Below are 113987 nucleotides of genomic sequence, written 5' to 3'. Positions count from 1 at the left end.
ATTTATTAAAAATAAAAAAACTGAGAAAGCACATGTACATAAGTATTCACAGCGTTTACAAAAATTGAGCTCAGGCGCATCCTGTTTCCCCTGATCATCCTGTTTCCCCTGATCATCCTTGAGATGTTTCTGCAGCTTAATTGGAGACCACCCGTGGTAAATTCAGTTGATTGGACATGATTTGGAAAGGCACACACCTGTCTATATAAGGTACTACAGTTGACAGTTCAACCTTCCAGAAGGCCAACCATCTCTGCAGCAATTCACCAATTAGGCCTATATGGTAGAGCGATCAGACGGAAGCCACTCCTTAGTAAAAAGGCACACGGCAGCCAGTCTGGAATTTGCCAGAAGGCACCTGAAGGACAAAATTCCCAGGTCAAAATTCCCAGGTCTGATGAGACAAAGATGAACTCATTGGTGTGAATGCCAGGTGTCACGTTTGGAGGAAACCAGGCACCGCTCATCACCAGGCCAAAAAATCCCTATAGTGAAGCATCATGTTGTAGGGATGTTTTTCAGCAGCAGGAACTGGAAGACTAGTCAGGATAAAGGGAAAGATAACTGCAGCAATGTACAGAGACATCCTGGATAAAAACCTGCTCCAGAGCACCCTTGACCTCAGACTGGGGCGACGGTTCATTTTTCCGCAGGACAACGACACTAAGCACACAGACAAGATATCAATGGAGTGGCTTCAGGACAACTCTGTGAATGTCCTTGAGTGGCCCAGCCAGAGCCCAGACTTGAATCCGATTGAACATCTCTGGAGAGATCTTAATATGGCTGTGCACCGACACTTCCCATCCAACCTGATGGAGCTTGAGAGGTTCTGCAAAGAGGAATGAGCGGAACTGGCCGAGGATAAGGTGTGGCAAGCTTGTGGCATCATATTCAAAAAGTCTTGAGGCTGTAATTTCTGCCAAAGGTGCATCGACAAAGTATTGAGCAAACGCTGTGAATACTTATGTACATGTGATTTCTCCGTTTTATTTTTTTTACATTTTTAATAAATTTGCAAAAACCCTAAATAAACTTTTTTCATGTTGTCATTAAGGAATGTTGTGTGTAGAATTCTGAGGGACAAAAAAATATTTAATCCATTTTAGAATAAGGCTGTGACATAACAAAATGTGGAAAAAGTGATACGCTGTGAATACTTTCCGGATGCATTGTATCATGAACATTAGCTCTTCCCAGGGCTGAACTGGTAATCTGGCATACTGGCTATTTTTCTGGTGGGCTGACACATTTTGGAGCCAATACAATGTATTATTAGGATTTTTTTTAGCCAAGGACTGGCTCATCAATTAAGGACAGTTACAGTACATTTACATTTAGGCATTTGGCAGACACTCTTATTCAGAGCAACTCACAAAAGTACTTAAGGGGTGGGGGTTAACCCAAGTACTGAAGAAACAGTTATGGTTTGAGTCATGGTTTAAAGAAGAAAGAATTTCACTAAACTTAAACTTAGAGGAAGTTCATTAGACCACCTAGGTGCCAGAACAGAAAAGAGTCTAGATGCATGTCTTCCTCAATCCCTGAGTGACGGTGGGTCCAGCCAAGCAGTGCTGGAGGATCAGAGGAAACGCGGTGCGAGGTGTGATTAGACTTGAGAGGTAAGTGGGTGCTGGGCTGTTTTTAGATTTGTAGGTGAGCATCAGGCTTTTGAATTTGATGCAGCAGCTACAGAAAGCCAGTGCAGGGAGCGGAGAAGTGGGGTGGTGTGGGAGAACTTGGGAAGGTTGAAAACGAGATGTTTAGCTGAATTCTGGATCAGCCGCAGAGGACAAATGGTGGACAGAGGGACTGAACAAGCGCCTGAGCAGCCTGTGTAGAAGGAAATGGGCGGATTCTTCTGGCATTGTAAAAAAAGAAGAAATCTACAAGAGCGAGTAAGGTTGGAAATGTGTTTGGTTTTAAATTGGAGTACAGCGTTTTAGAAGTTGGATATGTCTGAATTGTTTTGAGATAACAGGTTTTTGTGAGCTGATAGCTGCTACCTGGCTTTGAAAGTAAAACAAAGCATAAAAAGGCTTGAAATATTTGATTTTTATTTATTTTAGAATTATATTAGTGAAAAAATCTTTCCACAGTTCACAATATTCTGATTTATTTTCAGATGTACTGTATATGGCTGGTGTCCAAGTGGAACGATTCGCTGGCTGGACCAAAAATGACTGGGCTGTCCCAGGACTTTTCGTCCTCGTCCAGTTCTAGCCCTGGCTCTCCTGCATGCTGTACTGATGACATTAAACACATCTGCTTTCTCAAACACAATCAAACACATCTGAATACTCACCAGCCTCTTTATTAGGAACACGTACACCTGCTTTGTTGTGCATTTATCCATACAACCGTTCATATTTTCAAACAGTTTGAAAGCCGTACAGAAAAAACCTAGTGCAGGTACAGGTCAAGAGCTTTGTTTAATTAGAGTCGGGGAAAATCAAATCATGTGTGTGGCTTTGCTTTAATTTACTGCCAGAGTGTTCAGTCTGTAACATCTGTGTGATATTTATTCTCCGTATGATGAATGAGACTTAAGCATAGGAATAGAAACTCTTTGCAAACATGGTGAGCAGGAAAGCATTTCCCAAAGCTACATCAGACCATGAGATGGACAGGCTACAACAGCAGAGGATTACATTCGTCATTGTCCTCATAACAAAGTGTTACTCTGCCAGCTTCATGCTGAATACAACTGATGAGTGAGAAGCAGCACTGAACGTGTTGCAAACCGATGAAAAAAAAATCACTTGGATCCTCCATCCGATCTGCATGGGCCAGTGTCTAATCCACACCTCTTCAGGCTAGAATGGTGTGTGTGTGTGTGTAACTGTTTCATTAGTTGTGTGGCTCTAGTATAATATTTTTTTTTCCAGCCCTGCATCATTCTGGTGCTATTCTGGAACACACACACACACATACACACACACACACACACACACACATACAAAGCTCCCATGAGAGTGTCAGCCTGCACACAAAACACTGTTGTGCATTAAGGGGTCTAGCTGAGACTTGTCCAAATGAAGTTTCTATGCAGCTAAACCCCCCCCCCCCTCTCTCTCTTCCTCTCTGTCCCTCATCTACATCTCTCATTCTCTCTTTCTTTCTTTCTATTCAAATAGGCCAGGGGTACATTATTGCATGCTTTGTTAATGCTGGATGGAGCAGTGCACCATTTGGTAGAAATGGAAAAAAAAGAGCACACACACATACACACACACACACACACACACAAACACACACACACCCTTAACTGCTGTTCTTTTATGAGCCATTAAGGACTAATAACAATCACAGCAGCACACGGTGTACACAGCAGCGTCAGGCAGCATGTTATAGAGCAGCAGATCTGCCAGACTGCACTGTGGATTAACACAAAGAATAACACAAAAGTGGAAAAAGGAACCAGAAGCCGTGTATTACATTATGAGTGCAATGTGTTTCTACGCCATCGAAAGATCATGTAAATAATATTGTGCAAAAAGTCCTGAGCCCCCATTTTTTTCATATTAAATAAATTTACCTGATGTAGAAACATGGACAAATGTTTTCCCCCCTCGTCTGTTCCAACCCCTCAGCATCAGCATCAGCACCTCCTGATCATCACCTCCTGATCATCTCTCATCATCTGCACCTGTTTCTCACTGGCTCAGGACTTAAGTTAGATGTTTTGATCCTTGAATGATTTAAAGGTCACTGTGTGGCTTAACAAACACAAACACACTCCTCTGAAACGGCTCAGGTACAGGGACTGGAGTGGACATGATGAGAGACACGAACGTCCTGCAGGAACCCTGGAGAACTTATTCCTCAGGACTACATTGAAAAATACATTAAAGTCTGGAGCTTTGGAAGCAAAATATGAAGAAATTAGGGTGTCAAGACTTTTGCACAGTACTATAAACTTGGGATTGTCTAATTAATCAAATACAGCTAATGTGAAAGTAATTTCAAATTAATTATTTGGTCATAAATTGGCTCACTAGCAGAGACCATTTTATTTCCCAGGAGGCTTTAGATCCACTCTCTAAAACACGCCGTCCCTGCCTCGGACTTTCCAGGCGCTGCATGAATATTTTCCAGCCTGTCCATCACAAATCTGAAGGAGCCTGTGAGCGACTTTGTTTGAGTGTTTCCCAGTTATTCCAGAACTTTCTCTGCAGCTGCATGCCTGCATGGCGATGATAAACGCATAAACAGCCTTGGTTTACAGTGTATGCGCTCTGAAGTTTGTTTTGATTTGAGTGATGATTCTTCAGATTGTTGCAGGGAAGCGTTGCCAAGCGGCGTCTCGACTGGAGCGCGGGGAGGTGCCACGCTCAGTCTGACCTCCGCGGGGATTTACTGCCATCAGGCTTGTTTTTGTTTTCTTCTCACAGTCATTTAGTTCCTGACCCTGATGAACACACCGCAGTCCTTTTAAACTGTTGCCGTGGGATTTCTGCAGGAGTGTTTTATTCAGACAAAGAGAACAACTAATCAGAGGGAAAAAAAATCATCCTCTTATGCTTATAATGTATATTAACACTCTTTACTAATGCATTAAAACTACAAATTATTCAACAATAATCACATCCACAACATATATGATTTTCCAGCAGGTACTTACAGCCTTTTCCTTTTTTTCAAAAAAATTTTTGTTTGTTTTTTTATCTTTATTATTAGGCAAGCAGTAGCTATTTTTAACAGTTTAATATATTCCATAAAAGAACAGGCTCCTATTTCTGGTGCTGTATATTGAGAGTTGCATGCTAGGATTTTGAAATCCCATTTCCCCCCTTTATGTCTGCCTGGGTTCTTTTGAGCAAAGTTGAAAATAAATAATTTGCACGACGAGGCTGCGGGAAGCCTCCATGTTGCATGGGCCGGGTGTGTAATTGAGTCAGAGGATGAGGCGCTAAGGGCTTCTGCTTCTGCCAGCTGTGATTCCATTAGAAGCTGCCATGCCTCTGTGGAACAGTCCTCATGATTTCTCATTTTTCACACACACACACACACACACACACACACACACACACACACACACGGCTCTGACTGTCACTCCTCCACTGGATTTTGTGGCATATTCCGCAGTGTGGGTTTTTCATTTCCAGGGGTGTAGGCGTGCTGGTCCTCTTAGGCACTGCTTTTGCTATTTGGCACAAAATGAGAGGTAATTGTTTGGCTAGTGCATCCACACACACACACACACACACACACACACACACACACACACACACACAGCAAACATATTTCCTCATCAGTAAAGTGTCACTCAACAGAATGTGAACATTTCCCTATCAGTTTAGAGTCACACATGCTTTGTACAAATACAAATCTAAATGAATCTTTAAATTAATAAATAAAAAAAACCCACAAATGCTAAAATAATACCGGACACATTACCGACTCAGTAAAGGCTCCAGGCCACCGTGAGTGTAGTGTTATGTGGTCATATGAACTGTAACTGAACTGAATAATTAGAAATAAAGAGCTTCTGTTCATCCATTGGTTGGGGGGGGGGGGGTGGGGGGGGGTAGTGTGCGGCTCTCTCAACCCAGTTTACTAATGATTGGGTTCTGCATTAGTAAGCTACACATTTAAATCAATTAGCAACAATCAAGGGGGGGTGAATATTTATATAAGCATGTTGAGCCATGCTTGAATGTATTTGAAATGTATTTTTGTAAGGAACTCCAGTGTATGTGTCTGTCGTCTGCATGATACAGTACGTGTTTGTTTATAATATTTGAGAATAAAAATTAATGCAGTAACCACACAGTGAGGAGCTGCTCATGTGTTATTGGTCATTATTTTAGTCTGTCCCTCTCTCACAGTGTGTAATCTGGATTTTTACCTAAAACAAGTCTAACACTCCTGCTGTAGTGTCTAATAAATGTATTGCCTGTAACCAATACATACAAAATAATGATGCAATACTTACAGATTTTTCCCCCAAAAATGATACAATAAACAAATCCATTTAAAATACAAATGGCCTGACCACAAAAAGTTAATTCTTTGACCAACTTCAGCTTTAATTACAGTGCACATCATTGTGGCATTGTTTCAACAACCTTATGCAACATTACAACATTTATTTCCGCCCGTAAATGCATTACTTTTTGGCGGAGATCTTGTATTGATCACTGGAGAGTTGAATTGCTTTCACTGGGGTTAAGGTCTCGTCTGTGGTGTCCAGTTCATGTGTAAAAGATTATTCCTCTTTCTCCCAGAACCACTCTTTTACAATCTGTTAAAAGTCCTGGAACACACTCCGTCCCATCAGTGAAGAAGATGAAACCCTCCATAGATGTCATCCTCTGGTGGTTCAGTACATTCAGGTGGTCAGCTGACTTCATTTTATTGCCCCATAACGTTACTGAGTCTAGACCTGAGTAACTGATCAACCCCAGATCATAACACTGTCTCCAGAGGCTTGTACAGTGGACACTATGCATGATGGGAGCATCGCTTCATGTCCTTCCCTTCTCACCCTGACACGCCCATCACTCTGGGATAGACTCAGTCTGGACTCATCAGTCCTTTCTCCATCACATGACCTTTCATGGTCACATGACCTTTCTCCATCACTCCAAAGTCCAGTCTTTATGATCCCTAACAAACTGAAGCCTTTTTTTCTGATGAGTAAGTCTTTTTTTGTGATCCAGTAATTTCAGCTTTATCTCCTTAGTTGTTGTCTTTGCTTGATGCTGGATGTTGTGGCGTGCACCGGTGATGGACGTGTGCCTCAATCTGTTGTCGCTCCTTGCTCACTCCGCAGACTTGCTAAGTAGGTGGCCTTCCCTTCCGCATTATAAAAACAAGGCGGAGAGTTAAGCTCAAAGTCGTGCTGCAGACGCTAAACCTGGTGATGAATGCAGAGACCTGCATAAGCTCACGCGGTACTTTCGCTCTTGTGTAGAGAGCCACCAAAGAGGAAAATGCCCCATTGTGCTTCATGTTAAGGCCCCCATTCTTAACTAGGAAAGCCCCCAGGCATCACGACGGACTCCCATCTGTGGCCACGCCCAAGGAGAGCTGTGAGGGCCTGTTGGTCAGTCAGCGAGATGAGCAGTTCAAGGGTGCATACAGAAGCTGGTCCACTCTGCCACTCTGCCCACCGCCATCGCTCACCAGCCTGGTGCCAGTAGGGCACTGCCTCCAGACCCATCCGTGCACACCTTCACTACGTTCCTTCCCTATGTTTCCTTCCTCCCGCCTAAAACCCTTTCTTTCCGCATTTTACCAAATAAATTTACCCTTTTTCCAAAAGACCTTGCCTCGTGTCTGTGTGTCTGTGGTGCCACCTGTGCATCCAATCCGTTACACCGGACAATAATTTGAATCTTCTAAAACACAGTAACATCTTTCCCATGACTACAGGATACATCGTCCCACATGGTTTTTAAAGAAAAGAGAAGCTCCTCACTGCATCTGTTAGGATTTAAAGTAATTGTTGCTGCTGAAACACATTAATCACTGCAGTAATTATCTAATCAAAGCCTCTTTGTATGTGCTCGTTTAAATCCAAACTTATATAATCTATTATCCAACCTGATGTGTTCAAAAATGGTTTCTTCATGCAATGTATTGAACTCACTGATGGAGTGGTGTGTTAAAAAAAACGATGCGAGATTAAAGGAAGCCCTTTTCTTTGGACGGTTATTTTTCCAGCGTAGAGAATTCATCCACCTGGATACGAAAAGCTCCTTCAATTCCATTTTCAATTCTCCTTAATTAAAACCGATAAAGAGCTTCAGCTGCGTTTATGTGGAACTAAGAGTGAATCGCAGGGCCAGGATTCGTAGCAGATATTTTTCCAACCATACACTGAACTAATTTTCCTTTTCTTGTCAGAGATGAACCTGTCACACACCCTGGGGCAAGATTTACAAGCATTCGCTTAATTTAAATGTCTGTGTATGTCATGACATGTATGTAATATATTTTATATAGAGTAAATTGGCCAAGGATGATTTTGATTGTTTGATTGAAAAGATTATCTCACACTCATGATCAGATCTTGTTTTAAATTTATACACACACACATGATGAGCGCTCTTTCTTTCAGTTTCTCCTCATTCTCCTTCTACAGACACGAAATGTCATCTCTCTGCGAAATGTTTTTTATCAGAAACAGATCTGTGACACTGCTGTCCTCGCCTTTGTGTTGTTACCTGCAGCTTTGCTTTCAGTGCCTTCATGCTGTCGCTGCTTTGTTACGCAACCTGTGAATAAGTCCCCACATGTCGTGTGAAATCTCCCATATGTGTCCATGTTCTACAGGAGCGCATTAGAACCCTCACCTTTATTACAGTATGTTCTGTCGTGTGTTGAATAAAAACAACAGGAATATATAAACCTCTGGGTATTACATGATTATCATGCTGTGCATTTCACCACACACACACACACACACACACACACACACACACACACACACATTATCGATTAGATCCATTTTAAAGTGGTTACACCAGGATGTTTTCCTTTTGGACACTCTGCAAAAATAGACAGATATCTCTAAGGAAATGATATCTTATATTTCTCTCTATGATATTATTATATAAGAAATATATACTTATATATAAATTAGTTTAAAACTTATTCATCAAGGCTGGTACAAATAATAATAACAATAATAATAATAATAATAATAATAATAATAATTATAAAAATAATAATAATAATTAACCCAAGCTGGAAGTTTTTACTTGCACCTGGGGGAAACGTAAACACTACATTCAGTAAAATAAAAATATAGGGGTCAAGGTGGTTCTACAATTAGGTTGTTCATTATTTAAGAAATGTATTAGGAAGTATCACAGGTTTTTTTAGGCTACAGCCAAAATGTATAAGTGTGTCAGTAGGATTTTGAGTCTTTTGAGTGATGGAGCTGAAATCATGGAGTTAGGTTTCACACTGTGTCCTTTTCTGTAGATGACATTTCTGCATCTTTTCAGTGTTTTACTGTTTCCTAAGCAGAGTGGTAAAGGCTCTCATCTCATTCAACCAAAAATGAACTTAATAAAAAAGAAAAATCTTTTTTATGCAAAACCCCTGGATATAATACAGATAATATTTCTCTGATTTCTTCCTCGTGTCATCTCAGGAGGTTTCTCTTTGCTATGTTCGTCATGTCCCTCTGCCTCGCTCATTTGAGACAAAATAAAATGTATTTTTCTTGATAGTTGTTATATGTATAAAATACCATAATAAGACATTTAGCCACCTTTATCTCATTGTCTATACCGCTTTATCCTTATACAGGGTCATGGGGGGCCTGGACCCTTTCCCAGGAGACTTAGGGCACGAGGCAGGGTATACTCTGGTACGGGGTGCCAATCCATCACAGCGGCAATTTGGGAACACCAATTAGCCTAAACTGTATGTCTTTGGACTGAGGGAAGAAACCGGAGTACCCGGAGGAAACCCACCAAACACAGGGAGAACATGCGAACCCCATGCACAAGGACCCCAAGGCAGGAATCGAAAGCGGGCCCTGGGGGTGCGAGGCGACAGTGCTAACCACTACCATGTGAGCTGCAGGAATTATTATTATTTTATTTTTTTTTCATTTTGTTCCCATTGGACTGCGGATGATTCAATTGACTCTATATGATATATTTTATCATTATATTATGGTCTGGATTTGGTGTGTTAAAGAATGTGAAAAAATAGAGGAAAAGGGTGAAATTGTTTTTGATCCTCAGTTTGTGCTGTTCAACTCTTTAACTGATTTGGAGTTTGCTGTACAGCGCTCTCACCTATAGAGGGCGCATGTAACCTAAAAAACCTGCTTTCTACTCCGCCATCATTTCCTTAAACAGCCACATGACCCGGAAGTGAATAAACCTCCCTGACACGTAGGTAGCTAAGCAGAGCTGGCTGTGTTGTGCAGTGCTGTGTGGAACAACAGCTAAAGGTAAACAAACACTTCAGTATTATAAAGATTTTTAAGTCTATATTTATATTTCTGTGGTATGTTTTTGGTAATAAGGTTTATGAAATTCCTCACAGAGCGCGCTGATGTTGTGACTGTGAAGCTTTAAGAGTTCCTCTCAGTAATATAATGCTAGCTGCTCACTGAGGAAATTATATTATATTATATTATATTATATTATATTATATTATATCGGGTCTTTATACATTATATTATTTATTAATTAAGAATCTGAGCTCTGTGTCTCCCTGATGTTGAATTAGCAGGATTAGCTTAGCCAACAGATAGAACAGTTAATGTGTTCTTTAAGTTCTATGAGTTTATCTCTGGGACATTAGTAAGATGATTTCCACAAACATGACAGAATAAAATGTTATAATAACTACATCTCTGACGTCATAACTTTCTGGGCAGCTCAAAATCTCCAGCATTAAACTAATAACAGAGAATTTTAATCTAACGGACTAAATGATTAGCATTTAACGGATGTTTAGCAGAAATACATCGCAGTACACACAGTGTTTTACCTCAGGAGGTTCATTATTATACTCAGCAATAATAAATCACCTCAATTATTATTATTAGTAGTATTAGTATTAGTAAAGCCATGTGTGTAATTTACATAGACAGTAAACATACTGGGCTGCTAGAGTCTGTGGAGTCAAAATCAGTGATAAATAAAGGTAAAGTGTGTGTGTGTGTGTGTGTGTGTGTAGCACATAAGCAATTTTGTTCTAAAGTTTTATATATTCTAATGTAAAGATTAGGAGTGGGAGGAAAAGGGGGATTATTTACCATGTAATGCCTGTACTCAATGTCAGAGATCTGGCAACCCTGGTAACCTACTGTATGTACATTGTGGTTATTTATATATAACCATAATGTACATCTATATATACTGTATATATCAAGATGCCTGGATCTAATGTGTTTGTGTATGTATAAAGCACAGATGGGTTTCTGTTGTAGCGTATTGTACAGTCATAATAAAGATTAGGAGAAGGGGAAAAAAGGAAGATTATAGAATATATAATGTCAGTACCCAGTGACAGATCTGGCAACCCTGGTTAACTATGATATACTGTAGATTATGGTCATATATCAAGATGCCTGAATGTAATGTGTTTTTTAATTTTTTTTATTTATTTGTGTGTGTGTATGTGTGTGTGTGTGTGTGTGAAGCACAGAAGCATTTCTGTTGTAAGGTATCATAAAGTCTAATGTAAAGATCAGAAGTGGCAGGAAAAGGGGGATTTTGGAGTATATGATCTTGGTACTCAGTAATAAGGATCTGGCAACCTCGGTAAACCATAATGTACTGTACTATATATACATCAACATGTCTGAATCTGATCTGTGTGTGTGTGTTTCCTCTCCTTATCTAGGCCACTCATCATGTCCGGGTTCGAGAACTTTAACACAGACTTCTACCAGTCTCCTTACAGTGTAGAAGACCAGAGCCAAGGAGGTTACAGCTACAGCAACGCTGAAGATCCATACAACAAGTAAATCTCTTAATACACAGATGTGTTAGTGTTTACAACAGCATCTTGAACACATAGTACAAGTTAACAGTTTGGATGCACCAACTAATTCTATTTAGATTTTTTTTTCTACATTCTAGAATAATACTGGAGATTTCAAAGCTATGAAATAACACATATGACATTAAGGTAATTAAGTAACAACAGATTCACCGTCGCCATTGTTTTACAGTGTGGAAGGAAATAAACATCAGGAAAGACCATGGGGTGTGCAGAGAGGTGTCGTAACTGGTTGTGTGTGTGTGTATAAAGTTATGAAACTACAGTAGAAACAAAAAGCTAAAAAATCAAATCAAACAAATTATTTACAAGCGTGGTCAGGGGGTGTTTGTGCATTTTTTTTTTCTTCTAAATGATGACGTAGGGACGGTAATTACCAGGGACCAGCTGATTTTTTGATGCTCATTTTTTGTCTTGGATTTTATTACAATTCTAAACAAACTAGCAAATAATTCGCTCATACTGCACAGGATATTTAGCTGCCTGCCAATGTGCCAAATGATAAATTGAAAAAATAATAATAGTCTAGAATACCTAACAATACCAAACATTTTTTCCCACTATCTCTAGTGACATGATTGTGCTCCTTTTTTGTTAGCAGTGTTCATCTGTATAGTGTATGGGTGTCGGGGTAAAATATACAGATGTGAGAAGTCCTGTCAGACAAAAACCCATGTTACAATTTAACGAATGCATCGAGAAACTCATATCGTCACAAAACCACCTACTTTGCTGTAGTGTTCAGTTTGATGCTTTGTTCACCTAGAAAAGTCTCTAAGGGTGTGTTTAGGTATCTGAGGAACATTAGGACACTAAGTGTAGCGAGTAAATCACATTGAACACGTATAAAACGTGTGTAATGCAGGAGTTCTTGTGTAAGGAACACATTCCTGGTGTTTATGGTAATGAGGAGATGAGGTGAGTCAGGGTGTGTTTAATATCAGTGCTGGGAAGCAGCGAGTTCCTGTAAGTATCTGATGACGTGTCCTGTTCCCAGGCAGTACGATCAGTATTCCCAGCCCATGGGCTACGGGGCGCCGCCCATGATGCAGCCTCAGCAGCCCTACATGGGACAGATCTATCAGCCCACGCCCAGCTTTACCCCGGCCTCCTCACAGTCCCTGTACAGCAGCAGCTTCGAGGACGAGCCACCTCTACTGGAGGGTAAAAAAAAAACACACACACAAACACTTTAATTCTCACACACATCTCTACTGGGCTATTCTTAGTTAATATCTTGGGTTATTTTTGGATGCACTGACCAGGAGTATGACAATCTAACATATTTACAGCCAGTCTGTGTAAGTAATAATACACCAGCGTACTCGCCAGACCTGCACACGATTAGTGAACGAATTAGGGTCAGTAAGATATAAATAAAACTCTCTCAAACTCCAGGGAATCTCAAAACACAGAAGAGTGGATTATATTTTAGCTCATATTACAAATTCAGTCATTTTCTTTCCCGTTATACAACATACACACACAAACACACACACACACACACACACACACACACACAGTCTTATCAGTCAGACCATACAGACATGTGTATAATTAAAAATAGTGATTATTTCAAAATGCTGATCTAGCACTGTTTTTAAACCTCTAGTACTGCAGTCCTTTTTTGGCCACAGGTTTTGGGTGTGGCTACTTGTTTTTATTTTCCCTCTTGCGCATTCTCCGAGTTTATAATTCATTACTCCAGTGGCCTCGAACTTTGACCTTTTCCGTCTCGTGGAACGCATGCCGCGTCCTGCAGTTGTTTCCGTTTTTTTCCTGATTAAAAACAATAGTTATGTCCTGTTATAGATACATTATTAGACCTTAACAACTAAATATTTACAAGGTATAATTATGTTTTTTATCAGCAGTGATTTATTTGTAAACAGTTATGAACAATCGCGTGCTGTTCATTTTATGCATTTTGCTTAACAATTTACCTTTTTATTTTTTTTCTTTTAAGTGGTCATTGATGATAATTACTGGACTTGGGAACCGTTTTACATTTAAAGGAAAGATATTATTCCGAAAACAAACCTTAGCCTAAATCGCCCTTCCAAGATTTTTGCTATAATCGCTAGAATGCGTGAGCGGCTTGCTGTGGCTCAGATGCACTCTGACATCCTTAGCTACAGCGTTAGCAACAAAGCAGTACAGGAAGGATACGGGTACAGATATAGTCTTTAGTTGCAAATGACTCTGAGATGTGCTTAAGGTCTGTGAGTTATAGTCATCGCAGCACCACAAAAGGTTTTTTATAGTGTTTTTATAGAATTTATAGTGATTCATAACAAAGCGTACAATGAAACTTTCTGAATGTGGAAACTGGGCATAATAGAACAGTGTAGGAGTGTCAGATCTATCAGAAATAACTGTACCGCTACTGATGATTAGAAACGATAGAAGAATGACTCCCCTGCGCCCGGACCCGCCCATGTACGGTAACCAACCAGACGAGCGAAATGCGTCTCCCTGTGACGATGCTCTGCATTCGTGCTCTGATTACTGAGTGAGATCAGAGCTGTACGTGAGTCAGCGTGTGTCTGTGAGGCAGATGGAATTTATCCGTTCATCACAGATGACTGAGTGACACGTGAGCTGATGCTGATGTTTTTCATGTACGATAATCACAGACAAAGAAGTAACAGACATAAGGTGGTGTTTTATGTACAAAAGCACCGTTTGGAGAATGGTTTCTGGAAATTAAACATCTCACACTGTAACCAGAACATCAAAAACTAAAAGGACACTTTTTTAAAACATGCTGATTTCTGACAGCTTTGTGGTCGCTTTACATACAGTAGACCTGGCTGAATATATAAATAAAAATTAATATTAACCTTTTAATTTAAACAATAAGGCCAAAAGTATATACATAGATTCATACACCCGAACCGAACTGTGTGCGGATTTTCCCAAAGTGTTACCACAAAGTTTAAACCACACAGTTGTACAGAATGTCTCAGACGACGCCCCTGTGACATCCATTAGTCCAGCTTGGTGAAGACTTTGCTCCATTAAGAGTGTGATGGAGCAGAGGAACTCGAGGAACACAGAGCCCTGACCGAACTCAACCCCACTGAACCATCAGCCTTGGTCAGTATTATACCTCTTCATGTTTAGGAATATGAATTTAAACTCGCTCATGTTTGGGTTGCAGAGTTAGGAATCAACTTCGACCACATCTGGCAGAAGACGCTGACGGTGCTGCACCCCATGAAGGCAGCAGATGGCAGCATAATGAACGAAACGGATCTGGCCGGTCCCATGGTGTTCTGCCTGGCCTTCGGGGCGACGCTGCTGCTCGTAAGTGTTCTGAAACTGGGACGAGCGCGAGCTCATCAGCAGCGGTTTAAATTTTTTTAATAAATAGTTTTGTTCCTTTTGGCCTTCATATTTTTTTTGTCCTGATGTGTGCAGACGGGTAAGATCCAGTTCGGTTACGTGTACGGGATCAGTGCCATCGGCTGCCTGGGCATGTACTGCCTCCTGAACCTCATGAGCATGACGGGCGTCTCGTTCGGCTGCGTAGCCAGCGTCCTGGGGTACTGTCTGCTACCCATGATCCTCCTCTCCAGCTTCGGCGTGCTCTTCTCCTTACAGTGAGTAACATCATGTCTGTCATACAGTGTGTGTCATAATGGAGGAGGTGAGTCCAGGGCTGGACGATGTGAAGACACAAACACACACACACACACACACGTCCTTATAAATTGTTTAAGCTTTTTTATGTTTTATAACAGCTTTTCCTGAATATTAATCACTCTGAATAACACAAAACACACGAAGGGGAAATATTTCCCCATACAATGTATCAACAATATATATTACACATCATTTAAATTCTGTGGCTTTGTTTCATTAGTTCTGATTATTTTTAATAGTGTCGATTTATTCATAAAAAATTTATAGTAATTAAAGCCATACTTACTTACAGTTCAAGTTTTTTGTTTTGTACAGTCAGTGACCTCTCGTGTCCCACATGCAGTACAGTGACCCACACTGTGAGAAACACTATAAAATTTAACATTTTCATATTGTTTTTCTAATATTTAATTTATTTTTGTCTTCATTAAATAACCAGTGTCATGTCACCAATTTTAAGCGTTAAGATTTTTTTTAATGTGGAGTTTAGTTTTGTAAATCTGTGGTCTCAAGGAGGTACTCGAGCATGTACTTCAGCAGGACATCGCTGGGTGATTTCCTAAAGTGTGAGGTGGAAAGAGCTTTCACATCAGAGTGGAAATACACTGAGAGTCTAAGGTTTAACCGTTTCACATTTCTGTAAAAGTGACAGAATTTAGAGACGAGATGCTTTGAACAGGAACATTTTAGTGAGTGTTTGGGGGAAGAAGTTAGTACTCATGCAAAGGTTTTTTAAAAATTATTATTATTATTATTTTGGGCCAATTTGTATAAATCTATTCCGAGTGCATACAGTATCTCTAATAATCTGTTTATGAGGATCATAAACCGAACGCTCTGTCAACAGTCTTTATTTAAGCTCACGCTGCACGTAATCCGATCCAGAGTTATAACTATAAATAAATGGAGTGAGGTTCAGTTTAAAAGCACCAGAAGTGCATCGTGTCTCAGATACACACACACACACACACACACACACACACACACAGCACTCACACTCGGATAGTGTTTGTAATCAGACAAACGCTAGACATATCAGACACATTGATGTGTCTGACTTTCTTATTTTTTCTTTCACTTTTACATGGCTGTTATTGTAACAGATTATTAAAATGATTTCCCTTCACTCAGACAGTTTCATCTTTCTCTTCTCCTTCAGCTTCACATGAGCGTTTGTTTTAATCCGATTAAGCGTTCAGTCAGATTATTAACGGGAGATTAGGCTGCATGTACACATATCTACTGTAGTGTAGAGTACAATCTGAGCGTAAACGACAGACCCACAGAAACGCTCGTCTTTTAATAAAGCCTTCGTTTACACACACCTTAACCAAACCGATGATCTGTAATGTTTTAAATGTCAATGTCTAATAAACAGTAATGTTTCAAAAGCGTTTCGCTGGGAACGTGTGTTTAATCTGCTTGTCCTTGGATTTCAGAGGTTTGCTGGGAATCGTTCTGACGGCCGCCATCATCGGCTGGTGCAGCTTGTCTGCCTCGAAGATCTTCATCTCTGCCCTGGCGATGGACGGCCAGCAGCTCCTGGTGGCGTACCCCTGCGCCCTGCTCTACGGGGTTTTCGCCCTCATCTCTGTATTCTGAACTTTCTCTCCAGGACAATCAACACACCGACACACACTTCTCCCCCGTACTCAACGCCGTGCGCAGAGCAGGCCGAGTCCGGCTAAGCCAAGAACCTCCTCGCTGTCTAGCACATTCCCTCTACAACATCTGCCAGATGTGGCCAGCAGATGTTCGTTCTTTCTTTCTTTCTTTCTTTCTTTTCAACCCTGTTTACACCAAATACAGCAATATCTTTAATTTTATCATTTCAGACCGATTTATGTTTTGTTTTTTTGTTTTGTTTTTGTTTTGTTTTTGTTTTAACAGACTAAGTATTTAATAATACTAAGTAAACGGACCAGAGGCATGTAGAGTAAATAATTCTGGTGTATAAATAAATCGCATTTCTTCAACTTCACAAGCTATTGTGTCACTATAGAGCACACAACTAAAGGCTTTGTTATGTCGTTCTCAGCATGTGGTCAGTACAGGAAATGTGCTATGAGTGTGTGTGTGTGCGTGTGTGAGTGTGGTATTTTAAAGACACACCCATACAGACTGAAAAATTCCTTTCCTCCTGCAGCGATCACTGAAATGGACCGAGCCTGGAACCTGATCATTTAAACTGCTCTCTGGTTCTGACCCGTAGCTCTCGCTCTTATTTTGGCATCATTGCGAACCTCTAGTAGGTGGCTTTGTTTTTGTTTTTTTTGTTTTTTTTAGTTGTTGTTGTTTTTTGTAACAAATTTTGCCGAAACGTTGCCATTTTTTTTATTATTATTATTTCTTTTGCTTTTTGTAAGGCAGGTTATAACTTTGCACGAGCGTACACTCTGCTTCAGTACACACTTCTGCTTTTCTCTTTGTTTGACTTTGTACAGTAAATGTCAGGGAGCCGAGCTCACAGCGCCAAGGTGCCCGAGATATTTATACACCGTGGTGTTTGTTCTTTTGTACGTCTAGGGGAGTCCAATGGTTTTTATCTCTTCTGTGAAAAGTCGGTTAGACGATGGTTGAGTGTTACACTTGTGCTGTTTCACACGCCATGTTTCCAAAATAAATAAATGGGTTGAAGATGTTGTGAAGTCACAAGGCTCTTTTTTTTTTCCTTTCTTCATGGACACAAGAGTGGTGTTTGTTTTCTTTCTTTTTCTTTTTTTTATCTTTTGCTTCAAGCAATCACTTCCTGTTTTTGTGTTTGAAAGAAAAGAATAAAGTTCGAGTCTATCACACAACGATCAGGAGTCTGAAGCTTAAAGTGCCTGTGCGTGTCCAGTAGAGTAAGTACATACACTTAACATTTGAGCGAAATGATTTTAAGTCTTTGTGTGATCACTTCACTACTGGGTCACGAAGTTAAATTTATGTCTTCACTATTCATAGTGACCCTGTTGCTCAAAACTGAGGAGAGGATCTGGAGTAAAATCTGGTTTAAAGAGCAGAAAAGTGCACCGTCTCAGCCAACACCAGGATCCTCAATAGAGGGGAAATAATAATAATGATTTTAATATCCATCAGCAGCAGCCCCTAAGTCTGAACTACAGTTTAATGCCAAAACGCAACAAACCTGATCCATCTCCCTAATTAAATCTACAGGCGTCTATCTTATGATGGAACTGCTGCTTGGATAGAACATTAAACTGAGCCATGCTGAAGTTTGGCACAAACTGATGGAATCTGTGTTTAACAGCACGAGAGCTCTTGTGAAAGATTCCAAACAGAATGCGGGCATCTCCTCATGATTTATCCATTAAACATGTTTTTTGGATCCGAGCGGTTTAAGCCCTGACTTGCACAAACTCGCCTTGTCGTGACAATTTACATTCTTTTAATATTCTTTGTAGGCAAGTAGATTGATAAATCACAAAGTGATTTAGATACTTTACAAACATAATTCATGTGCATATTAGAGCAACTGTTTGAAACTGTTTGGATTAGTTTAAAAGTAAAGCTTTAAACATAAATTTATAAATTTTTAATATATTGGGCATGTATGAGACATGCAGCCCTTTAAAAGTTATTTTATAATTCAAATTCATTACAATTCATTTGTTCTTCCACCAGGGGGCGAAAGAGAGAAATGCTCTCAATTATGTGTCCTTCTGAAATAACTTACGTAAGAGTTAAGTAATGGGTGAATACTTCTAGAAACATAATGTTATGATGTGTGTGTGTGTGTGTGAGAGAGAGAGAGAGCCTCACGCTGAAAATTGAGCTTCACGCCCCCAGCTCTACAGTAAGGATATCTGCTTATTTTGTTCTGATTGTGCTCTAACAGTGTTCCGTCACCTGTCCTGATTATTCCACAGCGTTTATCAGACTGTGTGCAGTTTATCCCACACCTGCTGACTCTCCCACCAGGTTCTCAGCACGTTCCTCAATGTGGAAACCCATCAGATGGCAGTGTTGAGTCGAGATCTCCATCTGCCTCGGGTCGGGTTTGTCATGTTTGACAGCAGTTGTGTAACGCAGGCCCGTCTGTACTCCCTCTGATGGAGGCGGGAAATGATTCCAAGAGCTGTCTGTCTATCTGTCTGACTCTTCATTCACAGATGGAGAGACTATTATTAAAATAAGTAAAAAAATGTTATAGTATGTGTGAATGAGCAGTGCTGGTTTTGTTTACATTTACAGGATGGTGAGACTTTAATATTAATTATCGCATCGTCTGGTTTCTTTACAGAACTTCAGTCCTTACAAACAATGGTTAATATTTATGTGATGACGGACTCGTTTATTCAGTTTAAATATAACAGCATCACTTTGTACCGTCACTCCTTTGTTCAAATAGTCGATGCTCGAAAATTATGTCTAGCTGACAAGCATTTATTATTAATTCATGATTAAGTCTTTATTATATACAGTTGTACACTATACAGGATTATAAAATGGTCTTCATTAACATCACGGTCAATTACGTAAAATTTAACCCCACCAAACTTTTTTGCCTTTTAGGCCAAGTTTCTGTAAAATGTCTAAAATAACCTGCTGCCGTAAGAAGAGAGACTTTAAAGTGCTGATGTGGGTCACAATCTGTGGATGTGGTTTGTGTGTTGTGTTTATTTATGAAGAGGCGGGATTGAAGATCGGGCATCCACTCATCATTTATGAGAAATCTGTGCAGCTGTGTCAGCATTGATCACGGTGTGACAGGACGACACCACGCTTTTTAATATCTCACCATCGTTCACACTTTTTCTGTTGCGCATTGACTCTGATCAGTGCCTTCTGCTGAATGTGTGCAAGTGGAACATCTTAAATAACAAGTGAAAACTGTTTGCTAAATAACTGATAAATACACGGTGGAAGATTTTCACAACCACAAAAACCCGAGGAGGGGGAAAAAAAAACATCTTTTATTTTAATATTTTGTATTTATTCTTTATTCTCTACGTAGTAAAACACTACTGAAGACATTAAACTTATAATATATGGAATGATGTGATAAATGATGATGGGCTGTGCCTTCTATTTACTTTAAGACCTGAAGGCCAAAGAACTCGGTCTGAACCTACAGCATCAGCATCTTAAAGTGCAGTCGTAAGAAACTCTGTGATGAACCCGTCTCTCATGAGGAGTGTCGCAGGAAAGGAAGAGCGAGACTGACCTCTTACTCTGCAGACGAGACGTTCAGCCTCAGAAACCATCAGTAAGAGTCTTCAGGAACGCAACAGCACTCAAAGTGTTCAGAGGAGATAGTAGGTAGGAAATAATAAAAATAAAGAATGAACAATGGATTCGATTTTGTGTCCAAACTTTCCTAAATCTTTTGAAATACTTATTATTTTATTGACGAAAGACCTTTAAAATCTGATTAAAACAAAAAAAACTTTGAAAGTCAATGTCCCTTTGATTTTTTAGTCTTTTTAAGCATTAAGCATGAAAGGGGGTATCAAAAAGTTTCGAGACTAGTTTTGTAACCCGCCAACAGTCTGTACGTACAGTCACATGACCTTCATAAGTCAGTGTGCCAAAAGACATCGCACTGTGTACATCAGGAGCTACAGTATGGCTGGCACTATTCTGACCACGTCTGCTATTTCATCATCAGGTCATAACAAAGAGTGAATGTGAAGTTATGCATGGAACTGGGAAAATCTGCCACAGAGACATTTGACATGATGCTGCAACGAGTCGTTTGGGGTGTTTTGAGAGGCTCTTCAAGAATGAAAGAACATCACTGGAAGATGACGAGAGATCAGGAAGACCTTCAATGAACTCAATCCCCAAAAACGTCAAAACCAGTGGGACTTGAACATGCGTCGTGTGGCTGCCAAGTTTGTCCCTGGGCTGCTCATCCAGAAGGAGAAGGAACATCACGTCAAAGTCCTTCATGCTGATGGTGATTACCGGTGAACAAACTTAGTTTATAGTGTACGGGGACGACCCTGAGACAAAGCAAGTCTTCACAGTGGAGTGACTTTACATGTCCATGACCTGCGGCATGGCAGGTCTGCAGCTCCTGAGTACATGTGACTTTGTACATCGAGAATTTGTCCCCAGAGGCCAAACTTTCAATAGAAAATTCTCCTGGCTGATCTTAAGGCGTCTGAGGGACAAAAAACACGGCAAAAAAAAAGACAAAGCTTGTCAACAGAGCAAATCTCTAAACTTTTTCATACCACCTAGTAAAGTCGTGGGTGTGTGTGGGTGTGTGTGTTCGTTCAGCACACAGTGGAACAAAACAACCTTCCTCCAGGACCAAGGTGCTACATACAACATAAATTAATACCAGAAATGAAAAAAAAAGCTAAGAAACTTAATTATCTAACTAGCTAAGACAACAAAACATCATAAATGAACAAATTCCTCCCACAGTCCAGAGACATGCAGATTAGGCTGACTGGCATTTCCAAACTGCCCGTAGTGCATGAGTGAGTAAGTGTGTGTGTGTGTGTGTGTGTGTGTGTGTGTGTGTTGGGGGGATGGGGGGGGGAGTTATTATACATTTATCACTCATGCACATTTGCACGTTTGCACTCACCCTGGATATTTCAGGGCATTTATAGACATTTATACTTTATTTCATTTCTGCATACTTTCTGGACATTTATATTCATTTCATTCTTTTCACACTTTCCATATTTTGCATATTTGTACAGTCATTACTTTGTATATTTTGTACAGATAGTTTTTTTTATAATATCCCATATTTTATATTTTATATTCTGTTTCTCTCTAAGTTCTATTCCTTATTTTCATTCCCTAATTTATTTCGATTTCTATTAATTATTTAGATTTTTAAAGGTCACTGGCGGTCATGTAAGCGTTTCACTGCATATCGTACTGTATATGACTGTGTATGTGACAAATAATATAATAAACGTTTGAATCAGATTTTTATTTTAGGCATGTTTAGACATTCAGACAAGTAAAAACAAAAAAAGTTTTTTTTTCTTTTCTATTTTCATATCAGCCGGACCTTAAACTAACCCAATTCGATTTTCCCCCCAATGTGACCTCATGGTTAGGGTTAGTGTTAGGTAGAGCTCCGCCCTTAGCTTGTTTCTCAGCTTTGCCCTAAGGGCGTGGCTCATCAGTAACTCGTTTATAGTGACATACACACTGACACAAAGCATTTGGAGGTGGAGTGAAACAGAGGGAGATAAAGGTAAAATAATATATAAATAATAATATAAAATAATGCATTATCTAAAGGGGTACTTTAAATGGGGGCATTAACACACACACACACACACACACAAGTTAAATATGGGATCTATGAAATATGGAAAGGGGAATTATGGAGTGGATCATATCTGTACATCAGAACATGTGTGTGTGAGCGTCTGAGAAAAAGTCACGTGTCCCATTTTTTCCAGGCCTCGGTTTTATTCCTTCCAAGTTTTATATCTTTTATGTGAATAGAGACTGGATTGTTGCTGAAACCTGGCGAACACGTCTGTCGTACGGAACAGAGCTTTACTTAGTTTTACTCTGAAGTTCACTAGATAGCAGCTTGTGTCGTATAGTTTCCTCAATGGTTATTATAACTGGTAATATTCTTCTTGGCTGATTCAAGATTCATTCAAGATTCAAAGAACTTTATTAATCCCAGAGGGAAATTGCTTCGCCTTGGTTACAGTTGCTTACGCATGTTTTCCGAGAAGAAATGAAAAGAGTAATAAATTAGACAAGAGGGAAAATACTAATAAAAGGAAAAATCTTAAAAGACAGTCAATTCCGTGTTGCACTAAAGTAAGGCACAACACGTGAGTCGTGACTGAATTTACAGATATTGTACACGGAAGGTAAAAAGGGAACGATATCTTTCCTTAAGAGGTGCTGAGCATGAGCTTTGTGTTGGCAAAAGAACAACCAGAAAGTGATATTTGGAAGAACCATGTTTGCTCTATGAAGGGATTTTAGGCAAATCCAATCGAATGAATGTTTTCCTCTTGTCCAAAAATAATGAGCATGATTAGCTCATTGTTGCAGGAACATGACAATTAGTATTCAGTAGCATGGAGCATTACACATGAATATTCAGCAGTGTAACTGTGGGCACGGATTGTGTCTGAACTTCATTTAGATTAATTTCGGCGCTTCTTGTATGACCGTATTGTTCCCTCCGGAACTCTGTGATCCATGACTGTAGTCTGATACACATCCATGCATGACCTTCCATCTCTGACGCTGTAGTGAGCGACTATAAAGCGTTATAAAACAGAAAACCACCAAGTTACCAGGAGGCTCTAAATGCTGATGTCGGGATGTGGAGGAGTCTCCAGTTCCAGTTCATACTCAAGTTCTTCCACTCCAACACACAGCGTCATCGTGCTGGATAAGGGTTTGGACCTTTAAGTTCCTGTGAAGGGAAACACTAACGCTACAGCACACAGAGTTATTCTGTAGAACGGTGTTTGTTTAATCTTTGTGGTAACAGTTTGGGGAGGAGCCCGAGATGGGTGTGATGGCTGGGGCTAGGGGTGCACATACTTTTGGCCCCATCATGTATTTTCCTACCCATTTCTCATAAAATCCAGTTGTGTCAAATACAGCTACATCCACTACTCAGTAGTGACCTTTCTGACAAATATTTAGTCATACCTTCGCAATAATAATAATAAAAATAATAACAATAATAATAATAACAATAATAACAATAACAATAATAATAATAATATAATGAAAATTTTTATAATATATATTAATGTAGAATTTCTTAAGATTTCATTTTGCTGTATGTTTCCTGTACATCCTGGTTTCTTCTGCTAAATTGCTGCTCCTGTGTTTTCCAGCACTTCTGTTTTTAATGTATTTTGCTTCCTGTAATAATTACATGAGCCTTTTTAAAAGCGGGCACACGACGGCGCCTGCTGATGCCTGCAGGTCTTCTTATGTGTCTCTAACTTTACTATCTATATCAACAGAGAAGTAGGCCAATGTGTTTATTTATTTATTTCACTGCTTTTGTTATTATTTGAAAACTAAATTACGAGCAAATCTCTGTGTTTATTCACTGACTCTGAGTCTCTCTTCAGTATCTCCTGGACCTGCACATACACCACAGTACAGGACTCCTTCATCCAGCTGCTTATTATCATCCTGAGATTCTGAAGGAGAGAGTTCTTTCAACAATCTCTCTCTCTCTCTCTCTCTCTCTCTGGTGCTGTTGTTCAGGATCAGCATAAAGCTTGGTTAATGGCTAAAATTATTTAAAAAATCAAGGGTGCAATTACTTCTAATCCAATGTAGTCAACACCTCACCATGCCTCGTTTTCCAGTCTCTCCTCACTGTTTCCTAATCCTATATGAAATGTTTCATTGTGGTTTAAACCATGTATGCATATAATATAATATATATATATATTTGCTCTTGTACACCAATTTAACTGTTCATTAAGCTTTTTATGTTGCACATGTGACCTGATTCCTTACAATTTTATGAAAAGCTGCTTTTTTCTTTTGAGATTCATTTGTTCTGTCCTTTTATCTGTTTGTTTCTACGACACATTGTTTCAAACTTTGTTTTTTCACTACATCTGACATAAATCCATCTTTCACACATGAATATTCATTTTATTGATTATGTATAATATATATATATATATATATATATATATATATATATATATATATATATATATATATATATATATATATATATATGCAACTGCTTAAAAGTTGGGATCACTTGCAAATTTCTTTGTTTTTTGTTTGGGGATTTCAAAACTACCAAATAATACATATGGACTTAATATTAACAGTAAAAACACTGAGTTGATAATTTTAGGACATGAAGACATGAAGGTCGGCTGTTCTGGAACAGTTCCTATAAGAACAGTATTGTGTCAAGTGTGTTTGTAAAACCCATCGAGCTCCATGATGAAACTGTCTCTCATGAAGACCTTCCCAGGAGAACAAGACCAAAACTGAGCTCTGCTGCAGAGGAGAAGTTCATTTAGAGTCACCAGCCTCAGAAATCACCAATTAACAACCAGCACCTCAGATTAGAGCCGTTATGAAGCTTTACAGAGCAGAAGGAGCAGATATACATCTCAATATCAATATATATATATATATCTGAGAGAGAGAGAGAGAGTTGCACAAGGGGTGTTTAGGTCAAACCCGGACTTGTGTTGAAATTTCTGGTAAAATGGCGTGAATGCACAGTACAGTGATGAGACTCTTAGCTGCATTTAAACATCTGAATGGTGTGAACGTTGGGGGGTTGGAATCCATGCCACATATTGTGGTACCATATATTATTTTCTTCAATATTAGTACTGTACATTTTAATGTTACCTTATAAAACACTGTGCTTGTTGGTTCTTAAGCATGCTGGGGGAGAACTTCGAGGTACAGTAGCGCTGATGTGACCCCTCAGATTTGTTATTATACACATCAGGAGCATTTCACTACACAACATTAGGAACTACATTCACTTAACCTAATGCAAATAAAACACATTTGATTTAAAATTTCAAAAGCTCTCTGTGACCTGAAATAAAGACAGTGATAATGGCAAACACTTCTTCTAAATATTAAGGCTTTAAATATGTGGCTGAAAATAACAATGATCCCTATGAGGTTAAGTAAATAAGTAAAGTGCACAGTTTTTTTTTTGTTTTTTTTTGCTAACCTCATGCAAAAATGCAAGAACAAAATTATTTCAGAGTTTAATGACAATGAGAGTAGTGCTAATGGCCGTCGGCTATAATTACCTGTCAGGGGAATTTCATTAACCTTGAGTGACCTCCAAATGTTGGCCATTAATGCTGAACCTTAGCATAAACACACAGCTGAACATCTAACATTTTTGAAGGGATCCACTTTAGAAAAGTTCAATTTGAAAATGTTTACTATGTTTGAGGACCAGGCTTACCGTAAGAAATGTTACCATGGTAAACTATAGTGCATACAACACTAAAGCACACAGTTACCGTGGTACTTCAGACATGACCATGGTAGATACAATAGGACTTTACAGGTTACCAGGGTAGGTACTGTGGGAGTTCAGTGGGTACCATGGTGGTACTTATTGCATACTACAGCAACTACCAAAGTTCAGCAGGGATCTAACATGGTACAGTGGGTGTGTACATGCTGTTCTGTGTTAGATACAGTATTAGGGATGGGGGAAATTGATTCAATTACAGATCACAATTATTTTTTGTGGCAGTTCATGTATCGCCACAATAACTCTACTTTAATTGCATTTTTTAATTAACATATGTTTGCATTTGAGGTGGTAAAAACTTGTTATTTCTCTATAATCCCACAGGTGGCGCACTCTAAATTACAGGTACTTGCCTACTTACAAGCTTTCAAGTTATGAATTTCTACAGATATAAACAGACTGCAGTTCTACAATGCAAACAAATCACAGAAGTAGCTCACATGTTTTGTAAATAAAAAATAGACACTGCAGTGCACCAGATACCAATATTTACAATTATGTACAATATTTTCAGTGTGTAAGTGAATGTATAAAATGTCGAGTATATTGTTTTGGTGTGTGTGAGGTTGCGGGAGAAATGAATTGGCCTCACTGGTTTTAATAAATCAGTCCAGGAGCACAATGATAGAAAATGTCTGTCCTGTAAAGCTGTCCTGATGGTGAATAATCCTAATTTAGGAAAATCCTCAACAGTTTTAACACGAGTTCACAGTCCAATACAGTAGGAAACAGCTCTGAGACAAAATACCATCCAGAATGTCCAAATTAGTGATTTAAAGGCACAGAGACAACGCTGTTACATTTTACTTTGAGATTCATTTCCTTAGGCGCGGTTATGATTTTTGACTACATGATCGCAGTGTGGATTTGGTTGTTTTACATTGTATATTCATGTCAAAGGCATATAAGACTCACTTTGTCTGACTTAAGAACAAATCTGACTTACGAACATGCTCTTGAACTAAACTCGTTTGTAAGTAGAGGACTAGCTGTATTTACACAGCACAGCATCTTGTGTGGTAGGAGTGAATTGTTTACTAATTTTGCTTAGAATAAAAATATATATATATATATATATATATTAAATTATGATGTTTATAAATTTGTCATACTTACAAAATCTCAATCAAATCTAAACAGATGTATCGTGATAATCTCGCATCAGGTGATCTCTGGTGATCCCCATTTCTATTACCTATGTTAGTACATACTACTGATATGATATAGTACAGGTACAGTACCACATTATTTTATGTAATATTAAGAGTTTCCACTTACACCATGGTATATAAGTAATGTTACATACATACAGTGGTACTATACTATATAAATATATTACCATTATGTTATATAAACATGTAGTTTTTGACAGTATCCTGGTACGTGTTCCATAGTACCAAACTGCCATACGAGATACGTACAAGTATGTACCATGGTAGAACCTGGTACTGTAGTGTGGTACATGTACTACTGTATATCATTAATATATCATGTAGTATTGACCTTTTGCGTGAGACATCACGACATCTGTTAACCATGGTCCCGCCCATTTCTGGACAGCAAAATGAAATTTACTTACTGGATACCCGTGCCAAAACCCACCTACAAACCATACACAGAAGCACTTTCAGTAACATCTGATATCGTTATGTCATCTTACACAACACACACCTAACACAAGGCCGAATCGCAAATCCCTCTTTAACCCCTGATCAAGGGCACTACTAGCTGTGTGAAACAAGGGATTGTACACCCTACACAGTGGAATAGCTTTCAATTTAACACTTTTTGGGATTCGACCCCAGAACAGTTAGTTACTTATTAATTAGAAAGCTTGAATTAGCAGTATTAGTTAATGTTACCTGAACATAACATTACACACAAAGTGGAATCAGAACCAGAAGGAATCAGAATCACAGCGCTTTCAATGGCATCATCTCATTTGCAACACAAGCACTGAATGAGCTAACGCTAGCAAACACTAGCAAATTCATGAAAAATCACATATTTGTACAGCATCTGAGACAATCACATTAATCAAACTTCTGCAAATAACCTTCAACCATTTTCAGACGTTTATTTCTCTTTTGAATGAGTTACGAAGTCCACCACGACACGCTGCACATGAAAATAATCAGCGGAACAAAAGTGGTCAGTTGTTAGGTTACTCTTTTATCTGTGTGACAAAGCATCAGACCGATGACCGCTAGGTCATCAGCTGATCATTTAGATAATCTTTCTTAAATTTTTATTTGGCTCTGAAATACACCTCGAATGTAATGAACAATAAATAAACTGTATAAAGCAGCCTAATGTCGTCCGCTGTTGTGACTGACATCATGGATGGTCGCACTATACACTATATACACTATATACACTATATACACTAAATGCGTATAAACCCTTTTAAGTTTAAATTAAAATTTCTGAAATTGGCGCTACAGGTACCATCAGACTACCATGGCCCCGCCCCCACACCATGGACAAAACTTCTCATGAGTAAGTCTTTTTCTTTATTAAGTCTTATTTTTTCTTTATTCTTTTTTTTTTTTTGCTAGTTTCTTTTTTCTTTAGTTAGTTAGAGGTTTTATTGTCATTGCACATTAAATAAACAACGAAATTTAACAGCACTTTCACCTAGTACACACAGTTCTTTAGGCTTCACACTAAATCAACATGATATTTTTTTCAATATTTTGCCCAGATAAGTGAAACTCTGTTCCAACATCTAGCTCGGAATTGCTGAACAGTAGTAACGAAAGTAACCTTTAAGGTGTTACGTAAATACGTAAAGCACAAAGTGTCCTGAATCCTTATTATTTCCTCATCGTTTCTTTTCCATCAGTGCTCCATTCAAGTAACATTGCCATCCCCGTGACACCATGATCCAGCATAACGCTACTGTATACACCACCTCTCTGTACCTAGCACCTTTACACCCCAGCTTTAGTGACCAATAATGAGACATTAGGTAGCGCAGCAGGGAGACCAGGCCGGCAGATGAAGGCAGCTCCAGACTCGGCTATCAGATGGTCAGTAAAATGTAAAACACATTAATAAGGTTAAGCTGTCAGTGAAGAGGCACTAGACACGATTAGCGTTTATTACAGACCTCTCAGCCTCACAGGGCCATGTAGATCAGTGTGTTCATGGCCAATTTGCTCCTGTAACAATGTCAGGCTTCACAATGCCGTCGTGTTTATAAATGCAAAAGCTGCTCGTTTGTCTAATGGGGCTTTTTTTGCCCTCACTCAGAGCGTCTGTAGTGTAAAATAGGTAACTCTCACTTCCTCTGTATAGTTCTGTTCCTTTCTTCATAGAAAATGCCACGAGCTGTGCGTACGTGGACAAAAGCGAAATCATTCCGATTAGAGATTAAAACTTAGCTGATAAGATATGTGTTTACATGCTCAAAGTGTTTAATCAGAATCTAATGCCGGAAATAGAACAGAAGAAGACAAAAAAAGGTTCAGCTGCTCTTTCTAATTAAGCGGCAATCTCAAAAACACACACTACAATTATTAACGAGTAAAAGATCCTTAGCCTTACTAGTGCACGAGGACCTTTACAGCTCATCAAGAACAATTAAATTCCCTCTGAGAATCTCTTCCACCTACTCCCACTTAGTGCAGAAATGATATAGGTTTAACAAGTAGGAGACAATCAGATCAAGAGCTTATAGGCAGCTGATGGTCTCCGACTGTGTGCTTTTGTTTTTTTAATGCTGGTTCCTCCTTTTTTAATCTTCTTCATCCATCTGCACATTGCTCTCGTTTAAACATAACATTCTATATAACATATCTCCATAAACCTGCTGTAGTGCAGTGGGAGGCCGTCAACTGCGACAAAGGGCATTTCGGAAGAGGAACCAAGAGTCAGGTTCACTGATGTGCAAATCGAATCACTTATGTCAGTTAAAATAATAATAATAATAATAATAATAATAAAAACATTTGGCTACATTTTTATTATGTTACTTTCAGTAAAGTCCCCTTATTAGGGTCTGTGTAAAGACTGATAATGTATGAGGACCACTTCACAACAACCTCGCTCATCACAGAGAGGCATCTCGCTCAATAGATCGATTATTTTTACTTTATAAATAAAAGAGAGTAAAATGTGAACTGTGCACAGAGGTGAGCTTACTGGAGTAAAAGTGGAGATTCCCCAAGGAATCAACTCTAAATAACTAGGACATAGTATTCTATTTTAAGCTAAGGGATAAACAAAAGGATCATTGTAATCTACTTTCTTTAAAAAAAAGCATGACTAACCAATGTTACGGATTAAAAAAAAAAAAAAAAACTTTAATTTCTTGTTTGTAGTTGGTGCTTTAAAAATACTTCTGAGCATGAGATGAGTCACACACATCCTGACATGTGGTGCTGTATGTGGAAGGTACCAGCAGAAAAAAGAGTGAAAAACTGAACCATAAATAGCTTGGAGCAGTCCAAGGATGTCGCACTGCGGGCCTTTCCGTCTCACAGCAAAACTAAGTGCACCCCAAGTGACATGACCAGCTCAGAAATTAATCAGCAAACAGTGACTCATGACTGATGGGTATCACTTTTTCCTCGAAGCAAAGCTGACAGCTACAGTAGTCTGTTGCTAATGAAGATGATCTGAACAGAACAGTACAGTATCGCTCTCAGACAGACGCAGCGTTTCGTAACTTATGTAGAAGCTGATCGACTGATTAGTTCCGTTTATTGAGTTTAACAGTAAAGTGTGGCTTTGGGTTTTGGTGATGATAACCTGTGGATTAGCATTCGGCCTTCTTGAGAAAACAAGACTAAATTTGAGGTTGTGTTTTATTCATTTTGTAATTTCCTAGTAATTATTTCACTTCTTTTTAAATTCCATGGTTATATAATTATAGTCCAACATGAATAAAGCTGAAGTCAGGTCACTAAGCAAAACTACTAACATTAAGCATCGCTTGAAGTAAAGTGTTTAGGCTGCAGAAGATTGTCCTCAGACACGAACTTCATCCCGACATGGAAAAGCCAGAATGCCGAAGCGGCACGCTCCTAACCCTCTGGGTGTGCTCTGTTCGTATTCGTATAAGTATTTATTCACGTTTAAAACAAATAAAATGTTCTGTTCTTCACTTAACTGAAGAGCAGGATGATGATGAGGTTATTGTTTTTTCTTTCAGAAATGCATCATGCTCCATGGTTAAGGATTACAGACAGAAATACTGAGACCACCTGCACCGTACACGCAAGTCCTTTCAGTTATTCCCTTCTGTCATGTGGTAGTTTAGCATTTAAACAACTCCCTGCACCCCGAGCCGCCCTATGGACATCCCTGCAGCTCTGCACCGCCTGTACACAGGATAAGACCGTGAGATCTTCTTTCTGTTTCAGGAGTCTATTCCATTCTTATTCAATATTAATGTGTATTAAGAGAAAAAACCTAATCTAAAGCTAAAGCAATTATTCTATGAACAGATTGCACCAAATAAAATAAAATCTCTTCACAGTCAAGAAACTCTTCCAGGATGCAAAAGATGCGAAAGTTTTTTTTTCAACTCACACTCAAAGTCATTGAGATAACTTATTGTCAGAAAGTCGGTTGTTGGATGATCAGCTAACTCACCTTCTTGGATCTGAAACTAAACCATTTCTATAGTTTTGTTCACACTGCTTAACTTTTAACTTTTAGTCTTTTTAGTAAATTTTAACTTTAAAATTAATTTTTATCAAATAGAACATGAATTTAAACTATGTTTAAATAATTGTATTGTTCACCAAGGTGTGTTTGCGGTCATGATCAGAGAGTGTTGTTGCAATCAAAATGCCCTCACCACAAACTCCTCCCAAAAACCCACAAACCACCCCCTCAGCTGGGATTTGACCTTACGATCTCCAGATAATAGGGCAAACAATGCAGAAATATAAAAATCTTTCTTCCCATACAGTATCTTTATACACCGAGCTGCCACGACATCAACACTGATAACCAGTGAAAAGCAGAAAAGCCAATGCAGGACAACGTGCTGAAAAAAACAATGTTATCGATGATAGAAAGGAACCAGAACCCCCAGTGTGTCACAGCCCACCGTGTACTGGGCCCAGCAGGCAGAGAGCCCCCGACCTGGCAACCCAAACTCCCCCGAGCCCAATATCCTAGACATATTCATTTCCATGTCAGTAAAAAAGGAGTGAATACATATTAACAAACAAACAGTAAATAAATCGTCTGTTATTGTGGACGTCTCATTATCATCTCACTGTCTATACCAGTTAATCCTGTATACCAGTAATACGAGGGCAAGAGACGGGGTACACAGGGTGTCAATCCATCGCTGGACACACACATCGCTTAAACACACTTACACACTCATTTATTAATGTAAGTTAGACTAAGAATAAATGTTCTTTATTTGCTGAACCCTTAATTTGTGAACCCAGCAGTTAACTGTTGTCTTTTTTCCCATGTACAAGGTCGGGTTAATAACGGCTGCCAGTATGCAAGCAGAACTGGTCCAACTGGTAGGCCATGTTTTCCAGCTGTCACAGTAAAAGCTGTTAAACACAAACAGTTTCCAGTTACAGCAACCAAAACACCAGAGAGCCAAGAAACTCTTCTATTAAGATAATTAAGACTCTGTTTCTTGAAGAGTGCTGTCCATCAAAGTGTAAGGACCACGAGCCACACCAACGAGTGTGTTTGCACTTTATTACTGATGCGTTCTCATTCCTGTAATTACTGTATACTTGGCCAACATCTCTGAGATCACATGGACGTTTAATGTCAACATACATTATTTATCTGTTCTTAATTTCACCCATAATTATTCTACCCTGTGTCTATATATTTATCTTTCATCTTAGCTCTTTACAAACATTAAAGAATCCTAGCTTTGGCCTGTAATCAACCTGATCATGCGAAATGAGGTCGATGGGTGTGTGTGTGTGTGTGTGTGTGTGTGTGTGTGTGTGTGAGTCAGTCGTCATCGCCAAGCCTAATTTCTGCACAAAGCTCCTGGCCACGAGCTTATTGGTTTCTCTAATCAGGATTTAATGCTGTCTCTCATCTCCAGCCTGCCTGCCTCTCTGCTAATATTTGGTCTGGTCCGTGGCCTCGGCCCGTCTCTGCCGAACCGCGTGTTAGAGCCTCAGCTCAAATGAGTGAAATTTGCTAATTTGAACGTGGCGCTCCGAGCAGCTGTGTCCATAAGAGAATAGAGGAAAAGAACACGGACTAAGGTTGCATTCTAATACACAATTAACACGGCCTGGTCTTAATAATCTTTAATAAAGACACCAAATTGCTGAGACAAATAAACATGAATTCTATTAGGAGGTGGTACAGAGATAATGACATGATGAGCGTTCCGGGGGAAGATGTGTTGGGAAACATGTTATGTAAAATGTTGTGCTGCTGTAATGCTGTAGAATTATTTGGATGTTGGAGATGTAAACATTTTTACGATATTCAGAGATATTTGTTGATAAATGTGGCGCTCGCATGATTATCAGTGACTATAACTGTGCGTATAAACAACTTCATTTTATTTTGGGGGTGAAAAACATTTCTTTATTTACTGCTGCAGGTTTTAATTTGGATTTACAAAAAAAAAAAGATTCTCTCGAGCGTGCTGAAGGATTCTCAGGCCAACAGAAGTACCTCATTTCCTTGACTTTGAGTTTGGGGGGGGTTGAGGGGGTGTCGGTATGGATGTGTAGGGCGGGGGGGGCTGGGGGGTTGTTTGTGCATCTACATCAATAGATAAAGTTTATTTTGCTAATATAAACAGGACGTTCCGGGTCACTGAGCGTCCTCTACACAGCCACGGAAGTGAACAGAACATGAAGGTTAAAGTCTCGGCTTTGTTATTGGTTGTCTTTCTTGCACAGCGTTGAACAATGGACCTCGGAATCAAATAAAGGAACCCGTGACTGATGCCCACCCTCGGGTTAACGGCTCCTTAACATATTAAACTGAAAGTGAGACTTGGAAGATTAAAGAGTGAGTAAAGATCTGGGTCTCATCCTCTGGTCAGTCTGTGCCTTGTTTATCCAGTGTCTTATCGTCTCACACCAGTAAACTCTATTTGCTCAGGATCATGTAATGAGTCTGTAATTCTAAACGCAGTGTACTCCGGATCAGCCATAAGATTATGACCACCCGACTAATTTTGGACTAGATCCTCCTTTGCCACACAAACAGTGATGCGTTGTGTGTTCTGACTCCCGTGTGTTCTGACTCCAGCATGCACGTCCTCAGCAGTTTGAGCTCCAGTAGCTCATTACTCTGCCCATGACCCTGCCAACGGTTCACTGGTTTCCTTTCTTGGATCACTTTTGCTTGTCCCGATCACTGCAGACCAGGAACACCCCATGCAGTTTTGGAGTTCCTCTCACCCACTTTGGCCCTCCTCACAGTAGCTACAGTTACAATATCTTGTTGCAATGGCTGGAAGTGGGTGGGATCTTCTAGGCAGCAAGTGAACACTTTGTCCCTGATGTTGATTTGTTGGAATCAGAAAAAATTTCAGTGATCCAAGGAGGTAAAAAACCAGTGAACCAGCAACAGGGGAGTGAAGCCTGGCCTGTGTAATCTGATCCAACAGGAGAGCAGGTGTACTGTAGATCAACCTGCTGAGAAGGTTAATGCTGGTTCAGACAGACGGGTGGGTGTAGGACGGACCTACTCGATATTAGACAGTTGGTCATAATAAAGTTAACCCTTTAATCCAGTGTGTGACCTGGTCCACCACAGCGACACTCATCCAGTTGTCTGTTGTAATCCGAAGCGATGCCTGTCTCATGTGTTCACCCACATCGTTATGACTCATTACCAACAGGACTGACTTTTCTCACGCTCTGTGGTCCTTAGCAAACATCAGCATGCACAGAGTTTAGTAAGGGCTGTGATATTCCCACCCCTCATACTACCGCTCTTACAAAACCCCTCTCATAGCAGGGAGCATCTACAGTGTGTGTGTGTGTGTGTGTGTGTGTGTGTGTGTGTGGTCATACAACCAGTCAATTCAAAGTGTGGAAATTCTGAACTTACACATATTCGTATTTGTGGTTTAAAGTAGAAATAAAACTATTTATGGAATGAATTTGTAGAATGAAGAACAGTTGAGACTTTATATATCCTGGAGCAGGACGGTGGTGAACCCCATGGACGCTGAGTCTGAGGTCCGAATATTCCCTGGATCGGACACATTACATCACACAGGACTATTTTCAGTAATCGTTGTGATAAAGCACTAATGTGACGGTTTGATCCTCTCATGACGTCACTCGTCACTGATCCCTCAGAACTTTCACACTGATTAGCACAACTATTAACTTCCTGTTTCTCAGCATGTCATTGTCAAGGTTTTGATGTTGTTTGCTTGTTATGTGGTTTGTTTGCGTGTGTGTGTATGTGTGTGTGTGTGTGTGTGTGTGTGTGTGTGTATCACAACATTGCTTGTAGTCTCTGAGGTTTTTTTTCAATGTAGCCACATTTTATCTTTTCGGTTCTTACTGTTTACAGTTCACAGTTTCGGGGTGTGTGTCTGCATTTCCAGTTGCGTGCTCTACTGTTTACTTATAAATAAACTTTATTTATTTTATCCATCCTGTTCCAGAAATACCCTGAGATAACATAATCCGCACTCGATTGGTTGCACTTGATTATGAACACTTGTTCACCTGCACTTTGACAGTAATATCTAATCAGCCAATCACATGGAAGCAGCTTATACATTTAACCATGTAGACCCGGAATCACGACGATCCGCTGAAGTTCAATCGGAGCCTCAGAATGGAGAAAAAATGTAATTTAGTGACTCTGAGCATGGTGCGGTTGTTGGTTGATTTTTTCATGAACTGCTGATCTACTGGGATTTTCACGCACAAAGAGCATCTCTAAGGTTTACTGAGAATGGCATGAAAAAGAGAAAAATCTCAGTGAGGGCAGACAATCTTTTGCTGATGCCAGAGGTCAGAGGTCAGAGGAGAAGGGCCAGACTTTTTAAAGCTAATAGAAAGGCTACGCTAATAGAAAGGCTACGAGACCCTCAGGTTCCTAAGAACAGGAACCTGAGGATACCGGTCACATGGTACCACCAACAGAAGATCGGAAAAACATCACCTGGTCTGATGAGTCTCGATTTCTGCTGCGATGTTCGGATGGTTGGATCAGAATTTGATGAATATGACTATAGCCTAAATATGCAGTGATAAAGACTGACCTGATCTCCTCCAAGCAAATGGATATGTTTATGGCTGCAGACAAGATATTCACACCTTCTGCTTTTACATAAAGTTAAGATTCGGGATTATTATTATTTTGCTATTTTAGGGGATCATGCTCCAACTGTAAATGGTTAAATTCCAGTGCAGGAGCTTCAACCTCCCTGGATTTATGAATCCCTGGCTGTACTGATATACTGACTTATTTTTGACCAAAGGGTCGTGGCACCACCTCACAGCTCCAGGGTTCCTGGAGATCTGTGTGGAGTTTCACAGCTTTGTACCTGGTCTTGCTGAGTTTCTCCCAGGTTTCCCAACTCCACCTCTAAAATTATTGAAGTGGATTGGCTAGGATAAATTAAGATTAATATTAAATTATGTGTCACATGTTTTGATTCCCGGCCAGGCTCGATTCCCGTCTCTGTGTGCATGGAGTTTGCATGTTCTCCCTGTGCTTGGTGGGTTTCCTACGGGTACTCCGGTTTCCTCCCATAGTCCAAAAACCTGCAGAGGCTAATTGGTGGTGTTCCCCAAATTGCCCGTTGTGTGTGTGTGAGTGTGTGTATGTGTGTGCCCTGAGATGGATTGTCTCCCTGCCCAGGGTGTACACTGCCTCGTACCCTAAATACAGGATAAAGTGGTATAGAAGATGAGATGAGATGTTCCTTCAGACACATGCCAGTTAGGGTCCGAGTGCAGAGTCAGCCAGGAAACAGCGCCCCCTAAAGCACATAGGGTTAGGGCTTGTCAAGTCAAGTCAAGTCAAGTCGGCTTTTATTGTCATTCCACCCATATACAGTTCAGTACACAGTGAAACGGAACAACGTTCCTCCAGGACCGAGGTGCTACATACATGCAACAACATAAATTACCAACACACTTTACCAGAACCAGATCACTAACTAAGAGACCTAATAAGCTGAGCAGCTCAGATATGACAGAGTTACATTATGAGTTAACCTAAACTATCTATTTTTATATAAAAAAGAGACAACAAGTCTTGAAGGCCTGCTCTTGGCTTGAACCTCCAACCATCCAATCATTAATCCAGAGTTTTAGGTTTATGACCCATCATTGTTCCTTATTATAATACATATGCAAATTAGCTTAAGTGTGCAGCCTGCATTGTCTAAACTCGTCAGTGTATTAGTACAGATTAAGGATGAATCATTGTAGACTGACGGATTAAAACAGGTTTGACATAAAATGCGAGGACCTACAAATGTGTGTGTTTTTTTTATTTCTTTATTGCCAGTAAAACTTTTTACCACTTTTGTTTTCATGGAGTCAGAACTTCCTCGTATGTGATGTAAACCCAGATTGGTTGCAGGGGATTTTTTGTGCACAAAGCCCTCGTCTCACCTCACCTCAGGTTTTTCACATATGTGGTTTGAGTAAGAACAAACAAGTTCTTTTTTCTCTCTCTCTCTCTACAGTATGCCTGCTACCCCCTCTCAGGTGGTGGTGGGTGTAAACAGTAGACTGTGTTAAAGTCCTGATCTTCATAGACAGAAACCAGTCATTATAATATTCATTTTTAATTAAGGGTTAAACTATCCAGTACAGACCGTTACAGATTTACATTTATATTTGTGGTGATTTATTTCAGTGAGTTTTACAGCCACCACAAGTTTAACGCCGGTGATTAACACCACTTTATTAAAATTATGCACAAGAGACATTAAATAAGAATGAAAAGAGAGAAACACAAAAAATATCATACAGAGACAGTCAGAGTTGAACGTTAGTGTCAGAGGAAGTGCAAGTGGTGCCACAAACATGATAAAATCAATGAAGTTTTTATCATCAACATGCTACATGCATGAAATGGAAACCACCGGAGGTCCAGTAGATCACGCTGATTAGTGCAGTCGAGTGTTTGATGTACACACAGTGATTTTCAGCCGCGGTTAACAGGCTGGCGAAAAGATAGATATCAGTAAACGCTCTGCAAAACGAACTGATGACTCTGACATTCGAACCCAGCAGAACATCCAGATAACACTCTGTGAGTTAGATAAGTGACTAGGCACCGGCTCGGAGACACGCTTTCTCATAAAGCTAGCATGAATGATCATTTCTGCACACATTCATACTGTACATTCATTTACACCTCCGCTAGATATGATCCAGTGAGGTGGGAGATACCTGGAGAAAACTCACCTGGATGTAAGATCAAACCCCAGGATGCATAAAGCTGCAAAAAAATTTTTTTAATGCACTTAGGACCCCCGTAAGCTAATCAATGCATGTGTCAAATTTTTGGAAACAAGGCGCATTGAGGGTTGATAAAGGCTCCAGAATTCCAGCAGAGAGATGACAAGGTGTCTTGGTCTAAGGATGGTCTAAGCTTATACTGTAAGTCACAAGTAGACAGTAGTTACAGTAAATAACACTAAAGTGACATGTATACAGAGTTGTAATGTGAGGGCGGACGGAATAGGATGCTGGGAAACATCTGTAGGCTCGCGGTTATGATCGGATGACAAAACTGAAAAAAGAATATTTTTTACAGTGGTTCTGTATGGTGAAATTTGGTGCTCATGTGAAATGGAATCTAGTGAAGAAAAGAGCTGCCGTCTCCTGGTGAGGTGGTGGGATAGAGGGACGGCTTCCAACATCATAGTTTCTCCTTCCTGGTGTAAACTTCTTGCAATAGAAGGCAACGGATGGTGTGTAGGAGTGCTGCTTGGTGTTGGACTCCAGATTAGAATGGTGTAGGACAATAGTGAAGGCTTTTTCTGAGGTCGCTGAACGCCTCGTGGGTAACTGCTAACCAAGAGCGCCTACATGGAGCATCTTTAAGGAGTACTGTGGGAAAGGAGGCAAGTACACGTACACGTGAATGATAGAAGTTTGTAGATCCCAAAAATCACTACAGTTGATTTTTAATGGGGTTAAGTCATGACCACTCTACCAAACTTTCACTTGGCATCCTTCAACACTACACATGCCAACGCACATGTTCCCAAGAATAATAATGATGAAAGTCTGAAACATAGACATGAATTAATCAAGCCATATTACTTTATGAAAAACATGCAATGCCTTATAGCAGGACCAATAATAATAATAATAATAATAATAATAATAATAATAATTGAAATTGAATGGTCAATATAGAACCATAAACCTTCTCTTTTATTTATCAGTTAGAGGACTTGAAAGGTCAAATGAATAAAATGTCTCTTTCATGGACCAGGGATCGACTAAAGCCTCCTCGGAGCAGTTCCATGGCACAGTACGAAGTGTGATGTGGTGGGAAGTCAAAACCTCCTTCAGGGTGGGGTTCTCTAAATGGATGTTTACCTCGCTGTCCAGATGCTACGTGATAAAGTTCTCAACAGCCTCCTAGTGTTCACCATCTCCTCCCATTTGGAGTAAAATTAGCAAATACCTAAAAGATGGTGATTAGATAATTACTGCAGTATTTAATAATGTTTCAGCGTTAACAATTCTTTTAACTGGTGCAGTGAGGAGCTTCTCATTTCTCACACAACCATGTGGGAAGAGATATCCCGTGGTCATGAGAATGAGCTGAAATGACTGGAACTGGGTTGAGAGCTGTCTGAGATGTTATTAAACCAAGGAAGGACAGAGCAGAACCCTCGACTTCACAGAATGATTGTGATCAGAAACACATCCTGAATGAGTGTGATGGGAGACCACCTAAACACCTAGTGAAGATGCAAATGTTCAGTAAAAACCAGAGCTGTGGTTAATTGTGAAAGTAAGAGCATTTCCATACACACACACACACACACACACACGCACAATGTGATGGGAACTCACAGGTTTGCTAGGTGGCATAAAGACTTGGAATTAAGCCTATTCCAGAGTGGGCGTGTCAGGGCAAGAGGGTGAGCACATGAAGCGATGAACCCATCATGCCAACACCGCCAACACTGTGAATGCACATCATAATCAAAGGCGAGACAATGAAATATTAGAAACATTATAATATTAGAACAGCTTTTTTTGGCCAAGTACTGCATGTGTGTGTGTGTGTGTGTGTGTGTGTGTGTGTATGATACCTAAAAAGTAAACAGGATCTGAGCTTAAGTGCACTAAATAATATGCTTTTAGGAGGTGAATCACTCGAACGGTATCAAACTGTGATTATTTTTCTCTTGGCGTCTCTTGTCCAACATTTTTTTTTTTTGGCTCATTTGCAAAACTAATTATCCCACCGGAAATGACCTCTTCAGAGGCTTTAGAGATTTGTCACGGTAGGCCAATTCAGTTTGGAGCGCTTCCCAGAGGACATGATGTAAAAGTGATAAGCGCTCGTTTGTTGTATCTAAAACTAAAGACCATATCGTGCTGCTTTCTTCAGACCCTACAGTTTTTGTGTCTCCTTCCCTCTGTTGGATGAATAAACATGAGCTGAAATGTGGAACTGAAGGCCTTGTTGGCCCGAGCCTCCGATCCCCACCATCTGCAATCACCCCTTTGTAGTCGGACCGTAAACACAAAACAAAATGTTTTTAGACCTTTTTAAGTTTTCCACATTTTGCTACTGTATTCTTCACACTTATCTTTAAATGGATACAAATCCTTTTATTTTTTCATCATTCTCTATATAATCTTCCACACTGACAAAGTAAAATGGGATTTTTTTTTTGTTATATATATATACAGTATATATATATATATATATATATATATATATATATATAATTTTTTTTTAATGTGATATCCCATGTACATAAATATTCAGACCCGTGGTGGATCTATGAGATGTTTCTACAACCTGACTGGAATCCACTGGTGTCTAACTGAATTCATAAGACGTAATGAGGAAAGGCACGAACCTGTCTATATGAGGTCTCACACTAGAGGTCGGGTGTCAGAGTGAAAACAAAATCATCAGGCAAATAAAATTTGTCATACACAATACAATATGCAATGAAATGCTTAGACGACTGGCAGTGACCTTAAAAAGCAAGACTATTAAAAGGAAATAAATATGAAAAATAAAAAAAAGGTAAAATAACTGTACAAAATTTACAATATAAGAAAAATCTATGAAAAAAATAGAAAAATAAGAAAAAGCTGTACAATATAGAAATATAGAATTTATGGAATTTTTTGTGTGGGATATAAAGTTGAATATAAATAGACATGTCCAGGGGGCGTGCAAATATGCCTGAAAGTGTCACATTTTCATAATTCACATATTTAAATATTTAAAGAGTTTAAAGGACAATTTTTCCACGGTAGGCTCCATCATTCTCAAATGGGTCGGACAGGCAACAAAGAACCCAAGGGTCACTATGAATCAGATCCTGAGTTCTCTTGTTGAGATGGGAGAGACTTACAGAAGGACAACCATCACACCACCAATCAGCGGCCAGGCAGAAGCCATTCGCCATGAAGTCACATGACAGCCAGCTGGGAGTTTGGTAAAAAAAAAAAAAAAAGACTTTCAGCCCATGGGAAACAAAACCCTCTGGTCTGAAATCACAAAGATCGAGCCGTTTGTAATCAAGTCACCTTTCCTACAGTCAGTCATGGTGCTGCAGCAGCATCTTGTGGGGGTTTGTTTCTGAGACTGCGAGATTAGTCGGTATAGATGGAGAAGTATAGAGAGCTATCCTAAGTGGAAGTGGAACCCTTCTCCACCGTGCTCAGGATCTCAGGATGGGGTTCACAATTCAACAAGACTTTGAGCTGAAGAACACCACCAAGAAAACACGAGGAGAGGCTTCAGAATAATTCTGTGAAAGTCCTGGAGCGGCCCAGCCCGAGTCCGGACCTTTGGAGCATGACCCAGTGGAGCATTGCTGCAGACACCTGAGAATGGCTGAGCACAGACACTGAACATTCAGATTGGTTGAGCTTTAATGATTTGCCAGGGAGAATGAAAGAAACATCCAAAAGAACGGTGTGCCAATGATTCACAAGCAGACTCGAGACACTGCTGCCAAAGGAGCTTAAACCAACTACTAAGTGATGGCTGTAAATACTTATGGAAATGGGATGTTTCAGTCTTTTTATATATATATACAGTATATATAAATTAACAAAATACACCATTTATCTGTTTTTACTTTGTCATTGTGAAGAATGATAAGAAGGTAGGTTTTGAACCCTTTTAAGATGAGTGTGAAACTTGAAAGGGTCTGAAAACCTTCTGTGTAAACCGAGCAACAAGATCCCTCCCCATCCTGTAGCATAGCACTGAGGACTGAATGCAAGAGTATTGAAACATGCCCTAGTAAGCAAGAAAAGTGTAAGACAAGCCAATAGTAAAGAGAATGGCTTCATACTGAATCGACTTTTTATTACACGGGAGAGAAGACGAGAGCCCGAGGCATATTGATGATATCTCTGCACCCTACACTACTGTATGCTTCTGAGCTGTAACTCAGCTACTGCCTTTTCCCAATAAAACCTGCGTGGCTTAAATTCGATTTTGCAATAACATTTATTCCAATTGCCAGAGAGAAGACATATTTTTAGAAGATATATGGTTTTATCAGAGAACCACAAACTGTTGAAACAGATGAGTTACTAAATGGTTCCAAGCAGGAAGTGTACTTGCCCACTGAAGTACGGACTTGTTCCAGTTTATGTAATAAATGAGTACAGTCGTGTTCATTCAATTCAATTCCATTCCATCCAATCTAATTTGATTTATTATTTATTAAATGATTCCTGAGACGTCGAGAGAACAAACCTTGAGATGAACCAGACTCAAAAGGAAACCCATTCTCATTTAGGTGATACAGGACAGTACAACTGGTTATGATTCCCTTCTAGAACTGTGAGCTCTGAGGTCAAAAGTGCAATTTTATCACTGATATCTCAGGAGTGCCCTGCAGTATGTAGCTCGACAGAGAGAGAGAGAGAGAGAGAGAGAGAGAGAGAGGTCACACAGTGTATAATGTGAATGTATATTAACTGTAGAGTGCAAGCAGAGACTCCGACAGGACTAACTATGACATCATAGCTAAAAGGGAGGAGCCAGAAGGAAACATGAGGGGGAACTGGGATGTAAAGCGACCAATCACCTCACCATCAGCAAACCTGAGTGATCAATGAGAGTGAGGAAGACAGCATCCAAACATACCAGTTCACCATAATACTCTACGTCCATGAGTCCCCCAGATCTGCTCCTTTACCTAAGGCTAATCTATTTATAAAAATGCTTGGCTAAATAAATAGGTTTTTAGCCTGGACTTAAACACTGAGACTGTGTCTGAGTCCCGAACACTATTTGGAAGACTATTCCATAACTTTGGGGCTTTGTAAGAAAAAGTTTAAATGAAGTACACATTTGTCCTGGTAGAGTATTGAATACAAAACACCAACATATTCCTACAAAAGAAAAAAGATGGAGTTTCAAAATATTGACTTCCTGTAATCATTGACTCACCCCAGGAATAGAAACTAATAAGGATGTAGTCCTGGTGCGGTGGGGGGTATTACAGGAGAGGAGATTACGCAGCACATACTGTATGCAATCTGGGGCTTGCATTAACAAATATACAGAAGGACAAAAGATCTGCTTCATCTTGCATTTTTGCTTTTTTTCTAGAGTGATCTGTAAACCCTTTTGCATTTCAGTTTCAGGATGAGTAGCAGCACAAGATGTGGAAGGACATTAAAAGGTGCCAAGCGTCTTAAAATTACAGATCTCTATCTGATCAACACATTAGGGTGAGGAGGTGAGGAGATGCAAGAAATAAAATAAAGAAGGGTTAAAACGGATGTACTTGGTCAGAAAATGTGTGTAGGCTATATTAAGGCATAAGAGTGGGCTGGTTTTACATTTGAAACAGTAACTATTTTGCTAAAAAAAACACTGCACACTGAATAACCCCCTCCTCCAGTTTTGTGGCTGACTAATACTTCTGTCTGCCTCCCACAACCCAACGCAACTTTTACTCACAACTGGCTAGAACTTGCTGAAATCCCATTACAGTAGAAAGGAAAATGTCAACCTGACTGTGCCATGCATAGGGGATGAAACTTCTTTCCCAGAGCTGTTTTCTTGCCGTGCATAATCATTCTGCCAAAATAAAACATTATTTTTTATTTCATAATTTCTTTCATACAATTCCATTATGCAAAGAGTCAGTATAACCTTACAGTATATATTACTCTAAACTATCCAGAGCTTTTTCTAATCGGATTAGTTCATGAAAACTGCAGCCAACTAAGGGTGAAATACCAGAAACTGAATTTCTAAGAAGTCTCCCACCCTTATGTTGACATCACCCTCAGACAGAATGGCATCAAAAGTTCAAAAGATAGCATCTCCACTCAAATGTGCTCTGAGTTATGAGACATAACATTTAAAAAGGGTTTAAAGTCAAGCATCACTAGGAGGTTAATGTCTAAAGGCCATATCAGTTGTTTTAGGGTTTTAGGCTAATGTGCAGTGGTTATAATGAAACAATATGACATTCGAGGTCACGCTGTTGTGCTAAATATCAGCACGGCTGTGATGGGGTCGTAAGCACGAGTACTGAAGATATTACAACAGCTTTTATACAACAGTTACAAAAACACCATTTATTATCAACAGATTATGATTTGTTTCTTTATTTAACCAGTTATTTCGCTTCACCCACACATATCCTTCTGCGCCTGGCAGAACTAACTAACCGCGACTAGTGAAACGAACAGGGAGGTGAGAGTAGTGTTAAACTCTTAGCGGTACTCTGTAACCTAAAGGTGAGAAGAATAAACCATGAAGGTGGTGGACAGTCCTGAGAAACTCACAGGATTTACTTTATATTTACAGAAAAATAAAATAGAATATTAGCTCTGTTAATTTACAGGTTCTGGGGTTGAATCCCAAATAGTGTTAAATTGAAAGCACTATGTAGGGTGTACAGTCCCTTGTTCCACACACCAAGTAGTGCCCTTGATCAGGGGTTAGAGAGGGATTTGGGATTCAGCCTCGTGTTAGAAGCTAGTTAACTTTGTAGCTAAGCGTTAGCCGTGAACAGAACGACGCGGACGGTTCAGAGGCGATTCAGAAGGACTTAGAAGTGATTAGTGCAGAGACGGCGTGTTGTTTAAGACGCCATAACGTTATCAGATGTGTGTTCTTACTGAAAGTGCTTCTGTGACTGGGTGTGAATGTGGGTTTAGTCAGACAGCTGCTCTCTCCTCAGTACTGCGGACCGTACAGACCTACTCTCACCCACGCTGAGACACACAGTTAGTGTCATTAACCACTGAACAACACCTGGGACACGCCCACTCATACGTATAGTTACAGCGCTGTTACTGTCTGTTATCAGCACCCATGGAATATTGTCCATTCAGATTACTCGCTCAGGACTAACTGGTGTATAATTAATTCACTGTATATTAACTGAGTGACTTGCATAAAAGTACATAAAACTGCAACTGATTTAATTGCATCATCGATTTCAACATCAGAATCATGACGCCCCATTTGTTCTACAGTCAAGACACTAACTGTACTGTACTGTGTATCGAGCAGCTGGTGGTTCAGCGTTTCGGCTCTGACTTGAGCTTTCAGGGTTGCTAGATTGTAGATAAGCAGAAAGCTAGATAAGTAAGTTCACACAAAAGCAGCACACCACCCCCGGCGCACATGAGCATGTTGTTGGGTTTCATCAGAGAGGGCTTCTTTTCTGGCTTTTGGAAAATCACTTCACTCACTGTAGTGTATGTATGTATGTTGTAAAAGGAATCCTTTCAATAATAATTATTTATTATCTATCTATCTATCTATCTATCTATCTATCTATCTATCTATCTATCTATCTATCTATTTATTAATAATTATTTTATTGAGTCCATCTCTATTATGAAGTACAGTTTTAGAATTTTTCACCTAGTGCAACAAACTATGAGCATTTTACCATTCCCTATTTGTTATCCTTTGCTCAGACTGTGCTTGATTTATCGATGATTCAATATGAAAGCTTTTTACGAAGAATGCTTAATCATGACAGAACTTGTTATATTTCCACTGGAACATACTGACTCAGAAGAAGATAATTTGCCAGTGTGGAACAGGTCACTAATTCCCATTCCAACATTCTGTCATCCTGGATTTTCTCCATTAAAAAAAAAACTATTGATTTGTTGTAATCATCATTGTGTAACTCCAGTATTTATTTATTTTTTTTTCTATTTTCAGCCTCGGATAAATTCGCATAAATTCAGACCATGTGAGACGATTAAGACTATCTTTTCTAGTGCTGAAATCATGCATTCTTATGACACACTTTCCAAACAGAATCCGTTCCCTCTTGCATTAAGCTGCAACATGTGGCGCTTTGGAACAGCCGTGTGCATGCACTGTACAGATCAGAATATCGAGTCAGCATGATTCACCTACATTAAGGCATAGGCTCTGACTGCAGGCAGCAAATCGTCCACCAGCAGAGCGTGCATGAGCAGATCCGTCTATACTCAGTGCCACCGAATGAACAGGAAGCACCAAGTATATTGATGTTTGATGTTAATATTGCTTGTCACAGGCTGAAAAACCTGTTAATCCTGTGCTAAAATCTCCGTGCTTAAAAAATCCTCTGTGAGACTTCAGGAGTAGGCAGTAGAAGAGAGGTTACGGGATGGCACGTTGTAAGTCATGCTGTATAAATAGCATGTCATGTGGCGTCAAGGTTGTCAAACAAGTAGCTTGTTTATTTGGGTCAATGCAGTTTCAGTGAATGGAAGCCTTTTCTGATAAACATATGCTTTGATGGATTACGGGTAAAGATGGTGGTACACTGCCAAAGCCATGCCTACAAATAAATACATACAGTACAAATTCAAATTCAAATTCAAATTTTATTTGTCACATACACAAACATACACAGTACGAAATGTAGTGAAATGCATTATACGACTGCCATTGACCCTAAAAGAGAGTTAAATTTTACAAATAAGAAATAAATATGAATAAAAGAAATACGATAGAAATTAAATTACAAAATTAAATTAAACTAGGAAAAATAGAACTAAAAATAAAAATAGAAATGAGCTATGAAAAAATAGAACTAAAAATAAAAATAGAAATAGGATGTACAAAATAGAAATATACTGTGCAAATTGAAATATACTTTACGGGGTGTGCAAATATGCGTAGAACAAAGTGTCTTTGTGCAGAGGTTATTAAAGTGTCTTTGTGCACTGGTCCAGGATGTAAACGTAAAACTGTAAAATGTAGTGTAGTTGTGAAGGTAGGTGTGCAAAGTTATTAAAGTGTCTTTGTGCAATGGTCCAGGATGTAACGTACGACATGTAGTGTATATATGAAGGAAGGTGAGCGTGTAATTGTCCATAGTGTTCATGGATGTAAGAAGATTGATAGATTTGACCAATTATGAAAATATTGTGTAGTTCTGCATAGTGGTGTGGTTGTGGTTGAGAGACCTTATCGCCTGCGGGAAGAAGCTCCTCCTCAGTCTCTCTGTGTTGGCCTTCAAGGAGCGGAATCGCTTCCCAGACCGCAACAGAGTAAACAGTCCGTTATTGGGGTGGCTGAGGTCCTTCACGATCTTCCTGGCCTTGGTCAAGCACCGCTTGTTGTAGATCGAGTGCAGGTCAGGGAGCTCGATGCGGATGATGCGCTCAGCTGATCGCACCACCCTCTGTAGAGCTCGTCTGTCCTGCATGGTGCTGTTCCCGAACCAGGTCGTGATATTTCCCGTCAGGATGCTCTCGATGGTGCAGGAGTAGAAATTCCTGAGCACCTTGGAGGGCAGTCTAAAGTCTCTCAAGCGTCTGAGGTGGTAGAGACGCTGCCGGGCCTTTTTTACCACGGTGTTGATGTGACAGGACCATGCCAGGTCCTGCGTGATGTGAACACAGAGGTATCTGAAGCTGTCCACTCTCTCCACTGGGCTCCTGTTGATGACGGGGGTCTGGTAGTTCCTCACCTGCTTTGTACTAAAGTCCACTATCAGCTCCTTTGTCTTACTGACGTTCAGGAGGAGATTGTTTCTCTGGCACCAGTTCTCCAGATTTCCAACCTCCTCCAGGTAGGCCGTCTCATTGTCACTGATTGTTCGTGATCAGGCCCACCACAACAGTGTCGTCAGCAAACTTGATGATGGTGGTGGAGCTGGTAGTGGCCACGCAGTCGTGGGTGTACAGAGAGTACAGCAGGGGGCTCAGAACACAACCCTGGGGGGCTCCAGTGCTGAGAGTGAGAGGGGCTGAGACATGTCCGCCCATCCTTACTGCCTGTGGTCTGCCAGTTAGGAAGTTGGAGATCCACTGACACATAGATGAGCTGAGTCCCAGGTGCTCCAGCTTGGTGGTAAGTGTGGAGGGAATTATGGTATTAAATGCCAATGCAATGGTCACGACTGCTCCGACCACCTTTTCTTCTGTTCCAGTACATACATCCTCCTGGGGTGGGCTTTCCCCTCTCTTTCTCAACAGAGGGTCAATTTGCCAAAAATATATTAAAATAAAGTCAGCTTAAAAAGTTGACCAGATTGTGAGGTGATGCTGTGAGTAAGTGTGTGTTCAGGTCTGTTCATGACATTGTGTGTGTTTAATTTAAATTCCACTTTCACAAACTCGACGGAAAACACTATTGAACATGGCACAAATCTTGTTTTCACGGTCCCCCTCATCAATTATTCACTTCTTACCTGATGGTGTTCAGCTATTTTATGTTAGTTCTTAATTAGTTTGCTCAGTTATACCAAGTTGTTTCTGTTAAACATTGCATGATTTATATTGTCAGTGTGTTACCTTATTTCTGTGTTCTTGGTTTTGGATCTTTTGGTTATGAATAGTTGTATATGTTGTCTCTCCCTCTTAACAAGATTTGAATGCTGATAATCAAGACACTTTAAATAAAGCAATGAGATCATAAGCAATAAGTTTTTACGTACAGTACTTCCCTCTCTCCTCTCCATGCTCATGAAACCAGGTCTGTGCATCCTCGTCTGCTCAGGCCACTGTAGTTAATGTAAGATACAGGAAACCATGGCTCCTTCCTAAAATACCCAAGCTCTTATCGTGAAAGTTCCTGAAGAACAATACCAGTTTTGGGGGTATATTTTTTGGGACCCATTAAACAGGTTTCAAGGGCAAAACGGTCACCTTTGACTCAACTCTTAGAGTGGAAAGTGCGGTTTAATTAGATTGATGAGGTTGGTTCTTACTTTAATAATGAAGTAATCTGAGGAACATTTGTTCTTTGATTGTGCTTTGCCAGAGTTAAAGTACAATATGATTCCTACAGGCCCAGAGAGACAGGTTGGACCACCTCTGGCTGTGCTCCTCTGGATTAATTGCCCATGCTCATGCCTGCATCATGCCCGTTAACCAGTAATGAGCTTGTTGGCATGGCAGTGTGGGTCTGCCTGTCCCTGTACTCCATAACACTTTCTCTGGCAATTTAGTCATAGAAAAGCAGCTTGTCTTCCACTTAAAGGTGACTACTGACCTCCGCTGGGTTCCTCTCTCCTCCTGTAAATGCATGATCTTATCAGGTTCAGTTCATGAGAAGCTGTTGAGTATTTAGTAGGATGATGAAATTCATTACCGAGAGATGGTTAGATATTGATCTCATCCATAGATCAATGATATCTATTATAAAAACATACAATGTAATATACTGTAACACTAAAATCTAAATGATCAACAATGAAAAAGTTAAATATAGACTGTTTGTGTTTTGAAGATAGATATGCTACAGGATTAGTCAGGATTTATGGCATTAATAAATCAGATTTCAATGAAATTGTTTGAAGAAACCTTAAAATTAAAAATAAGCAGATGATAATATTATACATTATAAACAAAGCAGTTCTGGAAAACTAAAGGATCAAACAGTTCAAAGAAGGATCCAGAAAAACCTCCATAGATGTGATTACCTGGTGATTCAGTACCTCATTTATTGCTTGCTGAGTCTAGACCTGAGCAACTGAAGCAAGCCCAGATCATAACACTACCTCCAGAGGCTTGTATGTTAAAGTGTATGTATATATTTATTTATATGATGGACTTTAACCCATCGTTTAAGTGATCTCTGATCATTTTTTTTTTTTGACAGTTGGCAGTTCAGCACTATAATTCTGTTATATAATAATATTATTACTGTTTCAATAATTCTTTGGAAAGCTCCTAAATCAAATAAAAAAAATATTCGTAACAGACACAATTTTCACTACAATCAAATAAATTGCACTATAAAGTGCAATTAAAATAAAAATAGAATCTTTCAATGAAAATAAAATTATCTTAAAATTTATATATTTATAATACTTATAAATATTATAATACTTTTAATATTTATAATACTTATAATATTTAGGCTGAAAAGTTACAATATTTAAAAAAAAAAAAAACTAATTGAATAGACACCTAATATTAACCTAATTCCAGTAACTATAATGTTTTCATTGTTTGATGCAGGCCATTAACTTGACCCTTGACTTTTATTTGGCTAGATGATATAGATATGTACTATAAATATGTGGAATGTATTAGTCAAGCTATTTTTATATCTCAAGTTTTTTTGTAAGATAGATATGCTTCCTGTTTGTTACCAGGTTACTAACTATAATCAATTAAATGTGTTTTCCCTCATCAAGCAGTTCCATTACAAGGATTTATAAGGTTATATAAACTTTAACTTTCAGTCACTTGGTCAGAAAGTATTATAGTATAACTGTTTTTACTTCCACAGGTGCATGTTAATTAATTGATTATGGTTAATTGAACATGCATGGAAAACATTGTTTAAACCCTTTACAATAAAGATCTGTAAAGTTATTTGGATTTTTACAACATTATTGTTGAAATACAGTCCTGAAAAAAGGCCTTTCTTTTATATATATATATATATATATATGTGTGTGTGTGTGTGTGTGTGTGTGTGTCCTAATATATCTGAACCTATTATCACATACTTTCTCTTTGTATTAAACCAAAAAATAATAATGTGAATGATTTCTCTGATTGCTTCTGTCCGGTCTCCTGCAGGGTGCCAACACTTCCAGAGACCCAGAGATTATTAGAGTTTTCAGGAAACCAGCAGGAAGCCCTGAAACACTGTGAGTTCAGTTCTTTCTCCTGAAGAAGTGTCTAACGGGAGCAGTAAGAGCCCAGGGTTCTCCTGCAGTTCCTGGGAGACTGAAGTCGGGTTCTCCTCTGTGAGAACTCCTTCAGATGAACTTACAGCTGTGTTCTTACCCCACACCCCATGGAACACCGCAGCACTATTAAACACTGCACGCTGATGTATTTAACACGCGAATGTCCGGACGCCTGATTAATTATTAATGCGCATGTCACTGGAAACAATACAGCTGTAAAGAAGAGGCAGGGTTTGGTGCGCATGCGCGTTCGGAGCTCTGGTCCGTATCAAGCAGTTCAGAGTCTTTGATCCGAGTTTAATAACTCTGAGACGCGGGAGTGACGTCATGCACCGTGACCCTGCCTCGCGTTATCTCAACTGTCCGCACCTCGGGGTGCTTTTATTTTAAATCCCGACGCACAGCGCGAGCTTCCCGCTTCTCTTCCGTTAGCGCGCGCACTTCGCCCGGTTTATCATCTACCAGAGAGAGCTGCGCCACTCCCCCCTATTTCCCCCCCCCCCCCCCCGCCCCTCCCGCGCGCCGCTCCTCGCAACTTTTTTATTTCTTTTAACTTCAACTTTAATCATCAGAGCGCAACAAGATCAAAGGAAACAACCTCGATACAATGTAACAAACATGCGCGCGTGTCAGGCGGGACCGTGCTCCAATCCACAGTTTTGTGCACTTTTGCATAACGGACTGTGTGTGTGTGTGTGTGTGTGAGAGAGAAAGAGAGAGAGAGTTTGTGGAATTCTGCGTCCAATCTGCCGTCTGATCCAGGCATGACGCGTCTGATCTGATGACACGGACTTGGGTTGTTTCGGGAGCGCGCGCGCGCGCGCGCGTGTGTGTGTGTGTGTGTGTGTGCGCGCGCAGGGTTTGGAGAGGTGTTCACTCTGTCAACACCCCGCTAGACATGTGAGTCCGTCTGCCTGTCTGTCTGTTGCTCAGTCTGTGGATGGTTTCGCGTCTAATCTGTTGAGTCGGAAGCGTCTTACGTAACGCGCGCGCGCACGCGCGTGTGTGTGATGTGTGTGTGATGTGTAACAGCTCGAGCCGGAGCGCGCTGACTGTCTGATCTCTGCGCGTCAGACTGCTTTAACTCAGACCAGATTTTACAGGTTTAAAGGGTTTGAGCTAGATACATAACCCCTGTGTGTGTGTGTGTGTGTGAGAGAGAGAGAGAGAGAGAGAGTGTGTGTGTGTGTGTGTGTTTGCGTGCGTGCCTGCGGGGGAAGTAAAGACGCAGCTCGTGAATTCAAGAAGACACAGTCGGATTTATTCCGTTTTTTTTACCCAGGACAGACTGAAATGATCTCGGTCACTTCCTGAATATTTGTCGCAGGTAAGAACACACCCGTCTCTCCTTCTTGTCTTCTTTCTTTTCACTCTTTCTCTCTGTTTCATTTCTCTGACACAACAACAACAACAACAACAACTTCATGCCATCTGTCAGAGTGGATCGGATCGGATCGGATCTAAAGTGACAGCTGTGGGACTGGATCCCATGGATTCGACCCAGCACTGTGACCCATGGGGATCCACCCCGCGCTGAGATTAGGGGCTTCTGATCGATATTTCCGAGCTGTTTGACGAGTTCCCGCCTCGGTAAGCCTGGGCTTTGGACTGCAGTAGCTCTGCACAGCCAACAGGTTGCACTAATTCTGTATGTGATATTTATTAATCATGCATTACAGATTTTTTTAACATTTTGCACTTTAGAAAGAGTTTACTAACAGTCACAGGGAAGGGATGGTCTCAGGGAGATTCACAGATGCGAATGAGTTGTTATAGTGTGCAGCTTAAACCTCAGACACATGACATTCATGCCTTAGTTTTACAAAGTCATCTTTTTAAATGCTTTTTTTTTAATCTATTTTTTGTCTCCTAAGAGAACTATATTACATAAATAATTACTGTGATGTGATCATTGTATTAACATAATATTATTCCCAAGACAATATATAAATATACTGTGTTCATGTGTTCATGTATTATATGTTAATAAATATACAAGCTGTACATGTAAACACAGACATTCACTAAAATGTTTTGGCTTCTGACATTATTCTTAATTATTTATTTCTTGTTTAATTTCATTCAATAATTACATGCGGGATCACCTAGTATCAGTGTTGTCGTGGTTATTCTTTATTATTTTCATGGTGTTTGTCATGTTAGTCATATGGTGGTCATGATGAGAGCATGGTTAACGTACAGTAAAGGAAAATGGCATAATGGAAAACAAGTTTTAAACAATAAGTTTTAAACAAACCAGGAACTGGTGTTAATATGACACAGTGTTTTAAACACATTTAAGCGAGTGAAGGGTCACATGATGGTAAATGTCTTTTACTTCATAAAGTGTCTCTGGCTCTAAAAGGTTAATTTTTATGTTACTGAATAAAATATTGAATAAGTGCTGCTTATCATTGAGAGACACGGTTTTCAGGAAACTGTGTATAAAGCTGTGTATTGTCTAGTATTTAGACTGGAGAGAGTTGTATTATTATTATTATCAGAATTGTACTATTGTAGATAATTATTAATATAATTATTATCGACAAATAAACGCAAATGTGTCATCTGTGAGATGTTCTTTAGTTACTAATGACCTTATCTTTCCATGTCACAGCCTTGAGAGATGGATTGTTGGCTGAACCTCAGCAATAATCCAGCCAAGAATATATCTTTACCCACGAGAGGCCTGCTGCAGACCCCGGGGAGCACCGTACCCACCAGCTCCTCTTCCACCGACGTCTCAAATGGACTGAGCAGCGTTAACGTTCACAGGGAGCCACAGATGGGACAAAACAACCAGGAGCAGGACACTAAAGCCTCCAAGATGCAGCAAAGGCCGAAGGAAGGCTTTCATCTCAAGGATAACCTGACACTTTTGGACGAGAGCATCGCGGATTTGAACCGTACCTCAGAAGACTTCAGAACCCCGGACACATTCGCATTCAAAATGGAGGAGTTTTCCCCCTTGGATAAATCTGACTATGACTTCAGCTCCTATGATCAGACAGAAAAAGATGAGTCTGGAAACGACAGACTGATAGAAGAGAACACGATGGATATCCTACAGAGTCTGGAGCTACCTGGATCTCTTTCAGACCTCAGCGAGTTTTGTGTGACAAACGTTGATGCTTTTTTCCCGTCCCTGGCTGTGGAGGAGGTGGTAGGCAGCAGCATGCTGAAGGAGACTAAACCTGCTCTGGCTGGAGAAAACATTAACGGAAATGATAAAGCACATCCACAGCAGACTCTGGAACAAAACGTTAATGTTCCTGTCATTAAGACGGAGAAGGATGCTGATTTTATTCAGTTGTGCACACCTGGTGTGATCAAGCAGGAAAACGAGAGGAGAGGGTACTGTCAGATGGCAGCCATGCCCGGGCACCCTGTCTCGTCCATCAGTCTGAGCATGGACAGCCCGTCATACCACTATGGAGTCAGTACCTCTTTACCGGACCAGAAGCCGGTGTTGGGCTTGTTTGGCACTTTGCCCCCTGGTGCTGATGGCTGGGTTCAAGGAAATGGTTTTGGGGATGTGTCAGGGATGCAGAGGGCCAGCAAGTCTCAACCGTGTTCCTCCACCTTCACCTACAGCAGGTAGGACTATGTGTGTGCATGAGTGTGTGTGAGGAGGGGGGTTGGGTGGGTGCTTGTGGGGAGGGGGGACATCTGAATTCATCAAAATAGAGCTGAATTAAGAAGTACAAATGTAAAACAGTTATTTTGTTAATTAAACTCAAGAAGGATTTAATTAACAGCACATATGTATGAGAATATGTTCTGTTTTTGTCATTTACCAAAATAAATTAATATCTTTTATTCATGCCATAAAACAGGCATTAACATCATAACACCATCTCTGGTTAAAGACAGCTGCTGACAAAGGACGTGCATTCATTACTCAGTCAGCAAATTTTCTCCTTTTTGCAGAATAACTTAAGCATTTGTCTACATTATTTAGTTTTTTTGTCTCTAGAATCCTTTATGGTGAATAATCTGGACATGGCACAGGTACGGTTTGCGCCCCAGAATCTCCTCCAATTTAAAGTAATTGATCAGAAGCGACTCGGGGTGGAGTACCAACAACTGAGGAGCAGAATTAACATAAAGAGCCGATAATAAGGATGAATAAGGAGAGAGAAACGTTTTAATGATTAAATGACACTGAGGGAACAGAAACGACACATTTTTTTTTTATTAAAGAGTTTTTTTTGTTCTTTCAACTTGAGATTTGCACATTAGCACTTTTAATTTATTGGTACTGAATCATGTATCAGCACATATTTTTCCTTTTAAAGCTACTAGGATTACCAGAATAAAAATAGTAAAAAGAAATATTAATATAATCAGGGCTGCACAATTTTATAAAAAAACAACCAGGTTGTGATTATTTTGACATTTGTGATTTAAACTTCTTGATTTAACTATTAAATGTAACATTTGTATTTAAGTGTATTTATCTAGACTAACTGCAGTAAATGGCATGTATGAGCTCGGTAAGAGGATGCGTGCCAATATCTGAATTATAAAAATTTGAATTTGGTGTTTATTTATCAACCCAACAGTATTTAAAAAAATAAATAAATACTTATATCTGAAATATATATATATGGAATTATATTTACTGTATATATAGATTATATAAATATAAAAAAATTATTAAAAAGATTATAACATCTTCTAGTCTTATTCTTTTTTGTTTGTTACAGAATTTGATTATTCTTTTCCTCTGATATCCAATCAGCCACATTTTATTCTTATATCAAGCAAAAACTGCTAATTAATGCAAATTAATGAGAAAATGCCGTGAAGCGTCAGAACCTCAGACTTCTTACAAACTAGCCAGTGACTCAGATATTCATCCTGGAGGAGTTCATTCCTACACCTGAGCCTCAGGCCAGAGAAGAGCCTTGATGTCCATGTCCTCCTTCTGACCTGAGATCTGGTGGGTCAAGTCCTGCTGTACAAAGACTGTGTATTTTGTAAGTCGCTCTGAATGAGAGCGTCTGCCGAATGTCTAAATGTAAATGTGTTTTTAATCAGAGCAGGGTTCGCTAAGTGTCTTCAGGAAGGAGCTGGTCAGAGGTGGTGGTGGAGGATTACGTGGCGTTTGGGTTAAAAACATGCTGTGCTGCTGCGTTCTGGATCAGTTTCAGGGGTCAGATGGTGCACAGGGCAGACCTGTGAGTCAGCAATGCAATAATTAAACACCTGAGTGACCTTTGGGGGTAAACATGGCCTCCTGATCCTCCTGATGCTGTACAGGAGAAGCGAGTCAGGTGAACCATGTGAGGTGAGAAGGATGGTTGGTTGCCCATGACAACTCCAAGGCTGCATGGTCTGATCTGAGAATGTTGGCATTAATGATTGGCATCATTTTGCTGGTGTATCTGCTTGTCTAGGAGACACTCGGGTGTTGGCAGGAACCTTTTTATAAAGAGTAGTTTTCTCTCTATAATGCTTCGGGTCCCCAGTAAAAGCGATCTGTGGACGTGACTCGAAACTATTAGTGCTATTAAATGTCTTAATGTTAAATGTGCGAGTTACCTAGATGTGGGATTAATATGTACAGAGAAGAACAGATTCTATTTATTGCCATGACTCCATGGAGTGATTTAACATCAACATTAATATTTTATTTTAAAAAATAAAAAAGCTCTATTCTGATAAAGAGTCAGATAAAAATCTGTAGTTGTCATTTCTAAAGCTGAGATGTTTGCTGAACCGAACCGTCGACCTGATTTAATTTCCATGTCGGCATCGGTAGAGAGTGTCCGCTCCTTTCAGAGCAGTGTGTGTGTGTGTGTGTGTGTGTGTGTGTGTGTGTTCAGTGAAAACAGACAGGATTTAAACGACTTAACGTCACGAACACACTCGATGCGAGCGGGACAATAAACAGACTGGCCTGTTTGCACACGTGTCTGATACGACTTCATTATACACGTCTGGGATCTCAGACAAAATCAATTTGTTCAGGGTCGGTGTTTAATTCAGATGAAAAGATTATAAACAAATTTATAACATGCGACATAGTTTATGACCGCAGTGGTGTAGTTTTAGATCAGGATCGATCATTTATTATATATTTACCTACAAACTAATTTTGTACATATAGAAGTGATTCTTCTTTTTAAATAGAGATTTAGCAAAAAAAAAAAATGATCAAGATCCTGTGAAGTGTTTTCCTATAAGAATCATCATCATCATCATCATCATCATCTAAAATAAAAAAAAAGCAAAACATCCATGACTCATTTTCCATTCTGGCGGGAGTGTGTGCAGAGTTATGTGGCTCAGTGTCATCTTTCACTGAAATCAGCTTAGATTTCCCACTGAGCTGAACCGGGGATGTGACCTTGATGAAGCTGAGTTGAAGGTATTTATTGGACTGATAATAATCTTTATGTAAGAATTAATGTGACAGACAGTTCAGTTATATGAAAATAATCCACGGCAGGGTGGTGCGATACGGCACGGCACGGCTTATCCCTAATCCCAAGAGGATTATTTTTGTATAACTGCGGCCTGGGGTGTAACGACCTAATGATGGTGGAAAAAGAAAAGAGAAAAGTTAGTTCCTGGAATCATTTACACGGTTAACAAGCGTTTTCTTGCCTTCCTCTCTTTCTTTTTTTTCTCTCTCTCTGTCTCTCTCTCTCTCTCTCTTTTAAAAAACTAAACAAAAAACAAAACCTCAGCTTTATTTAAATTTCAACAAGAAGCCAAAAAGCGTAATGTTCACTGTCCTAAAGACATTTCCTATAATAATGATATATAATTATTAGTATTAGACTAATATAGTATTACTAATTATATATAGATAATTGGTATTAGAACGAGCGCATTAATATTCTAACCAATAAGATTTCGGAATTCAGGATCGCTGTGGTTTAAATACCGCACGTGTGGCCGATATCAGTCAGGTTCATAAAGACATGAAAAAGGTCTGACAGCATCCAAACCCCGCCCCCTAAATCCAACAAACATCCGCATCATCTTGTGAATTCCAGTGTGTGTTTATAATCACAGATCATTTGAATAGGTCGATCCTCACAATTAGACACGACAGATTATCGCTGATACACAGTGACTGTACACTCATCTCACTCGCTGCACTCATGTCCCTCCTTCATCACACTATCCTCCTCTTCGCCTGTCCAGACGGGACTAGAACATGATTCTATTAGCATAATGTCAAAAGGTAACTAAATTAAACAACATTCGATTTTTTTACCTTCAACAAAGGCATTCTGGGTAATGTAGTGAAAAATGTATGACTTATGGATTCACCTACATTTCGTAATACACCTTTAAAAATCATATTTTAATGATATTATTAACAAATTAAATACCGCCGCACACACATATATTTCACATTTTTATATTTGTTTTCACATTTTTTTTAAACCAGATGTTTTTTTTTTCTTTAGATAAAGTTGTGGCAGGTTTAGTGGAACACTTTTTAAATGATAAAGAAATATCTTTTAACAAAAACTTTATTAACCTACATGATATCATCACCATTGATAGAGGGAAAGGGGTGCCAAAACTTTTAAATATGGCTTGTCATACCCACAGACTGGTTATTGAAGGATGTCTAGTTGCTCCTTCAGTGTACGGTTCTTATATAAATCCTAAATAGATAAGTTCTATGTGATTAATGAACTAAAGATCAAAGAAACATTCGATGTTAAAGGTTCGGTCCAGTTCGGTTCAGCCGATGCTTTTTATCTACAGAGATCCGTTTCACGGTCCGTCAAACAATGCAGAGGAATCTGGACCTGGAAGACCCTGGAGCGTGTAATTTGCTCTGGGACGCACCGTATCTGAGGATAAACACACGGAGGTGTAATCAGAGAGGGCTTCAGTATTTCAGTCTTATTGCAGACCCAAAGTCGCTTTGAGCGATCCGTCCTGTAAACAGATCTGTTGGTTCAGAATCCTGAGAATGTGAAAAAACTGAGTGCTGAACAGATCTGCCGTGCCGAGAAACAAAAACACAGGCATCGTCTGCGTACGGCGTTATTTGGTGAAGCGAGTGGCCTGCTCTGACCTCTTGGAAAGCTGCGCTGTTCCTAATGGACACAGCTAATGGCTCGAACGCGTGTGATAATAGAAGAGAACGCTTCTGTCACGGTGACATTTGTAAAACGTGAAGCGTTAGATTGAGTAATAGCAGGAGTAAAAACCTGCGCACGTGTTCATTCATGTAGTTATTAAACAGGGTGCTCATTATGCAGGAGCGCAGTGTGTAAAATCACACACACACACACACACACACACACAGATTCAGGTTAAGGAAATGCTCACAACAACCCAAAGTCAATCCAGTGAGCATGAAAGCATGAAACGCAGCACCGGCAGGAAGGCTAGGCTAACTGGAAGAAGCGCTCTGTGCAGCTGTGGTGAGCAGATAAGCAACGTGGAGAACATTGAAGATGACCGAGGCCTGATGCAGATGAGATACAACAGCTGAAGTAAACTTGCTCTTAACTACGTGTACACGCACGCATGATAACTGGCTTGTGCATCCTCCATTTTGTTTAGTGCGTAGCTTGTGCACATCTTCTTTAACACCTTGCATCTACACTCTGTAAGGAAACATTATACGTAATGTTTAGTCTAGTGTCTGATTGAATTCTCCGCTATGTATGCCCCCTGCTGGAATCCTCCGGTAGCACGCGCAGTATTTAGGCTAATACGCAAACAAATCCTGTACGCTCACAACGTTGCTGGTTGTCTACACCAACGCACGGTTTAACAGCGAGTATATTTCCTCCCTTGGGGTTCCACTGCTGTCAGCCAAGAACAGTAATCTGAAGCTGCAAATCTTCTTCCATTCCACCCACGTCGGCCTCGTTAGTGGGCGTGTCCTGACAGCTCGTCTCATCGGCGCTAATTGCACTTGCATTGCTTTGCTTGTATACAGAGAGATAAAGCGTTTCAGATATCCTGATCAAACCAGAAATGTAATTAGGTTACGCTCACAACCACCTGAGCTCTCGATCTCGGCTGCTGTTCCCTCCGCGATGTGTCTCCACATGCACCAGCAGAGTCGAGCAAAAACAGAGTGAAGGTGAATTTCATCGGTTTATAATCGAATCTCTGAGACAGCATGAACTATTTTCTTCTGCTACAGGTTTTGAACTGAAAATGAAATAAAAATGATTCTGTCTGTCTCTCTGTCTCTCTCTCTGTCTGTCTCTCTCTGTCTGTCTGTGTCTCTCTGTCTGTCTCTCTGTCTGTCTGTGTCTTTCTGTCTCTCTCTCTGTCTGTATCTCTCTCTGTCTCTCTCTCTCTCTCTGTCTCTCTCTGTCTGTCTCTCTCTTTCTGTCTCTCTCTCTGTCTGTATCTCTCTCTGTCTCTCTCTCTCTCTCTGTCTCTCTCTGTCTCTCTCTCTGTCTCTCTCTTTCTGTCTCTCTCTCCCTCTCTGTCTGTCTCTCTCTGTCTGTATCTCTCTCTGTCTGTCTCTCCCTCTCTGTCTCTCTCTCTGTCTGTCTCTCTCTCTCTCTGTCTCTCTCTGTCTGTCTCTCTCTGTCTGTCTCTCTCTGTCTCTCTCTCTCTCTCTCTCTCTCTCTCTCTCTGTCCCTCTCTCTCTCTGTCCCTCTTTCTCTCTCTCTGTATGTGAATCTACTGCACACAAACCTCTCGATCTTGTTTTAGGATTCTACTTCATCAGTTTTTTTTTCTTCAGTAAAGTCCAGACTTTGTGGACCACTTTGGATTTTTGACTTTGAGTGAAGAAAGAGTTCTCTGATTAAATAAATAGTGTGTGAGTGTGTGAGAGTGTGTGAGAGTGTAAAGGAAATTCCTCTCGGGCTACATGTGTAAGGACTGAACTATGTAGAGCGCAGCAGACGGTTATTTTTAGTTTTTTTTCCCCGTCTCCTCTAACTCCTTTATATTCTCTGTTTAGACCTCAGCTTTTTTAATAAGGTAAAAATCCAGAGACTGAGACCATCAAAATATTACAAATATTAACGTTATTCATCTTTAAGCAGCTCTGTATCGATTTATAAGCTTGTTGCAAGACACGTCTGAAGCAGGTTCGGAGATGAAACGCGCCGGAATGTGTTGGAATTTTAAACGGCTTCGATCCTCACTGTTAGAGCCAATAAGAGTGATTATTGTTTTGCAAAGATATAAATAATTGATCTGTTTGTTTGAGTGAAATATTCGAGTTATGAGATGTAATGTTAGCTCTGAGGCCGGTGTTGGTGTACCGGATGATTTTTTTTTTTCCTCCACAAAAATTAATCTTTTCTCATAAATACAAACTCTATTAGTCACAGACACACTCATACACAGCATGATGCGAAGTGAAATGTTTATACGACTGCTGATGACCTAAATACTAAAAAACAGGAAAATTAGAGTTTCAATAAGAATATGAAGTATGAAATAATTTTACAAATTAAAAATATAGAAAAATATTTAAAAAAAAACTTTAAAAAGATTTTTAAATTAACATTATGTACAAATAATAAAGTAATAGAATAAAAATAATATAAAAATATAATAAACAAAGTGAAGTGGGATGTAAATCCAGGTGGTTTGTGTCTACATTTGAATATTATTGAAACACTTCCTGCCCCAATGATCACAAGTAAGTGAAATTAGGAAGTAATAGACGTGTTAAATACAGGCATCGATTCTGTGTTCATGTTCCTAAAAAATAAACCACAATTTATTACCAGGTATTCTCAGAATGCGGTCGTGCATGTCAGGGCTATCAGACTACCAGACCGTGCATTAGGGACAATGTTATCTATATTTGTCTTTAGCTTATAATTATGATTAATAATAATACTAAATCATACACATTTATTTTAACGTTTATTTTGAATTGAAATGGAGTGTAATGGTAATTAGGCGTGTTCAGATCATCAACACCATCTACTGTAGCAATTCCACACACCAACCTGAAGTATTTTTCTTCTTTTCGCACAATATTTATTAGCTGTTATTTACAGAAGAGCTATTTCTTTTATCTTGACTGTTTACTGTTTCTTTATCTGTCATGTACAATTTATTTGCACGACCTTACCTCATCATCACAGAGTATTACATTGTGCCGTGTTGTTGCTTCTGTTTGCACATTTGCTCTTACACTCCTTACAGTAGACAGTTTAGTTTTATTAATTTATGGTGTTAGTTTATGTTGTATGTACAGTAGCAGCTCGGTCCTGGAGGAACGGCCCTGGTTCCTGTCACTGTGTACTGAACTGTCTACTTGACTTGCGGCTGGATAAAATGGTGAAAACAGACGAGTGTGTCTTGGTTACATGTGACTCCAGCATGTGGCTCTTGTGTGATATCAGCCAGCGGTTTGCAACTAAACCTCATCTCCTCCAAGTCCTGGAGCGTTCAATCAGGTCTGAGTGTGATCGGAGCGGGCCCGGGACTCGTAGTGTTGATGACCAGATCAGTGAAGAGGTTCAGGGACAGAAACAATCACAAGGATTAAAGCAGTTATAAATATGATTATACTCTTTTTGAACATTTAATTTTCATATTTCCTTATACCAGTTGGATTATATTTATAGAAAAATCTTCAGATTAGAGTTGGTGGACTGTGAACCTTCTCCGGTCTGGTTTCTACACTCGGAGTGTTTTCTGCTCATCCCGTGGTTACGGACGTCAGTGAACCCCAGGCTGCTGCCACGTGACATGCTCTTCTCATCGACTCCATTACTGCTGGTATCGTGTCGCTGTGCAGCGTCAAACAGCCTGTGAAGGAAAGCCAGCGTGGGCTCTCGTACCTCGGCTCCGAGCCGCACGGGGGAAAACAAAAGCTCTGTTTCTCTGGCATCGAGCACGAGTGCAGATCCCTGGTGATAAATGTTGTGACAGATTTACAGCAGGTAACAGTTTTAGACACACACACACACACACACACACACACACACACACACACATTAACATAGACAGATGGATCAGGTGCCGGTTCAGGAGTTCTCTGGTTAGCCACAAAGTTTACTTAATGCTAACGCTGCAGTACCTCCGGGGGGAGTCCTGGGTCTTATTGGGTCTTATTGGGTCTTGTTGTGCCGCTCGTGTTGCCTGAGTAACAGCTTCTGTGGCTCATTTTTAATCTCAGCTTCATAAAACCCAAAGTGTTCCCAAATATCAGGTAAAAAAAAAAAAACACCTTCTTCACAGACATGTCTGTTTCTCCCCCTTTCACATTTTGGAACATAAACATGACTCTGACTGAATTCAAAAGGAAAAACCTTAGAAATCTGTTTAGGAATTGTGCTCCTGGTAACTCAGTCCTTTAGTCTGGAGCTGGGCTTTTAGGTTTATAGTTTAGTGCCTCTGAGATTTTCCCCCGGTTTACACTGCCTGGCCAGAAACCTCACACACTCTTAGACTTCATTCAGTCACCTTCAGCTTGTGTGTAAATGATTCCTGATGCTCCCAGAGCCGCTCTCTCACTCTCTGAGTCCTGGAATATGTCTGTTCCATCAGGGAAGAAGAAGAAACCCTCCATAGATGTGATGACGTGGTGATTCAGTACATTCAGATCATAACACTGTCTCCAGAGGCTTGGACAGTGGACACTATGCATGATGTGTCCATCGCTTCATGTCCTTCCCCTCTCACCCTGACACGCCCATCACCGTTTGCACCTTCACCAAGCGTTTAAGTGATCTCCATGCATGATATTGTCTGATCACATTACTTCATCACAAAGTTGACGGTTCAGCACGATCCCTAGAGAAAGACTTCTCAACTCAATTGCAGGAATTTCAAATCTCTTTGCTTGATGCAGCCCAATAATTCGACCTTTCTGGAGTGGGGCTGATTTTTGGCCAGGCAGTGGATAATAAATTTGCCTCTTTTTTGTCATTTGGCTTGAAGACAGATTGCAGCCACAGCATAGTTTTTAGATTGCAACATCTTTGCAGTTGAATGCTGCGTTTCTCAGTGTGTAAGTGTTTAAGCTCTGAACAAATATTTATTATGAATATCAAGAGCTAGGAGTGAAGGAAATATTACATCATATTTTAAGGCGTTTTTATATAAACAACATCACGACACAGATTTGCTAACAAACTGCCAGGAAAACAGTGAAGTTGCATTCAACATAAACCTTTTTTTTATAATCATTAAATAATGTCGATAATGATTATAACATTTAATTTACAATGTTAAAGAGTGAGAGACACTACCATGCAGAGTCCAGAGAGCAGACTGGCGGCGCTTTTAGGAGGACGGGGCGTTATACCTGCTCTCACTTCTATTACAGCGACACTAGCCAATCAAGGGTGTCTGTGGACTCAGGAAGGTGGAAGGTGCGGAGAGCGCTTTCCTCCGAATGTGTGTTGCATGAGCAGCAGTTCAAAACGTTCAATTCATTTGGAGTCACGGGTCTCAGGGGAAGCAGATGATAGTTTTCACCCTCCCTGTTTGCTGGAGAGTTCTCTAACACAGGGACGGGGGGGCGGTGGTATATATATGTATATAAATATGTATAGGTAAATTTGGGAAAAAATCAGGGGTGAGAATAATTATTATAATCTTGAGCAGGAGAAATGTACTTTCAGGGTTTATAAGTTAAAAACAAACCTTTTATTATATTGTGTCTAATCTGTAACTTTACAAAAGACTTATTTCTAGATATAAACTCTGTAAATATTTGAAACAGATCAAATGTGTGTGTGTGTGTGTGTGTGTGTGTGTGTGTGTGTGTGTGTGTGTGTGTGTGTGTGTGTGTGTGGTTTAATGCTTTACTCATAAAATGATGGTTTAGGTTGTACTTTACCCATCTGAGCACATCGAACTGAACTTTACACATGCAGTTGTGTTTGAGAAAAACCCAGAATAAACAGCGCCAGGTTTCGTGAGCTCTATTTCAGTCCTGACTTTATCATGTTTTATTTACTCTGACCTGCTGTCTTATTTCACCTTTGTTTGCCCAGAACTGCTCATGCATAATTTATCATGGATTGTGGTCCTAATTGTGTGTGTGTGTGTGTGTGTGTGTGTTTTAATAAAATAACACAGTAAAAAAAACAAATTCGACACCTCTGCACTGTTAGTTAAATAATCAGATAATAATCAGATCGTCAGAGTTGAGATTCTTGTCCCTGGAAGTTTTTAATGTTTGGACTGAAGTTCAGATCCAGAGGGACGTTAGTGTTAGCAGGGACTGAATGAGACGCGTCAACAACAACAACAATTATTTTTACCTTTTCATATGTTGCAGATATTGATACACACACACACACACACACACACACACACGCAGGCAGGACTTACACAACCGATCACACACATCCAAACCTCTCAGAACATTCTTATGGATGAAGTGACCTGAAGGACGTCCATCATTAAACTGTTTTATTTTTTCTGATGTGACATTTCTAATTAAAATTCCTTCCACTTTTGTAATTGAGCAGCTGTGCTGATGATGTGTTTGATTAGCTCCGCCCACTCAGGGTGTCGATATACACTAATTCTGTGTTTATTTTATTAATAATGTATGAAAGTCTCATCATTTTGTCATTTTATGAAACTAATATTACTCGTTATAAACATAAATTTAAAAATACTAATAATAATAATAACGAATGAAATGGTGTGTGTGTGTGTGTGTGTGTGTGTGTGTTCATACATGGAAAAATCGTCCCGTTTTCTTGTGGTTGTGTTTTTTCCCCGGTTCCCTCGGCTGTGCTCTGACAGACAGACATCAGTACATCAGGAGACTAACGATGTCTGAACGATGTGCCGTGTTTCATCTCCCCTGTTCCTAAGAAACGCTGGAAAACATTCGAGTCATTTCTGCCTAAATGGTCAATAAAACCGATCATAATCATCTAGAAGTCTGGATCGCGAACGGCTGCCATTATTTTGTCGACTCGTCACTTATCTGGACTCTGTGTGTAAGACGAGGGATGCGGGCCCTAAGGTCTCGAGTCCTACATGCATGCTGGGGTGAAACCATCTTTAACTGACAAAACACTCCAGGAATCCGGAGCACAGGGTTGAATTTATTTGAGGTTTTCTGAAACTAACCCAGGTTTAAAATGACACACATCTAATATCTGGTTGAGCGATCTGTAGCAGGTTTTATTTTGAAGCAGGAGCTTTTTCCATCTCCACCAACAAGCTTCTATTAGAATTCTGGTTGGATATTATGACACTCCTCTAGGCAGAATCAGGAGTGTTAAAATTAAATCCTGGTGGTTTTATGGCATAAACACTGGTTAAATCTGGTTTTAATGGTTCTGCAGAAAGTCTTAGAAGTTCTCCTCCTTCTCCGAGATTCCATCTGCATGATTCTGCAGAACAACATGAGTGTGATGCTACCACCACCGTGTGTAACAGCTGCTACAGAGTTCTTTGTGGTTGAATGACTCAGATCTCTGTGAACTGTCTCCGCCTCCCAAGAACTTGTACTTATCGCGTGTCCAGGAGTGTGAACTGATCTGCAGAATCATCTGAATCTGCAGATGTTTAGAGATGGCTCTGAGAGACGTTCCTGACTCTCCCATCCTCTTTGGACTTTTCCATTCTGCTGTGTGTTGGTCCATCCCATGAGCGCTGTCTCACACACAAACACTTTTTATGTTGCACAGAGAAACTACCAGCTGGAGTCCATCATCATGACTAACAGGAAGTTGAGACGCCTCGGGCTCGGCGAATTAAAACATTACAGGACTTTCTGCATGACTGACATGTTGATTTCAGAAATAAACAAAATCATTAAACTAAATAAATAAGGAATAAATCATTAAAAGTTTTGGCCTATCCTGCATGTTCCTGCTGTGAATGTGCGTGTATGTGTGTGTGTGTGTGTGTGTGTGTGTGTGTGTGTGTTTAAACTTTAGAACGCTGCTGCAGTACAGGGCGATCATATCATGCTACATGTGGATTATGATGATGTTTTATTTTTTAATGATGATAATGAAGGTGTATTTCAGTTCCTGTACAGTGAACACTCATGCAGTACTGTAGCTTAGAACAAGCAAAAAACAGATAGTTTTATTGCTTAACACTGAAGAAAAAAAGAGTCAGAAAAGGAAACACACACAACCTGACAGCAGAACTGGCCCGATCCGACCCGATCCGTCACTCTCACTCAGCATCATGAGATATTTATTACAAAGGCAGGAAAAATCATCCCAAATTGCTTACATTATAGACGTCTGTTTGTTATTTTTTGTCCTACTCTTTTGTGCGCTTGTTGATTGAAGTTGTGTTAGTGTTTGACTAACGACTGTTATTATTGACACCGGTTGCCGTGTTCTGCCTCTCGGCTCATTTTTCAATTCCGTGCCAGCGGGAAACGGCCGTCATGTTTCTGTTTCATACTGGCAGAGATCGAACAATCTGCAGCGAGACGTAAACACCAGGGAGCGCCGAGTGTAGGACCGACGCCAGCATTGTTAAAGCTTCTTAATTCATCACTAGAGATGATGAGTGAGTGACCAGGGCTACAATAAAGTCCAGTAAATAAGGAGAACTCTTGATTTTTGGAAGCCCAGTGAAGAAAAGGTGGGGCGGGTGGAAGGGGGCGGGGCTTACAGGCGGTTTCAGGTAATGTTGGAGAGGTCAGTACACGCCGGATTCATATGTCGGGTGAATCATCTCCTGTCTTACTAACACACTGATAACTTATACAGTGGTGTGAAAAACTATTTGCCCCCTTCCTGATTTCTTATTCTTTTGCATGTTTGTCACACTTAAATGTTTCTGCTCATCAAAAACCGTTAACTATTAGTCAAAGATAACATAATTGAACACAAAATGCAGTTTTTAAATGAAGATTATGTTATTAAGGGAGAAAAAAAACTCCAAATCTACATGGCCCTGTGTGAAAAAGTAATTGCCCCCCCTTGTTAAAAAATAACTTAACTGTGGTTTATCACAGTTAAAAGTTCAATTTCTGTAGTCACCCCCAGGCCTGATTACTGCCACACCTGTTCCAATCAAGAAATCACTTAAATAGGAGCTACCTGACACAGAGAAGTAGACCAAAAGCACCTCAAAAGCTAGACATTATGCCAAGATCCAAAGAAATTCAGAAAAAAATGAGAACAAAAGTAATTGAGATCTATCAGGCTGGTAAAGGTTGTAAAGCCATTTCTAAAGCTTTGGGACTCCAGCGAACCACAGTGAGAGCCATCATCCACAAATGGCAAAAACATGGAACAGTGGTGAACCTTCCCAGGAGTGGCCGGCCGACCAAAATTACCCCAAGAGCGCAGAGACAACTCATCCGAGAGGCCACAAAAGACCCCAGGACAACATCTAAAGAACTGCAGGCCTCACTTGCCTCAATTAAGGTCAGTGTTCACGACTCCACCAAAAGAAAGAGACTGGGCAAAAACGGCCTGCATGGCAGATTTCCAAGGCGCAAACCACTTAAGCAAAAAGAACATTAAGGCTCGTCTCAATTTTGCTAAAAAACATCTCAATGATTGCCAAGACTTTTGGGAAAATACCTTGTGGACCGATGAGGAAAAGTTGAACTTTTTGGAAGGTGCGTGTCCCGTTACATCTGGCGTAAAAGTAACACAGCATTTCAGAAAAAGAACACCATACCAACAGTAAAATATGGTGGTGGTAGTGTGATGGTCTGGGGTTGTTTTGCTGCTTCAGGACCTGGAAGGCTTGCTGTGATAGATGGAACCATGAATTCTACTGTCTACCAAAAAATCCTGAAGGAGAATGTCCGGCCATCTGTTCGTCAACTCAAGCTGAAGCGATCTTGGGTGCTGCAGCAGGACAATGACCCAAAACACACCAGCAAATCCACCTCTGAATGGCTGAAGAAAAACAAAATGAAGACTTTGGAGTGGCCCAGTCAAAGTCCTGACCTGAATCCTATTGAGATGTTGTGGCATGACCTTAAAAAGGCGGTTCATGCTAGAAAACTCTCAAATAAAGCTGAATTACAACAATTCTGCAAAGATGAGTGGGCCAAAATTCCTCCAGAGCGCTGTAGAAGACTCGTTGCAAATTATCGCAAACACTTGATTGCAGTTATTGCTGCTAAGGGTGGCCCAATCAGTTATTAGGTTCAGGGGGCAATTACTTTTTCACACAGGGCCATGTAGGTTGGGATTATTTTTCTCCCTAAATAATAAAAACCATGGTTTAAAAACTGCATTTTGTGTTTACTTGTGTTATCTTTGACTAATAGTTAAATGTGTTTGATGATCAGAAACATTTAAGTGTGACAAACATGCAAAAGAATAAGAAATCAGGAAGGGGGCAAATAGTTTTTCACACCACTGTATATATAGATATATAGATAGATAGATAGATAAATAGACAGATATAAAACACACATGCGTATACGCCTCTCCGTTTTCTATATAATAACGTATAATAATGGCATTTTGTATTTTACTTAGTTATTATATTACATTATTTTTATAACTCAGGCCAATGCTAGCTCTATTGTTATTAAGTTGATGCCAAGCTAAAGAGTTAGCTTGAAAGCTAGAAAGCAGATGTAAGGAATAGTGATGAATAACATAAGTCAGAATGAAATAATTCATGTGCTAAGTTGTGTTTGTGGTTGTGTGCTGTCACGACTGGAACTCGCGAGGGAAAGGTCCATCAGGTTTGATGTTGTTTTTATGTCAGATTTTGTTCTCTGAAAGTTTCCTATAATGCAGTGATTAATTTGAACCCTTTAATCCCCAATGTCGGACGTCTCGCTAGACATCTCTCGTCTCCATACGGCTTTAAAGGACACAGTGTTATTCGTACCTTCTCTTGGCTCGTGGTCCTCGTTGTTCTAGTTGAATCTTTCTGCAGATGTCTTCCATGCCTCCTGACATGTGAGGACTGGTTTGGCCTCGGGTCAGCATGCTCCTGTTAAAACATCATAACCTAGACTCTCAGGAAGCCGTGGAGGTTAGGAAGCACATCAACACACAAGACCAGCAGAACCGGTCTGTCAATCAATCTCTCTGCACCAAGCAAACTGAAAGCCTCATGGTTTCCTCCAGGACTTCTTGGGTGGTGGTTTGGTTTCAGAGATTAACAGTTTGGTCTTTAAGAGAGTTTTCCAAATCATCGGACAGGACAAGTAAAGCACAAACTGTCCAAAATAACTATAAATACATTATATTTAATTACAATACACACAGTACATCGGATGATATAATGCACACATGCGCGCTGCCGATTCTCGGATGATGTTGACAGCCAGGGAGTTTAGAGAAAGCCGTGCTCTCTCTGGCGGAATGTTCACAATCAGCGACACGAGCCAGTGATGGGCATCTGTGAGCTCGTGCAAGTGGAAGGGGAGAATAGCAGCTTCTGTGAGTGTGAGTTTGTAGGGTTTGTGATAAGGGAGCGGTGTGTGGGGGGGGTGTTCGTAGAGGGGTCAGGGGTAGCTCAGTGGTTAAGGCATTGGACTACGGTTCGGAAGATTCCAGGTTCAAACCCCACAACCACCAAGTTGCCACTGTTGGGCCCTAACCCTAACCCTAGGGCCATAACCCTCAACTGCTCAGATGTGTAATGAGATAAAAATGTAAGTCGCTCTGGATAAGAGCGTCTGCTAAATGCCTAAATGTAAATGTAGAGAATAAGGGGTTTGAACATGGTGTTGATCATGTGACCAGTGATCTTCAGGAGTGTTTTTGGAGCAAAACTTCCACCTTTCTCCAGCCTGAGTGATTCTCCTTCAGTAAGAGAAAGTAAAAGTCTTCTCTTATCTCAGGACTGTATGTACAGTAGCTCGCCACACGTAGACGGGGCAGGTGGTGGTGTGGTGCATCTCACACACACACACACACACACACACACACACAAGGAAACGCATCAACGTTCAGAAACACATCATTAAATCTGAGAAGATAATTAATGTGTACTTTAATCAAACTTTATTTATGTTTTAGCGTCGTCTTCTCTCTGAGCCTCTCTTTGAAGCCTGATTTTTAATCTTTTCTACTGATGTTGTTTAAGAAAATATTATTAATGAACAACGAATAAAAACATGCACTCACTCCACATACACTCTCACTCCGTACACACTCTCACCCCGTACACACTCTCACCCCATACACACTCTCACTCCGTACACACTCTCACTCCGTACACACTCTCACCCCGTACACACTCTCACCCCATACACACTCTCACTCCGTACACACTCTCACCCCGTACACACTCTCACTCCGTACACACTCTTACCCCGTACACACTCTCACTCCGTACACACTCTCACTCCGTACACACTCTCACCCTCTACACACTCTCACTCCTTCCCCCCTTTCACTCCGTACACACTCGCACCCCGTACACACTCTTATCTGTTCACATTCTCACTCTACACACTTTTACCTCTGTACACTCTCTCACCCGTACACACGTCTGGTTCATAATTTTTCCCTGATAGATGTTTAATTTCAGGTTCCCTTTTCCTTCACGTGGTCTCCAGAGAATTTCTCCTGCTGTCTTTCTCTCTTAAGGCTTTTCCACTAATGCACCATCGCAACCTTCTCGCCGAGCCTGTTAAGAGAGCTTTTCATCAAGTAATTACATTCCTCTCTGTTTTTTTCCCCCACAGTGAAATGGTTTTCTCCCCAGACTAAATTAGTTCTGTTTGCAGCAGAATTAGGAACTGAATTGCTTATGTGATGGAAAAGTACTCTTTAAATAAGTAAGAGGAGGAAAGATGAAAAAAATAAAACACAAAACTGTTTCTTTAAGTTGTTTTTAAGTGAAAAGCTTATCTGCAAGCTGATGTCAAAAATGTATTATTATAATAACAATTATTATTATTGTTGTTGTTGTTGTTACACTATTGATGAAAACCTGCATTATTCATGTGTGTAGTGACGTTTAATCAGCCGTGTACGAGTGACACTGTTTCATATTAAATTGTGGCTTGAAAAGAAGAAAAGCGGCGCTTTATAACAGGACAAATTATTGATCTTTTTAATGGCCGTCTCCATGGCGTCGGTTGCCATGGTGATTTTCAGGGCACTGTGTGAGAGCGCTTTGTGTTTACCTACAGTATGATGACTTCCTCTCTGAAATCTCTGCTCTGAAGCCAGATACCCTGCGTGTGTGTACGACACTCTGGGTGATGTTATATTACATCGCTGAGTCAACTGTTCAAGATTAACTGTGTGTGTGTGTGTGTGTGTGTGTGTGTGTGTGAGATAAATTATACCAGCTGCATGTACAGCAGCTACTCGGGTCACTTTGCAAGCAGGTTCTGTGTGTGTGTGCGTGTGTGTGTGTGTGTGTGTGTGTGTGCGAACACTAAGCTGTCATTGAGTGAATTGTTTGCTGCCGATTTAAAACCAGGTTCCGTTTAATCTGTCGCTCCCGATCTCATCGCCGCAGGTCACCCGCCTGTGGACGTGAGCACAAAACAGTCTTCTCACGAATGTGAAGTTAGCGCCGTCTCCTCCTGTTCACCAGATTGTCCTCTGGATCAGTTCCGTGTTACCCGTGTAGAGCTTTTAACAATCATCATTGTCACGTGACAGAATCAAGGATTTGTGGAAATACATTTTTCATGTAGGAATAAAACTACTATAACGATCAGTTCGTCTCTAATAAACAGTTTTCGCTCCACAGCGAGGGTGGAAAAGGAAAAAACCCCGAGGTGACGAGAGTAAGACACCTTGAGAGGAACCGGACAAACTTTATCACTTAAAGATCAGCTCAGGTTAATCGAGGACTCTGTGTGTGTGTGTGTGACGTGCTGGTTACGGGTGTGTACTCATTCTCAGCGTTAAACACTCAGGACATGCGAGAACTTTACACCACCGCACTGTTCTTCAGCACAAAGAGGCTTTGTGGAAGCTTTACACTGACTGTGATTAAAAGTTATCAAAAGCATATCATTCTCAAATAGGACTCAGTATATGGGTTTAATATTACTCACACACACACACACACACAGGTGTTAGCATTTTGTCTAATTTGATGTGCAAACGACTGCATAACAATTTTTTTTTATAAAAGTAAAGCCAGAAAAGAGTTTACGTCACTAAAGTGATAAAACTTGTGTTACAGGTGGCAGATTATTCACTCACTCATTCGTCGTCTATATCACTTTGTCCTGTATTCAGGGTGCCGGGGGGCGGAGCCTATCCCAGGAGACTTAGGGCACGAGTCGGGGTACACCCTGGACAGAGTCCATCACAGGGCACACTTAGATACTTATACACACATTTGGGAACGGCACTTAGCCAAATCTGCATCTCTTTGGACTGTGGGAGGAAACCGGAGTACCCAGATGAAACCCACCAAGCACGGGGAGAACTCCACTCACACAGACCCGAGGCAGGATTTGAAACCCCGACCCTGGTGATGCAGTGTGACTCTGCTAACCACTAAGCCACCATGTGTGTGTGTCAGGGATTTGTGTTTCCCATACAAAACATGTTTCCTGTAAGTGTTTTTAATGAGTCGGAACCCCTCTGAGTGCGTACCTCACCATGTGCTGTACCCAGATTTCCCTGGGACAGGCTCCGCCCCCCACCACACCTCCAGAGGATTAGCGTTGTAGATAACTGGGTGGGTGCAAAATTAAAAAAATAATAATTATTATTATTTTCATAAAAGAATTTGACAGAAATGTTGTGTTTATTATCTTAGATATTTCAGACTGTTGCACATTATTATTCGGGTTAGAAATCTTGTCTTTTTACCTTTTTGAATGACAAGAAAACAAAAACAAAGCACTATCACTTTTTGGTAATAATTTCTTGCAAATATACCATTAATTGTACCGTATGTCATCCAGTAACACAGCCGGAATCCACCCACAATACATCACAGCCCTCCTCACCCCCCACACCCAGCCTGGTGCTCCGGCTCCCCTGAGTTAGGATCACACACACACACCTGTGACCTGTCACACACCTCACAGCCTTTATGAAAAGGGGGGGGCTATAACATCACTCTGCCGTTTTGCTTTGTAGTCATGGAGTTCTGTTTTTGAATCTGGTTCTCTTCTCTGGATGTTGGGGTTCAGACTCGACCCTGACACTCCATCTGTACATCGACTGACCTTCTGCCTGACGCTGGTCTTAATTCACTGATCTGCGTTTGTTTTGGTTAGTTTAACCCTCTCTGTTCTGATGTTGTACTAAAAACTCTGATCACATAGTGTAGAGACATGAAGAGACATGAACACGTGAAGAGCCAGAACGCAGGATTTTTGTTAAAGCAGAGCATCATTTAAAACATATTCTCTGCATGAGTGCCATAAATTGATGTGTTCAGATGCACAAAAGCTCCCGAGTCCTCCACACTGATTAAACCGAGTGGCGGTGAAATCACGGCGCGGCACTTGACCCGGGTCACGCTGTGTATCTGTTCAGCGCTGTTTCAGGACACATGTGGTACTGCTCTGGCCGGAGTGTGAATTACCCGCCGCTTTATTTAGCTACGGCAAACAAAAAAAATGTTTTAAATTGCATCCTTTTCCGCTTGGACACGCAGCTTGTGCTGGGAAGTCAGTCATCCCTATGGCTTTGTAAAAATACACAACTGTATGTAATAATTTGTGTTGGATATATTTTCATACCAGCAGGCACACACACACACACACACACACACACACACACACACACACAGAAAGCAGACAACACAAAAAGTCAGAAGAGTTTAACATCACCCTGAGCTAATTTATTCTTTCCCCCCGACATCAGCTTCTCTACAGGTGTAATGTGTTAAATGAAGGGTAATCACATAAGAGAAGGAAGAGAATGGCACAATGTTCGCTGCTCCTCCTGTTATTTATCCTCTTTAGCACTGAAAACATGTCAGCTTCTAATTAAATCGCTTTCTCTTAGAAATCTGTTATTGCTGCCCCGTAGCAATGTGAAGGAAAGCGTTTCCTCGTGGTCTCGATGCTCTGCGTCACTGCAGCTGGTCCGCTTCTCCTGCTTGTCTTTAGACTTTATAATAATAACTGCTGTTCACGAGTGAGACTCGAACACATTCAGATTGTGTCCTTGGGTTTTATTCCCTGTATAAATGACTCTTCTTATGCTCTGGAGGCTCGTGAGGTTCTGCTGAGGTGTGTGTTTGTGCTCCAGTCATGCAGTGTGTAAGGAATAACACACTCTGGGTTCTAATGTTTTATGAAAATATCCATGTCGTGGTGTGTGAAACAGCCTGATGTGGATGTGCATCACCATCCTGACTACATACAGTATATACAGTATATATATATATATATCAGGGCTGTCAATATTAACGCATGTGATTAATCTAGAAATGTTAACGCAAATTAATCACATGACCGAGTTTGACCCTAATGGCTTCCCATAACGGCTGGCTGTGTGTGATAGCGGCGCGTTTAAGGCGGATAATAAGATGAACTGAGGAAACAGAGTGTACTCGAGTGAACTATTTGTACACATTAAGTGTAAGGTGTGTGAGCGGTGGCTCAGGCGGCTGAGGCTCCAGGTTGGTGATTTTCAGATCTGAGTATCTGGGTTCGAGCCCCGCCCACCAGTGTGTTGCCACACCCCATATATTACCCCGTCAGAGATTTTAACTGATGTTTGTTAAATGTAGATGTTTAAGATATTATAAAACTGCATAATCTGTTTCCTCTAACCAGCTTGTCCTGTATTTCTTTATTTTAACACCGCACGTTTATAAAACAAGTCGATCTGCGTATTTTAAAATTGCGATTAATTGTGATTAATCACAGACTATGACTGCGATCAACTGGATTAAAAATGTTATCGATTGACAGCACTATGTTTGCGTATATAGTCAGGGTTATTTTAGTCATATTTGTGTAACCACATAGAGTGTTTTATTCCTCTTATGCCGCTGCATTATGCCAAAGATTAAAGCATTTGATTCGAACGCGACTCACACGACTGAAAAAAAAAACTGATTTCAGTTCAGGGTTTAAGCACCTTGCTGGGATTTGAACTCATAACCTTCTGATTACACAGTCCACATTCGGTGTAATGTGATTTGTGCGTGAGAAGGGAAAGGGTAATGACCTCATGACCTCATGTTTCGGAGAAGTGAAATCCATCGTCAGTCCAGACCGGTTTAAAAATCTTACAAAACTGTTCTTGTGTTTAATTCACTGAGTCCATCTCTTCAATAAGTATCCTCGTGTGTTCGGTACGTTTATTGTGAGACTGATAAAACCTTCCGACTCTGAAAGACACTTGTATGAAATCTGTCTGAAAAGCTTACGTGAAATGATATAAAAGCGGATTCCTCCTGAATATCCGTAAGTAAGAGCGCGCTGTGATGTAAAGTCAGTGTGTTGTCGTCGGAGGGACAAAAGTTAAAGAAGCTAAAGCTAATGGACTTTTTATAGCGTCTTCACGTCATGGCAGAATGATGGTCTTTATAAGATGACAGCTCGGGGATGTTCTTCTCCTCAGGCACGGCAATTAGTTGTTTCTATGGCGACGCAGCCGACACTTTAGTGTCTTTAGGATGGAGTATGTACTGTACCTTTGTTATTTATCGTGTAGTCAGCAGATGTCCATGGAGATAACGCTGGAGATGTTTAATGGCCGCGATTAGAGTGCGGTTGTGACGTTTAATGCATAAAGTCAGGATTAAGAGCTCTGAAAATTCTCAGCTGCTCCGACTGAGACGTGGCGACTGTTTCTGATTCTGACTGTTTGATTCTGACATGATGTGAAGTCATTAACGCTGATAGTGCTTCGTTTTCAGTATTAATAAACACGCTTCTAATCATAGTTTAGACGGAATGAACACAAGACCTGCGATTTGGGCTGGAAATGCTGGAGGAAGTGAGCTTTCTGTTCTTCTTACTGCTGAACCTCTGGACGTGCGCAGCCTCATGGATTACACTCATCAAACTAAATTACAGCCCGCTGCCTCCATTCATTGAGAACAGCTCGAAGTGTATTCACCACTACTTACGTAATTCACAGCAGACCCGTAGCGTACCATCTGCCCGTGTTTCCTTACTCTCGCTGATTTTTTTTCACAGTTGACGTCTCTGTCATGTCAATGTTCTGTAATGGTGTATACGCTTAAACAGTTTGTGTTAGTTTGTCTTCTTCCCGGAAACATCCTGATCAAGTTTTTCGAGCTGGTTACAGAAGGTTTTAGTGTAAACACTAACGTGTGCATGCGAACAGCCTGCTCGCATAAACACACGAGTGTAGCCTAGCAACACGGACGCTACATGGTTATGATCTGATTAATGGATCTGTCTAGAATTTTATTTCGGAATAGGGCTGATGTAATGCATCATTTTCTCAAACATGAGAAATTAATTCTGGGTTACGCTGCGACGATGAGACGTATAACGTTCACTCAAAGTTCATACAGTAAATCCTGATTGGAGAGCCGGATAGAGCGGACATCACCAGAGTCTCCTGCTCACAACATGTCCATCTCCTGCCCCTTGTAGAGAATCAGGTTGCACGTGTCTCGCGTGTGCTGTAGCATTAGCTCAGTGTTTAAAAGACTTTCCAAAACATTACTGTAAAGTCCATCATGGCTGCCAAATGCTGCAAAAACTTCTAAAAGTGGAATATACAGAACCGGGCATGCTCGAGGAAAGCCAGTGAAAGTCCAAAAATGGCATTTATCTCATGTTGCAGTCCAATTCCCCAAAGAAAATAGGACACGACCTTTTAAAGGCTGACATGAACGAGGGCAGAGACAGTATGAGGGCAGACCCGTGTCCCTGTTTGTCTTTTTTTAATGTTTAAAGTTTTTGCTTGTAGCTCACAGTATAGTGTTGCATTAGATTGAGACGAGGAACAGAGCCAGCTTTGATAGCGTGACAGTTTCCCCCCCTGTGACTAATCCCCTCCCCCTGATACCGCCATGACTCCGCAAGTGGTGTGGGAGAGGCGCTGGGTCTGGGTCTGTGAAGCGGATGATGGCGTGACGAGCTCGACCTCCTTCATACGGCGTGCGTGTAGAGGAACGCCATTGGCCGAGGCTGGTAGTGTGGGCAGCCGCTAATGTGACCGCATTGTTACGCGTGGAGACGGAGGGAGGAGGAGGAGGAGGAGGAGGAGGAAGAGCAGTCAGACTGCAGGGGAATACTTTAACAGCAGGAAGGCTCTTGAGAAATCCTGAGATGAACGTCTTCTCTTCAGAGGGTTTCACATCATGTTTTAGAAGCGTGACATTACACAACTTTTCTGGTGTTTATGAGCAGAGTTTAGCCGCTAACGCAGGCTCATTCGCGTGAGTCGTGCCATCAGGAAGCGCTGGCGTATAGATGAGGTCAAAGAACTGCTGTCGCTTGTGCAAGCTTGCATGATTACAAGACTGTGTGTGTGTGTGTGTGTGTGTGTGTGTGTGTGTGTGTTTCCAGGAAAAGAAATGAATATTTTACTGCACAAAAAAATACTAAATCTATTTGTGAATTCTGATTCCTTGTGTTGTGTTTAATTTTTTCAGTTTATTTTTAACCACTGAATGTTTACTGTATATTTAAAGTTTATTTATTATATTTTATATTTGCATTTTCATGAATTTAGCATCGAAGTGCGATAAATATGTGTGTGTGTGTGTGTGTGTGTGTGTGTGTGTGTGTGTGTGTCACTGTACAGATTTTTCCCCCTGATGTACAGTAAGTCTTAAGAGATTAGACACATACAAACATGTAGATTAAACATGTATTATCTCTTCCATTAAAGCGTTAAGATGAGACGTAGCAAATATTAAATTGTGGCACTTTTTACACGAGATGCTGCTGATGATATAATCTGTAATGCATGATTATGCAATAAATTAGAAAGAAACGCAGAATAGAAACAACCGGCACGAAGAGCTCAGTGCTGTTACCTTTACAGTAAGCACCGTACGACTGTGTGTGTGTGTGTGTGTGTGTGTGTGAGCAGGTTCAGAGCTCGGCACTCGGTTCTTTAACTCATTAGATATGCATGATGATATTACAGTGCTGAAGGACACCAATAATGAGCCTCAGGTGCTGTACAGTATCAGCGTTTGCATCTCGCGCGGCAGAAATAGCACAAACAGGCGGTTGTGTGTTATAACAGGAAGTGGAAAAGGGAAACTGAGGCATTGGGGATTTGATCTGCAGCTGTTCATGAGCGCTCAGAGTCAGAAGCTAAACCCTGTCCAATGTAAATACACACGTTATCTCAGCACCGCTGTTACTTGACACAAATAGCAGCAGTGGAGATGAGATGGAGCGCTCCGCACCGCCCTGTGAGCCGGAGAGACGGCGTCCGAGATAAAACCCTAGTGCTTGAGCAATCCTCCGAGTTTCTGCTTCAGTGCGTAAAGTAATGAAGTCCATCCTGTTGGTCCTCACATAAACAGACCACATGCTGCTCGACTTGATAACAGAGTTCGATGCCACCAGTCTGTACACTTCTGAGCAGTTTACCACAAACTGTCTAGTCGTGGTTTCTAGTTTAAAACACCAGAAAATGTTTAAGCTTGTGTGATGATTTAATATTTATACTCTCTTAATGTCCAATTATTTTTATTCTATTTATGTGGTTTTTCCTCCGATATTTCTCTTCTTATGTCAGACCCAGGCCACAGACCCAGACCCAAGTCAGAATCAGCCCAGAACATTCGCTGCACTAAAAGAGAGACTCACCTGTGTGTGGAGCGTCATCGGTTCTGATCCATAAGGAAACGTTCAGCGTTGTTCTTATTCAGTTTCTACACAAGTTCCTCGAAGTCAGAGGCTGTCGATTTAAGCATTAACTCTAATGGGGTTCAGACTTTTGGGCTACGGCGTGTACTAGCATACTCCACTATTTAACATGGTGGTACTGTTCTGCTGAAGAGTTTTGATTATCCGAACATTTGCATCCCACATCCTCTTGACTGAGTGCTCATCCTCAGTGCTCTCGCTTTCTGTTCTAAGCAGCATTAAGGACGACATCGAAAAGGTTCGGACGGATACAGCTAAAAAACGCTTGTTCTGTTTTTCAACCAAAAGAGAAAAAAGAAACACTGATTAGCATCAGGCACCACGTAGCATTATGACTTTATGACACTGATAAACAGTTAAACTCCATTAAACAGGTGTCAGGGTGATGGGAACCCAGGGCCCACCCAGGGCCCACACAAGGCCCACCCAAGGCCCACCCAAGGCCCACCCAGGGCCCACCCATGCCCGCAGGGACCAAAGGCCAGTCCGTCTGGTCCAATCCCACAAAAAAAAAAACTAATGCAGAACAAATCATTGCTAGTCGCGGTAGAAAAACACCTCAACCCAGCAGTGAGAGGGCCCTGAAACCGGCCTCCAAACCCCCCAGATATTAATTATTTTGATCAAGCCCCATGGGATGCACCGGATAAACACGCCCGATCCACAGCATCCAACAGATTCACAGTAGAACCACACGTCCTGGTGCCAGACACCACAGCGCCCCCCTTCAGAGGCCCTAAAGAGCCACGGCCTAAGGGTCCAGAGCCAACCCCGGCAGCACAAGAGGAACCCCAAACCTAGGTGGTGTTAATGTTTAAGGTTTTAATATTATGACTGATCTGTGTATATTTTAGCCTAGAAATAGGTCTACCACCAGGTGTCAGATCTAACAGTTTATTAAGAATCTGAAAATCTCAGCCATGTGGTGATTAGTCGACCGAATGCGACCGCACGGCTGGTCTTATTATAACTTCTCATCTTACGATCCATTTCAAACCGTAAATGTGCTTGCAGTCGTCCTTCACTGTGTACACGTTTGTTAATGATTTGTAAGTTTTGTTTACTTGCTTTGACCCACATTGAGGTTGTCCTTTATCCAGATTCTCTCCCCCCTCTCTCCCTCCCTCTCTCCCTCCCTCTATCGCTCCCTCTCTCCCTCCCTCTCTCCCTCTCTCTCTCCCTCTCTCTCTCCCTCCCTCTATCCCTCCCTCCCTCTCTCCCTCCCTCTCTCCCTCTCTCTCTCCCCCCTCTCTCCCTCCCTCTCTCCCTCCCTCTATCGCTCCCTCTCTCCCTCCCTCTCTCCCTCTCTCTCTCCAGTTATGCTCAGACCAGCATGTTTCATCAGTGAGGTAGTTCAGTTAACTAGTGCATGCTTTTGTAATAAAACTTCTGAAATCCAAAACTTATTTTATAGTAGAAAAAACCTTTTTGTATTTGGGTGTGCAGAGCTACAGGTCTACCAATGCACAGTTTAACATCGCTTTAATTCCCTACCATGTTTAGGTTGTTCTTTTTCCCTGAGTAATTAAGGTTGTAGCTGTAACGACGCGGGTCTCAGGAGGGGTAGAACGTCTCGTGAGAAATGCTTTGCACTGTTTGGAACGGGCAGGTCTGCAGGCTGCTACCACGCGGAGTTCTAAACAGGCAAAGGCGCGGTGATTTATAGACAGGCGGTTGCCAGGCAACTCAGCAATCAACCTGGATGTATTAGGGCCCTGATACCTCGGCACTTCTGTGATCATTAGGTAGCACCGGTAAGGTATCAGGGCCAAAGACTAAGAAAGAAAAGAAAAGAAAAGACAAGTAGTCTTAAGAGAGTGAGAGAGGCAAAGCCCCAGCCTCTGTCTCCCTAAAATGCCGGTGAGTGAGAGAGAGAGAGAGAAAGAGAGCGAGACACGCCTCAGTTTAGCGTGCGCTCTTAGTGCAGAAGCATCTCCAAACGGAAAGGTCTTCCCGTGCAGGTCATAAGCTCTCACAACAACTCCTATTTCACCGACCCTCTGTAAAGCTCTGCGTCAGGGCTTTTATCATCATTAAAACATCTCGCGGTGCAGCTCTCCATACCGCGCCACGTATCAGTAGCATATGCAGCGGTGTGAGTGGGCCTGGGTGGGCCTGAGACCACCTAGTTAAAAAGCAATGCTAGTCAGTGATAAGACTTTACTTTCACTACTCGTGGAGTTTTTTGTACGATCCTCCCTGCTTTCATTCGAAACAGAATTGACTGATTCCTTGGACTAAAAGTAAAAAAACAATTGTGTTTAAGATAAAACCTCAATGTCATCAAAGGTAGCGTCACATTTCTGTAATATAATCGTCTCCTGGGTTTGTGAGTTACCGGCTGTACTGATTGTGTACCATGTTTTTACACCTGGCTGTTACTACAGTTAGTTTATGCAACATGTTTTGACAGGTACAGTGAGTACACCACCCCATACTGTATCTTTGTGTAAAATTGAAGGTGTGTGTGTGTGTGTGTGTGTGTGTGTGTGTGTGATACAAGAGAATATTCTACCTTTAGTGAACATATCTGTTTTTATTTATTGTTGACTAATAAAAATCCAGCAAAATATCAGACATCACTCATTTTTGGGGAAGTTTCCACAGGAGATGAACGCATGCGCTGCATGACCTCTGCCCCCAGGGCAATTAGCGAGATGTTTGGTTTACTGCTGTGTAATATTCTTAACTTAATAATACTGTGTATTCATGAAGTCAGTCTAACACGTGATTGTGTGCTCAGTTATAGATGACTAGCATATGTACAGTAGAAGTAGTGTTTAGGAAAACGAGCTACAGATAAACCACGTGCATACACACACATCCAAGGTGCACAAGGTGCACACAACACCTCTGATAATATGACACAGAGATTCATATTCATTCACTTATCGTTTCTATAGTAACGGCTCGTCCAGGGACCTGTACTGCACATGCTCCACGTTCATTAAAACTATTAAGTAAAAAGGTTTACTTTGTTATAGAAACGTGTGAAATCCTAGATATGGTGAAGGCAATGTGCTTATGTAACGTGTTGTAGGTAAGGAGTCTCCAGTGTCAGCAGGTTATACTGTAACAGTCAGAGGGAAACCAGGACAGAGAGGGACTGCCTTGTGCTTCTTAATGTTTTCAGTAACATATTAGTTATTTACTGTAGATTAGTAAGATGTGCTTAGTTTTCTAAATTGGTGTGCTTTAGTTTTCTAAATTGGATTCTTCTCCACTGGTAAGGTAGGTTTTTAACTTTTGTACTGTTTTTGAAAACACAATTAGTTCATACTGTATACTGTACCTAGTTTTTGCTGTTTGGTAGTGTTGATTGCAGTGTGATTGAAGTAGGTCTAAAGCAATTAGTTCTCAGGTAATTAATCAAGAGTAGTTTCAGGCTTCCTTAAGGTGTGAATTGTGGGCAGGGCTTAGCTACATATATTGAAGGTGTCTGAAGCGGTTAATAAGCATATCCTGCAACAAATGTAGTGCACAAGAAAATTGACTCAAACTCTTGTTTACCAAGAAGTTACAAGTTTTTATAGACAGTTACCTCAGTCTAGCATGTGTCTTCAACCTATCTCTGTCAGTTCTCACAGACCAAGATGCTTTTACTCACACAGCAGAGGCAGATCTCCCAGAAACCTCATCTACCCTCCAGTACTGTCTCATTGTCCTGCACTGGTGGTAGGTGGGCTCTGGAACTGCCAATCTGCGGTAAAGAAAGCAGACTTTATCTCAGCTCTAGCTACCCATTACTCTTTTGACTTTCTAGCACTAACTGAGACCTGGATATCTCCTCAGAACTCAGCTACACCGGCTGCCCTATCCTCTGCCTATGTATTCTCTCACACTCCACGAGAAACTGGCAGAGGTGGTGGTACGGGTCTCCTGTTGTCCAAGAGATGGTCCTTCTCGCCCATCACCCTGTCTCATCTCAGTTTTTCATCATTTGAATTTCATGCAGTTAAGGTAACCTCTCCAATTAACCTCCACATCTTAGTTATTTACCGTCCTCCTGGCTCTCTAGGAAACTTTCTAGATGAAATGGACATACTTCTTAGTCTTTTTCCTTCTGCTAACACTCCTCTCACTGTTCTAGGAGATTTCAACCTTCCATCTGATAAACTCCAATCCTCTTTCCTTCTCCCTCTCCTTAACTCCTTCTCTTTAACCCTAAACAGTTGCCCTCCTACACACAAGGCAGGAAATTCTCTCGACCTTGTTTTCTGCCGCCCTTCCCCAGTCACAGATATCACTACTATTCCTCTTCATAAATCTAATCATTACCTGGTATCCTTCACCATAACCCTTCCCATCCTATGTAAACCTAACCACCAAAATGTTTTTTTTACCCGCAAAAACCTTCACTCTGTCTCCCCTTCCTCTGTGTCTTCATACACCCTATCATTCCTCCCAGACCCAGACTCCTTCTCCTCTTTACCACTAGAGACTGCGACTGAAACTTTCCTCTCCTCTCTCTCCTCATCCATAGATCTCCTTTGCCCGCTGTCATCTAAACCAAGGAAGACGTCTTGTCCTGCTCCTTGGCTATCTGATGTACTGCGCAACAACAGGAGAGAATTAAGAACTGCAGAGAGAAGATGGAAGAAATCACAGCTTGATGCAGATCTCATCTCTTACCAGACTCTTCTTTCCAAATTCTCATGTGATGTGACTTCTGCCAAAACTACCTTCTTCAGACAAAAGTTGGAAGCGTCTGCACATGATCCTGGCAAACTCCACAACATCTTCTCCTCACTACTCAACCCACCGACTCCTCCTGCCCCTTCCTCTCTGACTGCTGACGATTTTGCCACATTCTACGATGGGAAGATTGCAGCAATCCGCCAGTCCTTCGCTCTCAACCAAACTCCTACGGCAGAACCTCAGGACCTTTCCTTCTCTCCTTTAGCAGAATTTTCCAACTTGTCATCTGACGAGATTCAACAGATCATCTCGTCATCTAACCCCACCACCTGTTCATTAGACCCAATCCCTTCCACAATGCTCCAGGCCATCTCACGAGACCTCCTTCCCTTCACCACAGCCATCATCAACCAATCCATATCATCTGGTCATGTTCCTGCCGCTTTTAAGAAGGCGAGGGTTATTCCCATCCTCAAGAAACCCTGCCTGGACCCATCAGAAGTTAACAACTATCGCCCGGTATCACTTCTCTCTTTTATTTCCAAAATTCTTGAAAGAACGGTTTATAATCAAATGTCTCTTTATCTCTCACAGAACAACCTTAATGACCCAAACCAATCTGGATTCAAAGTGGCACATTCCACAGAGACTGCCCTTCTGTCAGTCACTGAGAAGCTCCATGCTGCTAGATCTGCTAAACTTTCATCTGTCCTCATCCTCCTGGACCTGTCAGCTGCATTTGACACCGTGAACCACAAGATTCTATTATCTATTCTTACAAGCCTTGGAATTTGTGGAACAGCGTGGCAATGGTTTGCTTCTTACCTAAAAGATAGGTCATATGAGGTAACATGGAGGGGATCTACATCTGCCCCACGTAGACTCTCTACTGGTGTCCCGCAGGGCTCAGTACTTGGTCCTCTTCTGTTCTCCCTCTATACCCGGTCTCTTGGTAAGGTCATATCATCGCATGGATTCTCATACCACTGTTATGCAGACGACACCCAACTTGTTCTCTCCTTTCCTCCCTCTGACACTCAGGTTTCCACCCGGATCTCAGCATGTCTGGCAGACATCTCATTTTGGATGGCTGCTCATCAACTAAAGCTCAATCTCAGTAAAACCGAACTGTTGTTTATCCCTTGTGACTCATCTCCAGGTCAAGACCTTGTGATATCCATGGACAACAACCAAATCACTCCCTCAACCACTGCCCGCAATCTTGGGGTAACCGTGGACAATCATTTGTCATTTTCCCCACACATCGCTAACCTTACTCGCTCTTGTCGATTTCTTCTTTACAATATCAGAAGAATTCGCCCATTTCTTTCTTCACAGGCTACTCAGGTGCTTGTTCAGTCCCTTGTTATTTCAAGACTGGACTACTGCAACTCACTCCTGGCAGGCCTGCCTCTGTCCACGATTCGTCCTCTGCAACTGATCCAGAATGCAGCAGCACGACTCGTTTTTAACCTTCCCAAGTTCTCCCACACCACCCCACTCCTCCGCTCCCTGCACTGGCTTCCTGTAGCTGCCCGCATCAAATTCAAAACACTGATGCTTGCCTACAAAGCTAAAAATGGCCCAGCACCCACTTACCTCTCTGCACTAATTACACCACGCACTGCACCACGTTCCCTCCGATCCTCCAGCACTGCTCGCCTCATCCCACCATCTTTCAGGGATCGAGGGCGGCATTCATCCAGGCTCTTTTCTGTTCTGGCACCTAGGTGGTGGAATGAACTTCCTCTAGATGTCCGTACATCAGATACTTTGACTATCTTTAAACGACGACTCAAGACGCATCTGTTTCTCCAGTACTTGGACTAACCCCCCCCCCCCCCCCCCCCAAAAAAAAAAAAAAAAAAAAAACAGAAAAAACTTCAGATGTGTTGGACTGATGGTACTTAGTTATTAACCTAGTTAACCCAGTGTAAGTATGTATCCAATGTTGTAAACATTAAAGCACTTTTTGTAAGTCGCTCTGGATAAGAGCGTCTGCCAAATGCCTAAATGTAAATGTAAATGTAAATGTAAGATTTAATCATTGTTTATAACAGTGGACGACGTCACAAAGCTGCTTTACAGAAATCCAGACATAATTTTAAATTTATTCCTGATGAAGAAGAGACGAAGGTGAGGATGAAAAACCTCCATGAGCTGACATGAGAGGAACCTTAGGAGGAACCTTAGGAGGAACCCGTCCTCATCTGGGTGACTCGGGATAGTGCAAGTACTCTTCTATAAGGATGTACCGTAGAGTCACACAGAATGATAAAAAAGGAAATTTTACAAGCAGGAAGCTCGATTGGTATTGTGTATTAATAAATAAAAAAGTTATAATCCTTGGCCACACATACTGTAATAATCTTCATTGTGGATAATTTCTGAGAAACAGCACGACACAGGGTGTGTGATTCCACAAACCGCTCAGTTCTGTTCCATTGTGCTCTGTTTATCACACACACACACACACACACACACACACACAAGTGTGTTTATATGTTAATATGTCGAGCTAATTAGATTTCAATCAGTAGAATGTTTTGTTCATTATGCCCAGAGAACTCTGCATGTCATTCGAGCGCCGTATCAGATGCTCCGTGTGCCGTGAGCAGAGGCTGAGAGTCTGCAGCGCTGTAACGGGCCTCCTGATTGGATCTGACTGGTGGAGGTTAAAAAGATTCCGTGCCGTCTCCAGCTTTTGTGCTAATATTATATCGGTCTAACGTCATTATCCCAGTGATTCACATTGCTGTTCACGTCACTAACCAGGGCAGAATATATTCCTCTCTGAACGCAGGGGGCACATTTACTCTCAGGCTTTAATGACGAGACAGCCGCTGAGAGTGTGTTTACGCTGCGGCGTGATGTGAGTAGCCTTACGCTAACAGGATGAGACAAATACGGCGGCTATACTGGACCACATGCGCGAGGAGTATTTCACGATCGTTTCCTTGTGTGTTTACGAGATATGTCCAAAAAATTGTGCACAGGAGACTGAAATCAGTGATTTATTTAAAACAAATCAGTGGACGATGATGAAAACGATCTGTTTGTCCCAGAGGTGGACCGGACTGCAGCGGACCCGTGACCCGGATTCATTCCCATGGTTCATCACACACGAGTCTCGTTCCATTACAGTGTGAAGTACAGCTGCTGCATGGTGTTATGTTTGGTCCTGTTTCTGAGCAGAAAGTCCTCTCACATGCACGCTCGCTCGGTCCTCACCAGGGTTGCCAGATCACACTGACAGAATCCCCCCTATCCCCGCTCACTAAGATAAAAACATAATAATAACAACCAGAATAATATCTGTACTAGAACTAGTCTGTTTATATATTTATACACTACCAGTTTAAAGTTTGTACACCCCTTATTCTAACTCCACGGTCGTTCCTGATGTTTATTTCTCTCTACACTGTAAAACTATACTGAAGGTGTTTATTATCCAAAACACACAATAATCTCCTCTGAACAGTTGATATTGAGATGTATATCTGCTCCTTCTGCTCTGTAAAGCTTCATAACGGCTCTAATCTGAGGTGCTGGTTGTTAATTGGTGATTTCTGAGGCTGGTGACTCTAAATGAACTTCTCCTCTGCAGCAGAGCTCAGTTTTCAATAATATAACATAACATAACATAACATAACATGACATAATATAATATAATATAATATAATATAATATAATATAATATAATATAATATAATATAATATAATATAATATAATATAATATAATATAATAATATCCATCTAGGAACCTCTTTAGTCCAACCACAGCATGTGAAGCCCAATTGTCAGCGGTTGAATTTTTTTTTTGTACGACTGTTGTAGGACCTCCGGTCAACATTCACGCACATTCACACACTACAGGCAATTTGAAAACGCCAGTAAGCCTAATCTGCATGTCTTTGGACTGTGGGAGGAAACTGTAGTACCCAGGGGGAACCCCACCAGGTTTGGGAATCAAACTCCAAAGACCTGACGTGAGAATCGAACCCAGGACCTGGAGCTGTAATGTAATGTAATAAACAGTCAAGTTTATATTATTTTTATTTACTATTGTGGGATGGCTTAAAATATAAATAATTTTGTCTCAATTTACAAGTAATTAAGTATTTAATGTTTTATTTTAATATTCGAACTAAACCTTGTCCCCATGAATGTTGTTTTTATTTGTGATCCTTAAGGTTCTGTTATTAATAAATGAAATGTAAAATTAGATTCGTCTGAGCTGAAAACTGATCTGCGACTCTAAAACCGTGACGCGACCCGAACTGCGAGTTTTCTGATCCGTTGCACCCATACGTATCCTTTCAGTAAAAATATTCTCAATTGTAATTAAACTTTATTTTACCCAGCTGTTCTAAACGGGATTAGATCAGACTGCTCTGGATCTTATTCACGCACGCTGTCTCTTACTGAAATATTTATTCAGCTGATTTAATCGTCCTCTTCTTCGACTGCGTTCCAGTGAAATCTTTGGCTCTGCTCAGGCCTGCTGCCTCCCTGTCAGACTTTATTTCTTCCCTTCCTCATGTGTGTGTGTATTTTCCCAGAAGATAAGTACAGATTTACATCAACACTACAGCGTCTCTCTGCGTCCTGAACGTAACTGCAGCGTTTCACCTGGTTAGATTTTATATCCTCACATCTGGATTCCTGTAATTCCATCTTTATTGGTTAATCTGGGACAGATCTTAATGCGTGGTCTTACATCAAACCCCCCACCCTCCACCCCCCCAGTGGAAGGCAGTTCAGTGCCCCAGGTTCTCCCCACAGAACCTCTCTGTCCCTCTGACGTCCTTCTGTCCTACTTCCTGTTATTAGAATACGGCTGTAACCTTCAGAATGTCACACTTCCTCCTCCTTTTGCTTCTGGGAGTGAATGAGGTGCTGTGTGATATCTTTAACTTGATGTGACACTGATTTCGGAGCCTCACGTTGTGTTGTTGTGTTCTCGTTTCATTGCAGTTCTGTGCTCAGGCCCGAAGCCGGCCCTTCCAGCTCATCCAATTCCGCTCGACCCAAAGGCCCGAACAGTAAGGTCTGCCTGGTGTGTTCGGACGAGGCGTCAGGGTGCCACTACGGGGTCCTGACCTGCGGGAGCTGCAAAGTTTTCTTCAAAAGAGCCGTCGAAGGTGAGCATGCAGAGCGAGAGAGAGAGAGAGAGAGAGAGAGAGAGAGAGCATACATGTTTTATGTTTTTTGTTATATAGGTTTATTATATTGTTTTTTATTTTCTGAGATGAAACTCTAACATCAAGTGACTCAGGCATTACACTAATGTCTTTCTGCAACAGTTTATTTGTGACAATTGCTGTTTGTGTGTGTGTGTGTGTGTGTGTGTGTGTGCTGCAGTCAGATCAACATTTGCTGAAAAGATTTGCACCCTTTTAGGTTTTGTAAAGAATAGGCAGGAATCAAACCTTGGCTGGGAATCGAACCCAGACCCAGGAGGTGCAAGGCGACAGTGCTAACCGTTAAGCCATCATTCTGCTTATTATTATCATCATTATTATTATTATTATTATTAATTAGCACTTAATAGATTGTAGATATATGCACTTCTCTCTCACAGAATCTCTGAGTCCACCTACTGATATCTACTGTTCCAGCTCGTGATGTAGATTCTGTGTTATCTGTTTGGGATTGTTAATGCATTTTACACTCCCCAGATTAGAGTTAAAGTTTAAAGCCTGGTAAAGGTTTGAGACTGGTGTAAGTGTGTGCACTCAGTGGGTTTGAGACTAACTGGAGGCTTTTTAATGTGCACAATTTTTAATAATGTACTGCCATAAAAGGCTGATTGGTCATGTCTAATCAAACTGAACACCTTCCTATTTCGGTCAATCACTGGCCAAGTACATAAGAACACCCCCCCCCCCCACCCCCCACCCGTCTGTAGTAATTATTCCTCTGCCTGTGGAGGAATTGTGGGTAAACACTCCATCCGTCAGTCTAAGACGCCTGTCAGTGCGAGTGCCAAGTGTTTGCTTTAGAAGCTTCCTTCTGGTTTAAAGTATGTCTCGAGGGTACTTGAGGTGAACACATGAGTAATAATCGGAGCGCGGCCGGTTCGAGCCGAGGCATCTCAGAGGCAGAGGCACTGGTGTCGACTTCGACTTGTTCAAACAGCTTTTGAGAGCGTATTAAAGAGCATTAATAACTTCCAGCACTCAGTGCGTGTAGTGACACGTTAAACGTTTTAGTGTTTGTACTCTTTGAGAAAAACTGGAGCGGACACAGCTGCGCTCGACGCCTTGATGCAGTCAGCTGCTTTTTATTAAACGTTTCTCTTCTTTTATGTTTTAAAAGACGAAGCCGGTGTAACGATGTGAAGCCTGGGTTTAATCTCCGCCTCTGTGAGATCGCCCGGGGTTTGTTATGGAACTCTCTGCTGTAGGTTCTGCAGTGAGACACGTCTCCTCTTCTCTGTCCGGTTTCTGACGGCTCAGCCAGGTCGTGGACCGACGACTAGCGCCGCCATCCATATTAAAAAACTCCCAGTGAGGCAGAAGGAGAACTGCAGCTGGGATCAATGATGAGAAAACACACCGTGCGGCGTCGCACCATTTCAAACAGACGTCTTACATTCAGGAGCTGTGTATTAGATTTTCATTTTATTACCACTGGCTGTGTGTGTGTGTGTGTGTGTGTGTGTGTGTTAAAAGGTTGAAGCTGCTTGTCAGATGTAATGTGAATAAAATGCTTTAACAGCTCAGTGACAAGTATTTCCAAAAGTGGCTAAATAAATAAATAAATAAATAAATAAATAAAACACAAATAGCAGATCAGCGCTGAGCTCACACACATCTGATTCAGTATTTTTCTCTTTGCAGTTTCAGACGCACTCTTCCACGCCACAGATCATGTGTCTTTAACCCCGCACTACATCATGCACATACCTGTTGTGTAGCTGTTATATGGCTGTTTTTGCTCCCAATCTCTGTGGTTGCTCTGGCAACAGTGAGGGATGGAGAACATGACAAAACACACACATGGTAAACAGACTAACCTTTAACAATGCTTCTCCTGATAAATCTCCCTGAACTTCAGCAAACAACTCAACACACACACACACACACGGTGCTGTTTCATTGCCCATGTCTGATGATCTTACTCATGATCCCATACGGTTTGTTTGTTTGTTTTAAAATCAAATCAGTGATTAAATTCATTAAATTCGTAGCAGGAGTTTGTGCACACACATCCACAGGTTGCTGCATCGCTGTTTGATTTTGTTTGTTCTTTGGCTTTTATGGTGTTGTTTTTCTATTCAAATGCTATTTGACGGCTTTCAGCTGTATGAGGTCGAGTCAAGCATCAGAGATTCAGGTTTAAGGCTCTCGAGTGTGCTCTGATCTAACCCCTAAACTATTGGTGTCCTCAGACATGGTGCAGAACTGAACGTTGCCTAGATTTTAACAGAACCGAATCTTTAAAACTGCTCATATATCTTAGAAGATATCTTATAAGTTTTGTTTAAAATATTGCAACACACACAACATTATGGGGGACAAATCAGAGCCAGGGTATCCAGGGCTCCACATCCGACTGTGGAAGCGAGAGCAAGCTGTCTGAAAGGGATGTCCGGGTGCTGACCCGCATTGTATCCAAAAAACATAAAAACAAAACTGCCCGAGTCACTGCAGAAATAAATGTGCACCTCAACTCTCCTCTTTCCACCAAAACTTTTCGTCAGGAGATGAACATGAAAGTAAAGTTGAACATCATGTAGAGACCTGGCCACTGTTCTACAAGTAGAACGGCTCAAAATCGCTCTGGCCCACTAAGCAGGACTTGTCTCTGTCATTCCCAAGATGAACTGATGCTGTATTGGCCGCAAAAGGAGGCCCTTCACCATACTAATGATCTACTGTGGTCTAAAACCAGGCGTTTCACTTTTACTGTCCATCCCCCGTGTATTTTATATTTTTGAGTTAATTTGAAACACAGATTAATGGATTCAACATTCAACATTTAAAGAACTTTAATAACCCCAGACGGAAATTGCTTTAAGATCTTTAGCATCTTTAATTGGCTAATTTTGCTTCCTTAATGACGCCAGTCATTCGACCGAGCAGGCACTCTGAGCAGGCACGTGTGAGTTTAAAGGTTAAAATAAATATTCCTCCGTCGTTCTCCTATTCATCTACATGTGCACCTCTTGTCCTTCCTCACACCTCACTGCGAAATAAAATATTTTGTAAAAAGTGACGTATTCTTGAATCTAGACATTTTGTCAATTTTGTTTCAAAATAACATGATATAAGATTTTAAAGCTTATTTCTAACCAACTTTTATTAAAATTGTGAGTGAAAAATGTCTGGCTGGATCATTTAGCATTTTTTCAAGAAATACGTTTCCAAAACAAACCAAATGATCTGCCAATAAAACAAGAATGTTTTGGCTTAGACATTTTGTATAATTTATTAAAATTGAGGTTAATGATCTTTAATATTTGTTTTGTTGTAATCCCAGTTTAATAAATTGTCGATAGATGTAACTAGTTTCGAGATATTTTGATATTTTGTTAAAAGCTTGTTTTTTTTTTTTGTTTTTTTGTTTTTTACAACGTTAGTAAAGTAGATTCTCGGTTGTCTCAGTTCGTCTGGAGCCAGAAGTTTCCTGCTGTAGATCGCACTGAAAGTACTAACGGAGGCCTGGGAGTCTCAGAGGGTTGGCCAAAACTAATCCTAGGTTTTATTGGTAGAAAGCCGTTGTTAGGATCCTCAAAAACTCTCTTCAGCTGGACCAGAGACCAATTCTGCTGAGCCGGTATCCTTGAAGGCTCTTGTTCGCTCGCCTATTCAGTCCTGTTTCACACTATTTCAAGAATGTACTTGTCAAAACCTTTCTCAGAATTTGGGCTGAGCGCTGCTTGGGCTTCCAGTCGGTCTCTACGGTACCTACAGTACGCCACACTGGCTGCTACTCGTGCTTTAGCTCCCACTTCAGCAGACAGCGTCTTCTCTACTTTGGTATTAATCATTTTAAAGACTTAGATAGAGATACCATCTTTTAGATATCTGTAGATCTCTGGCTTTGTACATAGTCATGGTAATAACACTTACTGTAGTCTTAGATGGTTTTCTGACACCAATTCTAAAAGTTTCGAACTCACATCTTTATTATCAGATCAAGCTTATGCAGACTGAATCATCACGGCCTTTTGGGAGGAGGATCTGGGGCGAGAAATACCAGAGGAGTTTTGCTCAGGATTTTGGAGCCCTACATAGTTCCTCTGTTTGTGTAAGACATGGTCTTATCCCATTTAAAGTAGTACATCGTGTGTATGGCACTAAAACGTGGGTGTCCAAGACAGACATGCCGATGTTAACCCAGCGTGTGATAGGTGTGAACAGTCTCACATGGTTCTGGCTCGGTCCATATACAACTTCTGTATGGGAATTTTTAGCAACTTATCAGAAATGATGGGGGAAGAAATAGAGCCGAATCCTATTAGTGCACTGTTTGGGTTCTTTTCCTCAATACCGTCCCTTTCTCACGCTTAAACAGGTGGCCCGGCGCTTTCTGTCCTACTTACAGTACTAGAGGAATAATACTGACATCATCATCATCATCATCTTCCTCTCACTCCCAGTGTATAAGAGATGCCCTCTCCTTTCTTAAATTCAAAAAGATTAGACTTTCATTTAGGGGTTTCAGGGTTTTTGTAAAACCCAATAAAAAAGGAATTTAAAAAAAGAATGAAAAAAAAGGCAAAAATAAATTAGGACTGAATAAAAGAGACAGGGAAACGTACAGTATGTGTTCTGCGTCTTAGATAAAAGAAATTGTTTTGGTTTCCTTTATATTCCTGTTGATCAGCTGTTCGGGTTTGGCTGTTCACCTGTTACTGCTGTTTAAAGGAATGAGCCTGGGTCCAGGATTAACCTTAGGCTTAGTATTAATCAGTCAGGGATGTCGCTGAACAGTTAGATCTACTGTACTGTACACTAACCTGGCCAGAAAAAAAGGTCATACACTAATATTTAATTTAATAACCTTTAGCTTTGATTACACACATACACACACACACACACACACACTCTGGTGTCCAGTTCATGTGTGTAAATGATTCCTCATACGTTCAGAGCCGGTCTCTGACACACTCCGTCCTGGAATACACTCCGTACCATCAGTGAAGAAGAAGAAACCCTCCATAGATGTGATGACCTGCTGATTCAGTACATTCAGGTGGTCAGCTGACTTCATTTTATTGCCCCATAACGTTACTGAGTCTAGACCTGAGTAACTGATCAACCCCAGATCATAACACTGTCTCCAGAGGCTTGTACAGTGGACACTATGCATGATGGGTGCATCGCTTCATGTCCTTCCCTTCTCACCCTGACACGCCCATCACTCTGGACTAGGCTCAGTCTGGACTCATCAGGTCACATGACCTTTCTCCATCACTCCAAAGTCCAGTCTTTATGATCCCTAACAAACTGAAGACTTTAATCTGATGAGTCTCAATAACGAGTGGTTTTATCATGGACACACATCCTGATCCTGTGTGTGTGTGTGTGTGTGTGTGTGTGTGTGTGTGTGTGTATGGAAATGCTCTTACTTTTACTATTAAACACAGCTCTGATTTGTACTGGACATTTTTTACGTGACATGTGTATCAAGCGTGTAAGTGATCTTCGTTCGGGACGTGCTGTGTGTTTAGTGTGTTTAGTGTGTTTATCTCCAGCAGGTCTCGGTTCCCTGGAGCAGTTGTGGCTAACAGATTGTCTGTAGACATTTTTGTGTCTCCTGGTCAGCTTCATCTGCAGCATTGTGTGCTCTTTTATGTTTATGTACTGTGTTGTAGGAAGATGCTCTCCCGACTCCTCTTGATATTTTCACAGAGAATGGTTTACACTGTGCTTACATCATTAAGCATCACCTGGTATCCAAGTGTTTTTATTGAGTCCATTAGCATGGCGTCAGACCGAGCCCCGGCCCAGAGTCAGTACTGTCTTAAACCTGCTCAGTCAAGTGTCTTTAATCACACGTCTCTGTTCTAGATTTATTTATTTATCTTTAGAGTTTAAACCCTGTGGTCTAGGTCTCCTAACGTGTTCACCTTCAGCCTGAAAATAAAACTCCTGAGATCATTGTGAACCTCAGAGAAGGAAATGTTTCCACTCAGACGCTTCACTGAGACCTTACTCTGACCGAGTTGTACTTCTCCAAAAAGCTCGAGACACCCATGAAGGAGAATAAACGTGTTGCCTTGAGGACTGTTTAGAGAGTTTCCTGCTCCAAATCGAACAACATGACGCTGTTAGAGAAGCTGATGATGATGATGTGGTTTATCATCCGCGATCTGATCAGCAGGTGTGTTAAAATACAGCTCCGTCAACCTCCAGCTGTAATCACAGTGTTTAAGAGCTTTAATGATCTCCTGCCCTGGTGCATTACAGTCTTACAGGCTCACGTCTCACTTTTATTATATGACTTCAAGTTGTACTTGTTGTGATTGTGCACTTCCTGTGAGAGGGTCACAGATCACCGCTGTAATGTAGTGCACTCCTGTTACTCACTCCTGTATCAAACATCTCCTGAGCTGAAGCACCAAACCTTTCACCCCGACGTCTCTGGAGTCTGAAACTGCAACTCGTGTAAGGAAGGTCATTGATCACGAAATAACCACATGCAGAGTTCATTAATCATATTTTAATGTTTTATAAAATACATTTATAATTCATAATTAGATGGATAGATAGACAAAAAGGCACACAGACAGGCAGACGAGACAGACGGACAGGCAGGTAGGCAGATAGACAATCAGCAGATAGACAGGCAGGTAAGCAGATAGACAATCAGCAGATAGACAGGTGGACAGATAGGGAGACAGACAGGTAGATAGGCAGATATGCAGGTAGACAGATGGTCAGATAGACAGACAGGTAGACAGACAGACAAGCAGGTGGATAGACAGGCACATCAGATAGACAGACAGACAAGTGGACAGACAAAAAGACAAGCAGTCAGGCAAGCAGATGGTCAGATAGACGGGCAGACAGACAGGTAGACAGACAGACATGCAGGCAGATAGATAGGCAGATAGACAGACAGACAGGCTGATTGTCCTATTATATGATGTTGTAAAGCAGTAGCCTTCAGCAGTGATTATCTGAAACAATGTGATGTGTCTTTCTCTGTGATGAATGTTATAGACTTTGTGATGGAGCGCTGATTTTATTATTATTATTATTATTATTATTATTATTATTTCTTTCTGGGACGTCTGTGATGGGAGTCGATCTGGGAGTAATTTGGAGTGACTCAGCTTCCTCTCGCGTGTTTGTGACTGCTGCAGTGTTATAATGTGAAGTCCTGCAGGCATGGCGCCTGTACTGACCTGACTTTAATCCTCCCTAAAGTCGGCCTGAAAATATAATAATATTAATATTAATAATAATAATCAATCCCACACCTCTTTTTCCTTTCAGGCCAACACAACTATCTGTGTGCCGGGAGAAACGACTGCATCATCGACAAGATTCGCAGGAAGAACTGTCCGGCCTGCCGCTTTCGCAAATGCCTCCAGACGGGCATGAACCTTGACGGTAGGAAACGCTGTGTGTGTGTGTGTGTGTGTGTGTGTGTGTGCTTTAATAAGCATCATTACATACACATAGGATTTAATTCCTGAGTGTGTGATGGACTTTATCATTTTTACCTGCTGTAATGGTTATAAGAGTTTAAATCTAAGGCTGCTTTCAGTCAAATAATTCACTGTGGAGCTGCTTAAAGGTTGGTTTGTTTGGTGTGTGTGAGGGCATTCAGAGGGCATGAAGTTCAGGATGAGTGTGTAAAGGTAAAGTTGAAGCAGCAACAGTGGTTTAATCATTAAAGGGGCGTTCGGCAAGACTCGTCCAAATCAGTCATGATTACGACTCAAACAGTTTAGAAGGTGTAGGTGAGTAAGATTTGATTTTTTTTCTTTTTTAAGATTTGATTTTTTTTTTACACGAAGCTCCGCCCCAGAACCGAATTTTGAAAATCATTACACCACTACCCCTGTCTTGTTTCTCTCTATAAACAACCAAACCCTTTTCGGGCCTCTCCACACAGACGGAGTGGACAGACGCGTCTCCGAGCGGTGCTGCTGATTCTGACGCAGAAACGCTGCTGGTGTTATTTCTGGTTCTGCTGTGTTTCCCGTCATTAAGTGTTTTTTTAAAGTGCAGAGTGATTTTAGCTCACAGGAGAATCATCGGGGCTGCGAGTGCACTTATTAAGAGCAGACTGAAGTGTTCGGGTGTTGGGGAGTGTTTATAAAATGACGGACAGGAGACGCATGTCAACAAAAACAAGTGTTTCGAGCCTTTACACAGATTTCCACACGAGATTTTTAAGCCGCATAACACCGTGGTTTAACCCGTAATTGTTCTGATTATATCCTACATATTTAACAGATTATTTATAGAAGTAAACATATTGCACCTCTAAAGGCTCTAAGCAGCTCTACACGTATCTACAATCTAATATTTAAGAAGTGAAAGGAGGGGATGGTGGAGGTGCTGCTTTTTGTTGTAATTGCAGATTGGAACCGTACTGGAACACACCGTGGGTTTCTGTCATATTAATATTTCCCAACATGATTAACTGACCCTAGTGTTGTATAGCCGGTACATATCATGTCTGCGCTTCTGTTCCCTCTGTTTCAGCGCGAAAAAACAAGAAACTGATCCGAATGAAAGGGCAGCAGGCTGCAGCCGAGTCCTCGCCCTTCGTCTCCGGGGAGCATCAGTCGTCTCTGGTGCTCAAGTCCATGCCTCAGCTCGTCCCCACCATGCTGTCTCTGCTGAAGGCCATCGAGCCTGAAATCGTCTACGCTGGCTACGACAGCACCGTCCCCGACACCTCCATACGTCTCATGACCACCCTGAACCGACTCGGGGGACGCCAGGTCATCTCCGCCGTCAAGTGGGCCAAAGCCCTGCCAGGTGAGAGCCGGTTCTCTTGAAGCGCAACACCCTGACCTGCTGGTGCAGAAAACAAGGATTTAAATGCTTTAGTTCAAGCAGATCAGGACGGAAAATGATTTTAGAGGATGAGACTGTCTCGGGAGAGCAACTCACGGATCCCAGTTCGGAAAAACACACTCCGCTGTAAAGCAGTACTTTGTTTTACCCGAGCTAAAATGTTAAACACAGAGTAATGCTTTAGTTAGGACAAAATCTAAATAATAAATAATAAATGGTGTATTTATGTGTTTATTATTCAAATCATTAACAGGTTTCTTTTTTGAGAAAGAGGGAGAGATTATTCTCTCAGTTCTAAACAAGGTGTTTTATCGCTTCCATGTTTATTAGCTGCTTTTCAGTTACAGCTCAGTGTTTATTCTGTGACTTCCTGTAATTATTTGAAGGGCCGTTAACTTCTGTTAAGCGTGACGACGGGTTTATTCCTCCGGTCAGAAGGGGGTGATTAATTCTCTATACCGGCGGCTCTGACAGTCGTTTCGGCTGTAACACAAATCACAGGTTTATATTAACGCGCCTGTTCTGATACCGTATCGTTTCTATAGCAACAGCACGATCGCAGGGACGTGTGGAACCAGGAAGCTCCACGTTATCTGACGTTTAAAAATGAGCTGTGTGAGACTGCTGTCCCCCAACACACACACACACACACACACGCACGCACACACACACACACACACACACACACACACACACACACACAAACACACACACACACACACACACACCTACTTACCCATATTGTCCAAATCACATTAAATTGCACTGGTTTGTTGGTTCTTTATTTGTGGACGGGGAAAGAAAAGGTACATTTGTGTTGACTCTAAATGTCTCCATCAGTAAATGAACACAAACTGTTTTTGCGAGACCAATTTGACGGGATTTGATTTGTGTTTAAAAAAAAGGTTTAATTTCTCAAAAACTGAATGAGGACAAAAGAACTGACATGGTTTTGTTAATTCTCATATTATGTGTGTGTGTGTGTGTGTGTGTGTGTGTGTGTGACAAAAAGATGTAATACCTAAAAAAAAACGGTATGAGAACAAATGTTTACTCTGTGTGCACAAATAATGCAAGGTGACATGGTTTGGTTAAGTTTCTGATTATGTGTGTGTGTGTGTGTGTGTGTGTGTGTGTGTGTGTGTGTGTGTGTGTGTGTGTGTGTGTGTGTGTGTGTGTTGGAGGTGGTGGCGGTGGTGTCAGAGAGGAAACGAGTGTTTATAGCTGCTAAAGCAAGTTATAAAAGAAGAGAAACTGACTTGTCTCTTTACGTTCATGAACGAGGTCATGAAACTGGCATGAGATATAAAAGGGTTAAGGGTCAGATGAGGAACGCCGCCCCCTCCGGCCGAAAATAATCGATAGTGATATGACGTGTTACTGTCGCACACCAGACTGTATTGTTTTTATTTAACGGCGCAGACTAATGTGCGTTATTAGTTACTGATCTGAATGATAAGTGATACGTGTAGAGAGTTTCACTTCACTGTGCACCAGACGCGCGGTTGTCGCTCACCGCTGCCCCTAAACGCCCTTTGACCCTCCTGAGGTTAGAAACATACAGGTGGAGGGCAGGTAGAAATAAACCCTGCAGGTGGTGAAGTCTCGGATGCTGTGCCACAATGATGACGGAAAGAACACAAGTGAAAACAGAGCGTTTGTGTTTTTTTCCCGTAGTGCTAACAACGGTCTGATGTTCATTCCTCGGCGTCTGGGTTTTATATTGGATTCTAATAGCATTTCTACACAGACGCCTGCAGGAGTTTGTCCATTATAAATGCAGACTTTAACACGCATCAGGGATCGGTGAAGCTCTCCCGCCAGCAAGAGCATGAGAAAGGCACATGGCTCGTTCTCGTTCTCTGCAGCGCACCATCACATGAGCGTCTGCTCAAACAAACACAGCTACAGAAAACCATTACAAAGTGGAAAAAAGGGAAACAGTATTCCAGCACAAGCAGATATTTGGTTCATTATTATACTGCATGTAGATCCTGCTCCTGGGAATAAAGTACATTCTCATGACTTCCTCATGCAGGTCTGGAGTGAAGGACGTCTCAGAAACGCAGGATAAACCATCAGGAAGTGTCTGTGAAGCATGGTCCTGCTCCTCAGATCCTCAGGGCTTTAGAAAGTCATACGAGGACAAAAACAGTTTATCCAGAACGAGGCCCTGCACTCACTCTTAACTAGTCAACTCTTTACTCTCATGGAAAAAGAAATCTGTTCACTTTATTATTAAAATTAGACTGTTTTGTGTACAGCAGATGAAACAGTTGTTTTCATGAAGACACACAGCCGTACCTCTGCGTACGAGTTTAATCCACTGCCAAGGCGAGTTCTTAAGGTGAAATGTTGTATTGTGAAGCGCATTGTCCCATAGGAAATAATGTAAATGCAGATAATTCGTTCCAGACACCCAAAAATATGACCAGTATTACCAATTTTTAACCCTATAATTATATTTTTTCATATAAAAACAATCAAAACATTTAGAAAAGATGTGTAAATGAGGTCAAATATGAAATAAATAGACATTAAACCTCACTTAACTTTAATCTATGATTCCTCTCGGCACCGACTGCTTTAAAACCCAAACTGAAAGCGGCTTCCTTTTCTTCTTTCTACCGTCCTTGATAACATTCTTGGGACCCGTGGTGCCACGTCTTTACTAAATCAACACAAAATGTAAAATATATATAAACTCACTTCACTTAGGTTTCCACTGACACTAACAAGTTTTGAACATTTCTTGCAAAATTTCAGTTCTTAAGGCAGAATTTCATTAGGCAGATCATTCGTTTGTCGAGGTGTCGCTGTACGCAGTGCAACGCAGTTATTTAATAAATAAATAAACTACGTCATTTTTCTTGTTGCCAAATAGAAACCTATTTCTGGCTTTTACATTCTTTCACTAATACGTAAATAATGTCATGTTTTATAGAAATAATCCAGAATTATTCGTCTTATACAGTACCACATACAGTAGGTTTTATTAAGCTACTGTAGATCCTGTTGTCACGTACACGATAGCAGCTGTGAATAGTTGTTAGATTAAACTAAATTTAATTCAGTTTTATTTATAAATCACTTGTAAAAACGGTCGAGCAGGTTTACACAATCAAAAGGAAATACAGTGGAACCTCGGATTACGAGTAACATGGTTTACGAGTGTTTTGCAAGACGAGCAACAATTTTTAATAATTTTTTACTTAAAAAATTAGCATTGTCTTAGTTTACGAGCACCGAGTATCATGTTTCACGCATGCGCTTCTTGTTTTAACAACGAGCGTTACATCATCACAAGTGAGCCAACGTTTTTTCTCTCTCTTGCAGCGGAATTGTAGGTAATCGTCTCTCCTGCTGGGTGAATACACACACACACACATTATTGGAGAGACGATTTTTAAAACCATTTAAAAATTAGCAAGGAACATCGCTAGTCAAACTCACATGAGCGCATACTAACGGAATCACTGCTGTAAAGTAAAACAACAACAACAAAAATTAAACAGCTCCTCACCTTTAAAAACAATCGCGACAGAGAGAAGTTTGTGTGTTTGTTTGGCAACCTGAGAGAAGGGGGCCGTAAACGTGAGCGAGCCCCCCTTCAGCCCCCCTCCTCTCAGGTTGCCAAATAAACACACAAACTCCTCTCTGTCGCGATTGTTTTCAAAGGTATGGGATTAGTTTCCATTGTTATGCTGATGATACCCAATTATACATCTCAACAAAACCAGATGAAATACCCAAGTTGTCTAGATTAACCGAGTGTGTCCAGGACATAAAAGATTGGATGACCAATAACTTTCTTTTACTAAATTCAGATAAGACAGAGATATTGCTCATCGGCCCAAAAACCAGCACACAACAGCTTTCACAATTCAGCCTGCGTTTAGAAGGATGTACTGTTACTACTAGCTCAACAGTAAAAGACCTGGGCGTAATATTAGACAGTAACTTGTCCTTTGAAAATCATATTTCCAATATCACAAAAACAGCCTTTTTCCATCTTAGAAATATTGCCAAACTTAGGAGTATCCTATCCGTATCTGATGCAGAAAAGCTAGTTCATGCATTCATGACCTCCAGACTGGACTATTGTAATGCATTACTAGGTGGTTGTCCTGCATCCTCAATAAACAAGCTACAGTTAGTCCAAAATGCAGCCGCCAGGGTTCTCACTAGATCCAGAAAATATGATCATATAACCCCAATATTATCATCCCTGCACTGGCTACCTGTTCAGTTTAGAATTAATTACAAAATAGTATTACTTACATACAAGGCTTTAAATGGTTTAGCTCCCTCATACCTAACCAGTCTTCTGATACGCTATAATCCACCACGTCCCTTAAGATCACAAAACTCCGGACTTCTGGTAGTTCCCAGAATTTTAAAATCTACAAAAGGGGGCAGGGCATTTTCATATTTGGCTCCAAAGCTTTGGAATAGCCTTCCAGACAGTGTTCGGGGAGCAGACACGGTTTCCCAATTCAAAAGTAGGCTCAAGACGCATCTCTTTAATCTGGCATACGCGTAACTCATCCCATAACCTCATACTCCATTACACCTATCCTGAATGGCAACTACGCTAATTCTCTCCATCTGTTCTGTATTTTTCTACCCATCCTGAGACATCTGGAGATTGTACCAGCTTCAGTAGATAAAGGCCAACCCTGCGAGATTTCTAAGGCATCTTGAGAAGGACCTGCTCCAGCTAGATTCTGCTTTATGATGGCTGGAGCTACACATCCTGCTCCTGTGCTTCCAGTGATCTGACCCCATCTGCCCTCTGCACCTACTGCTGAACTGAATCTACACAACTTCTGATATATTGAACTTTCACCTGCACAACACACTTGATGTTATTTCTATCTGTTATCACCCAGATGAGGATGGGTTCCCTGTTGAGTCTGGTTCCTCTCAAGGTTTCTTCCTATTGCCATCTCAGGGAGTTTTTCCTTTCCACTGTCGCCGTCACCCTTGGCTTGCTCATCAGAGACATTTCATTCATCATTCATTCATTTAATTATTATCTAGACACATTTTTCTCACACATACACACTTCCAAATATTTTCTTTTCTTAAAAAAAAAAAAAAAAAAAAAATCTTTAATTTTTTTTTGTGAAGCTGCTTTGGGACAATGACCATTGTTAAAAGCGCTATATAAATAAAATTGAATTGAATTGAATTGAAAGGTGAGGAGCTGTTTAATTCGTTTTTTGTTGTTGTTGTTGTTTTACTTACAGCAGTGATCCTGTTAGTATGCGCTCACGTGAGTGTGACTATAAATGTTCCTTGCTAATTTTTAAACGGTTTTAAAAACGGTCTATCCGTTAATGTGTGTGTGTGTGTGTGTGTGTGTGCGCGCGCGCACACATTTTACACACATACACTCTGCGTCCACAAACGAAAACCCTTATCTATCCGGGTTTATTTTTACATTTTTTTAAGGTAAAGTACAGGTTAATTTATTTCATTTTTATTTTATATTTTGTATTAATTATATTTATGTATTTATTTTTTGGGGCTGTAGAACGAATAATTTAAGTTTCCATTATTTCCTATGAGAAAATTAAATTTGGTTTACGAGTGTTTTGGAATACGAGCCCGCTTGCGAAACGAATTAAGCTCGTAATCCGAGGTTCCACTGTAATGGAAATATGTATAAAAGTGAGTTGTTTCCTCTCGTTTTTGTGTAGTACACTGTGTGTGTGTGTGTGTGTGTGTGTATAGTGTAGTCACTGCATTAGTTTGTTATCGTGTCATTAAGCGAGCAGTGAACATCCCTCCACCTGAGATTTCAGATAATCTTTACTGGGAGATTGATCAGCTGCTCCAGGTCGAACCTTCATGTATCTCTTCATTGCTTTGTGCTTCGAGGTTTCCGGAATCTCCACCTGGACGACCAGATGACTCTCCTGCAGTGCTCCTGGCTGTTCCTCATGTCCTTCAGTCTCGGATGGAGGTCCTACCAGCAGTGTAACGGAGGCATGCTGTGCTTCGCCCCTGACCTCGTCATCAACGAGTGAGTTATTAGTCTGGATTAAAACTCAGTACAAGATGGTGAAGATCCCACTGTAGTCCGTAGCTGAGAGACTTAAAGCAACACTTAAAGCGGTGATGGTGGACTTCTGTGAGCTTATGTACAGTATGAGGAAGAGGGCAGATAGCCACGTCCCCTGATGTTCCTCTGCCCTGTGATGCAGCAGGAGCAGCAGTGTATTAGAATAATCTCTTATATTTTGTATTAAAAAGATGAATCTGTGTGTGTGTGTGTGTGTTGCAGGGAGAGGATGAAGCTGCCCTACATGAGTGAACAGTGTGAGCAGATGCTGAAGATCACCAACGAGCTGGTGCGGCTCCAGGTCTCCTACGACGAGTATCTGTGTATGAAAGTGCTGCTGCTGCTCAGTACAGGTCCGTGCACTCGTCCTCACGCTAGTCTCCGGACCTGTGTCAGTGTGTGTGTGTGTGTGTGTGTGTGTGTGTGTGTGTGTGTCTGTGTGTCTGTGTGTGTCTGTGTGTTGTTGTGGGGGGGAGGGGTGCGCTCTCATGTCGATCGTAGTAACATTAACCAATCACGTGCATCTGTGCTTTGTTCCCACGCCCTAATGATGCGAGTGCAGCAGTTTAGGAAGCAGGTCATGGCCCGACCCTCCCTGTTGGGTTTTTTATTTTTGGTTGGATTTTATTTGTACAGTAAACTCTGAGCAGCGACCTGAAGAGAGAGAGAGAGAGAGAGAGAGAGAGAGAGATGGAGCTGTAACCTTCTGCAGTTTTAAAGGAAATGTGAAAGTTATTTACTGTATCAGTCCATGTTCAATATATAATAGAATTTTTCCTTCAAGTTACTAAAATGTTTGTGTTTGCTGTCAGTTAGAGCTCTTTAAATAAAAAGAAAATCTTAAGCTGGAAAAAAGTAATCAGTGATCACCAGGGGTCACCCGATACAGTATTATCACGATACCACGAGTGCTGATTTCATTTGTATTGTGATTTTGTAAGTATCACAAATTTATAATAATCATGATTTAATATATTCTCTTTTAGATAGTGTTACAATTATAAACAAACTTGGTGCACAATAATGTGCTCCTACTAGACAGCCCCTCTGCTGCCCGCAGTGTATGCCAGTGTGTGCCAGTGTGTGCCAGTGTGTGCCAGTGTGTGCCAGTGTGCGCCACCTGTAGGATCATAGTGGAACTGCAATATTTTAACCACTGCACCTACGAACATGTGAATACAAAAATAAACCCATATTGGACTCAGTGTAGTGATGTGTGTGACACCCCCCCCCCCCCCGCCCCCAATCTCTATTATGTTTTAAGCCCCATCATGTCACCTGACACCACGTGGAAGCCACGCCTCCTTTCCTTCAACACGAACTGCTCTATCAGGACTCACAGGACACACTCTCCTGCTTTCTGTCACAGTAAATACAGAATGTTTTAAGTTCGTTAACCCTGACTGTATTGTCTGTGTGTAAAGAGGACCACGCCCGGACAGCTGTAGTGTAATTTCCCTTCCCCCTCTCCTCACGATGGAAACGCTCACTGCCACGCCCTGTAGGCCGGCTCCTCTAAACTATTCATTTATTTATCACAATTCATTTAAACTAGTAAATCATAAGCAGAATTAAACAGGCCTGTTATATATTAAAGGTTCTTCTTGTTCTTCCAAGTGCCTTGTGTTTGTTCTTTTATTGCTGTGAATCATATCATATTTGTCATTATACTTCTAAGTGAAAGTTTTACCAGGATCGTGTGAACGCAGAACATGAGTGGACTGAAAATTCAGTAGTTTTTTTTTTTTTATGCAGTTTGTTCCAAAAAGCCACAATGAAAGAAGAAGCCGTTCGCCGCTGGTCCTGGCAGAGAGAGAGATACTGTAGTGTTCGTAGTAGAGCGGTTCACTTTAACAAGCAGTAAAATAGCTGACAATGACTGTATAATGTAAAAAAAGATGTGCTCAGGTGTGTGTTGATTACGTCTTAAGGAAATGGAAATTGCCCGTGTCTATTAAAGAAAATCGTGTCTGCTTTAAGAAAAAGAAAAAAAGCCTAACTCTCCTGTTCTCATCACGGGAGTCTGGTCTCTCTTCCTCATGTTCTTTCTCTCTCCTGTTCTCTCGACTCCGCATCGTTGGTTTGGTCTCTGCAGTACCCAAGGACGGACTGAAGAGCCAGGCTGTGTTTGACGAAATCCGCTTGTCCTACATTAAGGAGCTCGGCAAGGCCATCGTCAAACGGGACGAGAACTCCAGCCAGAACTGGCAGAGGTTCTATCAGCTCACCAAGCTTTTGGACTCCATGCAGGAGGTGAGATCATGAGTGAAAATGCAGCAGTGATCAGAAGCCACATAGTTAATATATCACAATGTTTACTAAATCTACTGATGGGACGTGTGTGTGTGTGTTTTGTTGAGTTTTTTAGGTTTACAGCTTCCATAACCTGCTGATTTTAACCTCCAAAAAACAGGACATTTACACAATACATGTTTTTAAAATGATCTGTTTATTTATTTAGTTATTTATTGAGCCTTTTATAAGCTCTATTACTGTTTCCTTTAGCTTTGATTACACACACACACACACACACAAACTGTAGTGTCCAGTTCATGTGTGTAAATGATGTCTCGTGCACCCAGAGCCACTTTTTCAGTCCTGGAATACACTCCGCTCCATCAGTGACGAAGAAGAAACCCTCCATAGATGTGATCCTCTGGTGATTCAGTACATTCAGGTGGTCAGCTGACTTCATTTTATTGCCCCATAACGTTACTGAGTCTAGACCTGAGTAACTGATCAACCCCAGATCATAACACTGTCTCCAGAGGCTTGTACAGTGGACACTATGCATGATGGGAGCATCACTTCATGTCCTTCCCTTCTCACCCTGACACGCCCATCACTCTGGGATAGGCTCAGTCTGGACTCATCAGGTCACATGACCTTTCTCCATCACTCCAAAGTCCAGTCTTTATGATCCCTAACAAACTGAAGACTTTTTGTTTCTATTAGTCTGACTGATTAGCGGTTTCTGTAAGTCTACACAGCTGTTTAGTCCCGATCCCCTGGGTTCTCCTCGCATTGTTTGTTTGGAATTGCTCTTCCTGTCACTATTAAACCTCTCTTTAGTTGTTAGCTTTGACTGATGCAGGACAATAAAAAATAAAACAGAAACTTTGGTTTCTCACTCCATCAGTTTTATATACACACACACACACACACACACACACACACACATACTGTTTTGACCTTAGCATGACATACACAGTCACAGATCCTCAGTACAGTCTCATGACCTCACACTCTTGCTAACTCCTGATTGGCTGTTTGTGTTTGCAGATGGTGGAGGGGCTGCTCAACTTCTGCTTCTACACGTTTGTGAATAAGTCCCTGAGTGTGGAGTTCCCCGACATGCTGGCAGAAATCATCACCAACCAGCTCCCGAAAATTAAAGACCGGAGCGTCAAGCCTCTTCTCTTTCACCAAAAATGACTGCCTTAGATGATGACAATGCCTTATCTCCACGCTAGCCTCGCGGCCCTGAGCAGACCTTCAGCTGTCACGGCTTCGCTGAGTGAGACTGAGTGACTTTCATTGTTTTTAGGGACTGTGTGTAATGATCGCTTGAGAGGAGCATGAAAAGAGAAAGTTAGAGAGAGACCGTGGCACAGACAAAGACTGGAGATACACACACACACACACACACACACACACACACACATGTACACAAGCCATTTCCAATTCCTCTTTGTTCTCCTTAATATTTTCTGCAGATGCGCTTGGTTTGGATCTGCCTCCTCGTAGATGAGAAGAAATCTCCCGCGTGTACACTGATGCAAAGTTTACAAAGAAACATCACAAAAGGGAAAATGTGCCTTTACAAAAAAAAAAAAAAAAAAAAAACCCTAATGTAAATGACTTACATGCTTTCTGTGTTCGTGCCTTGTACCTGTGATGGCGTTTCCTCTCTCCTGTAAAACAGCAGCGTTTGGGTTTCGGCAGCTCAGTAATCCTCAGGATGTCAGGATGGAACCCCTGGAGCCGCGTCATGGAGAAAAAAAAGAAAAGAAAAGACTAAAAAAATCCCTTTCCACTGCTAAGCTGAGCTCGATGCTATTCTAAAGTGCTTCTCATTGTTGTTTCAGGTCTTTTGTCGATGCTTGAATGTGTTTCATGCTTTGGTGTGATCTGTGCATCCCTGAATTCACACACCCGCATATTCAGAGTTTAATTTTAATTTGGTCTGAGATGCAGCAGGTTTCATGAGCTGCTGGAGGAACTGGGTGACCTGAGGAACACGTCAATCGAAAGTGAGGAAACCTTCCACAGCTGTGTTGTTGTTAGTAAAACATCTAAACGCAGTTCACTTGTTGTGGTTGTTTCACACTGGGATGGATTCATGGGTTGAACTGGGAACTCTGGAGCCGTGAGCCTGTGACGCTCCCTGATGCACCACAGCGCCTCTACTGGAGGAATAATATCGCAGGGTGACCCAAAAGTCTCCACACACAGGGCTAAATGACGCGGGATTTTAATCAGAGGAAAAGGGCTTTATTTACGAAACCTCCCCTAACTGATGGTTGTTTCTTTGTAAACACACACACAGAGTACTGAGAGTGTACCGAGAGCTGTGTTCACACTGCAGGCAAAAGACTCCGATTCAGAACACTTTATCATTAATCCCAACAAAGGCAGATTTTATTTATAAGCTCCACCCATAAAATCTTTTTACTGATGTTTTTTTTTCCTCATATAATTTATAGTGAACGTTTCATTGGGACACACACGCTTACATAAAAGATAACACAAAAAGATCAATCGTCTAAAAGGATCCAATCTGGACCTCGGATCTGTTTTCCATAACAGTGTGAAGGACGGCACAAATCACAGGGAATCTGATCTCAGTTCTGACACGGTCGCGGCGCTAAAGGGAAGTTTAGAAACCGATTACGCAAACTGAAGGAGGGGCTAAATACCGAGGCCCAGATCACATGACACTCCTGCTGTACACATGTGGCTCGGAGTAGGAGTGAGATGTGTTGAGATTAAAGTCAGACGCCACATTAAATGAACAGATGAAATCCGATTCGATCAAAGACGTGTGACTTTGGCCTGCGGTGTGAACGTGGCCTTACGGTACTGCGGTGGCCTTAACCTCGTTCCTTCACATGATCTCAGTGCTGAACGTTCTCCTGGTTCATCCTGGTCTTCACCCTGATCACAAACTTCTGGGGATCTAAAATAAAAATACTATTAAACTGAATCTAAAGTATTTCTGAAGCCTTTTTCCAGAAGTGTGATCATTAGTGCGCTGTGTGTGTGGAGGTTTCTTGGACACCGGGTGTCAACAAAAAACAAAACATCTCTGAATCTGCTTCCTGCGTTTGCTTATCAGCTTGTTTGACACAAAAACTGACACAGTTGGAGCTGAGGAGGTCTTTGCCGGACGTTTGGTTGCGACACCAGTAAGTGTTTTTATCAGGGGGAAACAGCGCGCTTTAACACAGTACTTCATCTTTACCCTGGTGTACTGTTGGTACAGGGTGTGTGTGTGTGTGTGTGTGTGTGTGTGTGTGTGTGTGTGTGTGTTCTCCTGTTTGTTTGGATCCCTCTGTAGAAAGTGTTTAGTTGTAGAATGCTTGTTTAGACTCTGACCCCGCCGTGTCCTGTGTGTGCTCTCTCCATGCCAAAGCTCTCTCTCTCTCTCTCTCTCTCTCTTTCTTTCTCTCCTGATCGTCTGTCTGCTGCTCGGCCTTCTGACTGACAGAAGAGTTTTTATGCGAGAGAGATTTGTTGTATTTTTTCTAAACTGCACCAGCAAAGTCCAGAAGCCGAGTCGTTTTATTCATAGCGCTTAAAAGGTTTTGTATTTTCCTCCTGAACATTACTGTGTTTAAAAAGAAAGAATTTATTCCCTCTTTTTCTCCAATCATAATGTTCACAGACTTTAAAAAAAAAAAATCTGTATTTGGGTTTTTGTTCACTCTTGTTTGTTCCTGTTTGATCCCGTTGGAGTTATTTTTATGTGGGTTTGTAACCGTCTGGAATACAATTATTTCCCCAAATGTAAACGAGCTCAGTTCTGCCCCCTAGGGCTCAGCGATGTGACAAGAAAAATCACATCACGATACTTCGACACTCGTACGATATGAGCGCTGTAAATGAAAACGGGTTCAAAGTTTTCTGATTGTTTTATTCAGTTTTTGATAAAAGCTACATTTTAACCCTGAACATCTTCAAAAAGGAAACATAATTAAAGACAATAGTGATATTATTGTCACATCGCCCCGGCCTACTGACACCATCCCCCAACACACACACACACACACACACACACGTATGAACACTCATCTGTAATACTGCACTGTGGAGAAGCAGGTGTTGTCTTACTTTCACCTACGATACAACATTCTACACACACACACACACACACACACACACTCATCCGTCCCTCCCCCACCCCCTATCAGGTAACTGCACAGTTTAATGTCTTTTCATGGCATTTTAATGCGCGCTGACGTTTGGCCTTAACGTTGTAAGAAATGTCACCAAGTTCACCAGCTGTAAGCTTCAGGTTAGCATTAGCTTAGCTTTAGCCATGTTTTCTGTGGCCATCTGTACGGGACTTTAGCATGAATACAAACCGAACAGTGAATAGTGATTTATCTTCCCTCCACCTGTTCCCCCCCACCTCTCTCTCTCTCTCCCTCTCTCTCTCGCTCCTGTTACAGGAGGATCAGGACGCTCTGTTCCACTCAGTCTGGTGCGGTGGCTGGATTTCACAGATCACTTCAATAGTAAATAATTGGAAAAACAGGCGTTTGCTCAGTGCTGACATCACACTCGTGACCTCACACACACATGACATCACCAGCACGCGTCACTGTGTCCATCCTGAGTGCCGGTACACTCAGGAGTAACACACACACACCTGTTTATTAAAATAACATGACCTTATGAAGTGTAACAAGAGTTCAAAGGCAACCTGAACTTTAGTAACTTTTTCAATTCCTTTATTTTTGGTCTCACACGACAGACTGGCATTAATGTCCCCCTCCTCCCCCTCCTCCCCCCCTCCCCCTCCCCAGGCCCCGTCGCTCCTCACTGTGATCACAGTCCGACTTTTATCATTTTGTTGCTCGTGTCGTTGTGTTTTTTTTTTTTTTTAAGTGTTGCATTTTAATGTCAAACTGAATGAATTGGAGAGATTTCAGAGAGATGGCTGTGTGTGTTGAAGACAACATGATGATGATGATGATGATGATGATGTTAAAGAGTGTTTAGACTTTGCATCATGTTTTGAATGTCTTGTTTAACTTCCTGTTTTATTTCCTGTCTCGCTTTGCTCTCTGCACATTGCTGTGAAAAAGACAAAAGAAAAACAACAGATAAATGTGTGTGTGTGTGTGTGTGTGTGTGTGTGACTGTGGCGTACCTGAGCCTGAGGACTTGCACTACCCTGATCCTGCTCACAGAAAGTCTATTTTGTAACCCATTAATGCTAAATTAGGGCAGAGGTGTGTTTCTCTGGTGTGTGGCTTCTATCACAAGAAATAAACTTTTCTTTGTACTTTAGTTGTGTAAATGTAATCGCAAGTGAAGAAGAATGATGATGATGATGATGATGATGATGTCTGTTTCCGATAGCTTTGTACTTCAGTAGATTCCGTGTCAGTACACAGATTTGATTAAATGTTGAACACACCGCCGTGCCGAGTGAGGAAGCCGAGCGTTTGTGTTTCTGTTTATTTCTGACTGCTGTTTTCTCGTCTGCTGTGTGAAGCTGCAGACGTTCGATTAATAACTGATACACGCGGCGGGAGTCACATGACTGCGTCAGAAAACATTTAGAGACAGTAGAACGAGAAGTGTCATCAGTTCACATCATTTCATCACAAATTCTTACTATCAATCACAATAGTTTTATTAGAAAATATTGACTTAAATTCTAACATTATATCTACATTTATAAGTTTAGATTTTTTTAAACTTAGCACATGATAACTGAATTAACTACAGGAGGTGACCAGCTCACAAGTTTAATAGCTAAAGCCCACTAAAGATCCCAATTTCATAAAATTGTGCAGGTTTCCGGGATCGTGACGAGCCGCTGGCAGTCACATGATAGGATCGCGTGACCTGAGGTGATTTTTAGGTATTTTGAACCCCCTCGAAACATCTGCCGGTCCGAGGTCACTCACAGCCTTCTGTAGCCAATCAGAAACAGCTGCAGCAGCCGCGTGTCATGTGACGGCGAGGAGTTCAAAGCGTCAGGATGGTATCACTTGAACATAAATTTAATATTTTTAAAGTAGTCTATGTTACAGTCAGGACCATTTGCACATAATAAGCAGACAGATGAATGAGTTTAGATGGGAACGTTCCATTGAATATAATCAGCCATAACATTAAAGCCACCTAGAATTTGGGTTCCTCTTGTACAGTACCACCGGGGTGGCGGTTCGGGCCCCTCCTCGTGTCTCTCACCAGGACATTGGCGGCAGATTCCTTTGGTGCTTTTGGGCCTCCGTGGATCAGACTCGTTCGACTGGTGCACCTCCTGGGGCTCGATAGGATTGGGATCCGGGGAGTTTAGCGGACTTTGGGGAGTTTGGGGGGCCATGGGGTCTTTGCTTGCTGGGGCCCCATGCGCGGTGGTTTGTGGTGCACTGGGTGTACTGGTGACTCTTCAGTGATTCCTGTGGGACCGGACAGGCTGGCCCTTGGGTGCACCTCTGGTGCCCGTCACCCTTTATTTTACCCTATAAAGTTTACTTTATTATAACTGATAACCTGTGTTAATCTGACAATGTTTTGGGTGATCAGTATAACATCCCTCAACAATGCATCATCCTCTAGCACTCATGAGTAACAGGCGTTATCTCTGGCCATCCCATACCAAACATTCTGTTCCCTTACAGCTTCCTGTTCCCCCACAGAGCACTGATGTATTTACAGTCACAGCATTTGGCAGACGCCCTCATACAGACCAACTTATATTTCTCTCGTTATCATTTGAACCCATGACCTCACACCCCTGAGCTAACACTTTAGCTCCTCCCTTCACAGCAAACCACACGACTTTAAAGCCACTGGGATTCACAGCGTGAGCGTGGGAACATCTTCAATACGTGGCATCGATTTTAGATTCTTTTATTTGTTTCCCCCTGACTCATGTGTCACTGTTTATTAATGACAGAAAAGAGTCTAGTGGATGAAACGACACTGAAATAAACAGCAGCTTAAATCGGGATTCATTTTTTTATTAAAACAGCTGAATTTTTTTTCCAGGATGTACTCAGTGATGCAGACGGACATCAGACGTCCTCAGGTTTTCTTGAAGCTTATTGATAAACTTTTGGCAAATAAACACCCA

The 113987-nt window shown here is 41.1% G+C and overlaps 2 protein-coding genes across 4 annotated transcripts; both read left to right on the top strand.

Moving 5' to 3' along the window:
- Positions 1 to 9836: 9836 nt before the first annotated feature.
- Positions 9837 to 17774, top strand: yipf5 (Yip1 domain family, member 5). Its single transcript, XM_053479050.1, has 6 exons — positions 9837 to 9922; positions 11326 to 11445; positions 12482 to 12648; positions 14648 to 14793; positions 14908 to 15089; positions 16572 to 17774. The coding sequence occupies exons 2-6, from the start codon at positions 11336 to 11338 to the stop codon at positions 16732 to 16734; spliced, it is 768 nt and encodes a 255-aa protein (XP_053335025.1). The 5' UTR covers positions 9837 to 9922; positions 11326 to 11335; the 3' UTR covers positions 16735 to 17774.
- Positions 17775 to 51892: 34118 nt separating this feature from the next.
- On the top strand, positions 51893 to 110855 carry LOC128507542 (glucocorticoid receptor-like). 3 transcript variants are annotated; one of them, XM_053478541.1, is made up of 10 exons: positions 51893 to 52686; positions 52798 to 52949; positions 53977 to 54956; positions 89582 to 89748; positions 97060 to 97176; positions 98281 to 98559; positions 104485 to 104629; positions 104891 to 105021; positions 106764 to 106921; positions 107951 to 110855. In XM_053478541.1, the coding sequence occupies exons 3-10, from the start codon at positions 53986 to 53988 to the stop codon at positions 108101 to 108103; spliced, it is 2121 nt and encodes a 706-aa protein (XP_053334516.1). In that variant the 5' UTR covers positions 51893 to 52686; positions 52798 to 52949; positions 53977 to 53985; the 3' UTR covers positions 108104 to 110855. The 3 variants fall into 3 exon arrangements, with proteins under 3 accessions (XP_053334516.1, XP_053334515.1, XP_053334514.1); XM_053478540.1 differs by having other exon boundaries at positions 52798 to 53007; XM_053478539.1 differs by lacking the exon at positions 52798 to 52949 and having other exon boundaries at positions 51894 to 52686.
- The last annotated feature ends 3132 nt before the right edge of the window (positions 110856 to 113987 follow it).

This window comes from Clarias gariepinus, chromosome 19 (genome assembly GCF_024256425.1).
Source record: "Clarias gariepinus isolate MV-2021 ecotype Netherlands chromosome 19, CGAR_prim_01v2, whole genome shotgun sequence".
Classification (NCBI taxonomy): Eukaryota; Metazoa; Chordata; class Actinopteri; order Siluriformes; family Clariidae; genus Clarias; species Clarias gariepinus.
This window is presented reverse-complemented; position numbering and strand designations above follow the sequence as displayed.

Bases quoted from the DNA above. Each gene is read 5' to 3' on its own strand.
- yipf5 (XM_053479050.1), top strand. From the start codon at position 11,336: ATGTCCGGGTTCGAGAACTTTAACACAGACTTCTACCAGTCTCCTTAC. The intron at 12,649-14,647 runs GTAAAAAAAAAA...TTTGGGTTGCAG, and splicing joins CGAGCCACCTCTACTGGAGG to AGTTAGGAATCAACTTCGAC. The intron at 15,090-16,571 runs GTGAGTAACATC...CTTGGATTTCAG, and splicing joins GGCGTGCTCTTCTCCTTACA to AGGTTTGCTGGGAATCGTTC.
- LOC128507542 (XM_053478541.1), top strand. From the start codon at position 53,986: ATGGATTGTTGGCTGAACCTCAGCAATAATCCAGCCAAGAATATATCT. The intron at 54,957-89,581 runs GTAGGACTATGT...GTTTCATTGCAG, and splicing joins TCCACCTTCACCTACAGCAG to TTCTGTGCTCAGGCCCGAAG. The intron at 89,749-97,059 runs GTGAGCATGCAG...TTTTCCTTTCAG, and splicing joins CTTCAAAAGAGCCGTCGAAG to GCCAACACAACTATCTGTGT.